Genomic DNA, 144,179 nt, shown 5'->3' with positions numbered 1-144,179 from the left:
TGTCTTTAACAGTATTTCTGCTAAGTGGCATTTCAGAGATGCGCTGAATAATTTTATCCTTGTTTGGGAAATCATGGAAAAGGGAATTACTCCCAGACAGCATGGCCATTTTTATAATATCCCCATCAGAGAGGGGCTTACCATGTTTTGCTAGGCATAGTGAAATTTGAAAACTGGCATTTGTCAGATGATTTGTTTTAGAAAGGTAGTTGGAAAAACTACGGTACTGGGAATGATAGCTTCTTAATTTCCCTTCAAGAAACACTTTTCTTTCAGTTTCACCAAGTGAGGCAACACTTTTGTGGTTTGTGTCCAAATGGCGTCTGACACTTGATGTGCGACACACAACAGTTTCATTACACAGAATACATAACGCTTTCCCATTGCATTCAATCACTCCAAATGACTCTGTCCAGGCCTCTTGGAATGATCTTCCACTATCTATTTTTGCTTTTTTTGCTGCACTCATTTAAGGGTGTTCAAGACTTGGAGTCTACAAATACACAACATTAAAAAGAAAAATGAAGCACCCAATAAAATCTATCCCTATACCAAAAATAGCTATTACTATTAGTTAACACTAAAGAAATGGATATTAATTTAAATCAACAATCTACGGCAGTGATTCTTAGCTGGGGTTCCATTTCAATTAGCTGACCACCAGCACAAGAGGGCAATGGAAATGGATCCTGCTAAAAAAAAAAACTATTGTGTGCATCAGTTATGTATGTTTAGTTCTATCTCAGATATGTTTTTCAGGTGGAAAAAAAAAATCCTGGATGCAGGACAAGGCTACCTTCACATCTGCATTAGTGCATTAGCAGATGTCTGGTAGTATGTTCCAGCATGCAAGTGGAAGATCATCCAGACAAAAAATGGCAGCATTCTGCTGTTTTTGTCCATCCTTCAGGGGTCAGCCAGATGTACTGTATTTTTCGCCCCATAAGACACATTTTTTTTCCACCAAAAGTGGGAGGAAAATGCTCCAGCGTCTTATGGGGCAAATACTAATGAGCGCTTCCATTATGGCAGTGGCATCCAGAGCAGGAGAGGTGTTTTATTTTATTTTATATGCTCTGTGTCTTGGGGCTGATGAGAGGCATGGGGGATGACCTGAGACGCACGGGGACTGATGAGACACATGGGGGCGGGTGAGACATTTACATTTGGGTCTGAGCCAAGTCTGATTGAGGTTCTTATTAAAATTGGAGGTTTGATTGGTGGTCTGATCGGAGGTCTAATGAAAAATATTTTTTTATTATTGTCCTCCTTTTAAAACCTAGGTGCGTCTTATGGGCTGGTGTCTCTTATAGGGCAAAACATATTGTAAATGCAATGTCATCTGTACCCCATTATACTTCAACGGGGCTGGAAGATATTGCATTTTCATCTGGCTGCGCTGAATCAAGTCATCCTGGCAGGCTGTTCTCAGAGGGAACAGCCTGCCAGAATGCAAAGCGTATGTGTGTAAGTAGCCTAAGGCTACATGCACATGACAGGGGAAAAAAAACGTCCATTAAAAACGGACACACTGTCAGTTTCTGATGGCCATTTTGCATCAGTGTGTGCATCCATTTTCTGGCCATGTGTCCATTTTTATGTCCGTTTTGCATCAGTTTTTCTTGTCCGTTAAAAATTGATGAATTTGATTGGCAGTCATTTCTAGACCCACCCTTCTGAGAACACCCACAAGATGGTAGACCCCCAGCTAAAATAATGTCCCCAATAGTGTAGGATTTTTTTTTTCTTTTGCTGCCCCCAGCGTTAATAACGCTCCCATGTAGGCTCCCTGGTAAAATAATGTCCCCCATAGGGTATTTTATTTTTTTTTTTACTGCCCCGAGCTTTAATAATGCCCCCTATTTTGTCCCCAGTTAAAATAATGTCTCCCACAGTGTAAATATATTTTTTTAATAGTGCCCCAGCTTTAATAATGCCCCCATGGTGTAGGATTTTTTTTTTTACTGTCCCCTGCTTTAATAATGGCCCCCATAGTGTGTGTGTGTGTGTGTGTGTGTTTTTTTAGCACCCTCAGCTTTATTAATGCCCCAATGTAGGTCCCCATCTTAAATAATGGCCCCCGTAGGGTATGAATAATTTTTTTTTAATGCCCCATCTTAATTTCCTCCATGCTTTAAACAATGCCCCTATAATGGTCCACCGTTGTTTCTGTTTTCTTGATTTTACACAAAAAAAAACACACCTTATCCACTTGCTCGCTCTGCAGCAGTCTCTTCTATCTTCACTGAACAGGACCTGCGATGTGCGTGATGACATCACTGCGCGCTCCCACGTGATTACGTCAACACACACATCGCAGGTAATTCGGCAGGTCCTGCTCAATGAAGAGAGAAGAGACTGCCGCACCGCGAGCAAGAGGATGAGGTGAGTTTTTTTTTTTTTGCTGCGGGTCACCATGGGGGCATTATTTAAACCATGGGGGACACTTTTTTAAACCCCTAATTTAAGTGTACTCGTCAATTAGTTGTTAATTGATTTCAGTGGGGTCTGCATGGTTGTGGAAACAGACAAAAATAGGACATGTCCTATTTTTGGACAGATGCTATTCACTGGCTGTTAAAAGAACGGCCATGTGAATAGCCCCATAGACTTTCATTGGTGCTATGGCCGTGTGACGGACGTTACTTAGACGGCAGTCACATGGCCATTATTCACTGTCGTGTGCATGAGGCCTAAAGGATCACACAGAAATGGATCAAATAAATGCTAAATGAGCAACTGATGCACAGGATTTTTTTTTTTACAGGATTCTTTTTTTTTTTTCTTTATTCAGAATGGAAAAATAATGGTAACTTTAACACTTCCCAACTTAGGCTACTTTCACACTAGCGGCAGACTTCTCCGGCAGGCTTTTCCGGTGGGGGAACAGCCTGCCGGATCCGTAACTACCACGTACACTGCCGGAAGTTCACCTGGCCCTGTTCGCTATAATTGGGGACCGGCGGAGATCTGTTTTTTTCATTAAAATAACGTAAGCGGACCAGATATCCCTGACTGGCATTGATTGTGTACAGGGGAGCACACAACATCATAGGTTACTGTGATGCTGTGCATGTTGGGCTGCCGGCGGGACTAATGTCCCACAATCATAAGATCTTATGATGTTGTGTGCTCATCTGCACATGATCAATACCAGTCCGGGACATATGGCCCACTCAGGCTAGTTTCACACTAGCGACAGGATGGATCCGTCGGATCCGTCCTGCCGCTAGTTCACATGTGGCCCCGGCCTCATTGACTATAATGGGGGCGGAGTTCCAGCAGCAGCACTTGGTGAGAGGCTGCCGTACTAAATGTCGGACATGTCGTGGTTTTAGTCCAAGGGCCTCTCGCCGAGTGCTGCCGCCGGAACTCCGCCCCCATTATAGTCAATGGGGATGAGCAGCAGTTCGGGGCCACACGTGAACTAGCGGCAGGACGGATCCAACAGGCTGTCGGATCCGTCCTGATGCTAGCGTGAAACTAGCCTTAGACTGGTCGTGTACATGGGCCCTAAGGGAGGAGGACCCCTCTACCACCTCCCATACACTGGGCTGGAGTCTGGAGGCGTATGAGTGGGGAACAGGGGTGCTCCCTGAGTCCCCTCAGTCAGTTAAAAAATAATTATACCAGGGCAAGATGTGATTCTCTCACTGCTTGATCAGCTCGTGGGTCCAGGCTGCACCACTCACAGAGCAAGATGATGTACTGATACAGCAGAGGAAGAAGCATAACGCTGATTGGCAGAAGCTCAGCCAACCAGCGTTATGCTTCTACCTGAAACCCACAAGCAGTTACTGACGGAATACTGAAGGGTAGTGAGCTCCCTGCAGTGTTCCTTTCGGTCCTCTGATTCTGCCTCCGCCCCTCCCATATTACATCACATGTTGCGGCCGCCCTCTCTGCTTCCTGATTGCAGGAGGCGCGCAGTGAGTCCCTCCCCTCTCACTCCCCTCTGTCTTTGCAGCGCTGATGCCAGACTCCAGTCCCTCCCCTCTGGGTTTGGCAAGCGGCCCACTGATGCAGACTCCAGTCCCTCCCCTCTGTGTTCGGCAAGCGGCGCACTGATGCAGACTCCAGTCCCTCCCCTCTGTGTTCGGCGCACATTAATGTAAGTCAGGACGGGACCGCGATCATCCTCTTTAAACATATATATAGGCTAGGGCGCGCGTGCCGACAGAGAAGGCTCTGCGTGCCCTCTCTGGCACGCGTGCCATAGGTTCGCCATCACGGCTTTAGGTGTTCCTCAACAGTTTATGGCAAATGGAGATGAAATGTCAGAATTTCTATTTTTGGTAACCTTGCCTCACAAAAATGTAATATAGAGCAACCAAAAATCATATGTATCCTAAAAATAGTCCCAACAAAACTGCCAGCTTATCCCGTAGTTTCCAAAATGGAGTCACTTTTATGGAGTTTCTACTCTAGTGGTGCATCAGGGGGGCTTCAAATGGGACATGGTGTAAATAAACCAGTCCAGCAAAATCTGCCTTCCAAAAACCACACGGCGCTCCTTTCCCTCTACACCCTACCGTGTGCCCATACAGTAGTTTACAGCCACATATGGGGTGTTTCTGCAAACTACAGAATCAGGGCAATAAATATTGAGTTTTGTTTGGCTGTTAACCCTTGCTTTGTTACTGGAAAAAAATGGATTAAAATGGAAATTTTCCAAATTTTAGGTAAATTCAGCATTTTTTATATAAATAAAAATTATTTTTTTTACTCCATTTTACCAGTGTCATGAAGTACAATATGTGGCCGAAAAGCAATCTCAGAATGGCCTGGATAAGTAAAACGTTTTAAAGTTATTCACACATAAAGTGACACTGGTCAGATTTGCAAAAAATGGCCTGGTCCTTAAGGTGAAAATGAGCCCAGTCCTTAAGGGGTTAAATTACTCCAAGCTGTTTCCATTAAATTACCTTATAAACATTTGGTTGGTTCACTGTCTGCTTGTGGTGGAATATAGTTTCATAGACAGTTGGGAGGATATTTATCAAGTCCTGCACTTCAGAAAGTCTCTAAGGCCCCTTTCACACGGGCGAGAATACCGTGCGGGTGCAATGCTTCAGTTGAACGCATTGCACCCGCACTGAATCCAGACCCATTCACTGCAATGGGGCTTTACAGATGAGCAGTGATTTATTTTTTATTTTTATTTTATACCATGCATCACTTGTGCGTTGCGTGAAAATCACAACATGTTCTATATTCTGTGTTTTTCAGGAAGCTCAGGCCCCATAGAAATGAATGGGTTTCCGTGAGAATCGCAAGCAAGCGCGGATGCGGTGCGATTTATTTATATATTTTTTTCCACACATGGTTGCTAGGAGATGATGTAAGTAAATTGATAAAAGTCAATTTACTGTATTTTCCCTTATAACATGGTTATAAGGGAAAATAATAGCATTCTTTAATACAGAATGCTTACAAAAATTTGGCCTTAGGGGTTTTAAAATTATTATTCTTTTTTTTACTCGCCTCATCCTGTTCACGCTGGCATCATGTTTCTTCTTCCTTCAGGACCTGCCAAAAGACCTTTTGACGTAATCGTGCTCACCACGTGGTGAGCACGTGACGTCAGCTCAGGTCCTGCTGAATGAAGATAGAAGATTTCATCATCAAAGGTCCTTTGGCAGGTCCTGAAAGATATGCCGGATGTGCGATCAATTGGATAAGGTGAGTTAATTTTTTTAAATATTTTTTTTAACCCCTAAAGCCACATTTTAGTAAGCATTCTGTATTTAGAATGCTATTTTCCCTTTATAACCATGTTATAAGGGAAAATAATAAAATATACAGAACACCTAACCCAAACCCGAACTTCAGTAAAGAAGTTCAGGTCTGGGTACCACAGTCAGTGTTTTAAATGCATTGCACCTGTACGATAAAAACTGAACATCGGAACGCAGTAAAAACTGATAGCAATTGCGTACCTACTCGCACGATTTTCCCTGATCGCAGATACAACACATCCGGACACACTCGTCTGCAAGGGGCCTAAGGCTTTGTGGGCCTTTATGCCCAAATGAAGACATTTTGCCTTTGTGCTCCTCAGTTCTTGGGTGTGGTTAGTCTGTTATATTGACTCAATCCAGATTAATCAACTGAGAAATTGTATAAGTCCCAATCTTACCACATTCAGGCCCCTTGCAGACAAGTGTGTCCGGATGCGCTGCGAAATCGTTCAGTGAAAAATTTGTGATTTCGCAGGCAGCCATTCAGTTTTGCCTGCGTTTGCATTCCTCGCGTGGGTGCATTGTGTTTTGCGCGTGATAAAAAACTGAATGTATATAAACATCTCTTGGCAACCATCCGTGAAAATCGCAGAATATAGAACATGCTGCGATTTTCATGCAACGCACAAGTGATGTGTGAAAACCAACGCACATGTACACAGCCCTATTGAAATGAATGGGTCTGGATTCCGTGTGGGCGCAATGCATGCCACATTGCACCTGTGCAGAGTACTCACTGGTATGAAAGGGGCCTAAGGGTGTTTTCCCCTAACCCATGACAGCACTCATGCGATCTGGATGGGAGGTCCATGACAGGAAATCTGAGGATATAAAGTTCACACAACCCCACCACACCAGGTTTCCTGCTATGAATCTCTACCAGATGGGAGGTCCTGGGGAAGTTCACACCGGAACCGGCTGAGGAAGGTCTAGACTGTAGTCCCTTGAGTGACCTATACTAAGACGGTTCCGTGGCTGTGCCATGTGGTCCTGGTTTGGTCTTGGCACAGGGAAAAAAAAAGATGTCTGTGGCGTGGGCAGTAGATGGCATTGGTAGCATGGGCCCTCCCCAGATCAGATTGGTGGGGCCAAGTATGCTGGTTGCTGTGACGGCGGTGGAGAGTGTCTGGCGTGTATATAAATGGGCAGTGGGAGACAGCAGCTAGCCAGTTTGCACACAGTGCTGTGCAGGATCCCTTTCATTGAAGTCAGGTGTCCAGTCTGCAACCCTATTTAGCCTGGTATTTGGCCTGAGGAACAGGGTACAGCTGCAGGAGGGTTAGATTAGATTATTCCTTTGTCTTGTGTTACTGATTATTTTTGTTGCCCCTACAAAATGAACTAAGCACAGTGAATGTTCTGTTAAACTATGCTGCCTGCTTCTAATCTAAAACCTATATGTCAAATCATGTATTAAGATTGAAGTCTCAATCTATGTCGAAGAGTATCACTTTAGGTTACTTACACACTAGCGTTCAATCGGATCCGTTCTGAACGGATCCGATCATAATAATGCAGACGGAGGCTCCGTTCAGTACGGATCCGTCTGCATTAATAACTGAGAAAAATTTCTAAGTGCGAAAGTAGCCTGAGCGGATCCGTTCAGACTTTCAATGTAAAGTCAATGGGGGACGGATCCGCTTGAAGATTGAGCCATATGGTGTCATCTTCAAGCGGATCCGTTCCCATTGACTTACATTGTAAGTCTGGACGGATCCGCTCGCCGTTCAGCTGTCCGCCTGGCCGTGCGGAGGCGAGCGGAGCAGAGGCTGAACGCCGCCAGACTGATGTAGTCTGAGCGGATCCGCATCCATTCAGACTGCATCAGGGCTGGACGGAAGCGTTCTGCTCCGCTTGTGAGCTCCTTCAAACGGAGCTCACAAGCGGACAGCAGAACGCTAGTGTGAAAGTAGCCTAAGTTAGGACGAGGTTAGAGCTTTCCTTAACTCCTTTCCCACATGTGATGTATTATTGCATTACATGTTGGGTTGTTGTTCCTTTTCATGAGTGTAAACATTTATATATGAGTATTCTATTTATAATGGACATTCATTGCCTTTAAGAGCAATGTTGGTTTATATTCACTATTTTGTATGGATTTTAATGTAGGCCGAAGTATGTCCATGGGAAGATTACTGCATCGTTCAAAGAACTAATGTTATTGTAACAATCTATTATACATTTAGACAGTTAGAAGGTACAGAACACCTGCTGAAGTAGAGGCTTCATTGTATTTCTTATCTGAACATGAATTCCATAGAGTGAGAATTGTCTTCTAGATGATCCTCAAAGTATATACTCCTGTATCAAAGTTTGTCCCTCAGCTCTGAGACAAAGCCTCCAGATGTCAGAGGTGTGTAGTATTTAAAATGTAAGGCATGTATGAGTTAAAGAGGTTGTCCGGGCTCAGAGCTGAACCCGGACATACCCTTATTTTCACCCAGGCAGCCCCCCTGATGTTGGCATCAGAGCATCTCATACTCCAATGCGCTCACTTGCCCTGCGCTAGATCGCACAGGGCAAGGTCTCTTTTGTTTTTAATAACACACGGCCAGGCGTGTGTTCGGTGACATCACTGGCTCTGATGGGCAGGCTTTAGCGCTGCCCTAGCTGTTTTACTGGCTAGGGCAGCGCTAAATCCCGCCCATCGGTGCTGGTGACGTCATCAGGGTTCCTGGCAGCCCCATAGAGAGCCCGATACATCACTGGATCTCCAAAAAAATGTTTAAAAAACCACATACCAAAAAGGAGGGACATACAAAAAGATCTCTGGAGAAAGACTTGGATTATCAGAAAAATTCTTGAGAGCTGACTGCCCCGAGACTCTGCACATCACTTGACCCTTGGGTAACGTATATTTTTGTTTTCTGTAGTATTGACATAAATTAATTGGCTTGATACTTAGCCAAACGCCGCTTATTGCGGATGTATAGTGTTAGTATTACATCAGTATCAATGGCATTCTGTGAAAATGCATATCACTGAATACAAGAACTGATATTGATAACAAGAGAGCTTGTTGGGAATTTTTATATTTCCTAGTTTTATAATAAGCCGATAATTTATAAGTTTTGTTGCAATACTACCATTATCTGAGACTGGCCATCGTTTTGGGCAGAGCAAGGGCTCTTATCTGCCATTTTCTTGATTGAGTTTCTGCGCATAATCAATTGATTTTTATATCTCTCACAATTTTAAAGCCTCATTGCATAATATCCTTGTGTTGGTTGAGTAGTGTTTTGTTGGCACCATATAGTGGCAAATTCTGGGTACTGCATATCATTGTACATTATTGAAATTTACGTTGATTAATTTTTGATTGTATTCTAAATTATTGTATAATCATTTCTATTTTGCAGACTATTGTACCCTGTGTTTTTTTTTTCTGATTGCACAAAATAATTAGGTTCTCGATCGAACTCTTGGAAATGTTTATGTCCATCTCACAGATCAATATAATTTGAATAATTTTTCTTTTGATCCATTATTTTTTATTTTATTTTTTGCTTTTATATAAAGAATTTGGTCTTTATATAACCTGGCAGGGTCTGACTGGCTCCCAAGCGGAGTGAGTGGCATAGCAACGTGATGCCTACTGTTTCCTACAGCAGACACCGGCGGCTATTGTACGTGACCAGCAGGTAATGCCGATCGTGAACGTTTAACCCCTCAGATGCCATTGTCAAACCTGACCACGGCATTTGAGCGCGCTGAAAACTGGAAGAGCATGCTTCCAGTTTTGCTACGGCTCCCCCATGTGGCAATTAGAGGATCTACTGCACACAAGCTCCAGATCCTCCAATTGCCCCATGTGGCAATTGAAGGATCTGGAGCTTGTGTGCAGCAGCCCGTCTTTATGAATGGCACGAGGCTGTCATTTCCTATGAAACCCTTGCCTGTAATAGGGCTCCATAGGAAAATAGTAAAATCATCATAGACTCCAATGCAAGTGCATTGGAATCTATGATGATTACAATCAAATGGTTGATTGTTCAAGGCAAAAGGAAAGCGGTTAAAAATGGCTGATTTTCCTTTTTTTATTAATTTTTTTTAAAGGGAACCTGTCACCTCCCAAAACCATCCCAAGCTGCCAGCAGGACCTGTGTGTAGCCAGCAGCGTGTTTCTGATGATGCCTTTCTTACTAAAGGCAGATGCAGCAAAAGTGCTGAAAACGTTGTTTTATCACCTGCCCGATGCGCTTCTCCACAAATGCTTGAAGTCAAGGAGGCAGCAGCCACCTTGCTTCAAGTCACGGTTTTCAGTACTTTTGCTGCATCTGCCTTCAGGAAGAAAGGCATAATCAGAAACAGGCTGCTGAGGTGGCTGTGTTTTTTTTTTCCTATGGATGCAGGCAGCACCCGTTACCTATTTGGGTTATTGAGGTGGTGGGGAGTCTGTAGGTAAGGGACCCTGCTCCTTACCTCCCACTCTGTGCGCCGTGTGTGGAGGTCCATGTGCCGACCGTACACTTAGTGAGTTCCTCCAGTCTTCAGAACGCTCCTCATTGCATCCTGATACTTTTGGTGCACTACGATGACGTCCCATGAAGTCGCATGCATTCCAGCGAAGCTTTCGACATTATATTAGTAATCGAGTATTTTACCAGTAATTGAGTACTCTTCATAAGAAAAACCTTCTTAAAATAACGTATTGCTTTATAAAAACAATATTTATTTATTATAGTGGTATAGCAAATAATTGCACACACAAGGCTTATTTCACAGCTGTAATATACATGCTAAGACACAAAGAAAATTTCTGTGTGATATCAGGAAGAGGTGAAGCAGCAGTCCCAGAATTTGGAGTAAGTCCCTTCTCCAGAAAATCAGCCAAAGTACATATGTATGGGTCCGCACTAGGTTTCCACAGGCAGGCTTTCACTCACAGGAAGATTCTATGGAGATTCCACGATGTTACAGGCACATCTCCAATAACAATCCCCATACCGACCAGCAAAGTTTCTTTCCTCCTCTCCTTCAGGAGAAACAGAACATAGTGCAATACCCAGGGTGTTTAATATTAAGTAAGGTTTATTGTACTTACAAACATCAATAGGTAAAAAGCGTGTGTAGATGCCCAACCCGGGTTTCGCCTTTGCTTCATCTGGGGCGTTACAAACTAATCAGCCAAAGCTGTGTTCTTATACCTCCCAACTCTTATGCCAGATCCTGTTTCCTGAATTCTGATTCACATATAATCGTATACATTCGATAAACATTCGATTATTTAAATCGTATACATTCGATAAACATTCGATTATTTAAAATCGCATTATAAAATCGTATACATTCGATAAACATTTGATTATTTAAAATCGCATGATAAAATCAACCCTTTTAAAATCAACCCTGGGTATTGCACTATGTTCTGTTTCTCCTGAAGGAGAGGAGGAAAGAAACTTTGCTGGTCGGTATGGGGATTGTTATTGGAGATGTGCCTGTAACATCGTGGAATCTCCATAAAATCTTCCTGTGAGTGAAAGCCTGCCTGTGGAAACCTAGCGCGGACCCATACATATGTACTTTGGCAATATACATGCTGTCAGAAGAACAGCCAGCCAGAATGTACCATATCGGGTATGGCTGGATTATTTGCCTGCTGCTGCAGCGATTGACTGTAATGGGGTCCGGCCTTGTCACAGCATTCAAGCTGGGTTTTGGCCGGACAAAAAAAAATAAGCTTTGGACGATACGCAGCATATATGCCAGAACATGGCCAGATGGCCTTGTACCACATTATAGTCAATTAGAGCATATAGCTGGTTGTATCCGGCTATACCCAATACTGTATACTCCAGCAGGCTGTTCTTCTGCCAGAATGTGTATCTAAGGTTATGTTGTGAACTCCGGCAGTCTGTTCCGGTGGAGGAACAGACTGCCGGAGTTCACTGGCTGCATCTGTCATAGCTGGATGCCCATTGATTGTAATGGTGATGCCCCTTACTGCCTCCAATTTGAATACCCACCCACCCAATGTTCCCTCAATGAACAGAGCGGAGGACGTCTGTTCCAGTTTGGGCTCAGTAAAGCAGTCGTGATTACGTCATTGTATCTGGCCTACCTATGCTCATCTACCAATGGCCAGGAGCTGACGACTCCCTGCTGCACCGTTTACATATATTTTTTTTTAGAAGAATGGGGTGGTCTATAACCCCAAAATGAGTATAGCGCTGGTCAAGCATGCACACTGCAGCTCCATTCATCTTTATGGGACTGTTGGATATAGCCGGGCGTGGTACTCAGCAATCTCTGACAGTCTTATAGAAAATGAATGATGCGACTGTGTGCATGCTTGACCAGCCCTCTATTCATTCCAGGGTATGGGGGCCCCCATTCTTGTGATCAGTGGGGTCCCCATCACTCAGACCCACTCTGATCTCATAGTAATGCCCTGTCCTGTGGATAGGGAATAACTTCTTACCAGAATACCCTATTAAAGAGGTCCTCCTCTCAGATCAGCCACTGTCCATAAGAAGACATGGATGTCACAGAGTGGGAGACCCCATTAGAGTGGAGAGCTCTGATACCTATATCAGAGACATGGGTGGGGTATTAGGTCAGACCACCATATGGAGTCCATACAGTAAGTTTTAGAGGACAGGGAGGCAGCAGAGAACGCTGGGGCAGAAGTACACGTGATGCCTAACAGCGGCCAGGGCCGGTCCTGCAGCATGTAACCATCACTCACCTCTCCACCCGGCTCTGTTTCCAGGAGAAATACACTGGACAGGAAACCAGAAAAAGTGTTACTGGTTACTATAGGAACTGCCAGAATTGTATGAGCCAGGCTCCATGGCGACTCATAAGGGTCAGGTAATGCGCTAGATCTGCCCACGGTCTGCTGTTCAGTCAGGTTTGGCGGAAAGGCAGCGGACATTTTGGTTCACCTCAGCGACCTCTGAAGTAGTTATAGGACCCGCTGTTCATTGCGGTGCCGAGTCGGGAGGCCACGGTGCGGTGAGTGATAGGCTTCTCTTCACCCACACTCCGTGGTCATGTGATTTAACCGAATCTGCATCAAGTTTTATTTTTGCCTTGATTAAATCGATGAATCGTCGCAGCCCTACTCCAACATGCGTGACTCACCTAAAGGGGGTGGAGCTTATTTTGGGCTCGGCAGTTGCCTTCTGATCTGAGGTCTGCAGGTAAGAGAGATAAAAGGGGGACAGAGAATACAGAGGCCTGACAGTATATCTGAACTAGGATCAGACCAGATGGAGTCCTTTATGGGTCCTGCTGCTGTAAGTTACTTCCACTTGGGGGAATGCTGTATATGTTTTACTTATGCTAACCCACTTGTTACTTCTGTCAACCTTCTCTCCTGTGTGCATGCAGAGTGATAAGGATGGTGCTCAGAGAGTAAAATCTAAGTGTGTAATATGTTCGGTAAAATTACCAGATACATGTTCTAAAAAGCATGTACTGCCAATATGGCCAAAGACCTGAGTCCCTCTATCAGATTAGAGTTAAGGGATATAATTAGAGAAGAGATGCATTCGGCTTTATCTGATAATCCTATTTCCATCCCTAGTCCCTCTACTTTAAAGCGTAGGGAACAAAAAATGGTATACTCTAGTCCAGTGATGGTGAACCTTTTAGAGACCGAGTGCCTAAACTGCAACCCTACCACCCACTTATTTATCGCAAAGTGCCAACACTGCAATGGCAATGAATACCAATATAGTCTTCCATGTAATTTATCTATAATAACCTGACTACATTCAATGCGCTGCCTGTGCCATTCATAGTGCGCTCTGCGCTGATAAATGGCAGGAAAAGTCTAAGGCCTCTTTCACATGGGCATTGCGGTTTTGGGCCGGATGCGTTCAGGGAAAATGGTGCGATTTTGACACAAAAACAAGTCAGTTTTCACAGCGATTGTGTTCCATGTTTTTTCAGCGCGGGTGACATGCGGATTGGCTGCGTTTTTTCCACGCGTAAAAAAAAACGCAACCATCCTTTTGAGTCACCTGTTCATTATCCAGACATATAAATACCCCCAGCATGCTCTTCTTTTTGGGAAAGCTCCATTTTGTGTGGATAGAAGCTGTTGTGTGTTTGATTTTGTTCCTTAGCAGGATGTCTGCTTTCTCCGTATCATATACTGACCATGTTCTTTTGCACTGGCTGGTATCCCGTTGCTTTGGGGAGCAGAGAGAAAGTATTGAGGAGGAACCGCAGAGGAAGAGAATGTGGGTTCATCCGATTATGGTGCAGAGGGCTAGTAAAGGTCAGTTTGCCAGCCTGTATTCTGACCTTCCTGCGCACCCTGCAAAATTTTTTGCTTACTGCCGAATGTCCATTTCCACATTGGATCGGCTTTTGGCAGAGTTGAGGCCTGGGTTGACCTTCATGGACACCAACATGCGGCGTTGTGTTTCTGCAGAGGAACGGCTCATAATTACTCTCCGGTAGGTAAAATACTGTGTAGTTATAAAGACATAAAAGTAAATTATTGTGGATTTATAGATGATGTTTTCAGTACGTACCTCAGCCCCGGCAAAAACTAGTGCATGCACCACTTTTTGGGGGCGTACACAGATCACATACCCCTTCAAGTTCAATGGGTCTGGATCTGTCTGCGGCATGCGCACGGATGCTGCCATGCATTTAGGGCCGCAAATGTCCCCAATGCACATAACGGCCAGCACAAGTTCGTGTGCCTGAGCCCTAAAAGAGAGTATGGTTACAGTGTTTTAATACTTTTTTTTTTTTTCCCTACAGATTTTTGGCCACGGGGAATTATTTTTCCTCACTCCACTTCGAGTTTTGCATGGGGACCTCAACCATAGCTGGCATAGTAAGGGGAACCTGTGCCACTATTTGGTTGCGTCTGAGAGCTGCCGTGCTGCCACAACCAACAAGGCAGCAGTGGCTAAATATTGCCCAGGGCTTCCTAGAGAGGGCACAATTTTCCAACTGTATTGGTGCCCTTGACGGGAAGCACATACGGGTGAAGAAGCCACCGAACTCAGGGTCCCGATTCTATAATTATAAGCAGTTTTTCTCTGTAGTTTTGTTGGCCTTGGTTGACACAAACTACAGGTTTATAATTGTAGATATTGGGGCCTATGGAAGTTCGGCAGATGCTCGCATCTTCCGGGCTTCCAGAATGAGTCGGTGGCTTCAGACCAACCAACTGGACATTCCCCAGCCAGCTCCTCTTCCTGGATCCTCTGGACCACCTGCACCCTTTGTCGTAGTTGGCGATGAGGGGTTTGCACTCTCTCCAAACCTCATGCGTCCTTTTCCTAGGCGAGGATTGGACGCGAAAAGGCAAACCTTCAATTATCGCCTAAGCCGTGGCCGAAGATGTGTGGAGTGTGCCTTCGGGATCTTAGCCAGCAAATGGCGTATATTTCTTTCTGCCATCCAGATGGCCCCGCAAAATTTTAACACAGTCATTAAAGCATGTGTAGTCCTCCATAATTACATTCCTATATATGAGGCTACTCAGGATGAAGATACCCAAGCCTTTACAGCACCAGACCATGGAGAGCCCTCTCAACTCGGAAGAGCTGGTTCAGCAGGACTGAGGGTGAGGGAATTATTTGCTGATTATTTTTCTTCTCCAGCTGGTTCTTTTCCTTTTATTTCCCAGCAATCTTCCCGTAGTGATACCTAAATTTATTTTGAATTTCACTCAAGATCATAATATAGAGTGGATACATCCTGGATGGATATTTTTTTTAGTTAGTTTGTTCATATTTTTGTAGTTAGGGACTTGCAAGACAATGAGGACCCTTGACGTGGGTTGCGAGCTTACATATTTGGCAGACATCCGGGGGAGATTTATCAGAATGTGCAAAATATACCAATAGCTGATATTCTATTGATATTTCTCCACAATATGTTTATTATAAATGTCTGTGAAATATGGACTAATACCTCATTAATAGGAACCGAGCAATGTGATGTGTTATATTTGGGAAATCATCAATATAACGGTAATTGTGGTTAAGGGGAACAACAAATAAACAAACATGACCAAGTACACACACTATGGCTCAAATCTAGTGAAGAGTGAAAGGTGACCTTCAATCCAGGCGGGAGCCTTGCCATGACAGGTGACAGTATGAGCAAGTCCTCATGGTGTGCAAACTCATATGCTGGAACCTATTCCCTGCTCATACTGTCCCAAGGCCAAATATAGAGAGCAGGGGATGAAATATCCCTTACCATTCACCGTGAAGGGCCCTTCGTCTCCCTGAGACCGAGGCAAAACCCAACTTTGAAAATCAGGAGAACTTTTAGCTTCAGATGAGCGGGGCGCACAGGATACCCAAACAACCATCATTGGACTGGCGATAAGGTGAATATGCTGAGCTAAATACACCCTGAGAGGCGAAAGGAAAGTGGGCCTCTTCACAGACCCAAGCACCATCTGTGTAGAGGTGTGATCCACCCCACAACCACCAGAAAATAAACACCGAAACACCTGTCAGATACACTCACGTGTCTATAGTCCAGTGTTGGAAAAAGTGTGGCTCTACAGCTGTGGCTAAAATCCTGCTCCAACCATTACCTGCTGTAGGCTGAAAGCTGTAGGCAGTCTTGGCAGGCTGGGAGTTGGAGTTCTGCAACAGCTGAAGAGCCGCACTTTGCCCATCCCTGCTCATTGCTATCTGATATTCTCTGCGATGTCCCAGGAGACTGTGTTTTTTTTCTCTAGTAGGAGTATTGTGGCTACTTTACTACATATTATTAATGTAATGTTAATGTGTGTACATTGTAGTACATGATATTTTAATGACGGACATGTTTTTTGAAGATGTGGAATAAAGAACATATTTGGCCTTGTGTACTTGAAATAAAGGGTATAGTTATTTCAATACTGTAAAACACATTCCAATACATCCATAGTGTACATTATGTGTAATGTATGATAATAAAAAGTATCCCGAGGGAGATGTGGAATGAGTCTGTAAACAATAACGTTAAATAATAAAGTGTTCATTAAGAAAAAGCAGACAAGTAAATAACCAAAATAAACGTGTTTAATAAAGATTATCTGTTTCATCTTTATATTTTTTGCTGATAGGACCTCCTGTCCTGGCCAACATAACTAAATAAAATACACAAAAACAAATTATAACTGAACAAAACGTGTGGGCAAGGATGTGCCTGCCTCATACTGTGGGCCATGGTAAGTGGCACGTGAGGAGGGACCTGGCTATGTCGCTGGCATACTCTGGGAAGATGAGGGGCCCGGTTGCCGGTAAGCGGCCTCTCCACTGTATGTAGGCCCATAATGCTGAGGTGGGGGGCCATAGTGTTGCCCTTGTGGAGGGTATTGGGATGGCTGTGGGTATGTTTGCGGAGGTGGCCTTGGCACAGGCCCACTGGTGTTGCCATATATCCGCCAGTACTCACAGGCCGTAAAAAGATCCGAAGGATCATTAGGAGGAGTGGCTGCCTCCAGAACAATACTAATTACAGATTGGATCTGAAAGTATCGTTCTGGAGGCAGATTTCGAAAGTGGGTGGCCAGACTCCTTGCGTACAGGTCAAAAGTGTCCTCATGGCGAGCATGATTGAGGTACTCAAGCACCTGCAGGTTGACAGAGGTGTCCACAGGCTGGGCTGGTCTCTTTCGGTGTGTGTGGCCTGCCAATGCTGCCTCAACTTCCACAGGAGGGGGAGCAGTCACTTGTGATGCACTGGATGTTCTCCCTTCTTCCACATCAGTAGGAGGTTGCGAGGATGGCCCTTCTGCCTCACAGACACTGGAGCGCTGCTCCAAAGGCTCCTCCACGTCCTCCTCAAGGTTGTCCTCCGTTCTATTAAAAAAGGTGGGAAAACATTAGTGAACAGTTATCAAATGGGTGTCATGTGTTTCTCGGACATTCCTCCGTTAATTTATCCAAAAATAACAAAATAAAAGAATGATACTGGTTGCTATTGGCAACTTAAGGCCAGCTATACTTGACACAAGTTTGAAAGAATCCATACCATTATATGAAAAATACATTTAGCACTTTTGGATCCAATCTGCCCAAACAATATATAGGTGCATACACATGACAGACGGGATATTATTACAAATATTTCATATACACCAAGCCCACATCAAAATTGCATTGAAGGCTCAAATATAGTTAGCTTATATATACGTAGCATCATATTATTCACATTACTTGTAGATTATGAAAATATTACTTACGGACGCAAATCCATTATGGCACGCAGGAACATAAGCTGCTCCTTATACATATATGGCCGCTTCTTTGAGAGGCCAGACCCACTGCGGCTATGTACCATTTCCTTTCGGAACTGATCTCTGCAGCTCCGCCATCGGTTTTTCACCTCGTCAACTAAAATGTGAAAGTATAAGAAAAAAAATATTAACATTCTCTGTACTGTTTGACATGTACTAGGCCACATACTACAGGATACGACATGTACTAGGACACATACTACAGGATACGACATGTACTAGGACACATACTACAGGGCTTGTTTTCTCTTTTTCTAAAGGCTGTAGAACCACTGGGTTAGCGGTGGTGACTGGAAGGGCACTATGGTTGAAATCTTGAACAGGGGACATTAGTTCTAAGATGAAACTATGTAGCCTGCCCTTTCACAGCAACCTAATGTTTGGACAGGACTTGGAAACTATTTTAGAGAAAGCAGCGGATTCTAAAAAATCCTTTCCATATGAGACAAATAAAAGGAAATTTCCCTTTCAGAAAGTTAAAAAAGGTACCGTAGTTCCTTCCAGTCAAAAAGATCGAGCAGAGAAGGACAGTGGTCCAGAGGAGAAGGTCAGAAGACTGGGAGAGGCAGAGTTTTTTTTTATTTAACTCCCAAAAGTCGGAAAATGTCCAAGCAATGATGCCGCCCTGAGGGTATTCACGAAGGTAATGATAGAGGTAGTGGCTCACCTGAGAAGACGGAACATCTTAAATGTAACTGCCATTTCCCTACCAAAAATGAAATTCCTAACATATGTGATGTTGAAGGGAATATATTAATGAAGCTGCATTTTTACCTTTCAGATGTCTGTATTCAGCCCTTAGCAACCATATTTAGCTGTGCCTCTATTTCAGCAACTTCCTAAGATGGCCTCTGCTACTCTTCCTGTGATGATCTTTGCCCTTCCTTGAGCCCATCCTGTATTTACCATAAGCCCTTGCTCTTCTCACATGAACTAGCAGGACCAATCAGAATGCAGATAACTTCCCACAGTACCCAGAGCAGTGTGTATCCTCACATACAGCTAACAATAGACCAGCCCTGCAATTACATTAAATCAGTAAGCATTTCTTTTAACCTCTTAATAGCCAGCTGTCCCTCATTCTCTTCCAGACTGACAGCTGCTTATAACTCTGGTACCAGCTAGAAATATGGATTTTGTATTGTCTGAAAGCTGACATTCTAAGCCTTTAGGCAATACAAGAATGACATTAATCTGTTCAGTACAGGGGAAGATATCAATGATAGAAGTCCGGATGCTGTGAATGAAGCTGAAAGTAAAAGCAGATTTTACCCGCGATTAATCCCAACTATATCTTCTAACAGTGATTTCTCCTCTGTTGTGGTCTAGAGCTGTCATTCTGATCTTGTATGAAAGCCTGGACTGTCAGCCTTCAAACAAGACCAGTTGCATATTTCTAGCTGCTGCCATTGAGAAGATATCACCATCTTAATCAGCTGTCATGGCTGAGCTCACCCGTCTCACGACTGATGCAAGTCTTTGGGCATGCAGAGCTTATTGCTCTCATCTCTCCTTTCAAGGACAATGGTCCATGGATCAGATGAATCTCTTGTCAAAGGAGCAACTTAAGCAGGGAGGAATCATAACTTCAGATGGAAAAAAAATGATGAATATTCTAAAAAACGAATGTATAGCACTATATTCTTTAGTGCTATATATTCCTTTTTGACCCACAACCATTACATTGCCGATTTTCACTTTAAAAAAGTAGAATATAACGAATATTCAAATTTGCTAAATATTCAACAAAGATTCGCGAAATATCGTGAATTCGAACATGACCCCTCATCACTACTAGATACACTGCCAGTCCCCCCAAAAAGTTGCTACAAAAAAAGCCTTTAGCTTTGATTATGGCACGCATTCGCTGTGGCATTGTTTCGATAAGCTTCTTCAATATCACAAGATGTATTTCCATCCAGTGTTGCATTTATTTTTCACAAGATCCTGCATTGATGATGGTAGAGTCTGACTGCTGCACAAAGCCTTCTCCAGCACATCCCAAAGATTCTAAATGGGGTTAAGGTCTGGACTCGGTGGTGGCCAATCCATGTGTGAAAATTATGTCTCATGCTCCCTGAACCACTCTTTCACAATTTGAGCCCGAAGAAATCTTGGCATTGTCATCTTGGAATATGCCGGTGCCATCAGGGAAGAAAAAATCCATTGATGGAATAACCTGGTCATTCAGTATGTTCAGGTAGTCAGTTGACCTTATTCTTGGAGCACATACTGTTGCTGAACCTAGACCTGACCAACAGCAGCAACCACAGATCATAGCACTGCCCCCACAGGCTTGTACAGTAGGCACACTTCTGCCTCCCTTCTTACCCTGATGCGCCCATCACTCTGGAACAGGGTAAATCTGGACTCTTCAGACCACATAACCTTCTTCCATTATTCCAGAGTCCAATCTTTATGCTCCCTAGCAAATTGAAGCCTTTTTTTCTGGTTTGCCTTACTGATTAGTGGTTTTCTTACGGCTACACAGCTGTTCAGTCCCAATCCCTTGAGTTCCCTTCGCATTGTGCGTGTGGAAATGCTCTTACTTTCACTATTAAACATAGCCCTGAGTTCTACTGTTGTTTTTCTTCGATTTGATTTTACCAAACATTTAAGTGATCACCGATCACGATCATTCAGGATTTTTTCCTGCCACATTTCTTCCTCGAAGGGTCCCCACTATCCTTCCAGTTTTTAATAATGCGTTGGACAGTTCTTAACCCAATTTTAGTAGTTTCTGCAATCTCCTTAGATGTTTTCTCTGATTGATGCATGCCAATGATTTGACCCTTCTTAACTCCTTAAGGACTTAGGGCGTACCGGTACACCCTGTTTCCCGAGTCCTTAAGGACCCAGGGCGTACCGGTATGTCCTAAGTTTAAATTTACATTGCGGCGCGGCGGGGGTTAATTGTGACAGAATGCCCTCTGAAATCATTCAGCTGGCATCCTGTCACAACGCCGGGGGGGTCCCGTGACCCCCCCGTATTGGCGATCGCCGGAAACCGCAGGTAAATTCAGACCTGCGGTTTGCGTCTTCTACCTTATCCGGCGGGCGGCGGCAGCGGTGCCATCGGGTCCCCATGCGGCTGTGGGGGGGACCCGATGGCATGGAATGCAGAGTGATGTCTAAGGAAGGCATTGCGCTGCCTTCCGGTGAAGAGCCTGTGAGATCCAGCCCCCTGGATCTCACAGGCCCCGGAAGCTGTATGAGTAATTACTCATACAGCCAATGCATTCCAATACAGAAGTCATTTTCCCCAAATAAAGTACAAAATTGGTATACATATTTGATATCTCCGCATCCGTATCGACCGGCTCTATAAACATATTGCATGACCTAACCCCTCAGATAAACACCGTAAAATTATTTTTATTTTATTTATCCATGGTATCTTTCTGAGTGTATATAGTATGTGTACTAACCTAACCCCGCAGCCTCAGAAATTATAAAGTGCCTGCACTTCAAGTACAAGTGACACTGGAGCTCTGCACTTTTATTAAGGCCTCATGCACACGACCGTTGTGTGCATCCGTGGCCGTTGTGCCGTTTTCCGTTTTTTTTTCGCGGACCCATTGACTTTCAATGGGTCCGTGGAAAAATCGGAAAATGCACCGTTTTGCAGCCGAGGCCGTGATCCGTGTATCCTGTCCGTCAAAAAAATAGGACCTGTCCTATTTTTTTGACGGACAATGGTTCACGAACCCATTCAAGTCAATGGGTCTGTGAAAGAACACGGATGCACACAAGATTGGCATCCGTGTCCGTGATCCGTGGCCGTAGGTTGCTTTCATACAGACGGATCCGAAGATCCGTCGGCATAAAAGCTTTTTCAGATCTAAGTTTTCACTTCGTGAAAACTCATATCCGACAGTATATTCTAACACAGAAGCGTTCCCATGGTGATGGGGACGCTTCTAGTTAGAATACACTACAAACTTTGTACAAGACTGCCCCCTGCTGCCTGGCAGCACCCGATCTCTTACAGGGGGATATGATAGCACAATTAACCCCTTCAGGTGCGGCACCTGAAGGGGTTAATTGTGCTGATCACGGCCCCCTGTAAGAGATCGGGTGCTGCCAGGCAGCAGGGGGCAGTCATGTACACAGTTTGTAGTATATTCTAACTAGAAGCGTCCCCATCACCATGGGAACGCCTCTGTGTTAGAATATACTGTCGGAAATGAGTTTCACGATGTAGCTCATATCCGACAGTATATTCTAACATAGAGGCGTTCCCATGGTGATGGGGACGCTTCAAGTTATGTTCGGGTGTCCGCCTGGCCATGCGGAGGCAAGCGGATCCGTCCAGACTTACCATGTAAGTCAATGGGGACGGATCCGTTTGAAGATGACACACTGTGGCTCAATTTTCAAACGGATCCGTCCCCCATTGACTTTCAATGTAAAGTCTGGACGGATCCGTCTGAAGCTATTTTCACACTTAGAAATGTTTTAACAATATAATGCAGACGGATCCGCTCTGAACGGAGCCACCGTCTGCATTATATGAACGCAAGTGTGAAAGTAAAGGGACTCCTGACTTTACATTGAAAGTCAATGGGGACGGATCCGTTTGCAATTGCACCATATTGTGTCAACGTCAAACGGATCCGTCCCCATTGACTTGCATTGTAATTCAGGACGGATCCGTTTGGCTCCGCACGACCAGGCGGACACCAAAACGACTTTTTTTTCAGGTCCGTGGCTCCTCCAAAAATCAAGGAAGACCCACGGACGAATAAACGGTCACGGATCACGGACCCACGGACCCCGTTTTTGCGGACCGTGAAAAAAAACTGTCGTGTGCATGAGGCCTAATGATGTATGCTGGCACTTGATGAACAGTGATGCAGGTTGAACTTATTGTACTTATATATGTCAATATATATTTAGCATATCCAAAGCTACAGGTTGTCTGTTATCACAACTACAAGTGCCAGCATACATCATTAATAAAAGTGCAGCGCTCCAGTGTCACTTGTACTTGAAGTGCAGGCACTTTATCATTTCTGAGGCTGTAACTTTGTGTGGGGAGGAGGATCTGTTAGGAGATGGAAGGGTAAGGTGTGCCTTGCCATGTGTACAGTACAGTATGTTCGGCTTATTTATAAGGACCGGGCTGTAGGAGATGTGTGTATTATCCTAAAATAGCGATACTGGCATTAAGGCAAAAGGGGCCATAGATAGAAATATCACTACTGTGGATGATGAAATTAGATATCAGGTATATAGCTATATCCTGTATATCTAGTGTTCCATATAGGTTCAGTAGTGTATGGTATTTATTTATAGGGCGTCTCAGCCTACCCTGCTAGTAACAAATCACTGTTACGGGAATAAAAAATGTGCACAAGAACAATCCATGCATTAAAAAAAACGACATGAATGACAAAAGGCTGTGCGTTTTGCTCTGTTTTTATCTATCCGTTTAGTGTCTATTAAAGGTATGTTAAAAGGAAGAGGATGAAAGGGTTAATGGGCAGTGTGACTGGAGGTCAGGGGGATACCCCAGAACACCCAGGGCCAATATATATATATATATATATATATATAAAATAGGAGCTGCGTTTCTGCTCCACAAAAAAAATGGACTGCCATTTTTCTTCTTAAGCTGATACTTTAATACCTGGAGGGTTGATTTCATTGGTTCCAGGCTCGGACTGGCCCACAGGGGTACAGGGGAATCCCCCGGTGGGCCCCTAGTCTCCCACCCCCTGCACAAGTGGCACATAACACTGTAGAGTTACCGCACCACATACATATATTCAATGTACAGGACCTCCACCAGCCTATGTTCATATAAAAAGCTTGTTAGATTATTTATTATATTTGAATAAATCCGTATGGTGGGCCCCCAAAATAAATTTTACTGGTGGGCCCTAAGCACCCCAGTCTGACACTGATTGGTTCCACAAGTCACATGCCCACCCTTGCCCACTCACATTAAAAATTAAAAATTAGGTTTCATTCACAGAATGAAAACTAGTTTTTAATCTGATTGGGCAAGGTAGGGCATGTGACTTCTGGAACCAATGAAATCAAACCTCCAGGTATAAAAGGATCAGCCACAAAAGAAAATGGCACTTCTTTTTGGATGGGAAGCAGGGATGCCGCTACTTTTTTATTTTTTATTAACCCTGGGTGTTCTGGAGCTCTGTGACAAACATACAAAGCTTACAGTACGATTGGCCTTTGTCTTGTCTCATCACTTTCTCAGGACTTCTTGGAGACACTGTAAGCGGTCCTTAATACTTAATACACCGCTCAATTAGTGTACAGTATGTCTTTAGATCTGTGACTGTACAAGTGAATTGGATTTTGATAACACTAGGTGTTATCTCGTGGACTCACTGAAAGTAAAGTGTCCATCTTTTATTGTAATGTTGGCACTATCACTATGGACAAAACAGATTAAATAAGAAAGTACTGTGCCTATCCTTTTGCATATATTTAAATATAGGATCGATGGTTGGCTCTGTATATAAAATATTAATCTTTTTATTTTTTCTAAATAATATACTGTGCATAAAATCACTAAAATCCCTGTATCCTTATTTAAAAAAAACATAGAAAAAGATAACAAAAAATAGAAAAATACAATTGCACATTTTATTACTACCATATAATAGTATTGTAGTGAGCAGATAACCACTACAGAAGATCCATGATTGCCAGCTATATATATATATATATATATATATATATATATATATTTATACACAAATACAGTAGTTACACTGTACAGTATATACACTCTGAACCTAAGCCATTCCAATTTTTATATGTGGACATTACATTAAGTGCACAGATTTGTTCACCACAAGAACGGCTATCTGTGAAATTATATGAATGGCTGAACTTGAGCCATTCCTATATATATATACTGTAGATATGCGCATTATATTATATTATTAACTGCACAGTTATCAATATAATATAATGCGCATATCTACAGTATATATATGTAGGAATGTCTCAAGTTCGGCCATTCATATAATTTCATAGATAGCCGTTTTTGTGGTGAACAATCGTGTATCTTGTATAGTGGTTATCTGCTCACTACAGTACTATATTATGGTAGTAATAACATGGATTTTTGTGTTTTTATGCACTGTATATTATTTTATATATACAATATTTATATTGCATATATTTACATATATACAAAAGGGTAGACACGGTACTTTCTTGTTTAATGTGGTTTGTCCCTAGTAATAGTGCCAACATACTGTACAATAAAAGATGGATACTTTACTTTCAGTGAGTCCGCAATCCCGAGATATGTATGTGGTTGTATAGGGTTGTCCCCTCCCCCTTCCACTGCAGCATTGGAGCCCCCAGCATGGCATGTGCACACCTGCTTGTTATAGCAATATTTTATTGATTACAAAAATTGATGTATAAAAATTAATCATTAATTAATAAAAATATTAGAGAGTGGATATATATGTACAAAACTATGTACTAATTAATAACTTTTTCCCCCTACACTAGACACTTTCTTACCACATGTAGCATTTTCTTTCATGACATGAGCGCACCTACCTCTGTTAATCATTGCCGCAGCACACATACAACAGGCGCTCAGTGCAATCCTGCTATGTAGTTAGGATTGCGGTCTCTGGCAGCATTACCATCTGGAGTCCCCATCGAAATCTCTCCCCGCCTGAACCCACCATAGCACCATCTCCCAACATCCAGAGTCCCAATGTTAACTCCTTCTTAGCTGAATTAACTATTAAATAAAGTAACAGTTTATTAATATTATTATAGACACACAGTGGGACCGCGCTCCTCCTGCTGCCACATCGCGCTCCCAGCGCTGCCACGTCACCGGCGCATACCGCCAGCATACAGCTCTTCTATAATTGAAATAAAGACAAGTTAAATATTTTCATTACCTATACATGCCTATGTATATATAGTACACCTTCACTCCACAGATTTAGTGTCGATATTCCTGCAATTAAGATATAGATCTTCTCTCTATCACATAATTAAGATATAAGGGATATCTACACTAAAGCTGGGGAGACTATATTACCGGACTAAGGATCGGAGAGACTCATACTCTGGCTCAATGGAGAAATTCACAACTATATACTGTATGGAACATTAAGATATACAGGGATTGATGATATATACCGGGACTTACAGATTGAATATAGGGCTGTGATTACATATAGCAAAGTGTATTGTGTAGTGTAATTACCTACTTTAGATTAACACTGCCATCTACTGGCTTTGTTATGTATTGCAGCTGCAGTGTTTGTTTCGGTCATAGCGAAGGATGAGAACTCGCGCTTCAGTAGTAACGTTATGCGAAAAAAAGGAGCGTTAGCGATGATACAACTGTATATCTTTTTCTACATATAGTATATATATTTTGCATTCCTAAAATATAGAGCATGACCAGACACGATGCCTCTTTAAATGTAAAAAAGTGAAAAAAAAAATTTTGCCAAATTTTTATTGAGAGGCAGTTGTCTGCAGTGTATAAATCTACGTGTAGTTAAGGGATCAGCAACCTCCAGCACTCCAGCTGTTCTCAAACTACAACTCCCAGAATCCTCCTTTCACTTTTATGGGAGTTATAAGAACAGCCACGTAAGTGTGCATGCTGGGAGTTATAGTTTAACCACAGCTGGAGAGCTGGAGGTTGCGGATCTCATATGTAGTTGATAATGTAACAAAAGAGAAGAGATCTCAGTGTTGGAGAATTAGATAACTTTTTGCAGCTGTATATGTACACCCTGGAAAGGCAAGGAATTGTATAAGTCTAAATGGGAATAAAAGAAACATTTAAAAAGTCAAGCTGTCATATTCTGCTCTTGCCTTAATACTGTCTGACTGTTCTGTCTAGCAGTTCCGAGATGACTAAAGGCATGTCCAGTAGTGGCCCTCACCCTCTGGTCTTTAGAGGAGGAACTTACTACTGAGCATGTGTAGTGGCCCAGAGGGACACTACCATTCCTACATTCCTATTGCTAGCCTGTTTACCGCCATTATATTGGTTTGCACCACCAACTGTACCACCACCAGCAAAGTGTTATTTTGTTATATGCAAAAACTGTTATGTTCATGTAATGTGCCTGGTTGTCCCGCAGCTGGCAGTGAGTGTATCTGGAAGAGAGATCCTTAGAATGGAACTTACCATTCCATTCTCCCACCTTTTGGGCAGTACGGCTTCCTTCTAGTGATGGACATCAAATGTTCGCGAACCGCAAGTTCGTGGCGGGTCACATTAATTTTAATGGCAGGTGAACCTGAAAAACCTTCAGCTAATATTTGCAGCCAATAAATAATTACTAGAAGTGCACAAATAGTCCCACAACATGGACAGTGACATATCAGATGTATTATTCAAATTTGCGATCGCCATTATTTTTTCAAATGCAAATTAACGGCAATATAATTTTTGCGTACACGCATGCGCACACCAGTTATAATTATTTTTTCCAATACCGTTTGTCAATGTGTATAGCAGAGGGAACGCAGAAAAACCGCAAACAAATGCTGCTATACCCAAATGCACTATATACAGTCGTGGCCAAAAGTTTTGAGAATTACATAAATATTGGAAATTGGAAAAGTTGCTGCTTAAGTTTTTATAATAGCAATTTGCATATACTCCAGAATGTTATGAAGAGTGATCAGATGAATTGCATAGTCCTTCTTTGCCATGAAAATTAACTTAATCCCCAAAAAACCTTTCCACTGCATTTCATTGCTGTCATTAACCACTTTAGGACCACAGGTTTATACCCCCCTAGTGACCAGGCCCTTTTTTTACAAATCGGCACTTCACAACTTTAACGGTTTATTGCTCGGTCATGCAACTTGGAACCCAAATACATTTTACCTCCTTTTCTTCTAACAAATATAGCTTTCTTTTGGTGGTATTTGATTGCTGCTGAGATTTTTAATCAAAATAGACCGCAATTTTCTCAAAAAAATTATTTTTAACTTTCTCTGGTTAAATTGTTCAAATATAATTACATTTCTATACAAGTTTGTGTCAGAATTTATTGTGCTACATGTCCAATTAGTGTATATCTATTGGTTTGCACAAGAGTTATAGCGTTTACAAACTATGGTACAAAAATGTGAATTTCTGCATTTTTAAGCAGCTCTGACTTTCTGAGCACCTGTCATGTTTCTTGAGGTGCTAGAATGCTAGTATAGTATAAATAGCCCCCAAATGACCCCATTTTAGAAAGAAGACACCCCAAAGTGTTCGCGGAGGGGCATGGTGAGTTTATGTATGATTTAATTTTTTTTCACAAGTTAGCGGAAAATGACACTTTCTGAGAAAAAAAAAAAAGTTTCAATTTCTGCTAACTTCTGGCGAAAAAATTATAAAATCTCCCACGGACTCACTATGCCCCTCAGTGAATACCTTGGGGTGTCTACTTTCCGAAATGGGGTCATTTGTGGGGTGTGTTTACTGTTCTGGCATTTTGGGCATTGTGAGCAACCCTGTAAAGCCTAAAGGTACTCGTTGGACTTTTGGCCCCTTTACGCACCTAGGCTGCAAAAAAGTGTCACACATGTGGTATCGCCGTACTCAGGAGAAGTTGGGCAATGTGTTTTGGGGTGTATTTTTACATATACCCATGCTGGGTGAGAGAAATATCTCTGTAAATTGACAACTTTGTATAATTTTTTTTTTTAAGTTGTCATTTACAGAGATATTTCTCACACACAGTATGGGTATATGTAAAAATACACCCCAAAACACATTGCCCTACTTCTTCTGAGTACGTCAATACCACATGTGTGACACTTTTTTTGCAGCCTAGGTGCACTAAGGGGCCCAAATTCCAATGAGTACCTTTAGGATTTCACAGGGCATTTTTTACGCATTTGGATTCCAGACTACTTCTCACGCCTTAGGGCCCCTAAAATACCAGGGCAGTATAAATACCCCACAAGTGACCCCATTTTAGAAAGAAGACACCCCAAGGTATTCCGTGAGGGGCATGGTGAGCTCATAGAAGATTTTTTTTTGGCACAAGTTAGCAGAAAATGATATATATATTTTTTTCTTACAAAGTCTCATATTCCACTAACTTGTGACAAAAAATTAAATTTTACATGAACTCGCCATGCCCCTCACGAAATACCTTGGGGTGTCTTCTTTCCAAAATGGGGTCACTTGTGGAGTATTTATACTGCCCTGGCATTTTAGGGGCCCTAAAGCGTGAGAAGTAGTTTGGAATCCAAATGCGTAAAAAAATGCCCTGTGAAATCCTAAAGGGCCCCTTTGCGCACCTAGGCTGCACAAAATTGTCACACATGTGGTATCGCCGTACTAAGAAGAAGTAGGGCAACGTGTTTTGGGGTGTATTTTTACATATACCCATACTGTGTGTGAGAAATATCTCTGTAAATGACAACTTTAAAAAAAAAAAATTATACAAAGTTGTCAATAGCCACTGACTGAAAAAATATGAGACTTCTACTGTAGACTCTGTTATGGCTGTTATAGCCAGTGTACATTCATACACATGACAGCAACCCCAACACACCCAACACTGCTATATCTCTATATGACAGCTGCCCCAGCACACTCAGCCTGCTATATCTCTATATGACAGCTGCCCCAGAGCACTCAGCTCTGCTATATCTCTAAATATGATAGCTGCCCCAGCACACCCAGCTCTGCTGCATCTATACACATGACAGCTGCCCCAGCACACTCAGCTCTGATTATTCTTAGTTCTGACCCAATTGAATGGGATAATGGTCTACTGTAGTGTTTCCCTACCAGGATGACTCCAACTACATTTCCCAGCATGTCCTGACAGTCAAACGCTGTCTGGGATGCTGAGAGTTGTACTTTTGCAACAGCTGGAAGCATCCTGGTTGGGAAAAGCTGGTCTACTGTGATAATATATACAATAGGGGTTCTACAAAAGAGCTATTGTGGGGCAAAGTTCATATTCGTGTTTACACACGTGTTTTAACATGAATGCTTTCCCCTTTTATAAACAAGTAAATAATGACGCAAAGCTGTGGGGCTGGTATGCAACTTTTTCCAGGGCTGGTTTTTATCCCGGTCCGGCCCTGGTAAACTGATTTGAGGGCACATGGCAGTGGTCAGAATGAAAGGAGCGCCATATGGTTTTTGGAGGCAGATTTTGTTGGAATTGTTTTTGGGCACCGTTTTGCATTTGAAAAGACCCTGACCTACCGCTACAGTGGAAACCCTCAAAAAGTGACCCTGTTTTGGAAAATACACCCCTTAAAATAATTTATTGAGCACTTTAACCACATAAGCGTTTTAGGGAATTTACAAACACTTGGCTGTGAAAATGAAAAGTTGTATTTCTTCCAATAAAATGTTGCTTTAGCCCCAATTGTTTCAGGTAACAGGAAAAAAAACACCCTATCATTTTTGACCCATTTTCTCCTCAATACGGCCACACCACATATGTGGTGGTAAACTGCTGTAGGTGCACATGGCAGGACTCAGAAGGGAAGGAGCGCCAAATGGCTTTTGCTGAGCAGAATTTGATAGAATGGTTTACGGGCGCCATTGGTTTTTTATTTTTTTAGTGATTGTTTTATGTGGGGGGTTATTTTTTGCAGGATGAAGTGATGTTTTCATTGGTATCATTTTGGGTACATATGATTTTTTGATTTACTGTATTTATTTTTACAGCGTTCACTTGACAGAGTATATCATGTCAATACCTAATGTGTCAATTTTTTTATTTTTGTTAAGTTTTACACAGTAAAAGCATTTTTGAAAAGAAAAATATCTTGTTTTTGTGTTGCTATTTTCTGAGAGACATGTTTTATTTATTTTTTGAGCGAGTGTCTTAGGTAGGGTCTCTTTTGTTCCAGGATGAGATGACGGTTTGATTAGTACCATTTTGGGTATAAACAACTTTTTTGTTGCTTTTTATTACACTTTTTGAGGCAAGGTGACCAGACATAGGCACAGTTTTTTTTATAGCTTTTACCTGACGTGGTGGATTATGTGATATTTTTATAGAGCTGGTAGATATGGATGCGGCAATACCTAATATGTCTACTTTCTTCCCAGCCATTGGGTCCCAGAGCCCCGTGGGCCTCCCTCCCTCCACTAACTTGCATATGCCAAGGTCAGCGCTGACTGTGGCAAAGAAAGTGTTTTCACTGATGCCGGCACATACAGCAGGGGCTCTGCTGTCAGTGACTGCTGGGCCCCTGGTGCTGATCGTACCTGTACGGCACTGGTCGGGAAGTCACTTCCCACAGTGCCGTACTATTACTGCGCTGGTCAGAAAGGGGTTAAAAATATTCCGTCATTTGGGGAGCAGACAGACACCTTATCACTGCTCTCTCACATTACAAACATTCATTATAGCTCAGTTCTTATCTAAGGCTACTTTCACACTGGCGTTTCTGGGTCCACTTGTGAGATCCGTTTCAGGGCTCTCACAAGCGGCCCAAAAGTGATCAGTTAAGCCCCAATGCATTCTGAATGGATAAGGATCTGTTCAGAATGCATCAATTTGGCAGCGTTTTGGTGACTGTCTGACTATACGGATCCGTCTAGACTTACAATGTATGTCAATGGGGATGGACATGTTTTTCACTGACACAATATGGTGCAATTGAAAACAAATCTGTCCCCCATTGACTTTCAATGTAAGTGAGGACGGATCTGTTTTGACTTAGACTTTTTTTTTTATTAATAATGCAAACGGATCCGTTATTAACGGTTACAAGCGTTTGCATTATTGGTGCGGATCCGTCTGTGCAGATAAGAGACGGATCCACACAAAACGCGAGTGTGAAAGCAGCCTTACTGATAAGAATGTGGCTTAAATAAGTGTTTATGACCTCTTAGTAGTTTAGAGATAAGGGTTATTAGATGACCGACGCAAAGTGAAAGTGAAAGTACCAGTCACACAGTTAGAAAAACAGTTCACCCTTTGTGACAGAATGGCTCAATATTTTTAATATAGGCCAATTAAAAATAAGATTTTTAGCCAAAAATGAGTAAAATACAATCATAAGCAAAAAATGCCTCCAGAGGTGTACATAGCCTTTAATAAACTTGGGTGGCAAGTGTGCAGAGGCAGGGGCCGTACTGAATCTTTGTCCCAGGTATTGGAAAGCCTAGCTACACCTAGTTCTGACTAGTGGGTTTTGCTGCCCATAGGTAACTTGAACTGTGACCTACTTTTTATGTACTCTATAGCTGCTGTATGGGGTGTTTCTATGGTATATACATCCTTAAATATGAAGATGGTAGATTCAATATTAGCTAATCATGTTCATGAAAATTGAAATGCAATTTAATGGGAGCCATATAAATCAATGTGAACTCTATTCTATTTTTCAAATTTACAGCTGACAAAATTGAGCTTTGGATTGGCTCTGCCATACAAGATTTCAGTTAAAAAAATGGTTCTAACAAAAATGTGGATTTATTTCTGTTAGAAAAAAGAGTGTAATATGTACATAGCAAGCGTGCTATTGTGGAATTCATTCTATATTATGGCCACTAGATGTCATTATAACCTAGTACTTTGGAATGAAAAGTCATGCAGTATTCGTTTTGAAAAAAAGAGAGAACAGAGACTAGTAAGATAAGATAAAGGAGCTAATTCTGGATTTTAGGAAGAAGAAACAAAATGGACACCATCCCATTAGCATTAATGGTGGAAACGTGAAAATAGTTCAAAGTTTCAGATTCTTGGGAGTTCATATTAGTTAGGACCTATCATGGATAAAAAACACAACAGAAATGACCAAAAAAGGCCTTCAGAGGCTTTATTTTCTGAGGAGTCTGAAGAAAGCACAACTCCCAAAACAGCTGCTAGTCAATTTTTACAGGTGCACCATAGAATCTGTTATCACATACTGCATTACAGTGTGGTACACCGGCTGCTCTTCTGAGGACAAGTAGACCCTCAAGCGCATCATCAGAATGGCTGGCAGAATCACTGGTACTCAGTTACCATCACTGGATGACATCTTCACTGCTCGCTGCAGCAACAGGGCAAAAATGATCTGCGGGGATCCAACTCACCCCGGCCACAGCCTTTTCATTCCCCTGCCCTCTGGTAGGCGTCTTAGAGCCCTACATGCACGCACCACTAGGCTGAAGAACAGCTTGTACCCCAAAGCAATCAGTCTCCTAAATGCTCAGAGATTATTGCCCCTTCCTAGGATAGAAACTACCACAGACTGAAAGTGACTGCTGCATTCATGAACCCATGATGACCTCTTGTCTGCAGTGGTGTCTGAATCAGTGTATATATACTCACAAGCACTTCATACTTTGCTCTTGCTATATATATGCTGTGAACTGTGAATAGTAATGCTTTCTAGTGCAATGCTTTGTTTTTTTTCTAGTGTAATGCTTTAGTTTAAATGTCAGTTCTTGTTCCTCTGTCCATGGCATCTAGGATTGCTCCAAACAACATTTAATTGTATTGTACATTGTATTACATTGTATTGTACAGTGACAATAAAGGCATCTTATCTTATATAATTCAGGAGCAAGAGACAAGCAAAAGATGTACCTTCATCTGTAAGCAAGATACAGAAGCTGGAGTCCCTTTTGAATAAGTAGCCAGAGTCTATTGCTATTCAAGAGCAGTGCTTACCTTGGCAAACCCTGCAGAGCAGGGTGGGAAAGCAACAACCCGATCTAGCAGGGCAGTGGTGGGAAATAGGTGAGGTGAGTAACATTACCTATCCAATTAGGTCTCCTCCCTGAACATGTTCTGAGAGCCTTGAGGAAAACTTCAAGTATAACAGCTTGATGAGCTGTGGAGCAAGTGTGTCTGCCTGAGGAACCCAGGGGTGGAACTACAATCATAGTAGATGTAGTGGCTGCTACAGGGCACACAGGGCAGGGGCACCTGGATTGTAATGGATGTCTGCCATCCATTAAGGCCCTGGCCTCATTCCCAGGCCTGTCCTGGCCTCAGCAGGTGCAATGCAGGGACATAATCATGCCTGTTGGGCTGAGCAGAAGAGTGCATGGGCTGAGGATTTTTCCCCAGCCTGTGCGGTCTTTCAGCTCAGCAGGTGAGATGACATCACTGTATCGCGTCCTGCTGGGGAGAGTGTGAAGTGCTTTGTTCATCAGGGGGATGGGGCTAGGTGAGTATTACTGTTTTTTATTTTATTTGCACCAAGTGTAAGGGGGCAGTAAAGGGGAGCACTACTGTGAAGGGGGCATAACTACTGGTACAGGGGCACTAAGGGGCCATAACTACTGTGCAGGAGGCAATAAGGGTACATAACTACTGTGCTGGGCACTAAGGGGGCATTCTACTGTGTGGGGGCACTAACGGGGCATAATTGTGTGAGGTCACTAAGGGAGTATGCTACTGTGAAGGGGCCACTAAAAGGGGCATAACTATTGTGAAGGCAGCACTAAAAGGGCATAACTAATGTGTGGGGGAACTAAGGGGGTATTTCACTACTAAGTGTGTGTGTGTGTGTGTGTGTGTGTGTGTGGGGGGGGTTATATGGTGAACATGGGGGGGTAGTTTGTTTAAAATATCCTACTCACTTCTTACAATCCAGAATTTGCTCAGCTTTAAAATCTGATGAGGGTCATGAGCAGAGCTAAAAGTCTTGTTTTGTAGGCCCTCAGATGCATATCTGCTGTGCAGTGACTCTCTAAATGCTTATTGATGCCTTGCATTGTTTTGCTATTGATAGTATAATAATGTTGTAGTTTTACTTTAAATTTGTACGGCTGATTTAATCTCAGGCCTACCAGTTTGCTCAGACATGTGTCCTAGAAGGAGGATTACAATTTAGCCGGCTCCTCCATTGCCTTCTAGATCTAGAGAGTGTAGTGCAGGGTATTGATGGAATAAGAATTGTTCTGGTTTGGTCTGAAACTGTTCCCTAAGCTATGTGGCATGGCCCAATGGATGTGAATGCTACTGAGTGGGAAAGCAAGCTTTTAATACGAAGTCCTGGGTGGGTTGGTGGTTAGGCATGGACAGCTGGAAGGTGACAACAGCTATCTGCTTCATCCTGATCAGGATGGATAGTTTGTGGTCTTGCATTAAGGATGGAATTGAGCGAATGATATATTTGTTGACTGGGATTCGAAAGATTGTGTAGTTAGAATTATATGATCTCTTTGTGCTGGAAATTTCTTTGGGTAATTTAGTTTGACCTACTTGCTCCTTATGCAATAGGCTGGCATTCAATCTGTTTTCTATGTCTTTACCTGCATGGTGAACTATTGTGTTAACATTCATTTAAAGAATGCTGTATTTCATATCATTTTACAGTTAGTTAAACATTATTTACATACAGTATGTTGTTCTGCTAATATGGATTAATAAAGCTGTTCTCAAAGCCCAAGTCAGAGAACAAACTACTTTATCTGTTTTTTTGTATCTGTATTTATTTTGTTACACAATCTTGGTTAATACATAGGCTTGCAACCCTGTTCCTGTTTTTGTTTTCATGCAGTCTTTAGTAGAAAATGTGTTGATAACCAGAGGTCAACAGAAGAAAGATATGGAAACTATTAGGAATCTAAAGAGAAGGAGGTAACTTGGTTAGTTGGTTGCTCTGTTTAAGTACCTAGGAGACACACAAAATGTGGAGGAAGTTTATGAGAACTTTAAAGGGGTTGTCCAGATTCAGACATAACCCCTTCTTCGGTCATTCAGCATGAATGAGTGGAGCATTGAAGCATTTCACACTCTGATGCTCCCACTTGCTCTGTGTTGAATTGCCCAGGGCAAGGGCTGATTTGTTTACATTCTCACTTGTAGGCGAGACTTCCGCCTAGCAGTGTTCCCAGTGACATCACCGGCACTAATGGTCGGTTTATACAGGCTAGGGAACCGCTAAAAACCGCCCATTAGTGCCGGTGATGTCACCAGGATCACTGCTAGGCGGAAGTCTCCACCTAGCATACACATAGTGAGACCTGGTACGTCACCGGATCTAAAGAAAAGGCCCATGTCCTGCGCGATTCAGCGCAGGGCAAGGGAGAGCATCGGAGCATGATGTAGGTTTCCATGTGAGATAAAATCCCTTTTTTCTGTTATGATGTAGGGAATGGGACAGGAATAGGAATCACCAGATCCACCATATTCTGATGACTGCAGCTGCCTGACAGTTCCCATTGACTATAACAGGGTCTCCTGCATGCAGGGCTTTAATATTGATTGGACCCTGGGCAAAAATTTACTTGGGCCCCCTGGATCCCGCCTTCCCACACCTTAGCAGGCAATCACGCCCTCCACCACAACACACACACACAAAAAAATCCACACCCCTGGTAGAGTCCAGTAAATGACTGTGAATACTTCTGAAGACTCCAGCGGCTCAGGATCAGTGCTCTGGGCAGCTGGGCTCAGGCTGGAAGTGGGCACCGCTCTGCAGGAAGGAGACCAGGGCTCGGCTCACCCTAGTGTTACAGTGCACCCCAGCACCCCACAGTATGCAGTATAGCACCCTATAGTATACAGCACCACACAGTATGCAGTATAGCACCCCACACTATACAGTACCCCACAGTATATAGTAGAGCAGTATAGCAGCCCACAGTATACAGCACCCCACAGTATACAACACCTCACAGTATACAACACCTAACATTATACAACACCTCACTGTATACAGCACCCCAAACTATACACGATACAGCCCCCCCACACAATACAGTACAGCAGTGTAGCACTCCACCCTATACCGCACCCACAGTATACAGACCCCCACAGTATACAGTACAGCAGTATAGCACTCCACAATATACAGCCCCCCCACAGTATACAGCCCCCCCACAGTATACAGACCCCCCACAGTATACAGCCCACCACACAGTATACAGCCCACCACACAGTATAAGCCCCCACAGTATACAGCCCACCACACAGTATACAGCCCACCACACAGTATACAGCCCCCCACACAGTATACAGCCCCCCCACACAGTATACAGCCCACCACACAGTATACAGCCCACCACACAGTATAAGGCCCACCACACAGTATACAGCCCCCACAGTATACAGGCCCACCACACAGTATACAGTCCCACACAATATACAGCCCCACACAGTATACAGCCCCGCACAATATACAGCCCCCCCACAGTATACAGCCCCACACAGTATACAGCCCACCACACAGTATACAGTCCCACACAATATACAGCCCCACACAGTATACAGCCCCGCACAATATACAGCCCACCACACAGTATACAGTCCCACACAATATACAGCCCACCACACAGTATACGGTCCCACACAGTATACAGGCCCCCACACAGTATACAGCACCCCACTATACAGTAGTTTACAGTATATTAACATAACAGCCCCTGTCACCTTTTTCTGATGTAATCTTCACACAAAAAAGCTCCACAGTTAACTTCTGCAACACTTCTGTTAGGACCTGTGATGACCTCATAGCCATGTGACCAGTAATTGCTAGGTTACTGGTCACATGGTGATGATGTCATCTAAGGTCCTAGATCTTTAACAACTTTAACACAGTACGATGCCTGTGTAGCTGACAGCTTGACACCCGAGGCAGTAGCTAGCAGGGCTCAAGAGGCAGCTGCCATGGGCCCCCCAGGAGCAACTGGGCCCGGGGCAGCTGCCCCTTTTGCCCTTTGGTAAAGACGGCCCTGAATCCAAATACAAGACATTTTAGCCCATGCCCCCCCAACTATGCGAGAAAGTCTTCCCCTCTCCATACGAAACTCTACACAACCAGTCATAAACTTATTCAGTGAGGGAGAGGAGGTTTTGGGAGGAGAGACTATATCGCAACTATTCCCGGAAAGTAGATTCTTTCCCCCTTTGACTTAGTTTTTACTGTCATTTATCTCTAAACATGTGCCTAAACAAGCCCTATTGCGCCCACTGACTTGGCTATAGAGTCTATTTACAGAGCAGAAGTCTCATATTAAGTTGCTCTCCCAAATATAGCTGTTCCTGATGCCTCATAAGATGTCCAGATGTGTCAGAACATAGGAGAATGAGTATAAGATCTTAGCTAGATGGTACAAGACCCCTGATGTCACATGCTTATATAGTGCCAATGGAGTGGATACCTGTTAGAGATGTAACAAGCAGAAAGGATCATATCTTCATATTTGGTGGAGCTGCCCGCTGATTCATGCTTGGTGGTCTGAGATTTTCAATATGTGCAATAAGATCTGTAACCTTTCAATCCCGATTTTGCCGCATTTGGCATTGTTGGGATTTTCCCCCACCAACTCTGCTGTAGAACCTCCTCCTCTTTTCAAACATTTCCTCTGTGCAGCTCGCCTCTTAATTCCATGCTCTTGGTTGTCCTCTGAGCTTCCATCTTTTCTCAATGGATCAAAAAGGTGGATCAACTTTACAGATTCGAGGAAATTGCAGTTTGGAATTGGAATTAGCAAATATAGGAGTCGCTGGCAAGCTTGGTCCAGTGACTGTCAACAACCAGTTTTTGAAATTTATAAAAATAAGATGGCTCCCCTGCACACTGTAAGAAAAAGGTGCTCTAATCTCTGTGACTCACCCTGTCACTGATAAAAATAATCCAGATAAAACCGCTTGAAAAGATTGTCACTCTACCTCCAGAATCACTATAAGAAACAGTTTTTTTCCGTATATCGCTCACATGTAGATAAATTACAGATAAAATGTAGATAAAAGTACAATAAGATAAAAAATAATGTTTAAAACATGCAAATACGTTCCCTGTGATAGGGAGTCTGGTCTGGAAATCTAATCACGTGTAGTGAGGAGATTATACCAGACACAGAACTGTCTACCCAATTCACTCAGATGTTCAAATGTTGTCCAGTTATGAGCTCCGAAGTCTCCACTGCACAGTGATAGCTTACTATAAATGTTGTATCGATGATATCTCTGCAACTATATTGTCGCAAACACAGTTTATTAGGTTACAATATTATCAGTGTTAGTTTACATCCATTCGCAGTTGTGCAGATTTATTCTGACCCTCTATTGAGATGTTTGGTGAGTATATGGAAATAATGTCCAATGTGTATATATGGAGATAAAAATCTGTATCGAATGCTGAGCAGTATATAGCTTACGTCTATTGAATGGTTTACTAGCTTGATCGCTATCTATTCATATTCAAGCATTTAAGTCCCACATAAAAGTCCATGCAGGGGTTAAGGTGTAAATGTTCGGTATTCTCCAATAATGTGCACACGGACTAGAGCAATTGTAGCAGTGCCCGTTTGACCTTTTTAATGGTGGAATATGTGAGGGAGGCATGCCCAGTCGAATTGTCAAGTGTCGGGTCAAGCGTCAGGTTAAGGTCACCACATAAGATAACAGTCCCCCGGAGCAACGGTATGACGTTATTAATAAGGTTTACAATGAAGGGAGCCTGATTTTGATTGGGGGCATATACGTTAAGGAAGGTTAATTCTTGGCCTCCAATAAGTAATGCGAGGGCCAGATATCTCGCCTCTGAGTCGGCAGTACATCCCAGTACTTGATGGGGGTAAAGACTTGTGGATCGCTATGGCGACTCCTTTAGTCATATTTACCGCATTGTTTGCAAAGTGCCAGGTGGTGTAGTGTCGATGTCGTATGTTCGGGGTGCTACCCTCCTTAAAGTGCTTTCTTGGAAACAGACATGTACCTTTTGCCGATGGAAGTGGTGAAGTACCTGGGCCCTTTTTTCGGGAGTGTTGTGACCCTTCGCGTTGAATGATGCAATCTTCAATGACCCCATTGCTATGGGGGGAGGGGGGAGAGAACACAAGGAATGACCGGGGAAACGACCAACAAAAAAAACAAGGAGAGAGAAAAAAAAAACAGAAGTAAACAAATAGGAGGAAAACCCTGAGAAGGGAAGGTAGAGTGGTTTTAAGTGACCAAAAGGTCCAAAGAGGCTGTCGCTTGGGGCATACACCCCAAGGGAAAGTCTCTACTTATTTGGGGGAAAAAGTGTCGGCCAGACAAGAGCTGACCCTCCACGACACCGGTGGCTGCAAATAGAAACTTATAAGCACCAGCAGGTTTGGAGCACAAAGACAGAGAAAGAAGATGGGCAAACAACTAAGAACCAATAAGCAACATTCAGCAAGTTAAAGCTTTAGTAGTCCCAGGCAGGCTAAGCAGGAAGCCCCTCAAGGGATAGGGCGAGGTGGGGAGCTGCGACTTGAGTAGCCTGATCCTTTCTGGCGTCGTCCTCCTGAGGTCGGAGCAGAAGACCTGGACACTCCTTCAGCAGGCGATGGACGCTGTCGTCTCGTCGACTCAGGGGCAGGTGGGAGAAGAGATGGCCAGGGCCCCAGATCAACCGGCGGCAAGTCCAGCTGTTGCAGAAATTGGGGAAGATCTGTAGGGTCCCGCAGGGTGACGACTTGATCTTTGGGGCCCGCAAGTAGGGCAAAAGGAAAGCCCCAGCGGTAAGAGATATTGCGCTCTTTGAGGAGGTGCAAGAGTGGGCTAGGGTATAGCGGGATAAGTCCTGTAGCAAGATAAAGGGGACGCCGTCATAGGACAGAGACGACATCTGTCTGGCTTTGAGCAGAATCTGATCCTTGATGGCATAAAAGTGGACCCTGCAGATGACGTCCCTTGGCTTTGAGGGGTCAGGATTGGGGGGCCTCAATGCCCTATGGGCTCTGTCGATTTCGATGTTGGAGCTTGGCGGACGCCCCAGGAGGTCATTGAAAATTTTCACAATGGTAGCAGTACCGCCTGTGTTATTGACTCAGGGAGGCCTCTGATCCAGATATTGTTGCGACGGCTCCTATTTTCGACGTCATCCAGAAGATATTGCAAGGCGTGTAGTTGTGCATCATGAGATTGTAGTTTGTCTTTCAATACTTGCACATCTGAAGCCAGGGAATCATGTTTCTGTTGAACAGTGTCCACCTTTGTATCAATCAAGGCCATCTCAGAGCGCACTTGTGTGAATTCTTTTTTACATTCTTGTAAAATGTTAGCTGCAAAGCTAGAGAGGTCTGCCTTGGTGGGAAGCGAGCACATCAGGTTGCGCAAGTCCGCCATGGTAGGTGGCCGAGAGTCCTCGTCGGACAGAGGAGCATGAGACACAGATCTCTGGGGCAGTGGTGGAGAGCCCCATGAGGCTGACGCAGCAGGGGCGGCCAGGGTCTGTGTGCCTGATGAAGCAGTGCCTTCATGGCGTGTGTGGGATCCGTCCCATGACGGTGAGGGAGGCTCCCGCAGCGTGCACGGGGAAGAGGCCACAGCCTGTGACGAGTTTGGGGCCGTTTTACTCGCCATTCCGGGGTGCCCCCGGTGAGAAGTGTCCCCTTGTGACAGGGAATGTCCCATATAGCAGGCTAGAGCGCCCGGCCAGGGGGACCCAGTGGGAGATCCCACCCCTGGGCGCAGTGAGGCAGCAGACAGGCTGGGGGATCCATGACCCCGGGCAACAGGGCGAGAGGCTGACTGAGGAGCCCTCTGTAGCGGGGGGAACTCCTCCTCACTAACCTGAATCGCCGGAAAACAGGGGGACATCATGGCAACCGTCAGGCCTCCTCCCTGTGCTGAAGGTGAGGGAAGAGCGTGCGGTCCAGGGCCCTCTTCTTCCTGGGTATGAGGCACCTGGGTCTGGTCGGGGCTGCTGCCCAAAGTCAGCACAGATGCGGACCGGTTTTTTCGTCGATCCGGTAAGCGCTGCTCAGATCCAGGCTCCGCTATTGCCACAGTCAGCGGAGGTACATCTGGGCCGGCGGCGCCATCTTGAAAGAGCTCAGCGCGCTCGGACATGCAGGCTGCCTGGTGAAAAGCCTGGGTATGTCCCCCTGCGAGGATGTCAGGGGGGCCACAGAGCGGGTTCTGGTCTTTTTAGGGATTTTGCCCATCATTAGAGGGTCGCTGGCGGTGGATTATCTCCGGTGCCGTGGAGGAGCTCGCGGCACACACGTCCTCACTCCTGCATAGCTAGCCACACCCCCCAGCCCAGATCCTTTTACAGGGGTTAGAAGATGATACCAGGGAACTGCCAGGATAACACCCTTGGGTTTAGCCCAAAGTCCCAAATCTATTGGTTGACAAAGTGGTTCCACAGGCACTGCCATAACAAAAAGAAGGTTTCACCATCATCATAGTCATGGATTCTTTACTGTAAGAGCAGCGAGATTATGGAAATCTCTGCCACAAGATGCTGATTAGATGGCGTTCAAAAGAGAACTGGAAGAATTTCTTAAAAAATATAATATTACTAGTTATGGCTACTAGATTATTGAGGTATGTCATTAATCCACGGACATATTCTGATAATGTTTTTTGGAGTTGGAGAGGAATTTTTCAACGTAATCTTAGACAGTGCCAAATCAATTAGAAGTATAAGTATGTGTACACCACATACACCAAGGGTGGATGCCGGACAAGCGCAATTAACAACTGAGTGTTTTTACAGTTTTAGAGGACAGGAGGCCTAAGGAAAAGGTGAAAATGTACTTTACTGTCTGGTCCCTGGCTCTCTTCTATGGATATGGATGGGCACTCATATACGGAAATATGGGACAAATTTATTAAAACATATAATAAAAAGTTAATATGATACAAAACAACAATAAAATATAATGGTGAGATATGTAGAAACAATGGATACCGTTTGGACAGAGGTCGCTAATCCAAAAATCCTCACTGGAGTGATCCCCAATACAATGAGAGGGGGGAGGATATATTGTATGGGCAGCCTTCGCCAAATAGGTAATGATACTCCTGTGTGTATCAATTAAAAAAAAAGGTATATGTGACCATTCACTAAAAACGCATTAAACAATTTAATTCAGTCCTATATCCAAATGGAAAACACACATAAGTGCTGGAATGCCACTGAATGTTCTTACTTAGTGTAATGTGTATCCAGATCTGAGTATACAAAGCGTTCCACGTAAGTAACTTCTCCTATCCAGTTAATAGTCCTTGTAAAATGTATCCAGTCTTTATGATATCAGCAAGACATTGTTGCGATTCATTCAATTCTGTTAAATGACTGGAAAAAGTTCTTAACATATAACCGGGTGCATTTATTTTTCCGTCTTATCAGCTTGATATATTGCCTCATGAATCTTTACCCCATGGACAATGAACACACAGGACAATTACAACTTAGAGAATACACGGGAGAATCACCAATACAGGGAAAATCACCAAAAAAGAGGAAGGCACGAAGATCCCAGAGAAAGAGGAGAACACAGGAACCATCACTGAATCTAAATGATAATATTATCAATTTGAGTAAAATAAATCTCACTTCCACCCAGATTACACTCTTGAACAAGGGTCTAAAGTTTGCACCGTCAGCCCCTTTGAATAAATTTGATACCTATATGTGTATCCAGAAATTTATTCGAAAAATCTGTTTAAAGAAGTATTTTATAAAAAATCCAGCGACTGTGGAACAACAAATAAAAGACATATTTATACACAGTTGAGGAATAAATAAATAAAAATCCCTAGAGCTGAAATTGGTCCTGAAATAGCCACATTCCAAAAAAAGTGTGGAAGCAGACTTGGAAAAATAAAAATTAAAAAAAGGATATAGAAATAACCTAACAAATGGGGAAATGAATGCTAAAAGGGTACTACAAAAAAATGAAAAGGTAGTCATCCGCCCAGCGGACAAAGGGGGGCTATTGTGATCTGGGGAGAGGATCAATATAATATTGAATGCCTCAAACAACTAAAAGACCAGGCCACATACACCCGCCTGAAAAAAGACCCTACAGAGACCTTTAGACAGGACCTTTCCCATTTCTGCAAGAAAGGACTACAACAGGGAATTTTAACACAACAAGAATTTAATTTCATTATGGACACACCGTGTAGATTACACATCTTTTACTGTTTACCAAAGGTCCACAAAAGTGTTGTGGACCCACCAGGCCGTCCCATTATTTCGAGCATTGGGTCCTTAACAGTGAATTTGTCACGGTATATAGACACCTTGCTTCAACCTGAAGTGAGAAAAATGAAATCCTATATACATGACACAACTGAGATTGTGGGTACCTTGGAGGGCCTGGACGTTCGTGACCATTGGATTATGGGTACATTGGACGTCCAGTCCCTCTATACTATCATTGACCATGATCAGGGCATCACAGCCCTGAAGAAACAATTATCTAGGAGAAAATTGTGGAATACGAATCAGATTGATTATGTGTTAGAGGGAGTAAACCATATCCTACATCATAACTACTTTCTCTTTTCTGACCAATTCTATGTACAGAAGAGGGGAACCGCCATGGGTACCAGGCTTGCCCCCAGTTATGCCAACTTGTTTTTGGCACATTGGGAGGTCAGCAACATCGATCCCGAACTGGGGGCGGACCTGGTCCTATGGCAGAGATACATAGATGATATTATATTCATTTGGGGTGGAACAAAAGACAATTTGGATAGATTTATCAACAAAATCAATGACATTACAAATAATTTGAAATTCACTTCCAATATTGGAAATGAAAGGGTAGAATTCTTGGACATTGAAATTACACGTAGAGATAATAGATATGTGTGTAATACCTTTCAAAAGCCTACGGCTAAAAATGGATATATCCCCCAAGGTGGCTAACGAATGTTCCTTTCGGACAGTTCCGACGTTTAAAGCGGCACTGCACGGAAGAAGATAAATTTGAGGAGGAGGCCAATATCATGAAAAATCTGTTCAAAGAAAAAGATTACCCAGAATCTATTATAAATGAAGCCCTGGTGAAGGTAAAAAGCCTAGATAGAAAGACCTTTTTTGAACCATTACAAAAATTAAAACAAGAAGAAAATTTGGGCTTTCGAATTATTTTGCCATATAATAGTCAAGCGAGGCAGATTTAATATATTCTAAAATCTCATTGGCATCATTTACACAATGACAAAACTATAGGGATGCTTCTGCCTTCAATACCTAAAATAATATACTCAAAGGCCCCAAACTTGGGAATACAAATAGCACCCTCAGTAAAAGAACAACTTAAGAAAGGCCCAACAACAAATTGGCTTCAACCAAAAGTTTTTTTTTAGATGTGGGAGATGCTTGGGTTGTAAGAAAACTAAATTCCCAAGAAAAACAACATCAATCACCTCCACACAAAACTCTCACTCTATGACTATTAAACATTTCCTTACCTGTAATTCCGCAAATGTTATATACCTGATCCAGTGTCCATGTCGGAGACAATATATAGGTATGACCAAACGCGCCTTGAAAGTCAGGATAGCAGAGCACCTGAACAACATCACTAAGGGTTACGATAAACACTCGCTGTCCAGACATTTCAAGATGGCACACAACCAAGACCCTAGAGGTCTCTCCTTCATGGCGCTGGAAAAGGTGGACAAACATTGGCGAGGAGGAAATCAGATTGAGAGACTATCAAGGGCAGAATCCAGGAAGATTTATGAGTTCGGCAGTTTGTTGCCGAGGGGTTTAAACGCAGAATTGGAAATATTTGGGTTTATATGAAGATAGGGTGGTCCATGTGGGTGTCAATACAGAGTTGCATGCCACACTGTTTGTTCCAGCGCTGCAACTCTCCCTCTACCCCATATGGGTACCCCGCTCTCTACACTGCTTTATACACCACCTTAAAATATCCCCTATGGTAAAAACTCTTTCCCACATGTAGAATATTAAAGATGACTTACATGAATAGAAAAATGTGGATGGGAGTTAAAAACGCAATTCACACATGTAAATGCTATTGTGGATGTGTTTTCTGATAGAATAAATTTTGAACAAATCCATTCAGAGGGAAAATATCCCCCATATATAGAAACTGTGGGAATTTATAATAAGTCTGCATTTATATATAGTTTTTTAAATATATTTTTTATGTGCATGTTTTACTATTTATCTACTGTATATACATATTATTAATTTGATTTAGTAATATGTATATTTTTTAATGAATAAGTGGTGATAAGGACATATATTGGAAAATGGATATAAAGGATGTCCCATATTAAGGCTTATAATATGAAAATAAAACGCTATTTCTGAATAATTAAACTAGAAATATAAAACTGCAACTATAACAGAGAAAACGCACCTTTATGGAAAATACCGCATGAAAACCGCAATTAAGCCGCAATGTCACATAATGATACCTAGAAATCTGAGCCAGATCGGCTTTTTGGTTGAACCCTAGGTCCGGACCAACAATTAGTAAAAAAAACATACGTAACTACAGAACCGGGGTATACCACTGAGGAAGGGGAAAGCGTCTCCCCGAAACGCGTCTGGTAAATATTTGGACAAATACCCCGTTCTCCATAGATAAAAGTGCACTATAAAGAAGAAAAATAAGGATTTTCTCTATCTTAGAAAGACCTCAAAACACGTCATCAACCTGTGCCTGAAGTTACAAGTACGTGACTCTCACCTCATATCGAGTAAGCTCTCGGAAGTAACTGTGAAACACACGTGGGACGCGGCGAACTCCATAGCCGGGACGCCGGCATCCAGCATGGAGCAAAAGTCAATTTACTAGTCCCAGCGAATCTGAGAACCAGGCAAAGGTAAGCCCACACAGTGGGAAAAGATTCATGAGGCAATATATCAAGCTGATTAGACGGAAAAATAAATGCACCCGGTTATATGTTAAGAACTTTTTCCAGTCATTTAACAGAATTGAATGAATCGCAACAATGTCTTGCTGATATCATAAAGACTGGATACATTTTACAAGGACTATTAACTGGATAGGAGAAGTTACTTACGTGGAACGCTTTGTATACTCAGATCTGGATACACATTACACTAAGTAAGAACATTCAGTGGCATTCCAGCACTTATGTGTGTTTTCCATTTGGATATAGGACTGAATTAAATTGTTTAATGCGTTTTTAGTGAATGGTCACATATACCTTTTTTTTAAATTGATACACACAGGAGTATCATTACCTATTTGGCGAAGGCTGCCCATACAATATATCCTCCCCCCTCTCATTGTATTGGGGATCACTCCAGTGAGGATTTTTGGATTAGCGACCTCTGTCCAAACGGTATCCATTGTTTCTAAATATCTCACCATTATATTTTATTGTTGTTTTGTATCATATTAACTTTTTATTATATGTTTTAATAAATTTGTCCCATATTTCCGTATATGAGTGCCCATCCATATTCTTTTTATATATTTATTCCAATTTTGAGGGGTGTCTCAAATTTTGGTTGGTGCACCTGCCTTGAAAGAGTAGGGGTGAGCGGATCTTTGAAATATTATCTTTTCTCTTCTATGGATGCCAATGCTGCCTAGGCCCCGACAGCTTACAGAATGTGTGGTCAGGACGTAGTGCAGCGCTGAAACCAGAACACAGTGCTGTGCTGCAGGAAGAGCCAGAGTGGTGGTCATGGAGAGGTAAGTATTTTTATTTTTTTCCTGTTCTAAGGTCTGCAAATACAAAGAAGAGGTTGGGTGGGGTTATAGGCAGCCAGAGGTCTGCATGAATTTGGAGAATAATCTGGACCCTGCCCAGGTTTGTATGAATTAGGGGTCTATATAAATATGAGATCTGATCTGGGTCTATATCAATTTTGGGGCTGATCTGGGATCTGTATGAATTTGGGGGCTGATCTGGGATGTTAATGAATTTGAGGGCTAATCTAAGGTATTTATGAATTTGGGGTTTACTCTGAGGTCTGTATAAATGTATGAGCTTATGTGGGGTCTGTATAAATCTAGGGTTTGGTCTGGGATCTAATCTGGAGTTTAATCTGGGGACTGTACGAATTTGAGGGCTGATCTGAGGTTTGTATGAATTTAGGAACTAATCTTGGATCTGTATGAATTTGTGGTCTAACCTGAGGACTGTATGAATTTGAAAAGAGAAAAGGGCCTTGGTAAGAGAGGTGGCCAAGAGCCCAATGATCACTCTGGATGAGCTCCAAATATTCTGTGTGCAGATGGGAGAAATTTCTAGAAGGTCAAGCATCACTGCAGCATTCCACTAATTTAGACTTTACGGCAGAGTGGCCAATAAGAAGACTCTCCTCAGCAAAAGACACATGAAACAAAAAAAGCACCTATAGGATTCTCGGACTGTGAGAAACAATATTCTCTGGTCTGATGAAACCAAGATTGAAATATTTGGCCTCAGGCCATGTTCAAACATCAACATAATCCGAATCTTTCCCTCACGTCTTTAAGACTTCTCCTGAGCTCCACCAGTTCTTTGGAATGCCCAATAAATTAGGTTAATTCACAACATTCACAGTTTTAGGCGTTCCCTAAAAACACATCTTTTTAGGGTGGCCTATCGCATTCCGTAATCTTAATTTTTACCATTTACCCACTTTTTAACATCATTCTTCTGAACCTAATCTATCGTCATACACTATCCACAACATATCATGCATTCAAAAGCACTACAAATATCAGTTGGTGACTGGCTCATGCAGCTTTATATATGCTCCCCTATTTTTTTAAGATGGTTTACCACTGTACCAAACAAGTACTTTTTACCTTTTTTGTCACACATCTCCTCACAGACTGTAAGCTTTTGCGAGCAGGGCCCACATTCCTCTTAATTGACTTGTTGTGGGGTTGTTTTTCAATGCCTGGGATAGGGAGACTGTTCAGAGTTGAGGGAAAGCTTAATGGAGCAAAGTAATATTCTTAATGAAAACCTAATGCAGAGTGCTCTGGACCTCAGACTGAGCGAAATATTTACCTTCTAACAAAACAAGTAGACTAAGCATACAGCCGACAACACAGGAGTAGTGATGTCCTGAACTATTCGCCGGCGAATAGTTCCCGGCGAACATAGCTTTTTCGCGTTCGCCGCTGCGGGCGAACATATGCGATGTTCGGTCCGCCCCCTATACATCACCATTGAGTAAACTTTGACCCTCTACCTCATAGTCAGCAGACACATTCCAGCCAATCAGCAGCAGACCCTCCCTCCCAGACCCTCCCACCTCCAGGACAGCATCCATTTTAGATTAATTCGGAATCTGCATTCACAGAGAGAGGAGGGAGAGTGTGGCTGCTGCTGATTCAATAGGGAAAGCGTTATCTAGGGCATTGTTCTGTGTTCACAGACTCATCTGCTGTAAGGACAGCATCCAGACAGCACCCCAAAAAGCCCTTTTCAGGGCTGGTACATCAGTCTGCATTTTTTTCTTTTCATATATATATATTGCAGTTGCCTGGCTGCCCGTGTGTGAGAGGCTGCAGGCTCAGTCATAGACAGCACTGTGTGCACACCATTCATACAGGGTGTGACAGAAAATACCTTGCAGATAAAAAAAAATTCTATTTAATATTTTTCTGTGATCTAATCACATTTGCAAGCCCGTGTGTGTCAGGCGCCTACACATACTGTATTGTGGCCACTGGCTAGTGGCTGGCTAGGCCTGCACTCATACTCATGTTACAGCGTGTCATTCACCCAAATACCTTTCAGAAAAAAAAAAATCTACAAACCAGATTCCCAAAAAGTTGGGACACTATGCAAATCGTGAATAAAAACTGAATGCAATGATATGGAGGTGCCAACTTCTAATATTTTATTCAGAATAGAACATAAATCACGGAACAAAAGTTTAAACTAAGAAAATGTACCATTTTAAGGGAAAAATATGTTGAATCAGAATTTCATGGTGTCAACAAATCCCCAAAAAGTTGGTACAAGGCCATTTTCACCACTGTGTGGCATCTCCCCTTCTTCTTACAACACTCAACAGACGTCTGGGGACCGAGGAGACCAGTTTCTCAAGTTTAGAAATAGGAATGCTTTCCCATTCTTGTCTAATATAGGCCTCTAACTGTTCAATCGTCTTGGGCCTTCTTTGTTGAACCTTCCTCTTTATGATGCGCCAAATGTTCTCTATAGGTGAAAGATCTGGACTGCAGACTGGCCATTTCAGTACCTGGATCCTTTTCCTACGCAGCCATGATGTTGTGATTGATGCAGAATGTGGTCTGGCATTATCTTGTTGAAAAATGCAGGGTCTTCCCTGAAAGAGATGACGTCTGGATGGGAGCATATGTTGTTCTGGACCCTGAATATATTTTTCTGCATTGATGGTGCCTTTCCATACATGCAAGCTGCCCATGCCACACGCACTCATGCAACCCCATACCATCAGAGATGCAGGCTTCTGAACTGAGCGTTGATAACAACTTGGGTTGTCCTTGTCCTCTTTGGTCCGGATGACATGGCGTCCCAGATTTCCAAAAAGAACTTCGAATAGTGACGCGTCTGACCACAGAACAGTCTTCCATTTTGCCACACTCCATTTTAAATGATCCCTGGCCCAGTGAAAACGCCTGAGCTTGTGGATCTTGCTTAGAAATGGCTTCTTCTTTGCACTGTAGAGTTTCAGCTGGCAACGGCGGATGGCACGGTGGATTGTGTTCACTGACAATGGTTTCTGGAAGTATTCCTGAGCCCATTCTGTGATTTCCTTTACAGTAGCATTCCTGTTTGTGGTGCAGTGTCGTTTAAGGGCCCGGAGATCACGGGCATCCAGTATGGTTTTACGGCCTTGACCCTTACGCACAGAGATTGTTCCAGATTCTCTAAATCTTCGGATGATGTTATGCACAGTTGATGATGATAGATGCAAAGTCATTGCAATTTTTCGCTGGGTAACACCTTTCTGATATTAACGCAAAAACACCTTTCTGATATTGCTCCACTATCTTTCTGCGCAATATTGTGGGAATTGGTGATCCTCTACCCATCTTGGCTTCTGAGAGACACTGCCACTCTGAGAAGCTCTTTTTATACCCAATCATGTTGCCAATTGACCTAATTAGTGTTAATTGGTCTTCCAGCTCTTCGTTATGCTCAAATTTACTTTTTCCAGCCTCTTATTGCTACTTGTCCCAACTTTTTTGCGATTTGTTGACACCGTGAAAATTTGAATTAACGTATTTTTCCTTTAAAATGATACATTTACTCGGATTAAACGTTTGATCTGTCATCTACGTTCTATTACAAATAAAATATTGACATTTGCCATCTCCACATCATTGCATTCAGTTTTTATTCACAATTAATTTAGTGTCCCAACTTTTTGGGAATCCGGTTTGTATTTAAAATTTAACTGTGATCTAATCACATTTGCAAGCCCGTGTGTGTCAGCCAGGCCCACACAGACTGTACTGTGCCCACTGCCCACCACTTATATAGAGTGGCACAGTACCTTGCACGCATAGTAACACTTATCTAATAAAAAATGACAGGCAGAGGCAGGCCACGCCGCAGGGGCCGTCGTGTTCGTGGTGCTGTCATTTCCACTGGCCCTGGAATAATGCCCAGTGTTCAGAGGCCACGTACCCTGAACCCAAAAAATTCTGAGAAAATAGTTGACTAGCTTACACAGGACACCCAATCTTCAACAGCTTCCGCTAAGAACCTTGAATCACCATCCTCCTCCAGCTCAGCTTTGGTCACCACTCTCCCGCCCGCCGCCACCACCACCACTACCACCACAGCCACCACAGCCGCTTCACTTAATCCCTCAGAGGAGTTATTTACACATCAGTTGGATGAAATTAGTGATGCGCAACTATTATTGCCAGGGGATGTAGATAACAGGGATATGTCTCAGTCAGGCAGCATTACACACATGGACGTACAGTGTGATGATGATGATGATGATGTACCCGCTGCTGCTTCCTTTGCTGAGGTGTCAGATACAAGTGAAGCGCTTGATGATGACGATGTGTCCGTAGATGCCACGTGGGTGCCTGCTCGAAGAGAAGAAGATGAGGGGGAAAGTTCAGAAGGGGAGACAGAGAGAAGGAAGAGATGAGTTGGAAGCAGGGGGAGGTCGTCGCAAGGAGCTAGTGGCACAGTCAGACAGCATGTATTGGCACCCGGGGTCAGCCAGACAGCACGCCAATCAACGCATGCTGTTGCCACCACCAGAATGCCGTCATTGCAAAGCTCAGCAGTGTGGCATTTTTTTTGTGTGTCTGCCTTTGACAACAGCGATGCCATTTGCAACCTGTGCCAAAAGAAACTGAGTCGTGGGAAATCCAACACCCACCTAGGTACAACTGCTTTGCGAAGGCACATGATCGCACATCACAAACTCCTATGGGATCAACACATGATGACGAGTAGAAGCAGCACACAAGCTCAAAGCCACCATCCTCCTCCTGGTCCAGCATCTTCAGCTACGTCAACCACTGCTGTCCTCCTTGCCCCTTCTCAACCACCCGGCACTCCGCCTCTCACTTAAGGAAATGTTTGAGCGTAAGAAGCCAATGTCACAGAGTCACCCCCTTGCCCGGCGTCTGACAGCTGGCTTGACGGAACTCTTAGCCCGCCAGCTTTTACCATACCAGCTGGTGGAGTCTGAGGCCTTCAAAAAAATTGGCGCTTTTGGGACACCACAGTGGAAGGTACCCGGACGAATTTTATTTACTAATAAGGCAATCCCAAACCTCTACTCGGTGATTGAAAAGGAAGTCATGGCATCTCTGGCATACAGTGTTGGGGCAAGAGTCCATCTGACCACTGATACCTGGTCTGCAAAGCACGGTCAGGGCAGGTCTATCACCTACACTGCGCATTGGGTCAACCTGCTGACGGCTGCCAAGCATGGAATGCGTGGCTCTGCAGCGGAGTTGGTGACACCGCCACGACTTGCAGGCAGGCCTACTGCCACCTCCTCTACTCCTCCTACTACATCCTCTTCCAAAACCTCCTCGGCTGAGTGCTCTTCTGCTGCGGCGTCTGGCTGCACATCAACTGTCCCCCCCCAGCTCCCCAGGGGTTATTCCACATCCCGGATACGACAGTGTCACGCTGTCTTGGGGTTGACTTGCCTGAAAGCAGAGAGCCACACCGGACCAGCACTCCTGTCCCCCCTGAACTCACAGGTGGATCAGTGGCTGACCCCGCACCAACTGGAGATCGGCAAAGTGGTGTGTGACAATGGAAGCAATTTGTTGGCGGCATTGAATTTGGGCAAGTTGTCACATGTGCCGTGCATGGCACATGTGTTGAATCTCATCGTACAACGCTTTGTGTCTAAGTACCCAGGCTTACAGGACGTCCTCAAGCAAGCCAGGATAGTGTGTGGCCATTTCAGGCATTCCTACACGGCCATGGCGCACTTTGCAGACATTCAGCGCCGAAACAACATGCCAGTGAGGCGCTTGATTTGCGACAGCCCGACACGTTGGAATTCAACACTCCTAATGTTTGACCGCCTGCTCCAACAAGAAAAAGCCGTCAACGAGTATTTGTATGAGCGGGGTGCTAGGACAGCCTCTGCAGAGCTGGGAATTTTTTTGCCACGTTACTGGACGCTCATGCGCAATGCCTGTAAGCTCATGCGTCCTTTTGAGGAGGTGACAAACCTAGTCAGTCGCACCGAAGGCACCATCAGCGACCTCATCCCATTTGTTTTCTTCCTGGAGCGTGCCCTGCGAAGAGTGCTGGATCAGGCTGTAGATGAGCGTGAAGAGGAAGAGTTGAGGTCACCATCACCACCAGAAACAGCCTTGTCATCATCGCTTGCCGGACCTGCGGCAACGCTGCAAGAGGAGTATGAGGAAGAGGAGTCAGAGGAGGAATGTGGCTTTGAGGAGGAGGAAGACCAGGGTGCTCGTTGTTGTCACCTATCTGGTCTTGTACATGGCTGGGGGAAAAACAGACCGTCAATGACATCAGTGAGGAGGAGGAACGGGAAATGAGTAGCTCGGCATCCAACCTTGTGCAAATGGGGTCTTTCATGCTGTCATGTCTGTTGAGGGACCCTCGTATAAAAAGGATGAAGGAGAACGACCTGTACTGGGTGGCCACGCTACTAGACCCCCGGTATAAGCAGAAAGTGGCGGAAATGTTACCAAATTACCAGAAGTCAGAAAGGATGCAGCAGTTCAAAACCAAACTAAAAAATATGCTTTACACAGCTTATAAGGGGGATGTCACAGCACAACGGGAATCTAACTGGGGAAGAGGTCAAAGTAATCCTCCTCCTACCACGACCACGGCGGCAAGGATAGGACGCTTTACAGATGTGTTGTTGATGGAGGACATGCAGAGCTTTTTCAGTCCTACACATCGCCACAGCCCTTCGGGATCCAGCCTTAGAGAACGACTCGACAGACAGATGGCAGACTACCTCGCCTTGCAGATATCGACACTCTGAGGAGTGATGAACCCCTTGACTACTGGGTGTGCAGGCTTGACCTGTGGCCTGAGCTATCCCAGTTTGCGATAGAAATTCTGGCCTGCCCCGCTTCAAGTGTCCTGTCAGAAAGGACCTTCAGTGCAGCAGGAGGCATTGTCACTGACAAAAGAAGTCGCCTCGGTCAAAAAAGTGTTTATTACCTCACCTTCATTAAGATGAATGAGGCATGGATCCCGAAGGGACTGACAGTAGGGGATACGTTTAACTAACAAAAGGCCTGACATGCCTTGGCCTCAAAATGGTCCCCACACTGCTGTATTTAATGTCTGCATACCGGATGACTTTCGTGAATTCTCCGCCACCAACTAGGGTTCAAGCCGCAATGTTTTAGTCACCTTTCTGCCTTGAAAACATCAATTTTTCCGTCCGCTGCTACAACAGCGGCTGCAACAGTAACATTGTTTTTCAGGCATGTGTACATGCCTAATTTTTCTGGCCTCTGGTGCTGCACTGTGGCTGCAAAAACAAAACAAAAAAAAGGCACATACAAGTGTCAATTCCCCTTTCGTGATCGTTACCTTGTTGTGGTGAAGGGGCTTGCGTATCACAATGAAGCGATCATCACCTCTATGAGTGTGTTGGCAATGTTGCCACACCCCAGATAATAAGGCCGTTGCTTCATTATGATCAGACCAAAAGCGATCGGGACGGCTGGATGTTTTTTCATAGAAAAAACTTAAATTTTTTTATTTTTTTAAGTTGTATGGGTGGGTTTTTAATACATAAAATAAAAAATCATAATAAAGTGTCTTAATAGTTTATTAGAAATAATGCAGACAATTAAAAAAATCCCCAACAATTCCAATACAAATCAAGTACAAAGCTCAGAACTAAATTATTCCAGGATGTCGTAATGGTTCGTTAATTCGACAATGGTTAGTCAATTCGACACACGTCCCCGGATAGGGGACGTAACAAGGATTAAACTGATAGGAATAGTACTAGTTAAGACACCACTCATATAGGGTGTCACAGCACATTGCTCCGTGCACGCGCAGTGCCCCAACTTGGGAGTAAGAGGACCGACCAAGCTGCTTTTTCCATCTCCTGGTTCCTAAAATCAATTCAGTTTGGTGTATCAGAGTTTGGTCTGTCACTGTGAAGGCAGTCGAAGATACCCGGCCTAAATTTTTTTTCACAAAAGGCAATCCCACCCTGATATGGAACATAACAGGGATTAAACTGATGAGAATAGTACTACAGAAAATAGCACTCATATCGGGTGTGACAGTAAATTGCACGGCACAGACGCAGTGACCGTGGCGTGGATTCAAACAAAGGGAAGGGAGCCAGCAATTTTTTAACCATCTCCCCGTTCGAAAAATCTATTTAATAAATGGACCCCAGATTGGGGACGTAACAGGGATTAAACTGATGAGAAGAGAGAACTATAGAAAATAGCACTCATATCGGGTGGGACAGTAAATTGCACGGCACAGACGCAGTGACCGTGGATTCAAACAAAGGGGAGGGAGCCAGCGTTTTTTTAACCATCTGCCCATTTGAAAAATCAATTCAATTCACCTTTCCGAGACCCTTGGTGTTGTACGTGGCTGGGTGGAGGAAGAAACCTTCAATGACATCAACGGGACATGGCTAGCTTGGTATCCAACCTTGTGCAAATGGGAAGTTTACGGTTGGGCAAATGGACTGTTTGCGGTGGTTTGCGGTGCATTAAAAGGGTAGTTTGGTCTGTCAATGTCTGTGAAGCGGGCGTAACACTGCCTGATCGATACAACATCATACCTGATCGTATACACACACTGGATGTTTTAAACCACGTTGTTAAAAAAAAAAATTGTATTGTTAGGTGATTTATGCCCTTTATGGATTAAAATCCAACTCTGCGTCAACTACGTAATTTTCCATGGGAGTTTTGCCATGGATCCCCCTCCGGCATGCCACAGTCCAGGTGTTAGTCCCCTTGAAACAACTTTTCCATCACTATTGTGGCCAGAAAGAGTCCCCGTGGGTTTTAAAATTCGCCTGCCCATTGAAGTCAATGGCGGTTCGCCCAGTTCAGCCGTTCGCGAACATTTGCGAAAATTCACGTTCACTGTTCGCGAACGGAAAATTTTATGTTCGCGACATCTCTACACAGGAGTGGTTTGGGGACATCTCAGTGAGCATGGGCGTACTAACCATAGACCCTACAGGGAAATTTCCTGGTGCGCCGATGCCCAGAGGTCTGCTCAAGCCCTCCTCTTGGCTGCCGGCCAGGTACATAAAGATATGATGCTCTCAGCATTAATTAATGAAGGAGTATAAGGCATTTATGCACCTGACCAGCAGCCAGAGGTGCCCTCCTGAATTCAAATGTATTGCTGTCCTCTGGACTATGATACAGTTTCATACTGTGGCACAGGTGGCAGTATATTGTGCCCTACTGTGGTATTTGGTTTTGCAGAGGCAGTATTTTGTGTTGTATTGTGGTATTTGGCTCTGCTGAGATAGCATATTGTGCTGCACTGTGGTATTTGGTTCTGTTGGGGCATTATTTTGTTCTGCTCTACAGTATTTCTGGCTCCACCTACTTCTTTTGTCCCACCTTCTGTTAATTTGGACCTGCCTACAACATGGGGTCACTTTTAGTTTTTTTTTACAGGGCCACTTTAAGTTCCTAGTTTTCCCGAGGCTGTGAATGTCTTTGATTGGTCCAGCCAGAGCCATGTCTTGAACCCAACATCCCTGGAGAGACCTGAAAATGGCTGTCCATTAAAGGTCCCCATCCAACCTGACTGAGATTGAGAGGATTTGCATAGAAGAATGGCAGAAATCTAAGCATATGTTTTGAGGAAACCAGGCACTGCCCAATACCATTCCTAAAGTAAAGCATGGTTGTGGCACCATCATGCTGTGGGGGTGTTTTTCAGTGGCTGGTATAGGGAGATTTGTCAGTGTTTAGGTAAAGCTCAACAGAGAAAAGTACAAAAATATTCTTAATGAAAGCATGATCCAGTGTACTCTGGACTGCAGACTGGGGCGAAGATTTACCTTGCAACAAGACAATAACTCTAAGCGCACAGTTAAGTCCTGATGTGATCCCAATCGAACATCTCAAAGAGACATGAAAATGGCTGTCCACCAAAGGTCCCCATCAAACCTGACAGAGCTTTAGAGGATCTGCAGAGAAGAATGGCAGATAATCACCGAATCCAGGTGTGCAAAACTTGTGGCATCATACCCAAGAAGACTGGAGGCTGAAATCTCTGCCAAAGGTGCTTCAATTAAGTACTCCATACTTGTAAACACATATTGGGGGGCCCACTCAGATGTGTTTCACTCCCCTGTGCTAAACTCCAAGCTACACTTCTGGTGGAAATATACGTATATCATATAAATGATGTATTATCCTATTATTTGTGAAGCAGCATATTATAGCTCGTCAGCACATTAAGGCACTTGTAATTCTGCTGAATTATTTATTAAATTACAAGTCTACGTAAAGAATTGTATAGATTTTGTGATTTGATTAGATGGCACAAATAAGTACATGGATCTGGATTCACACTCTATTCTCTCACAGCTGGTGTTCTCCAAATTAAATTATAGTGTATCTGAGATGAGGTTAGAAGCAATATTTTCCTTCTATCAGCACTTAGGAGTATTATGAAAGTCAATGAGATTCCAAATTAGAAGTGTGATATGTGTAAGAAAAGTTATGAAAACTCTCATTTAAATACCACCCTTCCTGTGCATGATGCCAACCCATTGTTATATTTTATTTTACTTTATATTTTATCTTACTTTACATAATAATATTACTTTTGAATATACTTGTAAAACTAGCCTTCAAAATTGAAAAGTTAGACTTAAAGGGGTATTCCCATGGCGCCTTACCTGCTGCCAGCGCGCCGTTCACTTCCTAAATTATGGCTGGGGGCGGGCTTTATCTTGATTGACGTCTTCTCCCGGCCAGGCCACGCGCTGGTCTGAATGTGCACGCCGCCGTGCATGCACCATGGTGACTTATCCCTGGCCAGTATAGTACAGAGCTGGCCTGCACGTTCGCGGCTCTATACTATTCTGGCCAGGAAGAAGTCACCATGGCGCATGGCAGTGGCGTGCACGTTCAGGACAGTGAGCGGCCCGGCCTGGAGAAAAGAAGGAGTCTTCTGCGCAAGTGCGGCCACAGGGATTCTGGAGAAGAGCGGTGGCCGTAACAAAGGGAGACCGAATGACAACAATGTGGTAAGTGGGGATGAATTTTCTCCTAAAGGGTGGGAATTGGTTAATCAAATATATTTACAAAAATGATTAACAGATTTAACAGTGATCATTATGATAGGAATACCCCTTTTAAGGGGTTATCCCATCATTGCTCCAATTGCTCTCCTAGATTTATATCAAGCTGGCAGCTCAAGGGGAATGTCCTGTCTCCAGGGGCATGTCTTTCTTCTGTAGCTCTCTTCCTATCACAGCTCAGAAGGCAGTTAAGGGTGAAACTCAGCATGTGCGGCCTTCTTAGTAAGTAGGACAAAGAAATAAAAAACAAAAACAAAGAGCAGGTGACGCTATACAGAGAGATTGAATAACTCACTGGGCATACTAAATGTTTAATTACATGCAATGACAAAGGTATTCATAGTTTTGAAAACTGTAGAATATTTTTCGTGGGTTAGCAGATTTGTACCTATGAAACTGGTGACTGCACCATATTTCTCACTGGCTGTGGACCATATAACAGCTTTTTACACTCATCATTTTAGGGTAAAAAGATGCCTCACAAATCTAGCCATTGAGCACTAGACTGCAAAGAAAAAAATAGGGGTTAGTCAGCACATCCCTGTGCACGTTGCCATAGCCCAGGGGTGGGGAACCTCCGGCCCGTGGGCCACATATTGCCCCCGGGATCAATTCATGTGGCCCCTGGCCCTCTGCCAGAACATATAGTGAAAGGACTAATCACCGCTTCCATTATGTAAGCGGTCATTAGCATGCGGAAGGCAAGGGAGGTGAGAACAGCACTGCACTGACTGTCCTCACCTTCCCTGGTCTACTTCCGGGCCCGCTCTGTGTCCTGACACATACAGCATCCGGACATAGTGAACATAGATGCTCACTATGACCTGACGCTGTGTGCTGTCAGGTCACAGTACAGCACGGCGGGAAGAAGACCAAGGAGGGTAAGTGAATCTGCCAAGTGGCAGCGTCGTTCGAAGCTGGAGAGGTAAGTTTATTTATTGTCTGATCTGAAATCTGATTGGATGCTGGGGGGTCTGATAGGGTCTGATATGAGGCTAATTGAGGGTGGGGAAGTCTGATCTGAGGCTGGGGGTCTGATCTAAGGCTGGGAAAGGTCTGATCTGAGGCTGGGGGGTCTGATGGTGTCTGATCTGAGGCTGAGAGGTCTGATGGGAGTCTGATCTGAAGCTGGGTGTCTGATGAAGGCTGATCTGAGGCTAGGGAGGGTCTGATTGGAGTCTGATCTGAGGCTGGGGGGTCTGATGGGGGTCTGATCTGAGGCTGGGGGGGCCTGATAAGGGTCTGATCTGAGGCTGAGAGATCTGATGGGAGTCTGATCTGAGGCTGATGTAGGCTGGGGGGCTCTGATAGGAGGCTGATGGAGGTGGGGGTAGATCTGAGACTGAGAAAAAGACAAAGGCAGGCAAAGTTGCAAAGGAAGAGGCAGGGATAGTGGCAGAGTGAAAGCTGAGTGAACCCCTCTCTGGACCCCCCCTCGGTTTAGCTTGGCTGCCATTAATGCCAAATAAAGAACTAAATAAATAACATTGTGAACGTAAAAATTAGACTGCTATGTCTGGTCAAAATGGCGCCTGTGCTATATGTAATATATATAGTGCAGGCGCCATTTTGTGCTGCAAAAATATAGTGCTCTAGATTATTTGCAATTAAAGCGCAATTTCTGTATCTTACCACTAAGTCAGTTATATGTTTGACCAAATATAACATTAAAATTTTTAAGTTGAGAATTTTGTATGGCCCACGAACAATGTTAAAAATATCCAAATAGCCCTCGGCAGCAAAAAGATTCCCCACCCCTGCCATAGCCGAAAGCACATAAGCAAAAACAAAAACAATGCAACAGCATTCTGCAAACACAAATAATCAGATAAATACAATAGTGCCATACTCGCTATAGACAATGTGCTAATGCTACGTTATAAATATGAGATTCTTGGCAAATACATTTTGTGTAAAATTACTTGTGCCTGTCCGCCAACGACAAGGAGATCTCTTTAGGACAGGAACCCACACCAAATACTACCTCCTCTGGTGCCATATTGGCCTCCATTAAATTCAAGGAATGCAGGTTCCACGTGCATGCTGAGCTCACACTGTATTATACCTCTTTTGGTGCCACAATTGCTTCCATTAACTTCAGGGAATGTAGGTTCCATGTGCATGCTGAGCCCACACTATATTATATCTCTTTTCGTGCCACAATGGCCTCCATTAAATTCAGGGAATGCAGGCTCCCCATGCATGCTGAGCCCACTCTATATTTTATCTCTCCTGGTGCCAAGTGGCCTCTATTATATTCAGGGAGAGCAGGCTACAGCTTTATGCTTGCACTAATTAAAATCATTCTATGGGACAGACAGGTTAGTTAGAAGTGCACGACTAATGGAGTCAGCCACACCTCCAATGCAAACTACAAAGAAAAAAATGGGGGCTTAGTCAGCACATCCCAATGCGCGGGTGCACGTCGCCATGGCTGACAGCACAAAAGTAAAAACAAACAATGCAAAAGCACTCTGCAAACACAAATAATCAGATAAATACAATTGTGCCATACTCACTATAGAAAATGTACTAATGCTAATGCTACGTTATAAATTTGAGATTCTTGGCAAATACATTTTGTACTAAATCATTTGTGCCTGTCCACCAACGACAAGGCAATCTCTTTACTACCTTCGCTGGTGCTATAATGGCCTCCATTAAATTCAGGGACTGCAGGTTCCACATGCATGCTGAGTCCACACTGTATTATACTTATTTTGGTGCCACAGCGGATAACTGAATCTTGATGTCCATTTAGCATTTTGTCTAGCCACAGGAAAATCACCATTAGTGCTCAATGTTTAAAGGGCATCTGTCAGCAGATTTGTACCCATGAAACTGCTGACCTGCTGCATATGCACTTGGCAGATGAAGGTATCTGTGTTGGTCCCATGTTCATATGTGTCTGCATTGCTGAGAATGTTTTAATATATGCAAATAAATCTAGGAGCATAGGAGGGTGTTGCCGTTACTCCTAGAGGCTCTGCTCTCTCTGCAACTGCTGCGGCATCTGCGCTTCAATTGACAGGGTCAGGCAGTATAAACGTGATCACGCCTTGCCCAGACTTCTCCTAAAGTCTCATACTGTGCCGTACACTTCAGTATCAGGCACAGTGCAGGCACAGTATAGGAAAGAGGCTCCCAGTACAGAAGAGAATTTCCAGCAAGCCGCTTACAGGTACTGCGTCTGTGACGGATACTGAAGAGCACAGCACAGTGCGAGACTTTAAGAGAAGACAGGGCCAGACATGATCATGTTTACACTGACAGGCCCTGTCAATCAAAGTGCAAAGGGCACAGCAGTTGCAGAGAGAGAGCAGAGCCTCTAGGAGTGCCAACAACATCCTCACTGCTCCTAGAGGCTTATTTGCATATATGAAAACATAATTTTTCTCAACTATGCAAGCTCCTATGGTCCCAGCCACCAGATAGGCCAGTGCTCTTTCCTATAGTGTGCAAGCACAACCACCAATGTTGGATTGCAGGGTGGTCGTAACACCTGGACACAAGCAGTGTATAATGTGATTGAAAAATGAATCCAGCCAGTAAAGGAAGTAATGGGGACAATCACAATACATTAGTAAGTGGCTTGTATTAACTTTCTCTACATTATAAGGCTGGGTTTACACCTGAGCGTATTCCATAAGCATTCTTTAAAGGCGTTTTTATCAGGCGTTTTTGAGGCGTATTTTGGGGCGTTTTTGTATTTTGGAAACGCGCATAGTTCGCGCGTTTGTGTGATTGACCGCAGAGGCATCCAATGAATCTATGGGCAGGAACACGCGACAATACGCCGCAAAGAAGCTCCTGTACTTCTTGGGGCGTAGGGCGTTTTACAGTGCGTTCATACGGGCTGTAAAACGCTCAGGTGAGAACCATGCCCATAGGGAAACATTGGTTTTTGCCTGTTGAGTGTTTTACAGCGAGTAGGAACGCGCTGTAAAATGCTCAGGTGTGAACCTAGCCTAAATCCCACTATCTGAAGTGAGACAACCCCTGTAACTAAATCCTGGACACTTGTTTGTCACTGGCCTGCAAACTATAGTGTCAATCCCGGATATGGACTAATAAAAGATTTCTAAATGTATGAAAGCAAGTGTTACACTGCACAAAACATAGAATCTGGAGAAATGAAGAATGAAATGGACACTGCAAATACAATCGTTTCCATAGATTAATCCTATGTAAAATCTAAAAAATGTAAAACCTTTAGGTGACTAGCATTAAAAACAGCATGACAATGTTATAGGACCCGGATAAACAAGTGGAGTAGTGCATTGCTATTTTTAGTGGAATTGTGCTTTCTTTCCATAACTGGGCACAGCTGTGGGTTTGACCAGAAGGGATTTGAAGGTCTGCTTGTGATTTATTATCTCAGGCTGTATCTAACACATTCTCCATTGACCCCTTGCCCACAGATCTTAACCATAGATGCATTCAGATAGTTTTTCCATTCATCACCCACAAATCAGAATTGCAGCTTACCACTTCCACGTTCCTCAGTTTCCTCTAAGAGCAATTGCTGTCTTATATTCAATTCCCAATATATCATGCCATCCTTGATAAAATCTATTAACCTTTGTAAACCAGTGGATTGTGGCTCACCAGAATTAACACAGTTGTCTGTTCAAAGTCAGTATTTAACTATCTGGTTTAAAAGCGTGATAAGACATATCAGATACCAGAATAAAAGCACAGGTGGATTTGTAGTCTGGCATATTTTATGTATTTCAGCTATTTGTATTTCTTTATAGTAAACATGTGCAATTTCGTAGAAGAATACATGTACCCAGAATACCATGAAACCACATAAGTATGATGTGATATATTGTGTGGTATACTAAGGGGATGACCCCAAAGCTCAGTTGTGGCGCGCTCGGGATGCACTATGCTGTACGCAAGTACCACACAGCCAATTAGGCTGCAGCTGCCTCTTATTTTAGCAGTGAAGAGCACACTGTATAGCCAGTCTGCATTGTAAATGGCCTTGAGGTATTAACCACTTAAGGACCACAGGTTTATACCCCCCTAGTGACCAGGCCCTTTTTTACAAATCGGCACTCCACAACTTTAGCGGTTTATTGCTCGGTCATGCAACTTGCCACCCAAATGAATTTTACCTCCTTTTCTTCTCACTAATAGAGCTTTCATTTGGTGGTATTTCATTGCCGCTGACATTTTGACTTTTTTTGTTATTAATCGAAATTTAACGATTTTTTTGCAAAAAAATGACATTTTTCACTTTCAGCTGTAAAATTTTGCAAAAAAAACGACATCCATATATACATTTTTCGCCAAATGTATTGTTCTACATGTCTTTGATAAAAAAAAATGTTTGGGCAAAAAAAAAAATGGTTTGGGTAAAAGTTATAGCATTTACAAACTATGGTACAAAAATGTGAATTTCCGCTTTTTGAAACAGCTCTGACTTTCTGAGCACCTGTCATGATTCCTGAGGTTCTACAATGCCCAAACAGTAGAAAACCCCCACAAATGACCCCATTTCGGAAAGTAGACACCCTAAGGTATTCGCTGATGGGCATAGTGAGTTCATAGAACTTTTTATTTTTTGTCACAAGTTAGCGGAAAATGATGATGATTTTATTTTTTTTATTTTTTCTTACAAAGTCTCATATTCCACTAACTTGCGACAAAAAATAAAAAATTCTAAAAACTTGCCATGCCCCTCACGGAATACCTTGGGGTTTCTTCTTTCCAAAATGGGGTCACTTGTGGGGTAGTTATACTGCCCTGGCAATTTAGGGGCCCAAATGTGTGAGAAGAACTTTGCAATCAAAATGTGTAAAAAATGACCGGTGAAATCCAAAAGGTGCACTTTGGAATATGTGCCCCTTTGCCCACCTTGGCTGCAAAAAAGTGTGACACATCTGGTATCGCCGTACTCAGGAGAAGTTGGGGAATGTGTTTTGGGGTGTCATTTTACATATACCCATGCTGGGTGAGAGAAATATCTTGGTCAAATGCCAACTTTGTATAAAAAAATGGGAAAAGTTGTCTTTTGCCAAGATATTTCTCTCACCCAGCATGGGTATATGTAAAATGACACCCCAAAACACATTCCCCAACTTCTCCTGAGTACGGCGATACCAGATGTGTCACACTTTTTTGCTGCCAAGGTGGGCAAAGGGGCACATATTCCAAAGTGCACCTTTCAGATTTTGCAGGCCATTTTTTACACATTTTGATTGCAAGGTACTTCTCACACATTTGGGCCCCTAAATTGCCAGGGCAGTATAACTACGCCACAAGTGACCCCATTTTGGAAAGAAGACACCCCAAGGTATTCCGTGAGGGGCATGGCGAGTTCCTAGAATTTTTTATTTTTTGTCACAAGTTAGCGGAAAATGATGATTTTTTTTTTTTCTCTTTTTTCCTTACAAAGTCTGATATTCCACTAACTTGCGACAAAAAATAAAAAATTCTAGGAACTCGCCATGCCCCTCACGGAATACCTTGGGGTGTCTTCTTTCCAAAATGGGGTCACTTGTGGCGTAGTTATACTGCCCTGGCAATTTAGGGGCCCAAATGTGTGAGAAGTACTTTGCAATCAAAATCTGTAAAAAATGACCGGTGAAATCCGAAAGGTGCACTTTGGAATATGTGCCCCTTTGCCCACCTTGGCATCAAAAAAGTGTCACACATCTGGTATCGCCGTACTCAGGAGAAGTTGGGGAATGTGTTTTGGGGTGTCATTTTACATATACCCATGCTGGGTGAGAGAAATATCTTGGCAAAAGACAACTTTTCCCATTTTTTTATACAAAGTTGGCATTTGACCAAGATATTTTTCTCACCCAGCATGGGTATATGTAAAATGACACCCCAAAACACATTGCCCAACTTCTCCTGAGTACGGCGATACCAGATGTGTCACACTTTTTTGCTGCCAAGGTGGGCAAAGGGGCACATATTCCAAAGTGCACCTTTCGGATTTTGCAGGGCATTTTTTACACATTTTGATTGCAAAGTTCTTCTCACACATTTGGGCCCCTAAATTGCCAGGGCAGTATAACTACGCCACAAGTGACCCCATTTTGGAAAGAAGACACCCCAAGGTATTCCGTGAGGGGCATGGCGAGTTCCTAGAATTTTTTATTTTTTGTCGCAAGTTAGTGGAATATGAGACTTTGTAAGGAAAAAAGAAAAAAAAAGAAAAATCATCATTTTCCGCTAACTTGTGACAAAAAGTAAAAAATTCTAGGAACTCGCCGTGCCCCTCACGGAATACCTTGGGGTGTCTTCTTTCCAAAATGGGGTCACTTGTGGCATAGTTATACTGCCCTGGCAATTTAGGGGCCCAAATGTGTAAGAAGTACCTTGCAATCAAAATGTGTAAAAAATGGCCGGTGAAATCCGAAAGGTGCACTTTGGAATATGTGCCCCTTTGCCCACCTTGGCTGCAAAAAAGTGTCACACATCTGGTATCGTCGTACTCAGGAGAAGTTGGGCAATGTGTTTTGGGGTGTCATTTTACATATACCCATGCTGGGTGAGAGAAATATCTTGGCAAAAGACAACTTTTCCCATTTTTTTATACAAAGTTGGCATTTGACCAAGATATTTTTCTCACCCAGCATGGGTATATGTAAAATGACACCCCAAAACACATTGCCCAACTTCTCCTGAGTACGGCGATACCAGATGTGTCACACTTTTTTGCAGCCTAGATGCGCAAAGGGGCCCAAATTCCTTTTAGGAGGGCATTTTTAGACATTTGGATCCCAGACTTCTTCTCACACTTTCGGGCCCCTAAAAAGCCAGGGCAGTATAAATACCCCACATGTGACCCCACTTTGGAAAGAAGACACCCCAAGGTATTCAATGAGGGGCATGGCGAGTTCCTAGAATTTTTTTTTTTTTTGCATAAGTTAGCGGATATTGATTTTTTTTTGTTTTTTTCTCACAAAGTCTCACTTTCCGCTAACTTAGGACAAAAATTTCAATCTTTCATGGACTCAATATGCCCCTCACGGAATACCTTGGGGTGTCTTCTTTCCGAAATGGGGTCACATGTGGGGTATTTATACTTCCCTGGCTTTTTAGGGGCCCTAAAGCGTGAGAAGAAGTCTGGAATATAAATGTCTAAAAATGTTTACGCATTTGGATTCCGTGAGGGGTATGGTGCGTCCATGTGAGATTTTATTTTTTGACACAAGTTACTGGAATATGAGACTTTGTAAGAAAAACAAAACAAAAACAAACAAAAAATTTCCGCTAACTTGTGCCAAAAAAAATGTCTGAATGGAGCCTTACCGGGGGGGGGGGGGGGGTGATCAATGACAGGGGGGTGATCAATGACAGGGGGGTGATCAATGACAGGGGGGTGATCACCCATATAGACTCCCTGATCACCCCCCTGTCATTGATCACCCCCCCTGTAAGGCTCCGTTCAGACATCCGCATGATTTTTTACGGATCCATGGATACATGGATCGGATCCACAGAACGCATGCGGACGTCAGAATTGAGCCTTACAGGGGGGTTATCAATGACAGGGGGTGATCAGGGTAATCAGGGTGATCACCCCCCTGTCACTGATCACCCCCCCTGTAAGGCTCCATTCAGACATCCGCATAATTTTTAACGGATCCATGGATACATGTATCGGATCCACAGAACGCATGCGGACGTCTGAATGGAGCCTTACAGGGGGGTTATCAATGACAGGGGGTGATCAGGGTAATCAGGGTGATCACCCCCCTGTCACTGATCACCCCCCCTGTAAGGCTCCATTCAGACATCCGCATGATTTTTTACGGATCCATGGATACATGTATCGGATCCACAAAACGCATGCGGACGTCTGAATGGAGCCTTACAGAGGGGTTATCAATGACAGGGGGTGATCAGGGTAATCAGGGTGATCACCCCCCTGTCACTGATCACCCCCCCTGTAAGGCTCCATTCAGACATCCGCATGATTTTTTACGGATCCATGGATACATGTATCGGATCCACAAAACGCATGCGGACGTCTGAATGGAGCCTTACAGGGGGGTTATCAATGACAGGGGGTGATCAGGGTAATCAGGGTGATCACCCCCCTGTCACTGATCACCCCCCCTATAAGGCTCCATTCAGACATCCGCATGATTTTTTACGGATCCATGGATACATGGATCGGATCCACAAAACGCATGCGGACGTCTGAATGGAGCCTTACAGGGGGGTTATCAATGACAGGGGGTGATCAGGGTAATCAGGGTGATCACCCGCCTGTCACTGATCACCCCCCCTGTAAGGCTCCATTCAGACATCCGCATGATTTTTTACGGATCCATGGATACATGGATCGGATCCACAAAACGCATGCGGACGTCTGAATGGAGCCTTACAGGGGGGTTATCAATGACAGGGGGTGATCAGGGTAATCAGGGTGATCACCCCCCTGTCACTGATCACCCCCCCTGTAAGGCTCCATTCAGACATCCGCATGATTTTTTACGGATCCATGGATACATGTATCGGATCCACAAAACGCATGCGGACGTCTGAATGGAGCCTTACAGGGGGGTTATCAATGACAGGGGGTGATCAGGGTAATCAGGGTGATCACCCCCCTGTCACTGATCACCCCCCCTGTAAGGCTCCATTCAGACATCCGCATGATTTTTTACGGATCCATGGATACATGTATCGGATCCACAAAACGCATGCGAACGTCTGAATGGAGCCTTACAGAGGGGTTATCAATGACAGGGGGTGATCAGGGTGATCACCCCCCTGTCACTGATCACCCCCCTGTAAGGCTCCATTCAGACATCCGCATGATTTTTTACGGATCCATGGATACATGGATCGGATCCACAAAACGCATGCGGACGTCTGAATGGAGCCTTACAGGGGGGTTATCAATGACAGGGGGGTGATCAGGGAGTGTATATGGGTGATCACCCGCCTGTCATTGATCACCCCCTGTAAGGCTCCATTCAGACGTCCGCATGTGTTTTGCGGATCCGATCCATGTATCCATGGATCCGTAAAAATCATGCGGACGTCTGAATGGAGCCTTACAGGGGGGTGATCAATGACAGGGGGGTGATCAATGACAGGGGGTGATTAGGGAGTGTATATGGGTGATCACCCGCCTGTCATTGATCACCCCCCTGTAAGGCTCCATTCAGACGTCCGTATGCTTTTTGCGGATCCGATCCATGTATCCGTGGATCTGTAAAAATCATACGGACGTCTGAACGGAGCCTGACAGGGGGTGATCAATGACAGGGGGGTGATCAATGACAGGGCGGTGATCAATGACAGGGGGGTGATCAGGGAGTTTATATGGGGTGATCATGGGTGATCAGGGGTTTATAAGGGGTTAATAAGTGACGGGGGGGGGGGGGTGTAGTGTAGTGTGGTGTTTGGTGCGACTGTACTGACCTACCTGAGTCCTCTGGTGGTCGATCCTAACAAAAGGGACCACCAGAGGACCAGGTAGGAGGTATATTAGACGCTGTTATGAAAACAGCGTCTAATATACCTGTTAGGGGTTAAAAAATTCGGATCTCCAGCCTGCCAGCGAACGATCGCCGCTGGCATGCTGGAGATCCACTCGCTTACCTTCCGTTCCTGTGAGCGCGCGCGCCTGTGTGCGCGCGTTCACAGGAAATCTCGCGTCTCGCGAGATGACGCCTATTGGCGTTAGTGTGACCTGGGAGAGCCGCCGCGATGACGCCTTTCGGCGTTAGCGTGGCGGCAAGCGGTTAAAGGTGCCATGGGGCCATTAACAATGCAGACTAACTATACACGATGGTCTTCAATAATTAAATATGAGGCAGCACGGTACTCGACCGAAGCACATCCGTGTTCCAATTGCCCCACAACTACGCTGTGTGGTCATACTCTAATCCTAGCAGCAGTGGAATTGTCACAGTGTGGTTCACTGTGTCATAGTTGCCGTGCAGGCTGGCAACAGGGAATCAGGCCTGAGAACTAGGGAAGGAAAATGGACACCTCGTAGTAAAACCCTAACCCCAATTCTGACTGACTACCAGTATGAACAGACCCCAAAGGTAGGTGAGTTCATACGCAGGAATACCTTGAGTGCTATCTAGCCCTATAGGACCCTGGTACTAATGGCAGGGACGAGAATACCTGTTCCTCCAAAAGGAAGGACGAACAGGAGTCTCCTTCTGGCCTAATACAAACAATAGGGAAATGCAACACACAGAACCCAAACAAAATACAAACGGGAAAGGAAAGACTTAACTTCAAAGGAACAATGGAAGCACCAGAAACTCAGCCGAGATCCAACCACAATCTATCCAAAGATCCAAACAGAAGCTATAAACCGCACAGAATTGTGGGAGAAGCAACTATAAATAGAGAAGGTTAAATGACCCTAATAGCCACCCCTGGGGAAATAAGGTGTGGCAAGCACCAAAAACAACACAGATGTCATTTGATCCAAACGGAAAACATGTCAGATCAAACCACGTGTTGGCCTCACCAATCTCCTGCCACTTGTCGAGGGAACGTCCGTGACATCACCCATGGATTAACTCCGCATGGGGAACAAGCATCTGCTAGTCCGGTTCTGTGTCTTGTGTGCAGCTCTGTCTGTTTTCCCATTGGCTAACTCCGCATGGGGAACAAGCATCTGCTAGCCCAAGTCTATGCCTTCGGTGAGAGGGCTCCTGGGTTCTCCGGAGGGAGGACATCTAGTCTGTGTGCAGCTCTGCCTGTGACCTCCATGTGTCATTCCGCATGGGTTTTAAGCCTTTGCTTGTTTGGGCAGCTCTGCCTATGACTGTCATATGTGGTTCCTCATGGGGTACAGGTATCTATTTGTCTGTTTCGGCAGCTCTGCCCGTGACCGCCATGTGTCGTTCCGGATGGGGTCCAGGCATCTGCTTGTCTGTCTGATTGGGCACCTCTTCCTGTAACTGCCATGTATCTTATTATTACAGCTCAGGGGGAGTGTCCCTTCTGCTTCAGCTCTCTGGCTGTAACTGTCACAGCTTCTACTGGAAGATACTGCTGGTGGCAGCTGAAGGATAGAACTGAGCATGTATATCCACATCAGCAAGATGAACAGAAAATGAAGAATATTCCTCATTGGACAACCACTTGAAGAAGCAATAGAGCATTTATACTTATTCTATAAAACATGTCAAAAAATAATTATAACTATATATTAAAATACTCTTCTTTTTCCCCATTTATATTCCTTTCAGGAAAGTCAGAACTCTAGTACCTCCTGTGTACGCTGTAAAACAATGAACCATATCAGTAATTCCAATGGGACCTCATGGAAATGCTATACCATGATGAATATGTTCCATTAATAAGTACTCTATGCTTCCTTAGTGTCAACCAATTTACTATCCATTTGCAAATGTTTACACTGATGCCTAGCTCTGTTTTCTTAACAACTGAGAATGATGATCAAGGGTCAAAGCCCTTTCTAGGCTCCATAAATCAACAATGCACATGATGGTACAATCTGAAAGTATCATGTCCTGTATGATGTCAAACACTTACTGTAGACTGATCTATGCTTCTAATAGATCAAATATTTCAGATACAGTGAAATTAATTTTTATTTGCAGCTTTAACCTAAGCAGTATTTTAGACTTAAAACAATGATTTTAAAAGTTTTTTCTGTTTCCTGCAATTACAAATTTGATGACCTTTCCTTAGAATAGGCCATTAATATTGGTGGGGGTCTAACTATTGACACCTGAGCCAATCAGTTCTTGGAAGGGACTGCACCACTTGAATACTGTGGACTCCTCATTGTTTAGCTTGTTGCACTCCATATATTTAGTCAATCATGTGCTAACGCCCTTCAAATATCAGATGGGTGGGGGTGCTGAGTGCCTTTATGTATTTTTTAGAGCGTATATAGATACACAGCTATAATTAGAGTAATTAAAATGGGGGAGGGGGTAAATAATTATATTAAAATGCCACAATTATAAAATGAAACAAAATAGTTAATGGGGTATTACTTTTCAAGGAAATAAATGCTATTGTTTCTAATATGAAAATTGATCTTTCTAATATTCTTTCAACATTGATTACTCAAACAACTATTTAACCCCTTCCTGTAATCTATCATATGTGTACAGTGAATAATGGGTCTTTAACCCCTTCTGGGCCTCCAGAAGTACAGTCTTTAAAGGAGGACCTTTCACCTGGAAAAACATTGTGAACTAAGCATCATGATATATACAGCGGCGCCCAGGGATCTCACTGCACTTACTATTATCCCTGGGCGCCGCTCTGTTCGGCCACTGTGCCCTCCGGTATCTTTGCTCACTTGGTTATAGTAGGAGGAGACTGCCCTTGTTCTGCTGGGCGTCTCCTTCTCCTAGGCTGTAGTGCTGGCCAATCGCAGCGCAGAGCTCACAGCCTGGGAGAAAAAAAACTTGCTACAGCCTAGGATTAGGAGACGCCCAGCAGAACAAGGGCAGACTCTGCCTACTATAACCAAGTCCCCTAAGTCTCCGCCTACTATAACCAAGTGAGCGAAGATACCGGAGGACATCGCGGCCGAACGGTGCGGCGCCCAGGGATAATAGTAAGTGCAGTGAGATCCCTGGGCGCCGCTGTATATGTCATGATACTTAGTTCACAATATTTTTCCAGGTGAAAGGTCCTCTTTAAATATGGTGCCTGCTCACGAGCACAGTGGGCGCCATAACCACCGGGTTTTTGTTGTATAAAACATTAAAGGCCCAGGGTTAATATCTGTGAATGGCAGTAATGCCGATCGCAGACATTTAACCCTTCAGATGCCATTTTCAAATGTGACCACGGCATCTTGGAGCACTAAAATCGTGAGCCATGCACTTCCTGGACCAGGCTGACTTCCCCGGGCTGAGATCGGGGAGGGTGGCCTGTTCTATTAATACTCCTAAACCTGTACTAGGCTCACAGGCCAATTTCTAGTATATTCCAGTGCAGGCCTGTAGGTGGCACTGCACTGGAATATATTGAATTCAGTATTTATAAATATGAATTATAGAATATACAATGCAATTTAATGATTGAATGTTAAAGTCACCTAGGGTAAAAATAAAAAAGTTAAAATAATATATAAAAATATATCAAATTCAAATTACCCATCTCTTCCGTAGAATGAAAAAAAAATCACACAAACAATAGAAAAAACCTCATCATGAGCATCACCACATCTGAAAATTCCAGTACTATGAAAATATAAAATATTTGCCCTATATGGTGAATGGCTTAACGGAAAAAAAAATCAAATTGGCTGATTCTACATTTTTGGGCACATCACCTCCCAAAAAATCCATTTAAAACTGATCAAAAAGTAGTACACAATAAAAACTACAGAGCTAGACATAATTCCGCAAAAAAAAAATAGCTCTCACACAGCTCTGTAAACAAAAGTTATGGGGTTCAGGATATGGCAATGTAAAAAAAATTCAAAAGTTTTTTGTTTTTTTTTATATTAAAACAAGAAAAGCTATATAACTGTGGTAGTGCTGTAATCATACTGACCTGGATAATGAAGGAAAAAGTTCATTTTTACCACATTGGGAACACCGTAAAAACAAAACCTACTTTGAAGGAATTGCATTTTTTCCCAATTCCACTCATTTCCATTTGGAATTTTTTCCAGCTTCCCACTACACTATATGCAATAGTAAATTGTGCCATAAAAGTACAACTTGTCCTGCAAAAGAATAAGCCCTCATATGGCTATGTGAAAAAAAAAAAAAAAAAGATATGGCACTGGGAAGGCAGGAAGTAAAAAAGATCTGCTGGATTTTCATAATCTATGAATTTTGGACCATTATACCTGGGAGGCCGCCTGGAACTTTTTCTGTGCAATATGTTCATCAGGTCTGGGGATTCTACAGAATGGTGGGCTGTGTTCTCTTTTGTTTCTTTTTACACATCATTGATGTCATTTTTATCGCACAAATAAAGCCCATAAAAAAGTGGCAGAATTGCATTTTTTTCCAATTCCACCCTATTTAGAATTTTCCACAGCTTCCTACTACATGCTATGGAATATTAAATGGTGCCATTAGAAAGTACAACTTGTCTTGAAAAAAACAAGCCCTTTAACAGCTATGTGAATGGAAAAATAAAAAAGGTTATGGGTCTTGAAAGAAAGGGAGTAACAAACAAAAAAATATATATGTCTGGGTCAGGAAGGGGTTACGATCTCCATTTGCAGTCATTTAGTAGGAACCTATATTGTTTATTTCCAGTAGATAAATCTGTCATGTGATGATCACACAGGTGACTGGCTTGAATAGGATCCAAGTAGTGCATGCAACATTTTTCTCTGCATGGACCGATGCAGATATGTCAATTGGTCCGTGTTAAGGTTCAGTCTGTGTACTGTCTGTTCTATACTTGGAGATGTGAATAACTTTTCGTTATATCAAGAATAACATTTATCTGCTGACATTAGAAAACCCCTTTAAACTAGTGTTCAAAATACTTCAAGTTACATAATGTTAAAAAGCTGGCTTTGTCTAAAGTATGTCTGCATATAACTTTTTGCTAAAACATTTTTACTGAAATAAATGCCTGCTTCTCAGGAGTATTCATCTGCAATTAGTAGACCAGTCAGTTATTTTAGCTGAAAAAAAACTATAGTTTCCATTCTGCAACATAATAACTGTATATTTCCTCAAAGGCAAACATAATTTAAGTTGTGTTAACTTAAGTGAAATATTAGTGCAATAATGAAGTGTTAATACAGATCCAGCGATGCCATTTTTTTTTCACTTATCATTTTTGAAAGAAGTGATTTTCTTTCCCTAAGGAGTATGTTAAAAGGCTATTCTGTCTGCCAGGCCAGTTCAATTTGCTTTTATGAATGAACTGTTAGATAATAATCAATATACATGTCAGTCAGGTCAAGCAGGGAAATGCATATGGTTCTTCAGGCTTTACTTACATGACATGAACCTAGACTGTAGAAAAAAATAAAGAAATTTCCGAGAAAACAGCCCCGAAATTTAATCTGCAGAATTTAAGGGAAATTTATGACCTGTTTTGCTGATAACGATTTGTACACATTATAATATTGTGGAATATGATCTCTTTGTATACTAAACCAGTAAACACACTGCTACTAAACTTTTTGTTTTACAAAGTAATATTTGGTTACAATGCTATTCTCTATGGACAAAATATTTCACAAGTGGGAAAGATCTGAGGAATTGGTAGCCATCAAAGGTCAAAAAACATATATTCATAGGTTTAAGATAGGTAATGATTAATAGAGTAACATGCACAATATGTACGGTACTCACCTGTTCTACAGCACATGGAGAATGAACAATGCGGAAACATCACTTTATGGATAAGTTTATGCTCCTGGAACGAATGGTGCCGTTTTTGTAGTAAATGATGCTTGGATGAAACACACATTTCTAAATAAAGTTGTTAAAGGCTACTTACAAAAAAAATATGGAGCCCTTTTTTTTGTACAGAGCTGAGATGCTCTAGTAGCAGCCTTTGAATTTTCTCTCTTTTCCATCAGGCAGTGAGCTGACAGACTCCTTATCTGTGATCTCTGACCTTATAAATAGAGATGGCCTTGCGGTTCGCCCGGCGGTCGTTTCACGGCGAACTTTGCGTGTTCGCGATTCGCCGAACATGCAAACATATGGAGATATTCGCACCAGCCATATTCTTTTACATTGTGAAGAACTTTGACCCATGACACATTCATCAGGTGGTACAGGACAGCCAATTGAGACGTTTCAGCACATGGACATACCCCCTACCTTATAAATAAACCTGATCTGGCCGCCATTTTACATTCAGTGTTTTGCCAGTGTAGGGAGAGGCTGCTGTGTGGAGCAGGGACAGACTGTTAGGGACACCAAGCGCTAGCTAATAGGGCCACAAAAGTCTTTTAAAGGACTGGTATAGGTATGCTATCGATAGGTGTGATACACAGAGGGGTGCGATATACTTATAATATACTTTTATAATGAGTCAAAAACACATAGATCTATATAGTGATCACCTGGAAGTCAGGGGGCTAGGGGCTTACTGGGGCCATTTTTATATAGGGTAAGGTTCCGGACAGGGTTGCTCTTTTCATGGCGGGTGGTCTGTGGTTAGGCTATCAGGGCCAGAATAGCACCCCCCTGTAGGGTAATATAAGGGACAGTTCTTTGCTCACCCTGTCCTTCAATACCGCATCATCATCTAGCCCAAGGATAGATGTTTTTTGCTTTCCCTCTGGGATTCATGGAGGTGCACTGTAACCCCCTGGATTGTTGTAGGACATATGAGCACTTGTTATTGCCTACCACATCTATGCTTTTTGCTTAACTTTAATAATTTAATTTATTTTCATTTTGAGGGATATCTTTTTCATTCACATGTCCGCAAAATGGGTCCGCATCCGTTCCGCAATTTTGCGGAATGGGTGCAGACCCATTCATTTTCAATAGGGCCGGTATGTGCTGTCCGCAACCACAATTGCGGATCCACATCCGTATTTGCGGATCCGCACTTCTGCATCCGTGCTTCCATTTCCGAAAAAAATAGAACATGTCCTATTTTTGTCTGACAAGATTAGGCATTTTCTATTATAGTGCCGGCAATGTGCGGTCCGCAAATTGCAGAATGCACATTGCCGGTGTCCGTGTTTTGCGGATCCGCAAAACACTTACGGACGTGTGAATGAACCCTCATAGTAACATTATTAAAGGTTACGTTTTATCTTTATGTATATTCTAATGGATTGCCTTCCGTGTACAATGTTATAAAATACTTTGTATGTTAGAAAGTATATTATAGTGCATTTGTATTGTGCAACAGTTGTGTGCGGTTCTGCTGCGATACAGCAGGTATATAGAGGGATAAGCGTTATTGGAATAAATAATTTCTACTGGTGTGATATACCAAAAAAAATGATTGAAGCGGGGTGTTATATACCAATATACTTTCTTTAAAGTGCATTTAGGTACTGTATAGTGCATTTGCGCATGCGCATACGCGAAAATTATATTGCCGATATTTCGCATTGAAACAAATTATGAATGGAGATCGCAAATTCAAATAAAACATCTGGTATGTCACTGCCCATGTTGTGGGACTAATTGTGCACTTCTAGTAATTATTTCTTGGCTGCAAATATGAGCTGAAGGTTTTTCAGGTTCGCCTGCCATTAAAATTAATGGGACCCGTCCCGGTAGATGTTCGTCCATCACTACTTATAAACACTCATTAAAACTCAATCCTTCTCCTACTGATAAGAGTTTGGCTTACTAATTTAAAGATAGGAGTTATTAGATGACTAGCACAAAGTGAAATTGATAGTAGGTGTGACGAATACCACAACTCATGCCCGCTTGACGTCACCTACGTCGAGCTCACGAGACGCGGTATGGCCACGGGTTACCACAGCATGACATTACGCCCTCCAGAAGAGCAGGTAAGGTCAGCTTGGTACAGTTTACACACACACCTCCTGTCCACGACGACACAGAGAGGCAATAAGCTGATAGAGTCTTTTCTGTCTCAGCCCGGGTATCTGCCACCAGCTTCTCATTTGATATGAGCCCGGTCCGCTAACGGGATTATATAGTGTGAGAAACCAACCCGCGGTAGCTTATAACTAGGCCAAAACACGAACGTGGGGACTCGTGATCGAGATACAAGATAGCACAAGATTAAATTATAGATTTAATCGCCTTAAGGGCTCACTAGATATAAAGGAATATACACAGAGAATATATACAGTGGTCTGAGGTTACAGATACAAGCTATGTAGGTACAACAGGGTTAAGCAGAGTAAAGGTCAGTTACCGGATAAGATGAAAGTTCCTTTGGGTTGTGAGGTGTTCTTTGCTGTAATCACATGAAGGGCAGTGATCTCAGCTAGTTCCTGGGTCCCCCTAAACACATTACACAATGTGACCCTTCTTCAGAGAAAGACCCGCCCGCTTGCTGGCACAAGCCTTTTAACCTGTAGCCGGCCCCTCCCCCCCTGGCCTTTGGTAAGGGGTCCACCCCCTCTGCTGGACTGGCTGCAAATGACCCACAAAACCTTTTAGGGTTCAAAGCTCCAGTCCAGAAGGTCACAGGGAGATGGTTCTGGGACCAACGGATCCGCCTGGGTTCCGGCTACAACTAGAGTCCAAACATGGTACCGTTAGTTGGTTTCTGTGGGGAGATAGGCATATCTCTCTTCCCAGGCATCCCACTATCAAACCAAGAACATGGGCATGTTTCTCGTGGCCACCAGGACACAAATATGTATCCGGTTGGCGCCTGCAATGTCCGGGAAATTCATAATTCCTTATGAAATGTAGGTGCCAACATGTCTGGAAGGTAGCATTGATCCTGACAAGGGCTGATGCCTCCTGCTGGGGGTTTTTCCTGCAGGTGTTTAACCAGCTGAGGAAGTTGTGGTCGGTCTCCACAGTGAAGCGGAGCCCGTATAATTACGGCTGCAATCGTTGCAATGCCCAGACAATGACCAGGCACTCCTTCTCCATTGTAGAGTATGCCACCTCCCTCGGCAGGAGCTTCCGACTCAGTGTCACGGCCTATGGTGTGTTTTGTGACACTTTCCTTCACTTGGTTGCCCGTGGCAACGTGTGGTGTTGTGTGCATGTGGTGGCAGTGTCTCGGCCCTATGGCTGATCCCCAGGACATGATTGCCACGCATGCCGTTGCCCGCGGCAACAGATGAAGTGTGTATGTTTATGTGTGTACTTCCCCTTTAAGTGGCCGTCTTCCCTTGCTTGGTGTTGGAAGGGTTAAATCCCTTCTGTGTGTGTGAACACTGGGTGTGTCTGTGTGGGTGTGGCTACTTGGGCCTATAAAGCCTCAGTGTATATCACCAGTCTGAGGGGTACTTCAGCCATGGTTAGCTAGAGCAGCCTCCTGTGTAATTCCATCTGCCAGTGGGGGCCACCCTTGTGGTTATACTGTCACGGCTGAGGATGGGGAAAACCCTCAGCCGTGCGGTATCAGAAGATGGACGGTCAGAGCATGGCCAGGACAGGGATCAGGTCACCTCCTATACAATCCCTAATAGTGACCCTGTCTCCTGAGACACTGCCACCACATGCACACAACACCACACGTTGCCACGGGCAACCAAGTGAAGTAAAGTGTCACAAAACACACCATAGGCCTTGACACTCAGGTACAGAATGGGGTGTTCCTGGCCCGTAGTGTCAACCTGGCTGAGTACGGCACTGAGGCCAAAATCACTGGCGTCGGTCTGTACTATAAACGGCCACGTGAAGTCGGCTGCCTGTAGTACAGGGAAGCTCAAGAGGGCGGCCTTCAGCGCCCGGAAGGCCACCTCGCAGTCGTTTGTCCAATCAACTGCGGAGGGCAGCTTCTTCTTGGTGAGGTCCGTCAAGGGCTTCGCCAAGCTACTATAGTGGGGTACGAACCTCCTATAGTACCCGGGGGTGCCAAGGAAGGACATCACCTGTTTCTTGGTCCTGGGGTGGGCCAGGATGCAATAGCATCCACTTTACCGGGCTCTGGCTTCAGGGTCCACTCACCTACCCAGGTATTGGACCTCGCTCAAGCCCACCTAGCACTTTTCTGGCTTGATGGTCCAGCTTGCCTGGTGGTTCCGCCCCAGCACCTGCGTCAGGTGCTGTAGTTGATCCTCCCATGTGGGACTGAAGACGGCAATGTCATCCAGGTACGCGGCCGCGTACTCTTCAAGTCCCTTAAGCAGCGTGTTAACCATCCACTGAAAAGTGGCAGGGGCATTCTTCATGCCGAACGGCATCACTGTGGATTCGTACAATCCAATGGGGGTGATAAAGGCAGAGCATTCCTGCGCCTCACGGGTCAGGGGAATCTGCCAGTACCCCTGGCTCAGATCCATGATGGTCAGGTACTGGGCCCCGGCCAACTGATCGAGCAGGTAATCGATGCGTGGCATAGGGTATGCAACGTGAGCGAGACACCGTTGAGTCCCATGTAGTCCACGCAGAACCGGCTGGTGAGGTCCTTCTTTGGGACGAGGACCACAGGTGAGGCCCAAGTGCTTTTGGATGCCTGGATGACCCCTAGCTTCAGCATCTCGTCAATCTCCTGGCGCATGTGCTGCTGCATCTCCAAGGAAACCCGATATGCTGAACGCCGGAATAGGGGGTGATCCCTAGTGTCCACGTGATGGACGGCCAACTCCGTCCTCCCGGGCTTGTTGCTGAACAACTCCCGGAAAGGGTCTAGGGTGGCCCATAGCTGGGACCATTGGTTCTTCAAGAGCTGTTGGCCCACCTCCACATCCTTGATGGATCCACCGCCTTCACCTAGGCGAGCATGTCCAGGAGGGTTTCCTCCCCCCCCCCTCTTCGGGGAGGTTGCAGACAGTGAGGGCACATGCCTGCCTCTCATGATGTGCCTTCATTATGTTCACGTGGAAGGCCTTCTGCCTTCCTTGGGCGTGGTCCAGGGTGACCATGTACATCACAGCATTGAGGCGCTGATGCACGAGGTATGGGCCTTCCCAGGCAGCTTGAAGCTTGTCCTGAGGTTCGGGGACCAGTTTCCATACCTTCTGACCCACCTGGTAGGTCCTCTAACAAGCGTCTGGTCATACCATCGCTTCTCCATATTATCATGCACCAGCTGCGACAAGGCCTGCATCTTGTTCCGGAAGCGCATGACATACTCGACGACTGACACTCCAGGGGTCGCTACATCTCCCTCCCAGGCCTCTTTCACCAGAACCAGGGGCCCCCACACACGTCACCCATCACCCGTACAGGAGCTCGAAGGGTGAGAACCCCGTGGAGGCCTGTGGGACCTCTCGGTAGGCAAACAGTAGATGTGGGAGGTACCGCTCCCAGTCACGCCCCCGAAATAGTCGACCAACATCTTAAACATCTGCTTTAAGGTGCCATTAAACCGCTCGCACAGGCCGTTGGTCTGTGAGTGGTACAGGCTGGTCACCAGACATTGCACCTGTATTTGCCTACAGAGGGACTCCATCAATTGCGACATGAACTGGGTCCCCCGGTCGGTGAGCATTTCCTGGGAAACTCCTGACTGGACGTGGCCAAAATAGACAAGACTGCCACGTTTCCTGTCAGGTCCTCGGGACCTGTCTCCTGGCCTCCATCTGACTCAGCAGCCACTTGGTGAGAAGGTGGAAAGCCATCAGACCCCTGAAGTTCCCCTAGGGCCCCAGCACTCTCACTGCGCGTGACAGCAGCTATGGCTTTGAAGTGTCCTGGCTGCTTACACAGGTGGCACAGTCGGGGTTCCCCCACTGATGTCAAAAGTGTAGCAGGGGCTGGTGCCCACTTGGGCCTAGGGGCAGGGGTAGCAGGTGCAGCGTGCGTCTTACCTCCTCTCCAGCTAACAGGTTTACGGGCCTCTGAAGTCCTGTTGGTGTATTCATCTGCCAGGGCTGCTGTTGCGGAGGCCCCCTTTGGCTTCCGGTCGCAAAGGTACTGCTGTAGGTCCTCCGGGCAGTTCCACAAGAACTGTTCTGTGGCGATGAGCTCCTTCAGCTTCTGGACGGTGGTGACCTCGAATCCTGTGGTCCATTGATCGACCGGTCTCAGCAAGGCCCGCATGTTATCAGCCCAGCTCTGGGTAGAACCCTGCTGCAAATTCTTGAGCTTTTTCCGGTATGACTCAGGGGTTAAGTTATACTGACCAGAGCCTGTTTGATGTCCTCATAGCTCAGGATGGTCTCGCTGGGCAGGTACCCAAAGATTTCAAGGGCTTTTCCCCTGAGCCATGGCTTGAGGAATCTGACCCACTGGACCTCTGGCAGCTGGTACTGATGGTAGGCTGTCTCAAATGCCAACAGAAAAGGTGTCCACGTCCCCATCTTTGTCCAGTAGGGGAAGTCCTCTGCCCGCAGTTTGTGAATCCGGACCTCTGGATACTCACATCGGGCTGGGGAGGGCTGCTGGAATTGGAGCTTCAGCTGGAGCATTTGTAGCTGATGCTCACACTCGGCCTGCTCACGACATTCTACAGCCTCTGCTCGCTCGCGACGCTTTGCAGCCTCTGCTTGCTCGCGACGCTCTGCAGCCCCCAGGAGGAGCTCACAGGCAGCCTGGTCTCCAGCCTGGAGACGGTCCATGGCAGCTTGTAGGAGAGCAGCTGAGCCAGCTTGGCTGGGGGGATGGGCAAGTGGAGTGAGGCCCACCGCGGACCTCAACTCCGGCAACTGGCTCCTTGAGGGGCTTTGGCTGTGCTTCACCTCGCCTTCCAGATCCTCTCCGCCCCCCCATCTGGACTGCGTCCTCCCCGCCATCATTCATAGCCTCGGCCATCTTCTTAGCCTTGCTTCTTGTGTAACTGGCCACGGATGGTCACTGACACAGACTGCAGCCTGATGCACACACACCTTATTGTATTTGTACTCAGACTGTCTAGTGTTGAGCTGATCTTAAGACTCCAGCGACAAAAGCTACTGCTGTTCGTCTTTAGTGTCTGGGAGTATGGGTCTCACACTCACACACATTAGTATGTCGATCCCACTTTGCTGCCACCAATATGTGACAAATACCACACCTCGTGCCCGCTTGACTTCACCTAGGTCGAGCTCACGAGATGCAGTATGGTCACGGGTTACCACAGCGTGACATTACGCCCTCCAGAGGAGCAGGTAAGGTCAGCTTGGTACAGTTTACACACACACACCTCCTGTCCACGCGGGCACAGAGAGGCAACATGCTGAGAGAGCCTTTTCTGTCTCAGCCCGGGAATCTGCAACCAGCTTCTCGTTTGATATAAGCCCGGTTCGCTAACTGGATTATATAGGGTGAGATACCAACCTGTGGTAGCTTTTAACTAGGCCAAAACATGGACATGGGGATTTGTAATCGAGATACAAGATAGCGCAAGATTAAACTATAGATTTAATCGCCTTAAGGGCTCACTAGATATAACACAATATACACAGAATATATACAGTGGTCTGAGGTTACAGATACAGGTTATGTAGGTACAACAGGGTTAAGCAGAGTAAAAGTCAGTTACCGGGTAAGATGAAAGTTCCTTTGGGTTGTGAGGTGTTCTTTTCTCTAGTCACATGAAGGGCAGTGATCTCAGCTAGTTCCTGGGTCCCCCTAAACACATTACACGATGCTGGCACAAGCCTTTTAACCTGTAGCTGGCCCCTCCCCTCCTGGCCTTTGGTAAGGGGTCAACCCCCCCTCTGCTGGACTGGCTGCAAATGACCCACAAAACCCTTTAGGGTTCGTAGCACCTGGCCATTACCAGATACAACACAGGCGCCTATTCATCCACAAGGAAAATCTGTCAGATCAAACCACATGTGTCACGGCCTATGGTGTGCTTAGTGACATTTTCCTTGTGGTCATACTGTCAGGGCTGAGGATGGGGAAAACCCTCAGCCGTACGATGCCAGAAGATGGATGGTCGATCATACGGCTAGGAGACAGGGTCAGAATTAGGGATTGATAGGAGGTGACCTGCTCCCTGATTCCTGTCCTGGCCTTGCATCGACCATCCATCTTCTGGCATTGCACGGCTGAGGGTTTTCCCCATCCTCAGCCGTGACAACGTGCTGCCAGTCTCACCGATCTCCTGCCACCTGTCGCAGGAACGTCCGTGACACCGTCAAACAGATAATAAGGTTTTATAATTTGCGGCCTGGCCACATCCATAACAGGTCATTTAAAGTAACACATAATCCTTGTTTATTTTATTACATCAAGAGAAATTTTCCAATTTCCTCCTGAAATAAAAATAACAACAATCAGAAGCAAAAAGAGGTAACATACAGTAGTTTATAAAAATATTATAACAGACAGTAAATCACATGATTGTCAGTGAAAGAGAGAAACCTGATATACTGAAAATATACTGTAACTAAATTCCACTGCATTAACAATTCAAATGCTGGGAAGTGGTCCCACAGCATAATATATTTTGACATTAAATCCATTAAAGTCACTAATTCTTGTCTTGTGTTTTCCCCTTTTTTGCATGCATTATAATTAATTTCTGTAAGGGGATATAAAACTTGAATGTGAAATAAGTGTAACCTGGTAATTAGATAACACGAATAAGATGCAAATCATTCACAATTATTAAAATGGTTGTCTGCAATTTTTGGATAGGTCATCAGTATCTGATTGGTGGGGGTCCGACACCTGGGACCCCCATCAATCAGCAGTTCTGAGAAGGCAGCGGTGCTCCTGTGAGTGCCTCTGCCTTCTCACAGCTCACCAAGCATAGTGCCATACATAGTACAGCAGCTGTGCTTGGTATCGTGCTCAGCCCTATTCACTTGAATAGGGCTGAGCTGCTCCTAGGCCACGTGAACAATGAATGTGACGTTACTGGCCTAGCAAAAGCAGCAAGAAGGCCGTGACGCTCACAGGAGTGATTGGCAGGGTTCAGGGGTGTCGGACCCCCACCTATCAGATACTTATGACTATGCTTAGCGAATCGAACTTCGGATCAAACATTTTAAAATAGGAATCCAAAGTGGGCTTCGGAGTACCAAAGCCCACTTCGGATTCCTATTTTAAAATGTTTTTAAATACGCAGATATGAATACTGTACTCAAGTCTTACGCAGCTTAGGGCAAGACGAAGATTGGCTACTTGGATTTAATACATTTCAATGCTGTACGGAAACAGCATTAACAACGTTTTTAGTCAAATCTGTTTTTATTGTTTTCAGGAAACATAGCTTACACATAGTATATGCATATCACTTACATCATGTATAAACAACACAGAGCAGATGACAGATTACAAATAGCCACATAATCATATTCTAGACATTTGGCTTCCAGGGAATGAACCCGACAATACAGGTAAGTGGTCCATTGAAATCTCGCACGACAAATCAGCTGTTCCTTAGGTGCATATTTAAGTACAGAAAAAACACACTTAAACAAAAACAAATGTGGGTCCTGTCTACCCCGACCTCCCCCGAATCCCCTCTTTTTTCAACACCCTAAGGTGTGTTCAAGACAGCTAGTTCACTCAGGGTTTTTTAGGTACATCTAAGTTATCTCCATCCCTCTTCCTCACATATTTCAACCATGGATCCCAAACCCGTAGATATCTTTCCCTAGTATGATATGTCCAACCCACTAATTCTTCCATTCTACATATATCTGCCATTTTGTCATGCCACATCTCTAAGGACGGTGGCTCTTCATCTCTCCATTTTACAGGCACCAATAATTTGGCTGCCGTTATCATGCATGTGGGTAAACACGCTTTGCCCGGCCTGAAGTCCTCCGTGGGTAGCCATAGTAAGACCAGTTTCGGTGAGAGCCTCAGGTTGATACAACAAACCTGATTAATCACTTTTTCGATACCCTCCCAAAATTTCTTCAGCTTCGGGCAAAACCACCAAATATGTGATAGCGTTCCTCTGCCTTCCCCACACCTCCAACACAGATCATCTTGTCCCAATCCTACTTGAAATAACCACTCAGGTGTTCTGTACCATCTAGTGAGTATTTTGAGTGAATTCTCCTGGATTAAAATGCACTTAGAGAAACCCTGTGAGTGTGCCAGGAGATATCTCTTTTCCGAGTCCTCTAGCACACAACCCAGTTCTTTCTCCCAAGCTTCCACATAAGAAGGAGAGCTATCACACCTTTCCCTCATCAGCTGTTTATAGATAAGTGAAATGCACTTCGGGGGAAATTTGGGAAGCAACGTGTACGTTTCTAGCCAGGTAGGTTCCTCCAGAGGTACAAACTTAGATTTTTTAAATTTGGCACAAGTGTTCTCAAAGTCCTGTCCCTGAAGGAAATCCCACTTTAAACTATTATTTTCACTAAGGGAGGCATAATATCCATGCTGGGCAGTAGATTTCACTAAATCTCCTACTACTACTCCCGGCAACGATTTCCAAATGGGGCTGATCTCAACATGAGATGAGCTCAATATCTGAGGCAACATTCTAAGTGGTGTTAGAGGAGATAGCTTTCCCTTCCCCATATTAAGTGCTTTTGTCTTATTACAGGCTATAACAGTCCCCTGTGTGAGGACACTAAGTATTGCGTTTTTATCTGGCTTTTTAAAGGGGAACCACAGCATATAATCTGCTGAATAATCTAAGAGAGTGAGTTCCATGTCTATATGCATAGACAAGGGCCCAGGTCTCGCCAGTGCTACCCACCTCTCCAAGTGAATTGCCTCAATATACTGTTCTATCCCTGGGAGTGAGACACCACCTTGTTTCTTCCTTCTAGTTAGCAGTTCGAAGGGGAGTCTAGCCTTTTTGTTTGCCCAGATGTATCTCCCAATCGCCAATCTAAGCTTGGCAATATAATTGGCTGGTAAGTGCAGAGGCAGAGATCTAAGGGTATATAATAGTTGGGGAAGTACATATGCCGTAACTACATTCTTCCTACCTAACCAGGACAAATATGGCAATGAGTTTTTGGATAAGAAGGCTTCAATCTTTTTCAGCAGAGGAGGGAAGTTTAATCTGAACAGTAGTCTCGGATCCTTAGATACATGGACACCTAAATATTTAATAGAAGTCGGGGGCCACTTAAAGGGAGTCATACTTTTAAGTCTGTCTTGTTGTGTGTTTGAGAGAGATACCCCTAGTGCTTCCGATTTATCTAGATTAATCTTAAAATTTGATAACGTCCCAAACTGTTTAAAGATATTCAGGACTTCAGGCATAGCATTCAGGGGGTCAGTAAGTATGAGAAGTAAATCATCAGCAAAAGCTGCCATTCTATGAGTAAATGTTCCTAACTGCAATCCCCGGACAGCCGAGCTTTGCCTAAATTTAAGGAGTAAAGTCTCCAGGGTAAGAATAAAAAGTGTAGGGGATAATGGGCAACCCTGACGCGTGCCATTGCATATCGAGAAGACGTCCGACAGAGTTCCATTTACCATAATTCGCGCCGATGGGGACGAGTAGAGCGAAAATATGGCATTGATGAACTGTTCCGGCAAATGGAATGCTTCCAATGCATTACGCATATATAGCCAACTGACTCTGTCGAACGCCTTCTCCGCATTGGTTCCCAGCAGTACCAGTGGGGTCCCATTCCTCTTAGCACAACAGACACTGTGAACCACCCTACTTACATTATGCCTCCCCTCCCTTCCCGGCACAAACCCTACCTGTTCCTCCCCCACAAGCCCAGGCAACAACTTAGATAACCTCGCACTCAGCAATTTAGCCCACCACTTTAAATCCGTGTTGAGCAGGGATATTGGTCTGTAGCTGCCGCAAGCTTCTTGATCTTTACCCTCCTTATGGATCACTGTTATATGTGCTGCCTGAGCCTGGGGGGGGGAAGAGTCCCTCCCTGAAGTAGAGAGTTACATAGGCCAACAAAGTGAGGAACAAGTATATCTCTGAACTTTTTGTAGTACGCAATGGGAAACCCATCTGGGCCCGGGCTTTTCCCTATTGGTATGGTATCCAAGACTCGCTCCACCTCCTCTGCTGAAAAGGGTCTAAGCAAATCCAAGCCATCCGCCTCTGATACGGTCGGGATCTTAATGGATTTAAGGAATTCTTTAATCTGTGAGGCTACCTCAAGACCTGCTCCTCCATCTCCTAAGTTGTACAGGGATTCATAGAACTTACGAAACTCCTCGGCAATGGCGTGCGTAGTTGTAAATCTACTCCCATTCGAGGATTTAATCGCTTGTATAAAAGACTTATCTCTCTGGTGTTTTAGAAGAGCAGACATCAATTTAGTGCTTTTATTACCATGTAGGTAATGTTTAAAACGGAGGACTTGTAGGTTTTTGGCTGATCTAACATTAAGAAGATCTTTCACTTTCTTACGTAGGGAGGTAAGGGAAGCATACACTTCACCGGACTGTGATTTTTTATGAAGGCTTTCTAGTGTAGATATTTGCAGCAACAAAGAATTCAACTCTTTTAATCTCTGCCTCTTTATTCTAGTACCCAGACTAATAAGCTCCCCCCTTATTACTTCTTTGTGGGCCTCCCACAAAATGGGTCTTGATACCTGGTCTGAGTCATTGTTTGAAAAATAATCTTTTAGTTTTTGCGATATTAACTGTGCATTCTGTACATCATCTATCAGTGTGGAGTTCAATCGCCAGGTCCAGGATCTACGAGGGAGGTCAGCAAACTTCACCTTCACGCTAACAGGGGCATGATCAGAGATTACCGCGTTACCTATTTTGGCATCTGTAACAATTGGAAGCGCATGATTGGATAAGAATATATAGTCCAATCTCTGGTACGAATCATGTACTCTGGAATGGAATGTATAATCTTTATCCTCTGGGTGCAACAACCTCCAAACATCTGATACTCCCAAATCCGACAGTGCAAGGTGAAGTCTGCGGAGCTTTTTAACCGACGAGATCCTGGATCTAGATGTGGTATCTTTCAAAGTGTCAAAAATCATATTTAAATCCCCTCCTATGATCAGCAATCCCTCGGCAAAGGGCTTCAAGGTCTCAAGCGTCTTCAAAATCCACCTAATCTGATTGGCATTGGGAGCGTACAGATTCGCCATAGTAACGGTTAAATTAAGAATTTTACCCTTAACCAAGAGGTACCTGCCCTCTGGATCCGCAATTTTTGCTGACCCTTTGAATGGGATATTTTTCCCAATGCCAATCGAAACTCCTCTGGAGGCAGAAGAATGTGACGCATGAAACCATAGGGGAAAATGTCTGCTAACCATATTAGGGATATGCATATGTCTAAAATGAGTTTCTTGTATAAAGGCTATATCAGCCTGTTCCTTCTTTAAAGTGTGGTACAGCTGGCTCCTCTTTTGAGGAATGTTAGCACCATTGACATTGAGGGAATATACCTGAACATCAGCCATATTTAAGCATACAATCTCCTAAGCGACTTGCCATTCCGTAGGGGTCAGGTAAGACAGGGCACACATAAAAACAAAGGAAAATAACTATGAACAAAACAAGTGGGCTACAGGGCCCAATGGCGTCTCTAGACGCAAAACCGCACATTCTCCTGAAACAATCAAGGCCGGCGGGGGGAAGCATGTGTGAAGAGGCCATCCGGACTCGTCTCCCCACCCGGTCAAACAGGTTATAAAGTAAAACCCTTAATTCCTGAATATGTGACACTGCATATAAGAACAAGGGAAAAAATTATATGGGTTAGCACAAATCCCCAACGGGGGTTAAAGAAGCATATCCACACGCAGATAGTCTGATATGGAAAGCTAAAAATGAGAGCAGTAGGACAGTAAACTACTCTTATGGAATCAAAGTCTCACTCCTCAGGTGATCCTTTTCTTTGGCGATCGGCTTTTACCAGCTGCTTGCCAGTGCAGATTCTGTGGAAGCTGAGGTAGATCTGGCGGGAACGACGTCGGCAGCCATGACGGGATCTCTAGAGGCTCCATCCGCAGGGCTTCCCATATCTTAGGCAAATCTTCCGGCGTGCGAACTGTGAGTTGACGACCTTCAATAGTGGTTGTGAGACCAAAAGGAAAAAGCCATTTCATCGGGAGCTTCCTCTCCCGCAGTGCGCTTGTGAGCGGGCGAAAGGCTCTTCTTTTCGCGAGCGTACTAGCCGCTAAGTCCTGGAACAACAGGATTTTATTTTCATCTAATAAGAGATCCCCCGCTTCTCTTGCAGCCTTGAGCAAAGCCGCAGTATCCAGATAATTCAATAAAGCGCAGACCACATCCCTCGGCGGATCCGTGGCCGGCGGCTTAGGCCTCAGGGCCCTATGCGCCCGTTCAATAACAATGGCGTCCGCCCTCTCTTTGCCTATGAGCATTTCAAACAGATGTCGCACCGTAGGCGTTAGCTCTTCAGCGGAGACTGACTCTGGTATGCCTCTCAGACGAATATTCTTTCGCCGGCCTCTATTCTCCTGGTCTTCTAGATACAGGAATGCATTATTCACCTGCTTACAGACCGAGGCGAGTTGACTGTGTAAACCAGCACTGTGCTGCGACATGAGGGATTGAGAGTCTTCCAGGGCTTCAACCCTGTGGCCCATATGCAGGACCTCAGTTTTAATGTCTGACAGCTCTTTCAGTACTGACGTTAGAGCTTTGTCCAAAGACTGCGCTAGTGACTGCTGAAGGAAGGCTCTGGTGATCGGTAGTGCGTCTCTCTCACCTTGGAGCTCAGAGCCGGCTTCCGAGGAGTCTCCATCGGAGTCATCTTCCCGCGCCTCCACTGATGGCGTGTTTCGCGCCGTCTTCCCTCGCTCCGGCTGAGAAGAAGTCCTCTTGCTGAGGTATTTATTCATGTCGCTTTGCGAACTCTTCAATTTCGGGGTGCTGTCCACCTCCCCTCTTCTGTCTCTGCCGATTTTCCCCATAATCTCGTCGGGTAGCTTAGATATAGGCTAAAAGACCGGGTCTATGGTGAGGAGCTCAGACGCACACGTCCTCCACCATGCTCAGTCGGCTCCGCCCCCCAACAACAACGTTTTTGAACAAATCGACTCTGGATCTATGATTCGAAGCTCAAATCGTTCAAGCCTAATGATGAATCATTAGTAAAAAAAATCTCAAAGTGTCCATTATTGTTAATTCATGTCAGTGTGAATGTATTTTCTATGTTCATAAGTATATGAATGTGTTTTCTCAATAATTAACACAAATAATAAATAGCATTTTCTTGAATTTTAAGCAAAAGCTCAATAATGGGCTTCAGTGTAAAGTTATTGTATCAGTGTTTATATCTTGAATGCATTCCTGCATAAGAGAACCGGATCTTTGAAATGGTAATGTACTAGCAGACTCCTTCTTCCTCTGCTCAAACATTCAGCATATTAATTCTTAAAATGCATTAAGATGCTTAACATCCCATCCTGAGCAATTTGTGGTTTTTTTATGACGTTGAAGGAAAAAAACATCATAAATAAGATTGCAATAAAAGGTTTGTGTCAGCTAGTAGAACAATATCTGGTAGAACATAGGTGAATATGTTAGAGCTAAATAATGCAAATGACTTACAAGTCATAATTAGATTATGAATATAGCTGGGTGGATAGATGGATCAATGGATTTATCAATAAATAAGTGGGTGGATGGATCTATGGATAGATGGACCGATAGGTAGACAGACAAATAGATAGATAGGTATACAGATAGAGAAACAGAAAAGGCAGTCTCTAATCATTCCTGGATAGAAAGATCATATTAAAGAGGTTGTGCTAGAAAGGGAGGGTTTTTGGGAGAAAAAAAAAACACTCCCTCATTGTGACGGGCCTACAAAGGGAAGATTACTCCCCGGCGTCGGCTCCCCACTCCTTCTCTTGCAGGGCTGGGCTCCTCCTCTGGGCTCCAGCAATGTCAACATTTGGCTTGACATCACCACAGCTAATCACTGGCCGTGGCAGTGTCTGGCTCCCCTTGCGTCATGACAAATGGCCACATAACACACGGGGAGCTAGACACCACCACAGCCAGCGATTGGTTGCAGTGATGTCAAACCAGATGTTGACATTGCTGGAGCCCCGCAGAGGAGCCCAGCCCTGCAAGAAGAGTGGGGAGCCAACGCCCAGAAGCAGGTGATTCATCTTCTCTTTGCAAGTCTGGGCATTAATGTCTGTTAGAGAATGATGCAGGAATCTACATACAGCAGCTGTCAATTGGCTGCTAATATGTAGCTTCTACCAGCAAAAGGCCATCAAGGGAGCATGTGGGAGGTCAGTATATGGGGGGGGGGGGGGGGGGGGGATCATCCTTCTGCAATCACTGGAAAAGGTTGGTGGTAAAACTTGCTCTTACCAATGAGGAAAGGAGGCCTTGCTGTGACCAAGGTCTCATGCACACAAACATATTTTCTTTCCGTTTCTGTTTGTTATTTTTTGTGGACCGTATGCGGAACCAATTCACTTCAACGGGTTACTCCATGTGCATTCCATTTCTGTATGTCCGTATTTCCGCATTACGGACAAGAATAGTACTGTTCTATGAAGGGCCAGCTGTTTCTTTCCGGAAACTGTCATCCATATGTTTTGAGGATCTGTTTTTTGCAGACCGCAAAATACATACGGTCGTGTGCATGAGCCCTAAGTGAGATAGGTGAAGGTTTGCTGTGTTCACTGGTGAAAAGAGGGAGCTCAGGTGTCATCTCTCTAAAAAGGTAATGCTTTTCTGTGTACAGTGGGAAGAAGGAGTGCCCTGATTTTTCAGGATCCAGGTCAGAGGATGGGAGTGGTAGTGGCTCTGGCTGTTACCGTCAATCACAGTGACAATCCTCACACCAATGCTCCATAGTGCTGTGTAGTGAAGTGCAACTCTCCTTGCTAACTCCAGGCTAGAACTCTCTAGATAGACTCAGGGGTGGATCGAGGATTCACACCCAAGCTTCCTGTAGGTTTTGGGGGGGGGGGGGGGGGGGATTGGTGCTGTCACTTCAATCTATAAGCATACTGGGTAGGCAGAGCAAGCAAAAATAACATAAATAACATTAAATGACATGACAAGCATTAAACAGCAAACAATTTGCAAGTACCTCCTGCTCTGGGGTACTGCACTTTGACCTTTAGGGAAAGGAAAATATCCCTACTCTGAGTTCTGGAGGAAGAGAGGTTATTTTTTAAGTACTAGAAGAAGGACAACGTTGTGTGACCATTAAGGGAATGGGCATTCTGGTCTGACTACTGTGGAAATAAGACCAATTCTTTCAATACTGGGAGAAAGGGAGGAGGCACAGTATTGTGACCACTGTGGAAGGGGAACACTGCTGCAACTACTGTGAAAAGGGAGCAATGTTATAACTGCTCGGCTAGAGCCAAGGCTTCTGTAGGCCCCACAGATGGGCCAAGATGCAATGCACATTGTAGTTTTAAAAAACAAAGCAAACCTGATTTGTGCAGTAATATACAGTATAACACAAACATTTAATGCAAATTGTGTTTTTATCCTAGTTTTTGTCATGAGTTGCAGCAAAAAAATGCAACAAACCTGCTTTGTTCAATTACTGTATAAGGACCTGCACAATGATATGCGCAGATAAGGTCACATGACGATACCGTATGTATGCCGGAGACCAGAAGCTGCCCCCACAGCATCCTCAGAACCCATGCCCACCACCCTACAAACCCTAACCCACAGAAAACATACACAGCCATCCACAATTACCCTCCATCTGTTGCTGGAAATGACCACTGGGGAAAGGAGACTGCTGTGACTAATGCGTTAAAGGAAACATCCACTGCAGTGTCAACTGGGAGAATTAGAGTGTTTAACCCTACCTTCAAGCCCTATTCCACCTAGCTCCCCTTTTGACCTAACACATCATTTATGCCCTTTTACTGCCCCCCACCCCAGTACTTATGCCCCCTTTGTGCCCAACAGTAGTTTTACCCAGCCTAAAGGGCCCTTCGCCCATTACACGGGCCAACAATTGAACAGATTACTGACGTCATCAGCCTGCTGAGCAGAGAAGAAGAGTGCATAGGTCAATTCCCAAGGCAGAGAATTGTCCTGCTGTCAATGTCAGCCAGGGAATGATCCTTGACTTGTGCCCTCCATAGCTCAGCAGGCACAATGATGTCTCAGCAATACGCCTGCTGCAGTGGAGAGCACTGGCCAGTGAATGGTGGAGAAGGGATATGGTGGCTTCCTAGTTCACCATTGCATTTAACTGTATCTGTGTCCTCAGGACCACCGCAGAGTCAGGATAGTTGGGAGGTACGCTTTAACTACTGGGAAAGGGGTTATATATTGCTAATGCAACTGGGGGAAGAAGAGCATTGTTAATAATGGGGAGAAGGGATAATACTACTGTAATTACTACAGGCTCATGAGGACAATGTGGTGTTTATTGTTGAAGAGCCACTGTATTGACCGTAAAAACTCTTGTGGCTTCTGATGAGAGCCAGAGAGACGTTGCTGGGCCTAGTTCAGAGGCCCTAGGTTTGAATCTGACCAAGGACAACATCTGAATGGAGATTGTATGCCCTCCCCATGTTTGTGTTGGTTTTCTCCCACACTTCAAAGACATACTGAGATGTAACTAAGATTGTGAGCTTCACTGGTTACAGCTAGTGATGATCATATCTGCAAAATGCTGCATAATATGTCAGTGCTATATCAGCGAGTAAATAAATGCAAGCAATGTGTAAGACAAATTCGAAATTCTGATTGCTGTGTATTATTATTAATCTTGTTCATAGAAACACCCCCCCTTCCCCCCCAAAAATCTAAAAAATCATAGGTGTGCTACTTTAAGGGATTCTGTCACCAGGATTTACCCTATAGAGATATTTATATGTGCCCATGAGTCTCCTTGTTTTGTATTAAATTATCCCACTTTTACTGCTCTGTGTGTCTTTTATTCTTCCAAAAAGCGATTTTATAGATATGTAAATTACCTTGCTAAGGAGCCCAAGAGGTTGTCCCACAATCCGTTGGAGCCCAGCCGCGCCCATCGTTCCGGAGCCCAGCACCGTCTACCAGTTAATTTATTCACTGCACTTGCCCTGACATCATTCCTTCAAAGTGCCGTAATCTCGCGTGCGCAGGGAGCCAGCGCATGCGCAGTTGGATCGACTAAGCCTGTGCCAGTAGTCCGCACGGGCCCAGACTACTGAGTACACTTGCGCGAGATTACGGCGTTTGGAAGGAATGACGTCAGCGCAAGTGCAGTGAATAAATTAACTGGTAGGCCGTGCTGGGCTCCGAAAACTATGGGCGCAGCTGGGCTCCAACGGATCGTGGGACAACCCCTTGGGCTCCTTAGCAAGGTAATTTACATATCTATAAAATCGCTTTTTGGAAGAATAAAAGACACAGAGCAGTAAGAGTTGGATAATTTACAAAACAAAGAGACTGATGGTCACATATAAATATCTCTAAAGGGTAAATACTGGTGACAGAATTCCTTTAGCCCCTTATGGACCGGGCTCATTTTCACCTTAAGGACCAGGCCATTTTTTGCAAATCTGACCATTGTCACTTTATGTGTGAATATCTTTAAAATACTTTTACTTATCCAGGCCATCTGAGATTGTTTTTTTGTCACATATTGTACTTCATGACACTCGTAAAATGGAGTAAATTTTTTTTAATTTTTATTTATAAAAAAAATATACCATATTCACCAAACATTTTGAAACATTTGCAAATTTCCAAGTTCCAATTTCTCTACTTCTATAATACATAGTAATACCTCCAAAAATAGTTATTACTTTACATTCCCCATATGTCTACTTCACGTTTGGATCATTTTCGGAATGCCATTTTATTTTTTGGGGATGTTACAAGCCTTAAAAGTTTAGAAGCAAATCTTGAAATTTTTCAGAAATTTTCAAAAACCCACTTTTTAAGGACCAGTTTAGGTCTGAAGTCACTTTGTGAGGCTTACATAAAAGAACCCACCCAAAAATGACCCCATTGTAGAAACTACACCCCTCAAGGTATTCAAAACTGATTTTACAAACGTTGTTAACCCTTTAGGTCAGGGGTAGGAAACCTCCGGCACTCCAGCTGTTGTGAAACTACAACTCCCAGCATGCATACCTGCTCTGCTCTTCTAAGAACTCACATGGAAATGAATGGCGCATGCTGGGAATTGTAGTTTCACAACAGCTGGAGTCAGGGCCATCTTTAATATTGATTGGACCCTGGGCAAAAATTTACTTGGGCCCCCTGGATCCCGCCATCCCACACCTTAGCAGGCAATCACGCCCTCCACCACAACACACACACAAAAAATCCACACATCTGGTAGAGTCCAGTGAATGACTGTAAATACTTCCAGTTCTGAAGACTCCAGTGGCTCAGGATCAGTGCTCTGGGCAGCTGGGCTCAGGCTGGAAGTGGGCACCGCTCTGCAGGAAGGAGACCAGGGCTCGGCTCACCCTAGTGTTACAGTGCACCCCAGCACCCCACAGTATGCAGTATAGCACCCTATAGTATACAGCACCACACAGTATGCAGTTTAGCACCCCACACTATACAGTACCCCACAGTATATAGTAGAGCAGTATAGCAGCCCACAGTATACAGCACCTCACGGTATACAACACCTCACTGTATACAGCACCCAAAACTATACACGATATAGTACAGCAGTATAGCACTCCCCCCCCCACTATACAGGCCCCCACACTATACAGGCCCCCCACAGTATACAGCCCACCACACAGTATACAGCCCACCACACAGTATACAGGCCCCCACACAGTATACAGGCCACCCCCCCCCCCACAGTATACAGCCCACCACACAATATACAGCCCATTACACAATATATAGCCCACCACACAATATACAGCCCACCACACAGTATACAGCACCCCACTATACAGTAGTTTACAGTATATTAACATAACAGCCCCTGTCACCTTTTTCTGATGTAATCTTTACACAAAAAAGCTCCACAGTTAACTTCTGCAACACTCAGTAGGACCTGTGATGACCTCATAGCCATGTGACCAGTAATTGCTAGGTTACTGGTCACATGGTAATGATGTCATTAAGGTCCTAGAGCAAAACTCATTAAGGTCCTAGAATTAAGATCATTAACACAGTACGATCATGATGCCTGTGTAGCCGACAGCCTGACACCCGGGGCAGTAGCTAGCAGGGCTCAAGAGGCAGCTGCCTTGGGCCCCCCAGGAGCAACTGGGCCCAGGGCAGCTGCCCCTTTTGCCCCTTGGTAAAGATGGCCCTGGCTGGAGTGCCGAAAGTTGCTGATCCCTGCTTTAGGTGTTCCACAAGAGTTAATGGCAAATGGAGATAAAATTTCAGAATTTCGATTTTTGGGCAAATTTTCAATTTTTATCAATTTTTTCCAGTAACAAAGCAAGGATTAACAGTCAAACAAAACTCTATATTTATTGCCCTGATTCTGTAGTTTGCAGAAACACCCCATGTGTGGTTGTAAACTACTGGACGGGCACACAGTAGGGCATAGAGGGAAAGGAGCGCTGCTTTGTTTTCGGAAGGCAAATTTTGCTGGACTGGTTTATTTACACCATGTCCCATTTGAAGCCCCCCTGATGCACCCCTAGAGTAGAAACTTCATAAAAGTGACCCCATCTAAGAAACTACACCCCTCAAGGTATTAAAAACTGATTTTACAAACGTCGATAACCTATTTGGTGTTCCACAAAAGTTATTAGCAAATGGAGACAAAATTTAAGAATTTAAATTTTTGGGCAATTTTTCCATTTTAATCCATTTTTTCCAGTAACAAAGCAAGGGTTAACAGCCAAACAAAACTCAATATTTATTGTCCTAATTCTGTAGTTTGCAGAAACACCCCATATGTGGCCGTAAACTACTGTACGGGCACACGGTAGGGCGTAGAGGGAAAGGAGAGCCATGTGGTTTTTGGAAGGCAGATTTTGCTGGATTGGTTTAATTACACCATGTCCCATTTGAAGCCCCCCTGATGCACCCCTAGAGTAGAAAGTGTGTGTGTGTGCGTGCGTGGAAAACTTTATTTAGTGCGCGTGTGTGTGGAGGCACGGGTGTTCGCGTACTTATCCCTAAACAAGAAATAAAAATAGCCCAAAAAATGTTTAAAAAAAAATTCGAACTCGCTGATCAGCCGTCCAAAGCTGATCAGCGGTGGGGTGGGCGATGCGCTCACAGTGGCCGGACACTAAGAGTGCCAGCCACAGTCAGCGTACACCAAAAAAATTAATAAAATGCTTGCGCCCCAAAAAATGTGTGTGTGGGGGCTGCAGCACCCCTGGGGGGGTCTAGAGTCACACAGCTGTGCTGTGGACCCCAGACACCCGATCAGGGTGATGCAACAGTTAAAACTTTTTTTTTGTTCCCCTAAACTTTCCTTGAATATCCCTGCCTAACCTAACCTTTCCCTAACCTTTCCCTATGTACCTTTTAGTGTCAGGTGGCACTGTGGATGGTCAGAAGGGGGGTGCTGAGCACAGATGGGGGTGCTGGGTCAGGAGATCCGACGCTGCTCCTCTCTCCACGGGCTCCGTACACAGAAAGGCAGAAGTTTAAACCTCCCGCCTGCCCTGCAGCCAATCAGAAGCGATCCTGAGAGGTGTTGTCACCATCACCTCTCAGGATCGCAGGATGGTGATTGGTGGTGTATTATTACACCGGGCGGTGGTGATCGAAAATACACATGGCGTACCAGTACGTCATGTGTCCTTAAGTACCGGGACATCATGACGTACCGGTATGTCATGTGTTCCCAACAGGTTGAAGGGGTTATCCTATGGCTAATGTAAAAAATGAAAATCAGACATCATGTAGTACATAACAACCTCTTTCTAACAAAGCTAGAACCAGTCCTGTACCTCATGTGGATCCAGAGATTACGTCATTCATTGCTCTGCTAGATTTATATCAAGCTGACAGCTCAATGGGAGTGTCTTTTCTACTGCAGCTAAGTGGTCGTGTCTCATCTCTCCATATTACAGCTCAGGAGGCAGTTGAAGGATGGAAACGGAGCATGTGCTGCCTTCTTAGTGAGCAGTTCAAAGAAATAAAAAAACTAACAGCAGGTGGCGCTATACAGACTCATTTTATTGAATAACTCAGAGGCTATGCAAAATTTTTAATTACATGCAATTACAAAAGTATTCAGATCCTGGTGCTGGTTTGAAAACTAGAATATTTTTCGAGGGACAACCCCTTTAAGTAGCAAGAACTGTAATCCCAGTACTCGATAGATTTGCTTTATTTATAATGTAAAAAGACTGTAAAATATGCTGTAATCTTGCACGACTAGAAGAAGAAGTCTCTGCAGAGATAGCCAAATATAAGTCTCTGACAGTTATAAAAGAAAAAGTATTAAATGCAAAAGATTACCCGAATTCTTCTGTACCAATTTTGGACCTTTTTACAAGGCGCTCAGAATGGGATTTCCTTCTTACATACTTCAGTACTTATTCCAGTACTGATAAGGTAGATAAAACTCTGACAAGGATTACCAATTTCTAAATTTGTAAGCATTCATCGCTTCCTTAGCGCAAGCTACACTCGGGTAGGACTCTGACCCACAGATCTATATCATTCTACCATGCTCTATAAAAGACCTGACCAAGGTTGCACTGCTTAGTATCTGTATTAGTATCTGTCTAGACCAGAGAGCACAATTATTGTGCAATAAATCCACATAATGAATGACCAATCTTCTAGCTATTCATTTGTAAAATATTTTCCTTTGCATGGTTTGAGGCTTTCTTGTGGAGATAAAATTCCACATTGATGTTCCCTTGCTAAAACCAACTAATAATCAGAGTGCATTAATATAAAAACAAATTTGTTTATTGATGTTCACATAAAATAAGGATCATTGGCAATACATATGCATTACACTGCTGATGTCAGAAAGATCCTTGTTCCAAGGGGTATGCCACATAACCACATTCCCAGAATCAAGACACAAATTACAGTTGTAGCTGTTCATCTGTGCATAAATGGTAGCATACAAATAACTTTATGGAGCTGTTTATTCTATATTTTCCCTATAGAGCATACACTCCATAGCAAGATAAAACACCTCCTTCTACTAGTGTGGACCTTCATTTGCAAATCACAGCCCCTAAACCATACTATGTCGCCAGCTGGACCTCATGTCCAAACCAGATCACTCAACCAGATAAGTTGCCAGCCAGACCACCCATCTGAATCTAGTTCCGTGAAAAAAATACATTGCCAGCTGGATCAAAGTAGGTTGTTTGGGTCAGCTACTGGCCTGCGACTGCTCAATGCATAAGAGGGATGTTCTAGTTGTGTCCCCAGATCACTGTCACGAAGCCTCAGCAGTATCTAGCTTTGTTGTAGGGATACCAATCACCCCCTCTCCTTGCTTTAGCTATCCAGGGACTCTCGGAACCTTCCCTAAACCTAAATTACCTATGTCCCATGCCCTTCTTCCACCAATATCTCTACACCAAGAGGTCTCTCATCTTCATTTTATCCAACCATTCCCCTGTTCTATTCTCCCAGGACCCAAAGCCTAATATCATCATAGCCATCTTGTGGGATCACACGGTCTCCTCTTATGGCTCCTTGCCCTGATTACCAGTACTCATTATTCTACAAAGATACCTTTACAGTATCTCATTGACCACTCCCCTCTTGTATCAATCTGCCTACAAACATTTCTAATCAATGGAAGAGATTTCCATCAGGCAGTAAATCCCATTTTCATGCTGTAGGAGTTACAGCATGTTTTTAGTGGTTATAGCTGTATATTCGGCTAAATTACTTGTAGGATCCAGCAAGTCTCATCGGGGTCACATAATCAGTTACTGTCTAAAGTAGCGAAGGCTGAAAATATATCAGTAAATCCATTGTAAGTTTGTTAAACAAAAAACTATTCATACTAGCTCACTTTTAAATGGGGTTGACAAAAACTTTTTTCTCAGTGGTATTTCAAGGTTCTGCTTGGGTTAGACTTTTAGGCTAGGGCTACACGGTGACATAAGTCGTGTGACACCGCTATACAATGACATGCTATACAACGACAGCTATACAACGACATGTGTCACATGACTTCTGGATGCTGAAAAGTTGCACTACATTTTTTGTCATGATAGTCAATGGTGTTGTAATGTGACGTGCTGCAAATGCAACATGATAGTTGCACAAAAATCCTATTGGATGGACTGTTGCGTTGCAGTTAGAGCAAGTTGCATCGGAAAACATTGACTATCATTACAAAAATGTCATGCAATTTTCCAGTGAATCATGTCACCGTGTAGCCTTAGCCTTAGTCACAAGCACAACTATTATATCTTTCTTCCAAAAATTGCATTTAAAAGCAAAACAGCATATAGTTCGGAGTGATATTTTGACAATGTGCTGGGTGTCTACTTTCAGAAAATATACAGTTATGGGGTGGGTTAGTAGGATTTTCACAAATTCATAGAATCAGAGTAAAATAAAACCATAATGTCTTATGCCCATAGTTCCTTACCTAGCATGCACACCACTGGTAACCTTACCATAAGGCATCTTGCCATAGATTACAAGTTGAGTACAACATGTTGTGCCACTGGTGTACCAGTGATTGATGCTATACAATTGTGTCTCTAGGAAATGGGCATTGCTGAAAGACCAGGGAGTGGGTACATAATGGGATCACCTGGTACTACAACTGAGTAATTTGGCACAATGGGATATATTTACTAATCCTATAAATGACATAAGCTTAGACAAGCTGCCTAGATCTGCATCAGATTCATCACAGGAGCTCAGGCTGGATGAAAAATGTGGTGCAGGGATAGACACTTTTGTTTAACTTTATTGGTTGGCTTAGTTTGAGAAATAATTTTACACCAAAATTGTAGAGCATTTTTTGACTAAGCGCGGATAATTTCTAAATTAAACTAGATGTACCAAATTGTCCCCCATTTTGGTGAATTTATGCCAAAACCAAGGTTACATGAGAGGCATTGTATAACGGGGAGTCACCACTGCACAGATAAAATCGGGTAATAATGCACTGAGCAGCAGAAAACTAGCTTTACTTGATGTAGGGTTTTGATCAATGCCTTTGCATGCATAGAGCATGCATATTTCTATTTCATGGAATGCCTTTAACCCTCTATAATATCTTATTTTACATAGCTTCTACATTATTTAGGAAAAAAATAATGTCGAAAAGACAAAAGAAAATACTGTATCCTGCAATAGTGAATAATCTTACACAGAAATGCTCTCTGCTGTAATAGAGGTAGAATGTTCTCATCAATAGTCTGGTTCACATCATAAATAGCATGTGGTTGAGGTGAATATGCTAAATGACATGACCATCTCAGTCCATGAAAGAGTAGCATGCCAAATTACCCCTGCTACCCGATCAAGGACTTGCATTTAAAGAAATTATCCGAGGGGCTTACCATTTGTATGAAATTCAAATCCAGCCCAGCAGTAATTTGGCTGTAAGGAGATTGATTTTACTGAGTTTGACTTTCTCATTTTCAACAGAGTGAAGATGTAACCAGGTTAATTTCTGTTAAATACATTATGCAGGTACAGACTCAGTGGATCTCCAATGATTTTATGTCTAAACTGAAAGATTATAATTGTGAGTTAATGGGACCTTAACTGTTCTCAGTGATGTAAATCGCTATGGCAGAAAAACTTCTAAAATATGTGGCTTTATTCTCCATACCCCTTGAAATGTACATACAGTGCATTCGTAAGTCTTCAGACTTTTTTCACATATTGTTATACTGCGGCCTTGTGCTAAAATTAAAACTAAATGTTCCCTATCAATGTACACTCAACCCCCTCTTAGTAAAACAATTCATTTTAGAAATGTGTTAACAAATTTACTAAAAAGGAAAAACTACAATTTTGCATTTGACATAAGTATAAATTTTAAACCCCTTCCTATGACACTTGAAATTTTGCTCTGGCTGTGTAATGCTTGTAGGTAGCGACAGACATGGACAGTGAGCCCTAACATAGAACCCAGCCTGCTTTCCCTACCTACTTGCAGTGCAAGTCCTAGGTAGCAAGACCACAACTGGTTGGCAGTACCTATGCTACTAAGGAGTTGAGAAAGACAAACACCTAGAGACAAATGACACAAATAAATACATAAATGGGTCAGAACCAGAAGTACAACGCAGTACAAAAACAAGAGACAAATAGTGATCAAGAGACGAGCCGAGGTGAAAACCAGATGGGAGGCACAGTACAAATCACTAGAGACAGACTGATATCTCTGCACCCCCTTTAACTATGCCCCCTCAGTGCAGTTTAGCTCAACTTCACAGTGCTGGTCACACCCCTTAGTGCACTAAAGCCCTGATTTACATAATTAATAAAAGTAGGTTTTTTTTAGGGAACGTGGCAACCAATTTCCAGAAGATGTCAACCTTACTATGAAATATACTGGGTTTCATAGGGCTGACACTGCTGGCAGCTGCTCTTTAAACAGGATAGTCAACTTTATTATATCACTTAATATAATATTATTGTAATATTCATAATGTATTTGATACATAGCAATTTGATTTAGCCAGTCATGAGAAAAACAAAGTACACCAATATAAATTAGTGCTACCTGTTTATATGAGTATCACTGTACGCTCTCCTGCATTAACTAAAGCACACTAACGTCAGTTCCTTATCCGATAGGTACATATTACCAGTGTACTTGCTGTTTACCATATATGGTAAAATATCTTCCTACCTAGAATCTTGAATAGTGGGTTCTGACAAATTTTTCTCCCCATTCTTCCTTCATCGGCTAATAATGCAGTGTTGCACACAAGATTAGAAGCATATAGAGTTTTTTTTTAGGTTTTTAAAAAGTGCACAATTAAAACCTGAGAAGTCTGAAACTTGCAGGGGTGGAATTAGGCCCCATTCACACGTCCGCAATTTGCGGAACAGAATTGCAAACCCATTCATTTCTATGGGGCCGCACAATGTGCTGCCCGGATACGGAATTGCGGACCCGCACTTCCGAGTCCACAATTCCGTCCCCGAAAAAAAATAGAACATGTCCTATTCTTGTCCGCAATTGCAGACAAGAATAGGCATATTCTATTAGTGCCTGCGATGTGCGGTGCGCAAAATGCGGAACGCACATTGCCGGTGTCCATGTTTTGCGGATCCGCAGAACACGCTACAGATGTGTGAATGGACCCTAAGTGTGTAAGAAGTGGAGAAGGGGGATCCAGTGAAGCAAATAAATCAAAAAGAAGTAGAGTAGATTTACCATATAAATTCCATACAACCTAATGGATTGAACATAGACCTTGATATAAAACCATGCATTAGTGGTAGATAATAGAGAAAGGGGTGTGTTCAGGATAGGAGACAGAATAAGGTATGAATGAATGACGTGCTAGACTGGTTGACAGGTGCACGTGATTCATAATAAAATTGTGTAAACACTATTGAAGCTTATCTTTTATTAATGAATAAAAGTTTCTTATGATAGGCAGTATTTATTACTGTTTTATATATTTTTACGGTGATTTTTTTGTGGTAATATTAATTAATGTATAATTGAGTTGCAAGATCCACTCTGCAGGAAATCTAAACAGGGCGTTATAAAAGACTTGATGAAACTGAAGGAGTAACGTCCTTGAAAAAGTGAGGAGCGAAACCTAGGTCGGGCGTGCTGGGACACTCTGGCTTTTATGTGATATGCTTGATTTTAATGTTTGCTTGTGAGTATAATAAAGCACCAAAGTTTATCCCAATCCGTTACAGCGCTTCACTATTGGGTCTCCCCCCTGTTTGTTTCTTTAAAGAGGAGCATAGGAGGCGACTGGTGGTGTGGAACGGAGATCTGTTTTCAGTGATCATCTGTATAAATCCCGGAGAGTTGGGACTTTGTGAAAGATCATGATACCTGGTGGTGCCCTGGACGACGGGCTTTCCCATAATACCTTGCAGTCAGCCTGACAGCCAATCAAGAGGGAGGATATTAGCTGGTCTATCATGTTAGCTCTGAAGTAGAGATGCCATTGTGAGCTCAGCCACGGTGTGACAGGACGCACCTTGTGTCTGTGACAGACACAGCAATTGAACACACAAGTTACAGGGATATTTTAGTTACAGGGATAGTGTAGGGATTGTGAAAAAGATATATTAAGTTAGGTAGATTGAAAGTCAGTTTTTATCACTAGGGATAAGATAGGGTGAGTTAGTGTTGTTCGTCTGCACTGGAACTGTTCACAAATCACAAGTATACAAAGTTATTCACCACTGCACAGAAGTCCTTGAAGAGACAGTACATAATTAGTTTTTATGTGCCTTTTTTCCCAAAAACCTGTTGAAAGGTTTCTACAATTTATAGATGTGCAGTAGGACAGCATCACCAGCAGCATAAATTCCGCTGCAGACATTGTGCAATTGCACCTTTTTATTTCCAAAACCCTGCTGCAAATCTTCTACTGTTTATAAGTGTACAGTAATCCCTTTTTGTGTGCAGCATATTAGCACATATGTTGGTGGCACCCAAGGGACATCCAACAGTGACTCTTTATTCTTCACAAACCTGTTAGAATTGTCTACAGTTTACAAGTGAGCAATAAGCCTCTTTTAGTATGTCAGCAGCAGTGCATGCACCTCTGTCCAATTGCATATTTAATGTTTTAATTGTCTTGGTTACAAAAAATTTATAAAAATTGTCTTTGAGTTCCAGGTCTTCACCAAAATTGTTTCAAATTGTCTAGTTCAGCAAATTGATGAGGGGTAGATTCAGACAAAGATTAACTGCAGAATTATTTTTGCAGCATATAATCTGCAGCATTTCTACTTGTAATCTGCAGCAGAAAAAAATGCTATTGTTGCTGTCACTGATTTTGTTCCTGAAATGTTGATGATTAGAAGCAGATTTCACTCTGCGTTCGAAAGGGTGAAATCTGTGTTGAAAATCCAGATTTACATCACAGGTCAGTTTCTGTTATAGATTATTTCTGTAACGTGTGAATAAGAATTGCTAAAAAACTTTTTCACATTGCAGGTACATTGCTATAAAACGTTGCAGATCTGCTGCAAGAAAATCCGCAAAAGCAAATCCAGACCACAGCTAATAATTCAGGTGTTGATATAGCTAAAAATTGTCAAGTTCCTTGTCTTCACAAAACTGAAAGATTGCCTTAAAAAATTTATGTAAATAGTCGTTGAATTCCTTGTCGTCCCCAAAATTGTTGTCTTACCAAAAATCTGTTATCTCCCAGTATGTCTGTATACATTAAACCATAGCCGTCTGCAAGTTCTACTACTATCGCTATCTCCAAGCTGTACTTTGTTGAATTGAGACTTAAAAAATATATCGTTAAAAATTGTCACACGGAGCAGCTGTTATGGACAGGGACTGTACATGTCTTTCACAGCCCACTGGATCAATGTTGTGTGTGGCAGCAGCGACACTGCACCACAGCAATGAGGCCAGGTCCTATTTACACCTCCATGTTTGCGCCTATCTGGTTTGCACACCGAGCACTTATCCACCTACTCCCTCCACATTCATCTCAGTGGGTTTCCTCCCGAAACAGAAACAGGACAGAGCGTTGCTTCCACTCCATCCCGCTCCTTTCATATGTGTAAACTGTAGCATTGCCATGCTGTCTGAGCCTAGGCAAGAAAAGACACACAGCGGACCAATTGCTAACCTGCATCAACCAGAAAATTTCCCACTGGATATAATCGGGCACACATAATAAATCTGGTGGTGCAAAGCTTTTTTTTAAAAAGTATCTTTACTTGCAGAAGGTGCTTGCCATGTCCTGGAGAGTTCTGCGCATTTCAGCCATTCTTATGTGGCTAAGAAAGCCCTCCTGGACTTGAATAGTCTGCCTTTGCATTGCTTGAGATCCGCGATTACTGTATTACTAGGATACGCCCTGTACAAAGCATGCTGCAGCTATCGCTGTGCAGACACCTACCACCCATGTGTCTAATCAGGAAGTGCTTCTCCACGCCCAGCTGTGTGCCGTTCAAATCCAGAACAAACACCAGGCAGTCTGTATGTAAGTTCAGGCAGGAATCTCCCCTTTATTGAATGCACACAACACACTTTTATGTACAACTGTTTGAACACCCCGTCCAAACAACCACTTCCTATTTGTAAAGTCTAGTCCTCACTTAGGTCCTTTTGGCCATACAAATAAGGACTTGAAACAGGGTCAGCAGGGATTGGTCCGATAGCTTGACTGGGAGGACGGATATGTGTGGCCATGCAATTGAGGACCTAAAACAGAGAAGTCCCAGGAGATAATTAAATTACATAAGCAACCAAACAGAACGATGCCTTCTTTCCAGAGCACGGAGCAGTTTGGAGGGGATTATCCTAAAGACAAACTGTGAACAATGAAACAACCACAGAGTGATTTCAAACCTAAGACAGGGCGGAGGACCCACCACTGTGTAATATAATCAAGAAAACATGGTTCAGTATTCCAAGGACCATGACAGTTACCAATAACTATATATGTCAGTTTGTCACTAAATCTCAATCTTTGCGTTCAAGAGCTTGGAAAGGGAGAGATAGAAAAAAAGAGAGAAAGGCAAGAGAGGAAAAATGAGTCCTAGGAGACCTCAGAGTGTCAACATTTTCAGGTCAGTTGGACCAATTTCGATTTGTGTGAAATTTATCTGAACCTGAATCAAATTTTTGGACCAATTGGAACCTGAAATGAACTTTAAGAAATCCACTCATCTCTAATTATTGATGTTGCCAATTGTATCCTGTACCTTCCTTCTTCAGCTTGGGAGATCTCATAATGACAGGACTGTATTACACAGAAATCTGATATTTAAGATTCAATTAGGCTTGATTTGTCTGATCGGGGGAGACAACAGCAAAGCAATATAATAAAGTGCAGTTTCACTCAATTTAAAGGCTGTAGGGAATCCATTGCTTTAAACAGAATGACTGTGTTGGTCCCTGGATGAATTAAAACATTAACATGCATGCTTAATTTTTTTTTCCTAACATAAGCATATTTATATAATAGTATAACAAAAACTTAACGTAATGTACATAGGTAGGTAACACAATAATAACAAAATAGATCCTACGAAGTGAAAAATCTACAATTAGCCTGCTGCTTATTCAAACATTTAGAATTTATAGCTAATAGATGTAATCCCTACAAAGAGCAGTGGATTGCCTATTATATTGGCAGGGCACATGAGACAGGACTGCTACATGGCCCATCGTGGGAGGGGTGCTGAGCACTGAATTGGTTTTCTTCCTTGCTGTGACTATGCCATAGTGGATACATGCAGCTACTCCTGAAAGGAGTTCACTGTCTGTTGATTTATACAGCTTCAATAAGGTCTATACTAGTTGTATAAATCTGTATAAAGTAAGTTCTCCCTGTGGTGACTACATCCACCAGCCGTAGTGGGTTGACATGGTGATCTGTGCCAGTGATGACATCAACCCAGGTCTGAATCAGCCTGGTGCAATGGAGGTCTGATAGCATTCTATGAAGATTTATCAGGTCATATAAAAGACTAATTGCCTTCCTTATGTACTAGCCAGGACAACCGGGAGCCACAGCGCAAGAATGGAGGCCATTTTAAAACATGGGTGTTTTTTTTGTAACACAGTCCTGTCTATAGTTAGAATTTGGAGATGGAATATTTGTCATATTATAAGGAGGGATGAAGGGAGAACATTTGAAAATAAGGAGGTTCTATTGTGGCTTGCACTATGGCATGAGGAAAGTGCATTGCATCAGTCGTGTATTGACAGAGAAATGGTCCACCTCATTGTATAATGTTTGGATAAGTTTTGTTGTAGTTGTATTTCTTTTTTAACAGTGGGTCAAATTCTAACTTTTTATATAGATCCCCAGAATTTATTTGTATGCCCCTGACAAACAAGGTCAACTCCAAGTAGTTTGTATTTTTGTCCTTCCCAGCTATTAAACACCAGGACCAACATGAGAGAGGGGAGATCACCTTAAGCATGACGCTTCCCTTAGTGCTAAAAATTTTAGTTCTTGTAAACTTGAGTTTCCAAGTCCTTCAAGATTCATACTCCTCTTGAAACTCTACAGAACCCGAAATGGTTTACTTCAGCCAATGCATTCTTTTGCAGGGACACATATCCATTTCAAACTGTTCTAGTTCAACTTAAATAAGGGGTCTGTGCCCCAGCTATATCATTTCTGGTCCTTCAATATTCTGTTAGTTCTGTGCTCCAGGAGATTGACTGGACATCTAGCAAAACTAGAACTTTGCCTTCTTGGACTAAATAGCAACCTGGTAATTCCACTTTGGTCTGCTTTCCTTTTATCAGAAAGGCCACCTTAATATCAACACTTTGGAGATGTTTTTTGGAGATATTTCTAAAAAGGAAGTAGAGACACTTCAAGCACACTGGCCCTATGATTGTGATATCCTGCTTTTTGATTGCTTTCCTCTAAGGGAAAGAGTACACTCACTATCACTACCACAAACGAGGTGGTGTGCCTATATCAAAGATAATTTAAAGAAATGTTTTTTGGGGGAATCATCTTCTCCAGAACTGAATTACAACTTGTTTAGAAGAAAAACGGAACTTTTGAGGCCATTCATTGTTATCATGTGCTAAAAAAATTCCACTGTAATGAATAATTACCCACTACCACTGAACTCAGAATTATTTGAAAAAATAAGGTGTATACAGTCAGGTCCATTAATATTGGGACATCAACACAATTCTAACATGTTTGGCTCTATACACCACCACAATGGATTTGAAATGAAACAAACAAGATGGGCTTTATATGCAGACTGTCAGCTTTAATTTGAGGGTATTTAAATCCAAATCAGGTGAACGGTGTAGGAATTACAACAGTTGGCAAGTGTGCCTCCCACTGGTTAAGGAACCAAAAGTAATGGGACAGAATAATAATCATAAATCAAACTTTCACTTTTTAATACTTGGATGCAAATCCTTTGCAGTCAATTACAGTCTGAAGTCTGGAACGCATAGACATCACCAGACGCTGGGTTTCATCCATGGTGATGCTCTGCCAGGCCACTACTGCAACTGTCTTCAGTTCCTGCTTGTTCTTGGGGCATTTTCCCTTCAGTTTTGTCTTCAGCAATTGAAATGCATGCTCAATCGGATTCAGGTCAGGTGATTGACTTGGCCATTGCATAACATTCCATATCTTTCCCTTAAAAAACTCTTTGGGTCATTGTCCATCTGCACTGTGAAGCGCCGGTCAATGAGTTCTGAAGCATTTGGCTGAATATGAGCAGATAATATTGACCGAAACACTTCAGAATTCATCCTGCTGCTTTTGTCAGCAGTCACATCATCAATAAATACAAGAGAACCAGATCCATAGGCAGCCATACATGCCCACGCCATGACACTACCACCACCATGCTTCACTGATGAGGTGGTATGCTTAGGATCATGAGCAGTTCCTTTCCTTCTCCATACTCTTCTCTTCACATCACTCTGGTACAAGTTGATCTTGGTCTCATCTGTCCATAGGATGTTGTTCCAGAACTGTGAAGGATTTTTTTTATGTTTGGCAAACTCTAATATGGCCTTCCTGTTTTTGAGGGTCACCAATGGTTTACATCTTGTGGTGAACCCTCTGTATTCACTCTGGTGAAGTTTTCTCTTGATTGTTGACTTTGACACACATACACCTACCTCCTGGAGAGTGTTCTTGATCTGGCCAACTGTTGTGAAGGGTGTTTTCTTCACCAGGGAAAGAATTCTTCGGTCATCCACTGCAGTTGTTTTCTGTGGTCTTCCGGTTCTTGTGGTGTTGCTGAGCTCACCAGTGGGTTGCTTCTTTTTAAGAATGTTCCAAACAGTTGTTTTGTTCACGCCTAATGTTTTTGCTATCTCTCTGATGAGTTTGTTTTGTTTTTTCAGCCTAATGATGGCTTGCTTCACTGATAGTGACAGCTCTTTGGATATCATCTTGAGAGTTGACAGCAACAGATTCCAAATGCAAATAGCACACTTGAAATGAACTCTGGACCTTTTATGTGCTCATTGTAATTGGGATAATGAGGGAATAACACACACCTGGCCATGGAACAGCTGAGAAGCCAATTGTCCCATTACGTTTGGTTCCTTAACAAGTGGGAGGCACATATGCAAACTGTTGTAATTCCTACACCGTTCACCTGATTTGGATGTAAATACCCTCAAATTAAAGCTGTCTGCAGCTAAAGCATATCTTGTTTGTTTCATTTCAAATCCATTGTGGTGGTGTATAGAGCCAAAAATGTTACAATTGTGTTGATGTCCCAATATTTATGGACTTGACTGTATATCAATATCAGGGATAGGCATTATGAATACCTGGTTAGGTTGTTTTCTAATAGTTCACCTATTACACCTTTGGGAATGCTTTCAATCAGTACATACTGGTCTACCTATGTAATATCTTAATTAGAGATGAGCGAATTTCATATTTAGAAATTCGTTCACGCTTCGTTTGGTGGTAAAAGGTGAATTGTGTTATGGAATCCGTTACCACGGACCATAACGCAATTCTATGACAGAATGCATAACAGAATGCCTTTAGAGACAATCCGTTATTCATTCCGTCATAATAGAAGTCTATGGGCTGCATAGCGGATCCGTCCTATTTACGTTATGCACGGGAGTCCTCTCATGCATAAGTAACACTAACAAATGGTCCTTGAGGACCTAACTACATCTTTTTCCATGTGCTGTTTTTTTATTAAAACTTCACGTTTATTTGTTTATTTTCTTTAAAACAAGTTTTAAATATTTATCAAAATAGACATAATGACAGGCTAAAATTTCTCAGTAGTCCGCAGGCTGGCTCCCTCTCATAGTTTATAATCTCCTGCTGTTTATATTTCTTCACAGCAGTATTTTAGATACTGTTAGTCTATAGCGAAATTAGCCTCAAGCGCTGTGGCTGATAGTCGATATCTATCCTTATATTTAGCTCAAATTTACTCCTATTACAGAGCTCCCTGCCTGCCCACCACTCATTCTAAAAACACACACAAGCACCCTGCATCCCGACATGTTTTGCTGGAGACCCAGCGTTTTCAGGGAATAATGCAGGTGTGCGTGTTGGGGGGCGGAGACCATCTTTCACCAGTTCGGTATCTAATGACGCATGTGTCACAGCCTATCAGGCAGCTTATTCTGTGTCAAGTTTCTCCCTCCTTCTTTAATCTATTGCTCTTACAGGCTTACCTTCTTTCAGGTAACTGCTTACTGGCCGCAACATACCTGTATCATCTTACTCTCTCGAGACACCGAGGAGTTTGCGCATGCGCGCCAACTTGGAGAGAGTTTTCTCCCTTACCTCCATGCTGCACATGATTTGTTACTTAGTATTAATTCTACCTTGTTTCTCCTACTGCGCATGACTTCCCGCTTAGTCTCAAATCTCTCTTATTTTTTCGGTGCCGCGCATGACTTGTCACTTAGTCTCAAGTCTCCCTTATTGCTCCATACCGCGCATGACTTGCCACTCAGTCACAAGTCTCTCTTATTTCTTCCATCTTGCGCATGACTTGTCACTTAGTCCCAGATCTCCCTTATTTACTTTTGTATTTATTATTCTACCAGCCTCATCATACCATTTGGCATAATATTATTAATATACTATGTTTCCATGTATATATTTACTTATTGTCAGTGGATTATATTTGATCTTATTAGTTTGCCACTATTTGATTTATTCATATAATAATGTCACTAGTCTATGCCTATTATTTCTAATTATATCCAATTTTTTTTACTACTAAAACTATAGTATATCGATATCTTAGGGTGCAGGACTCTCAAGTCAATGCATTCCTTAGGATTTTTTTTTGGGGGGGGGGAGGGGTTGGGGATCCTAGATGATACATGGATATTATTTTTATTATTATTATTATTACTATTATTTTCTTTTTTTAATATTATTAAGCTCTCTTTTTTTGAAACCAGATATATCCAAGGGGAGGTGACATCTTCATCTTTATCATTCATCATGGTAAGTAAACATTGTCTCTCTATCTCATCACTAGTTTACAAATTTCTTTATTTCTCTTTTTTTCTTTCTTTCTCTCGTTCTTTCTTTTTCTCTCTCAATTATATTTTTTGTCCCCTATCTGTCTAATTTTTCCTTATTAAATTCCTATTATGTATCCTTATTGATACTTTTTATAAGCAAAAAGGGAAGATGCTATATAATTGGCAATTATTAGTATTATTATTACAGAAATTAGGCAAATGTAAAACCCTCATTTATTCCTACTGGTGAAAGAGACTTAAAGGGAGCTCTGTGTATAGAGCTGAGGACATGGGTTGCTAGATGGCCGCTAGCACATCTGCAATACCCAGTCCCCATAGCTCTGTGTGCTTTTATTGTGTAAAAAAAACTATTTGATACATATGCAAATTAACCTGAGATGAGTCCTGTCCCAGAGATAAGTCTAGCGTGAAGGAGCCCACCACCGCCCCGCATCCTCAGACTCTCCTCCTTGCTCCCCGATGTCAGAAAGCTAGTGCGCCGTAATCTCGCGATACGTGAGCTAGCTCATGTGCAGTTCCTTCCCTGAGGCTGATGCCAGCACAGTAAAGGAACACTATGATAGCACTGCGCATGCGCTAGCTCGCTCAGGTTAATTTGCATATGTATCAAATCATTTTTTTACACAATAAAAGCACACAGAGCTATGGGGACTGGATATTGCAGATGTGCTAGCGGCCATCTAGCAACCCATGTCCTCAGCTCTATAGCCAAAATACCGGTGACAGGTTCCCTTTAAGGTGGTAAATCCACTTAGTTTCCTCTTGTTGTAGCCTCTTGTCGATGACTCCTTGTCTTGGGCCTGCCTTAACCCTTTGTATCCCCCACATTTTTAGGCCTGAGGGACTCCCTTTATGATAATTTTTTACATGTCTTTATAGTGACATTTCTTCATTTGTATTCAAATTGCTAAGGTGTTTGGATATTCTTCTTCTCAGCTCTTGAGTTGATTTACCAATATAGAGTTTTGGACATTCACACTGAAACGCATACACCACTCCTGTTGTCCTACAGTTAATATAATTGTTTCTCTCATGCATAACATATCATATAACATAATATATCACATGATCCACCCGTCCGATAAACACCATAAAAAAAAAACTGTGTAAACTAATGCCATTTTTGTCACCTTATATCACAAGTGCTGCACCAATAAAACCGTCACCTCATCCCGCAAAAAATGAGCCCCTACATATGAAAATCGCAAAAAAATTATAAAATAAAAAATATAGCTCTCAGAACATGGAGACACTAAAACATACTTTTTTTGTTTCAAATATGCTATTATTGTGTTAAAGTGAAATAAATTTAAAAAATGTATACATATTAAATATCGCTGCATCCGTAACAACCAGCTATATAAAATATCATATGACTTAACCCCTCAGCTGAACACTGTAAAAAATAAAAAAATAAAAACAGTGCCAAAAAAGCCATCAGAAAAATTGCAACACCAAGTGATCAAAAAGAAGTATGCCCCCCAAAATAATACCAATAGTATCCTCAAAAAAATTTGATCCTACCTAAGACAATCAGTCAAAAAATAAAAAAAAACTATGACTCTCAGACAATGGTAGCACTAAAATATGTTTTTATTTGCTTCAAAACTGCTATTATTGTGTTAAAGTGAAATAAATTTTAAAAAAAGTAGATACATAGGTATTGCCACATCTGTAACAACCTGCTCTATAAAAATATCACATGACCTAAGGTGAACACTGTAAAAAAAAAAAAAAAACGGTGCCAAAAAAGCCATTTTTTGTCACCTAACATCACATAAGGTGCAACACCAAGCGTTTAAAAAGGCATATGCACCCAAAATAGTAAAAATCAAACCACCACCTCATCCCGCAAAAAATGAGACCCTACCTAAGACAATCGGTCAAAAAATGGCTATGGTTCTCAGACTATGGAGACACTAAAACATCAGTCTTTGTTTCAAAAAAGCTATTATTGTATAAAACTTAAATAAATAAGAAAAAGTATACATATTAGGTATTTCCACGTCCGTAAAGATCTGCCACGTCCGTAAAAATTGTCACATGACCTAACGCCTCAGGTGAACGCTTTAAAGGGCTTCTGTCACCCCACTAAACAGTTTTTTTTTTTTTGCTGGCAGCAGCCGCATCCTCCTATCCTAAAGACGCCCCCTCTGCATGTTGATTGACAGGGCCAGCGAACGGGATCGTCCTCTGGCTAGCCTCGTCTGCTATCAAGATCTCGCGCCTGCGCCGTAACGGTATTCAGTCGGCGCAGGCGCACTGAGAGGCGGACGCTCGCTCGGCCGCTCCATCCTCAATGCGCCTGCGCCGATGACGTCATCGAGTACACCCGGAAGAGACGGGTGTACTCGATGACGTCATCGGCGCAGGCGCATTGAGGATGGAGCGGCCGAGCGAGCGGCCGCCTCTCAGTGCGCCTGCGCCGACTGAATACCGTTACGGCACAGGCGCGAGATCTTAATAGCAGACAGGGCTAGCCAGAGGACGATCCCGTTCGCTGGCCCTGTCAATCAACATGCGGAGGGGGCGTCTTTAGGATAGGAGAATGCGGCTGCTACCAGCAAGTAGCCGTCCTACTTGCTGGTAGCAAGGTAATTTGCATATTTTAAAAGTAAGTTTTTAACAGGATCTACTGAACCGAAATGATTAATTCGATTCTGTATGCATAAATCGCAGTATAGGGATTATAAGTAAACAAAAAAAAAAAAAAAGCAGTTTAGGGGGGTGACAGAAGCCCTTTAAAAATAAATAAAAACGGTGCCAAAACAACCATTTTTTTGGTCACCATGCCCTATAAAGTGTAACAATTAATGATAAAAAAATCATATCTACCGAAAAATGGTACCAATAAAAACATCAACTCTTCCTGCAAAAAACGAGCCCCTGCACAAGACGATCAGCAGAAAAATAAAAAATAATGTGTTCAGAAAATGGAGACACAAAACCATAATTTTTTTTAAAAAAATGCTTTATTATGCAAAACTGAAACAAACAAAAAAAGTTGACATATTTGATATCATTGCGTTCGTAACAACCTTCTCTATAAAAATAGCACATGATCTACCCTGTCAGATAAATGTTGTAAACACGTTATCCCCTAGTTTCCAAAATGGGTTAACGTTTTGGCAGTTTCTACTGTAAGGGTGCATCAGGGCGGCTTCAAATGGGACATGGCATCATGGGACCAGTCCAGCAAAATCTGCCTTCCAAAAACCATATGGCGCTTCTTTTTCTTCTGCACCCTGCTGTGTGCCCTTACTTCAGTTTATGACCACATGTGGGGTGTTTCTGTAAACCACAAAATCAGGGTAATAAATATTGAGTTGTTTTGCTGCTAACCGTCGATGTGTTAAATAAAAAAATGGATTAAAATGGAAAATCTGCCAAAAAAGCTACATTTAGAATTTTAATCTCCATTTTCCTTTAATTCATGTGGAACACTTAGGCCCCTTTCACACAGACGAGTATTCCGCGCGGGTGCAATGCGTGAGTTGAGCGCATTGCACCCGCACTAAATCCTGACCCATTCATTTCTATAGGGGCTGTGCACATGAGCTGTGATTTTCACGCATCACTTGTGCGTTGCTTGAAAATCGCAGAAAGCTCTATATTCTGTGTTTTTCACGCAACGCAGGCCCCATAGAAGTGAATAGGGGAGAGTGAAAATCGCAAGCATCCGCAAGCAAGTGCGGATGCAGTGCGATTTTCACGCATGGTTGCTAGGTATTTTCCCTTATAATATGGTTATAAGGGAAAATAATAGCATTCTGAATACAGAATGCAAAGTAAAATAGTGATCGAGGGGTTGAAAGAAATAAAAAATTAACTCACCGAGTCCACTTGATCGCGTAGTTGCGGATCTCTGTCTTCTTCTGTAATGTTGAGCTGCCGGCTAAGGACCTGTGGTGACGTCACATCACATGATCCAATCACATGGTCCCTCACCATGGTGATGAACCATGTGATTGGACCATGTGATGAGCACAGTGATGTCATCAAAGGTCCTATTCCTGTGCACAGCAAAGAGAAGACAGAAGAGATGCCGGCTGCGCGATCAAGTGGATTAAGGTGAGTTAAATGATTATATATTTTTTTAACTTACTAAGCATTCTGTATTAAGAATGCTATTATTTTCCCTTATAACCATGGTATAAGGGAAAATAATACAATCTACAGAACACCTAACCCAAACCCGAACTTCTGTGAAGAAGTTCGGGTTTGGGTACCAAACATGCCGATTTTTCTCACGCGCGTGCAAAATGCATTACAATGTTTTGCACTCGTGCAGAAAAATTGTGCATTTTCCCGCAACGCACCCACATCTTATCCGGGCAAAAAACTAGACGCCCGTGTGAAAGAGGCCTTAAAGTGTTAACAAAGTTTGTAAAATCAGTTTTGAGTAACTTGAGCGGTGTCGTTTCTACAATTGGGTCATTTAAGGGTGGTGTTCACTATGTAAGCCCCACAAAGTGACTTCCGACTTAAACTGGTCCTTAAAAAGTGGGTTTTGGAAATTTTCCTAAAAATTTTAAGAATTGCTTCTAAAATTCTAAGCCTTCTAACATCCTAAAAATTTTTTTTTATGAATTTTACAAAATTATGCCAACATAAAGTAGACATATGGGAAATGTTACGTAATATTTTATGAGGTTTCACTTTCTGTTTTAAAAGCAGAGAAATTTACATTTTGACATTTTCATAAATAAAGGTGAAATATGTTGACTCAAATTTAAGACTATCATGAAGTACAATGTGTCACGAGAAAACAATCTCAGAATGGCTTGGACAAATAAAAGTGTTCTAAAGCTATTACCATATAAAGTGACACATGTCAGATTAGCAAAAAATGGCCTGGGCAGAAGGGCGAAAACTGACCCAGGGTAGAAGGGGTTAAATTCCTCCAAGATGCATTCCTTTGAACCTCCTAATATCAACTGGAAGTTGTTATCCTTGGCTCATCCTTCATTGGTGTAAAAACATCTACTGTACATATATATATATATATATATATATATATAGAAGGACATATATATATATATGTGTGTGTGTGTGTGTGTGTGTGTATGTATGTTCCACGATCACTCAAAAACGAAGATGCCCCCACAAAGTCCCACTGTTAAAAAAAAAGACATGTGCTGAAGAGGTTACAATTTGCCAAAGAGCACATTGACGGGCCTAAAGAGACATTTTGTGGACTGATGAAAGTAAGATTGTTCTTTTTGGGTCTAGTGGCCGGAGACAGTTTGTCAGATGACCCCCAAACACTGAATTTAAGCCACAGTGCACTGTGAAGACAGTGAAGCATGGTGGCACAAGCATCATGATATGGGGATGTTTCTCATACTACGGTGTTGGGCCTATTTATCGCATACCAGGGATCATGGATCAGTTTGAATACATCAGAATACTTGAAGAGGTTATGTTGCCTTATGCTGAAGATGAAATGCCCTTGAAATGGATGTTCCAACAGGACAACGACCCCAAACACACCAGTAAATGTGCAACATCTTGGTTTCAGACCAACAAGATTGACTTTACGGAGTGGTCAGCCCAATCTCTGTATCTTAATCCAATAGTAAACTTGTGGGGTGACATCAAAAATGCAGTTTCTCAGGCAAAACCAAGAAATAGAGAAAAACTGTGCAATGTAGTCCAATCATCTGGGGCTGGAATACCTGTTCACAGGTGCCAGAAGTTGGTTTACTCCATGCAACACAGATGTACAGCAGTTCTCAGAAACAGTGGTTATACAACTAAATATTAGTTAAGTGATTCAAAGGAAAGCAAAATCTTCAAGCAGTTTTGAGTTTATATAGTGAAAGTTTGAGTTTGTAAAGAAGAATACAAACACTGCTATTTTTTTTAACAGTCTAATATTCACTTTTCTTCAATTGTTTTAGAGGAACAACACAAATTTGATATATTTATCTTTATGTTTTGATTTGTAACAGAATGTGTAGTGTTCCCAATGTATTTGTGTGTATGGAAATAAAAGCTATTAGAAGGATTTTGAGCATTATTCACTTTTTAAAACACACTGCTATATTTTGGCAGGGGCCACGATTATAGGGGCAGCTGCTGTGGAGGTCACTGTTAAGGGGGCAGGGGCCACTAATAAAAGGACAGCTGCTGTAAAGCTCACTGTCAAAGGGGCAGGCACTGTGGAGGTCACTGTTAAAGGGGCATTCACTGCGGAGGTCACTGTTAAAGGGGCAGGGTACTGTGAGGTCACTGTTAAGGGAGCGGGGTACTGTAGAAGTCACTGTTAAGGGAACGGGGTACTGTGGCAGTCACTGTTAAAGGGACGAGTGCTGTGGAGGTCTCTGTTAAGGGGGCAGGAAACAGTGGAGGTCACAGATAAGGGGACGGACCCAAATGGAGGTCAGTATTAAGGGGCAGGGTTCTGTATAGGTCACTATTAAGAGGGCATACTCCTGAGGAGGTCAATGTAAAGGTAGTGGGGTGCTGTGAAACTCATTGGTAAAGGGGCGGGTCTGGTGAAGGGAATAGGCTGCTGTGGAGATCCCATTTTAAGGAGGCGGGGCCCTGTAGGGGGGTCAGTCTTAAGGGGTGGGGGGCTGTGGAGTTAACTGTTAAGGGGGCAGGGTTCTGTAGAGGTCACTGTTATGGGGATACTGTCGATAGCTTTTAACGACACACACAAACATTAAATGAAATAGATAAAATATACCCGTGCGAAGCCGGGTCCTTCTGCTAGTCCTGGAATAAAACTTACTAGGGAATTAAGGCCCCTTTACATGGACTGAAGTAGCAAGCGATTGTCAGGAAAGAAGTGCTCCATTCAAGCCCTCAGGGTAAGTTCCATTGGGTCTCCTCCAACCCTTTTCCATTCCAACCGAAAGTAGGATGGATATTTCAATGGACTTTATTTGCCTCTTTGGGGCTGCTGTCTAGTTTGTACTCAATTATTCAGATATTTTTCAAGGAGTGGATGAACCAGTCATTGAGTAGTACCTCTGAACAATTGCTAATGATGATAATTGTTTTGAGATAATACATTGGGCTAAGTTTGTCCATAACAGTTCCAAGTTATTCAGTAAATCTCCATTATGGTTAAATTCCAAATATTCCTCTTCGGATCAAAGCAAAGCCTAAGGTTCTTGTTCCTCTGGAAGTTTGCAGTTACCTTCAGCGCATTTGGATGGAGATCCAAAAGCATTTGGATGCTGCTGCTGCAGCTGCTAAAACCAAAAGGGGTGCTTAGAAGCACCAGTGCCCAGATTTCAACATTTAGAAAATATTTTTTTGCAGTGAAGGTCTGGCAGGAACGCAGGGGCCAGGTTTGGAGTTGTTCAAACGCTACGCTGGGACCCCCAGACAATACTAATGTTTCACCACGTGTTGCTACTCTCCAGAGGGGATGGTAAGGCATGGTGAACCCTGACGGGAAATAAGTCTAGAAGGTCAGGGTTTGCACTAAACCAGTGTGCTTCTTTACAGTACAGTACAATACAATCAAGGTACTGAGCTGGCTTCCTTTCTGGTAGAAGAAGGTTTCATGATAAGAAAAGAACTGAGCTAGCTGTCCCTCTATCTCTCAGAAGGCTGTCTTCCTGACCAAACGCTGCTGGCTCAGTATATACAGTTTTAAGCAAAACTAAAAACCTTCTAGTGGAGAGGGTGGAGAAGCACAGCCTAAACAGAAACATTGTTACAATTTCTGTCTATCATAGACTTGTATAGAGCTTTAATGCAAGTCTATGGGAAATCTTCAAAACATAAACAGAACTAAACCAAACAATCAGAAGGTCAGTGTGTCTTTTTTTTATCCTCCCTTTTTTCTGTTATGATGTAGGGAATGGGACAGGAATAGGAATCACCAGATCCACCATATTCTGATCACTGCAGCTGCCTGACAGTTCCCATTGACTATAACAGGGTTTCCTGCATGGATACTGGTATTATGTCATTTTCATTGATGGAATTTGCAACAGAGGCTCCTATAGTACCCTGTGTAATGAACAGGATATATTACAATAAACATAAATGAAATTCAACAATATGAAACAGTAACACTTCAAAGTGCAACAAAGTAGGGAGTGCATAGCTTTGCATAGTAGAAATAAGGGAAAATATCCACAAATGTCCATAATCCAAAGCACCATTGCACCAGGGTACTACAGGGTACTATCTGTTGCAAATTCCATCAATGGAAATGACATAATACCGGTATCCATGCAGGCAGGGCCGTCTTTACCAAAGGGCAAAAGGGGCAGCTGCCCCGGGCCCAGTTGCTCCTGGGGGGCCCAAGGCAGCTGCCTCTTGAGCCCTGCTCGCTACTGCCCCGGGTGTCAAGCTGTCAGCTACACAGGCATCGTACTGTGTTAAAGTTGTTAAAGATCTAGGACCTTAGATGACATCATCACCATGTGACCAGTAACCTAGCAATTACTGGTCACATGGCTATGAGGTCATCACAGGTCCTAACAGAAGTGTTGCAGAAGTTAACTGTGGAGCTTTTTTGTGTGAAGATTACATCAGAAAAAGGTGAAAGGGGCTGTTATGTTAATATACTGTAAACTACTGTATAGTGGGGTGCTGTATACTGTGTGGGGGCCTGTATACTGTGTGGGACTGTATACTGTGTGGTGGGCTGTATATTGTGGTGGGCTGTATATTGTGTGGGACTGTATACTGTGTGGTGGGCTGTATATTGTGTGGGGCTGTATATTGTGTGGGGCTGTATACTGTGTGGGGCTGTATATTGTGCGGGACTGTATACTGTGTGGTGGGCTGTATACTGTGTGGGGCTGTATACTGTGGGGGGGCTGTATACTGTGGGGGCTGTATACTGTGTGGTGGGCCTGTATACTGTGGGGGCTGTATACTGTGTGGTGGGCCTTATACTGTGTGGTGGGCTGTATACTGTGTGGTGGGCTGTATACTGTGTGGGGGGCTGTATACTGTGTGGTGGGCTGTATACTGTGGGGGGCTTATACTGTGTGGTGGGCTGTATACTGTGGAGGGGTCTGTATACTGTGGGGGGGCTGTATACTGTGGGGGGGGGCTGTATATTGTGGAGTGCTATACTGCTGTACTGTATACTGTGGGGATCTGTATACTGTGGGTGCGGTATAGGGTGGAGTGCTACACTGCTGAACTGTATTGTGTGGGGGGCTGTATCGTGTATAGTTTGGGGTGCTGTATACAGTGAGGTGTTGTATAATGTGAGGTGTTGTATACTGTGAGGTGTTGTATACTGTGGGGTGCTGTATACTGTGGGCTGATATACTGCTCTACTATATACTGTGGGGTACTGTATAGTGTGGGGTGCTATACTGCATACTGTGTGGTGCTGTATACTATAGGGTGCTATACTGCATACTGTGGGGTGCTGGGGTGCACTGTAACACTAGGGTGAGCCGAGCCCTGGTCTCCTTCCTGCAGAGCGGTGCCCTCTTCCAGCCTGAGCCCAGCTGCCCAGAGCACTGATCCTGAGCCGCTGGAGTCTTCAGAAGTATTCACAGTCATTTACTGGACTCTACCAGGGGTGTGGATTTTTGTGTGTGTGTGTGTGTGTTGTGGTGGAGGGCGTGATTGCCTGCTAAGGTGTGGGAAGGCGGGATCCAGGGGGCCCAAGTAAATTTTTGCCCAGGGTCCAATCAATATTAAAGATGGCCCTGTTTGGATTAAAGGTGATGGTAGAGGAATAGCAAAAGTGGAAGCCAATTCCAAGCAGACAGAGTGGCTTTAACTATAACTTTACCTATCGGGTTGGGTGTTCTATCCTCATATAAGTATTCCTTCCTACCCACCAAAAGCCCTGATAAAAGCGACCCAAAGCTCGCCTGTTCCATTGGGACCCATGCTCTTTTTGGGCGTCTAGTGAGCCAATTTACTACCTTTGATATGAAAATGGCCTTCCCGTACATCTCTGGGTTGGGGAGGTTGATCCTCCAAAAGACTTGGGTTTGCTGAGGGTGGAATAGGCAATACGCGCCCTCCCTCCAGCCCATATAAAGGCTCAAATTCGCTTTCTCATTGTGATGTAGTATGTTCTCGGTATAGGGAAGGGTAATATTTGCTGTAGATAAGTTACTTTTGGCAGTATAAGTGATATGACAATATTTTTCCTGCCGAACCAGGACAGCATGACATTTTTTTATGTGTTTAGCTGTTCTGTTATCGATTGTAAGAGAGGCATATAATTGAGTCAGAATAGAGTTGATGTGGGTTAGAACTATTTTGACCCCAAGATAAGTAATATACGGAGTGTCCCAGTTTAGGGGGCGTTAGCTAATAAATCCTGTTTGAATGAGTCAGAGAGGTCTAAACTCAATATATGGGATTTATTCATGTTGATTTTGAAGTCTGAGAAGGAGCTAAATTGTTCAAAGATACGGTAGATATGGGGTAAGGAGGTTGTAGGGTTGGTGGTCATAATGAGTAAGTCGTCTGCAAAAACAGCTAATTGATACTCTTGGGGGCCCATTTTAATTCCCTGGATCCCATCTTCCTTCCTCACCGCTTGTAGTAGTGATTCCATAACAAGCACAAATAATAAAGGGGAAAGGGGGCAACCCAGTCTGGTTCTATTTCGGATTGTAAAGGGGGGGGGGGGGTGAAGCCATTTCAGTGATCATGACTGAAGCTGAAGCGTGCGTTTAAAGGGAAAAAACTGCTAAGATAAATGAGTCCAGAAATCCAAAAATCGACAACACCATTCGCATATAGTTCCAATTGACTCTATCAAAGGCATTCTCAGCATCCGTGCTGAGAAGGACCAAAGAAAGCTTATGTCTTTTGGAATGGTATATAGCGTTAAGGACTCTCTGGTCGTATTGTCCCTGCCCTCTCTACCCTGAATGAAGCACACCTGGTCTGATTGGATCAGGTGTGGTAGTAGCCGCGACAAGCGAATAGCTAACATTTTAGCTAGTAATTTCAGGTCCATATTTAGCATGGATATTGAATGATAGTTTGCACAACTGGATGTGTCTTTCCCTTCTTTAGGAATTAAGGTAATATGGGCTCTGGTCATGTCATCACAGGGGGACAGGGACAGGGAGCTGTTGCATATTGCAAGCAGGGATGGTCCTAGGGTTTTATAGAAAGTTCGATAATATAATGCATCAATATAAAGCCATCAGACCCAGGGCATTTCCCATTTGGGAGGTGCTTAATTGCCACCTCTAGTTCATCCATAGTAAATGGGATCTGTAGAGATCTTTCTTGGGAGTCTGACAGGGTGGGCAGTGAGAGGGATCGCAGCAAATATATTGCCTTTATTGTTGGGGGGGGGGGGGGGGAAGCTGCATAGTCCCTCAAGTCAGTATCCTTTAGGTTATATAAAGAGTGGTAAAATGTGTGGAACTGTTTGGCTATTGCTGGTGTGGTAAAAATCCTCCTCCCCTTCCGGAGTCCTAATCTTGTGAATGAAGTTATGGGATTTCCTTTGTTTAATGCGCTGCATCATAAACTTAGAAGCCTTATCCCCATGAGCATAGTATTTGAATTGGGAATGAACAAAAAACCTGGCTGAATTACTATTCAGCAAGTTCTTCAAGGAAGCTCTCAAGTCTGTGAGAGCAGTCAGGTGGAAGTCTAGATTGTTTATGTAGTTTTTCTAGCTTTTGTATTTGAGATAGGAGTGCATCCATTTGGGCTCTTCTATCTTTTTTGAGTTTAGCTCTCATAGATATAAATTGTCCCCTCATATATGTGGGTATCCCATAAGGTATGGTGTGAGGTCCCCGGTAAGGAGTTATAAGAGACAAATTCCTCAAGTAGCTTTTGCGCTCGAGTCAAGTGCTCTCAAGGGGATATTAATTGATAATTTAGACGCCATCTAAATGAACGAGGTGCCATGGAAGGTTAGGATGGTAAGGAACACAGGAGAATGGTCAGACAAGTGCATAGTGCTTATATGTGCTGCATAATTGCAAGTGTTCTTTGGATATAAATAGATAATCGAGCCTCTGGTAGGAGCCATGGACTGATGAAAAGGAGGTTTAGTCATGCGTGGAGCGATTTAGGATTCTCCGAGCGTCTAATAATGACCAATATTGTAATTTTTTCTTGAGATATCTTAGTGCTTTGGTGGATATTGCAGATTTCTTGGAGGTTGAGTCCAAAGTAGGTTCCAATGTTACATTAAAATCTCACCCAAGCACCACCACTCCCTCCTTGTATGATTCAACTGTGCAAGCACCTCATCAATCCATGCTATCTGATTAACATTAGGAGCATAAATATTAACAAAAGTGTATACCTGGTTAGCAATTGATCCCTTAAAGGGGTTGTCTCACCTCCCTAGTTGCTGGCTGCCTCGCTGCTCTCAGGGACTCTCTTCCCTGCTTTCTGGGGGCGGAGTGAAAGTCTCTGATGCAAAGCAAGGCAAGCCTGGCAGGGAGGCAGTAACCCCTTCCCTTGTCTGTGCGTGCTGGCTCCTGAGGCTGTCAGAGGAGATTCAGCCCCAGGGAGAGCTGCACAGCTGCAGAGCAGATTGTGACATCCAATGGTAAGTTGCTTGTCACGATCTGTTCTGTGTGATGTGTAAAAGATCCTCCTCTTGTCATCAATACACAGTTTACTAGGAGATTATGTTTCAGCCTCTGGAAGAACAGCAGAACAGCAGAGCAGATTGTGACATCCAATGGTAAGTTGCTTGTCACGATCTGTTCTGTGTGGTGTGTAAAAGTTCCCCCTCCTGTCATCAATACACAGTTTACTAGGACATTATGTATCAGCCTCTGGAAGAGCAGCAGAACAGCAGAGCAGATTGTGACATCCAATGGTAAGTTGCTAGTAACATAGTAACATAGTACATAAGGCCGAAAAAAGACATCTGTCCATCCAGTTTGGCCTGTTATCCTGCAAGTTGATCCAGAGGAAGGAAAAACAAAAAACAAAAGAAAAAACCCTGTGAGGTAGAAGCCAATTTTCCCCACTTTAGGGGAATAATAAATTCCTTCCCGACTCCAATCAGGCAATCAGAATAACTCCCTGGATCATTGATCTCTCTCTAGTAGCTATAGCCTGTAATATTATTACGCTCCAGAAATACATCCAGGCCCCTCTTGAATTCCGTTATTGTACTCACCATCACCACCTCCTCAGGCAGAGAGTCCCATAGTCTCACTGCTCTTACCGTAAAGAATCCTTTTCTATGTTTGTGTACAAACCTTCTTTCCTCTAGACGCAGAGGATGTCCCCTCGTCACAGTCACAGTCCTGGGGATAAATAGCTGATGGGATAGATCTCTGTACTGACCCCTGATATATTTATACATATTAATTAGATCTCCCCTCAGTCATCTTTTTTCTAAAGTGAATAGCCCTAATTTTGATAATCTTTTAGGGTACTGTAGTTGCCCCATTCCAGTTATTACTTTAGATGCCCTCCTCTGGACCTTCTCCACCCCTGCTATGTCTGCCTTGTTTACAGGAGCCCAGAACTGTACACAGTACTCCATGTGTGGTCTGACTAGCGATTTGTAAAGTGGTAGGACTATGTTCTTATCACGGGAATCTATGCCCCTTCTGATGCAACCCATTATCTTATTGGCCTTGGCAGCAGCTGCCTGACACTGGTTTTTGCAGCTTAGTTTGCTGTTTATTAAAATTCCTAGATCCTTTTCCATGTCAGTGTGTCACGGAAGGTGTACAGAAAACTAGAAGACACAAAATGAAGATCCGACTGACTGGATCCAAAACTAAGGAACAAAAGGGAGAGCCCTGCATCAGACCTGGCTCTCTCCCTAACTGCTCAGCCTATGCAAAAATCCCAATGGTAGATGATCGCATATCCTCGTACCTCGACAGTATAACACCTGAACACCCTATAATAGTGAGGGGACACGACCACCGGCTCCCTACACTAGATACGGAGGGAGTCAGGGTCACCTGGGATCCAGCAAACAGGAAAACACAAATGAACGAACAAAACTTATCTGTAGAAGACTCAGAAGTAGGATCAGCATGCACACACTCCAGGAAGTAATATAAACCGCAAAGTGATGCAGTATGGAAGAGATTTAAAGGGATGCAATCAGTGCAACTACATGACAGCTGAGAGAGGCTAACGAGATGAGAAAATGAAAGCAAAACAAAAGGAACCTCAAGGAGGAGGTTCTGAAGGACGTCTGTCAGAGCTTCTCAGATGTCTGGTGGTGACAGTACCCCTCCTTCTACGAGTGGACTCCGGACACTCAGAGCCCACCTTCTCAGGATGGGACCTATGGAAAGCCCTGATGAGACGAGTGGCCTTAATGTCCGTCACTGGGACCCACATCCTCTCCTCAGGACCATAACCCTCCCAATGAACGAGGTACTGGAGAGAACCGCGGACAACACGAGAATCCACAATCCTAGAGACCTGAAATTCAAGATTACCATCAACCACAATCGGAGGAGGAGGCAAAGACGAGGGTACAATGGGTTGGACATAAGGTTTTAATAAGGACTTATGAAAAACATTATGGATCTTCCAAGTCTGAGGAAGATCAAGACGGTAGGCAACAGGATTGATGACGGACAAGATTTTGTAAGGCCCAATAAACTTAGGACCCAACTTCCAGGAGGGAACCTTCAATTTGATATTCTTAGTAGACAACCACACCAGATCACCAACATTCAGGTCCGGACCAGGCACACGTCTCTTATCCGCCACACGCTTATATCTCTCACTCATGCTCTTTAGATTATCCTGAATCTTTTGCCAAATAGATGACAAAGACGAGGAGAATCTGTCCTCATCAGGTAAACCAGAAGACCCCTCTCCAGAGAATGTCCCAAACTGCGGATGAAACCCATATGCACCAAAAAATGGTGACTTATCAGAGGACTCCTGACGACGGTTATTTAAAGCAAACTCAGCAAGGGACAAAAAAGAACACCAATCCTCCTGATTCTCCGCCACAAAACAGCGCAGATATGTCTCCAGATTCTGATTGACGCGCTCTGTCTGACCATTCGACTGCGGGTGGAAAGCAGAAGAGAATGACAACCGAACCCCCAAGCGAGAACAGAAAGCCTTCCAGAATCTGGAAACAAACTGTGTGCCCCTATCAGAGACTATGTCTGAAGGAATACCATGCAATTTGACAATGTGATCAATAAATGCCTGCGCCAGCGTCTTAGCATTGGGCAAACCAGGAAAAGGAATGAAATGCACCATTTTGCTAAAACGGTCCACCACCACCAGAATCACAGTCTTCCCCGAGGAACGAGGCAGGTCCGTAATGAAGTCCATGGACAGATGTGTCCAAGGACGGGAAGGAATGGGTAACGGAAGGAGAGGACCTGATGGCCGTGAATGAGGGACTTTGGCACGAGCGCAGGTCTCGCAGGCTGCCACAAAACCCTCAACCGACTTACGAAGCGCCGGCCACCAGAATCTCCGAGCGATGAGATCCACTGTGGCTCTTGCCCCCGGGTGCCCAGTAAGGACAGTATCGTGGTGTTCCTTAAAAATCTTGTGTCTTAAAGCGAGAGGCACAAACAACCTCCCAGGAGGACAAAGATCAGGAGCCTCTGACTGGGCTACCTGAACCTCTGCCTCCAATTCAGGATAAAGAGCAGAGACCACCACACCTTCAGCCAAAATGGGACCCGGGTCTTCAAAATTCCCACCTCCCGGAAAACAACGTGACAGGGCATCCGCCTTCACATTCTTAACCCCAGGGCGGAACGTGACAACAAAATTAAACCTTGAAAAGAACAAAGACCATCTGGCCTGTCTCGGGTTCAGACGCTTGGCTGACTCCAAGTAGGCCAGATTCTTATGGTCAGTAAACACGGTAATAGGGTGTCTGGCTCCCTCTAGCCAATGGCGCCATTCCTCAAAAGCCAACTTGATGGCCAACAACTCCCTATCTCCCACATCGTAATTTCTCTCTGCGGAGGAGAGTTTCTTCGAGAAAAAGGCACACGGTCGCCATTTGGCAGGAGAGGGACCCTGAGACAAGACCGCACCCACACCCACCTCAGAAGCATCAACCTCAACTATGAAGGGTAGAGAAATATCAGGTTGTACCAAGATGGGAGCGGAAGCAAAACTCTCCTTGATATTAGAAAAGGCCTTACGCGCCTCTACCGACCAGGAGGAAAAATCTACCCCCTTTCTAGTCATATCAGTGAGTGGTTTAACAACAGAGGAATAATTCAAAATAAACTTCCTGTAATAATTGGCAAAACCCAAAAAACGCATCAGCGCCTTCTGATTCTCAGGAAGCTCCCACTCAAGCACAGCGCGGACCTTCTCGGGGTCCATGCGAAAACCAGAAGCGGAGAGAAGAAACCCCAGAAATTGAATTTCTGGAACCGCAAACACACATTTTTCCAGTTTAGCGTACAATTTATTCTCCCGCAGGATGAGCAAGACCTGACGTAAGTGTTCCTTATGAGTTTTGAAATCAGGAGAAAAAATCAAAATGTCATCTAGATACACTAATACAAATTTCCCCATTAAATGATAAAAAATGCTGTTCACAAAATGCTGAAAGACGGCTGGAGCATTCATCAAACCAAAAGGCATAACCAAATTCTCAAAATGGCCCTCAGGGGTATTGAAGGCCGTCTTCCATTCGTCTCCTTCTCTGACCCTGACCAGGTTGTATGCCCCTCTTAGATCCAACTTGGAAAAAACTTTAGCCCCAACAATCTGGTTAAACAGGTCCGGGATCAGAGGAAGCGGATAAGGGTCGCGAATTGTGATACTGTTCAGCTCCCTGAAATCCAGACATGGTCTTAAAGAACCATCTTTTTTCTTAACAAAGAAAAAACAGCGGCAACAGGTGACTTCGAGGGTCGTATGTGTCCCTTTCTCAGACTCTCAGAGATATAAGCACGCATAGCGACCCTTTCAGGTTGGGAGAGATTGTATAAACGAGATTTAGGCAGCTTGGCGCCTGGGGTGAGATTAATAGGGCAATCGTACTCCCTGTGCGGGGGCAAGTCCTGAACACCACTCTCAGAGAACACATCCGAAAATTCAGAGAGAAAAGATGGTACAGTCTTAGTAGAAACCTCAGAAACAGATGTCGTGAGGCAATTCTCTCTGCAAAAGTCACTCCAACCATTTATTTGCCTCGCTTGCCAATCAATGGTGGGGTTATGTTTAGTGAGCCAGGGTAACCCCAACACTAGAGGAGTAGGCAACCCGCTTAGGACGAAACATGACACATCCTCAACATGAGTATCACTCACAATCAAACGGATATTGTGAACTATGCCCTTTAACGATTTCTGAGAAAGTGGAACGGAATCAATAGCAAAAACAGGTATATCCTTTTCCAAAGTGCATACCTGGAAACCATGAGTTATAGCAAATTGACTATCAATGAGATTGACAGCTGCTCCACTATCTACAAAAATCTCACAAAAAATGTTCTTGCTCTCTAGCGCCACCCTGGCAGGTAGGACAAAACGGGAACTACAAGCAAACGGAAAACCTTCAATTTCCGCATCAACCTTGCCAATAGTAACAGATGGAACGTTTTTAGAGGATTTTTTTCTTTTTGTTTCTTTATTACTCTCAAAAAACTGCCTGAATCTCCTAGAGGGACAAACATTTGCCAAATGATTTATACCTCCACAACAGAAACAAACCTTCCTATGAGAGCTGAATCCTCTATTGTCAGAGGCAAGCAAACCCAGCTGCATGGGCCCCTGCTCAGAAGGGATTGAGAGCGACTGAGACCCCTGTGCACTGAATGAGACCGCCGCACTGTCCTTGGACTGAGTATGACAGGAAGGAGTGATCTCTCCTCTCTCTCTAAGACGCCTGTCAATACGAACGGCCCGAGACATGGCAGAGTCCAAGGAGGTAGGTCTCTCATGAAAGGCAAATGCATCTTTCAATCCCTCTGAAAGACCATGGCAAAATTGACTTCGGAGTGCAGCATCATTCCAACCAGTATCAGCTGCCCATCTCCGAAATTCTGAGCAGTATATCTCTGCGGATTGTTTACCCTGACATAAAAGACGTAGTCTAGACTCAGCCAGAGCAATACGATCCGGATCATCATATATCTGACCCAGGGCTAAAAAGAATTCATCCACTGAACGGAGGGGCCGTGCCCCCACCGGCAGCGAAAAGGCCCAGGACTGAGCGTTATCCCTGAGCAGCGAGATGATGATCCCCACCCTCCGTTCCTCATCACCAGAGGAATGGGGAAGTAGGCGAAAATGGAGTTTGCAAGCCTCTCTAAAACGAACAAAATTCTCACTACCCCCGGAGAACGTATCCGGGAGCGAGATCTTAGGCTCAGAACAAACTCCATGAACGCAAGCTGAACCGGTCACTTGAAACTGAGAAAGAGTCTTACGGAGATCTGCTACCTCCAATGAAAGACCCTGCATGCGTTCAGTCAAAAGTGAAACCGGATCCATGCTTGAGACGGTTTTGGCGGTTTATAATGTCACGGAAGGTGTACAGGAAACTAGAAGACACAAAATGAAGATCCGACTGACTGGATCCAAAACTAAGGAACAAAAGGGAGAGCCCTGCATCAGACCTGGCTCTCTCTCTAACTGCTCAGCCTATGCGAAAATCCCAATGGTAGATGATCGCATATCCTCGTACCTCGACTGTATAACACCTGAACACCCTATAATAGTGAGGGGACACGACCACCGGCTCCCTACACTAGATACGGAGGGAGTCAGGGTCACCTGGGATCCAGCAAACAGGAAAACACAAATGAACGAACAAAACTTATCTGTAGAAGACTCAGAAGTAGGATCAGCATGCACACACTCCAGGAAGGAATATAAACCGCAAAGTGATGCAGCATGGGGAGGGATTTAAAGGGATGCAATCAGTGCAACTACATGACAGCTGAGAGAGGCTAACGAGATGAGAAAATGAAAGCAAAACAAAAGGAACCTCAAGGAGGAGGTTTTGAAGGACATCTGTCAGAGCTTCTCAGATGTCTGGTGGTTACACAGTGTTACCGAGTGTTTTACCATTTAGTATGTACTGGTGACTTGCATTTTTCCTTCCCATGTGCATAACTTTACATTTATCAGTGTTAAACCTCATCTGCCACTTATCTGCCCAAGCCTCCAAACTGTCCAGATCCCTCTGTAGTAGTATACTGTCCTCATCAGTGTAAATTACTTTACACAGTTTAGTGTCATCTGCGAAAATTGAGCCTTCTACAAGATCATTAATAAATATATTGAAGAGGGCCCAATACTGACCCCTGAGGTACCCCACTAGTTACAGTGACCCAATCTGAGTGTGTACCGTTAATAACCACCCTCTGTTTTCTATCACTGAGCCAGTTACTTACCCACATACAGACGTTTTCTCCCAGTCCGAGCATTCTCATTTTATATACTAACCTTTTATGTGGTACAGTGTCAAATGCTTTGGAGAAGTCCAGATATACAACATCCATTGATTCGCCGCTGTCAAGTCTAGAATTTACCTCCTCATAGAAACTGATTAAACTAGTTTGACTTGACCGATCCCTCACAAAGCCATGCTGATATGGCGTTATTTGCTTATTTCCGTTGAGATGCTCTAATATAGCATCCCTCAGAAAACCTTCAAACAGTTTACCCACAACAGATGTTAAACTTACCGGCCTATAGTTTCCAGGCTCTGTTTTTGGACCCTTTTTGAATATTGGCACCACATTTGCCATGCGCCAATCCTGTGGGACATTCCCTGTCAGTATAGAGTCTGCAAATATCAGAAATAAGGGTCTGGCTATGACATTACTTAATTCCTTTAGGATACAGGGGTGTATGCCATCCGGTCCTGGCGATTTGTCTATTTTAATCTTTTTAAGTCGCTGATAGACTTCTTCCTGGGTGTCATGGTCTTACCTCCTTGCTGTTCCCTTCGTTTGACATGTGCTGGCGGCCATCTTGGTTTCTGGGTTTTCTTGTAGCCTCCCACCCTGCGGCTCCTCCTTCCCACTGGGAGGAGCTGGATGCCCAGCTCATATATATAGGAGGTCTGTGGCTTCAGTTCCTTGCTTGGTCCTCCTGTGTTCACATGCTTCCAAGACTGCTGCTGCTTCTGGTTCCTGATCCTGGCCTCGTCTGACTACCCCGTTGGTTCCTGATTCCGGCTTCGTCTGACTACCCCGTTGGTTCCTGATTCCGGCTTCGTCTGACTACCCCGTTGAAAGTCTCTGATGCAAAGCAAGGCAAGCCTGGCAGGGAGGCAGTAACCCCTTCCCTTGTCTGTGCGTGCTGGCTCCTGAGGCTGTCAGAGGAGATTCAGCCCCAGGGAGAGCTGCACAGCTGCAGAGCAGATTGTGACATCCAATGGTAAGTTGCTTGTCACGATCTGTTCTGTGTGATGTGTAAAAGATCCTCCTCTTGTCATCAATACACAGTTTACTAGGAGATTATGTTTCAGCCTCTGGAAGAACAGCAGAACAGCAGAGCAGATTGTGACATCCAATGGTAAGTTGCTTGTCACGATCTGTTCTGTGTGGTGTGTAAAAGTTCCCCCTCCTGTCATCAATACACAGTTTACTAGGACATTATGTATCAGCCTCTGGAAGAGCAGCAGAACAGCAGAGCAGATTGTGACATCCAATGGTAAGTTGCTAGTAACATAGTAACATAGTACATAAGGCCGAAAAAAGACATCTGTCCATCCAGTTTGGCCTGTTATCCTGCAAGTTGATCCAGAGGAAGGAAAAACAAAAAACAAAAGAAAAAACCCTGTGAGGTAGAAGCCAATTTTCCCCACTTTAGGGGAATAATAAATTCCTTCCCGACTCCAATCAGGCAATCAGAATAACTCCCTGGATCATTGATCTCTCTCTAGTAGCTATAGCCTGTAATATTATTACGCTCCAGAAATACATCCAGGCCCCTCTTGAATTCCGTTATTGTACTCACCATCACCACCTCCTCAGGCAGAGAGTCCCATAGTCTCACTGCTCTTACCGTAAAGAATCCTTTTCTATGTTTGTGTACAAACCTTCTTTCCTCTAGACGCAGAGGATGTCCCCTCGTCACAGTCACAGTCCTGGGGATAAATAGCTGATGGGATAGATCTCTGTACTGACCCCTGATATATTTATACATATTAATTAGATCTCCCCTCAGTCATCTTTTTTCTAAAGTGAATAGCCCTAATTTTGATAATCTTTTAGGGTACTGTAGTTGCCCCATTCCAGTTATTACTTTAGATGCCCTCCTCTGGACCTTCTCCACCCCTGCTATGTCTGCCTTGTTTACAGGAGCCCAGAACTGTACACAGTACTCCATGTGTGGTCTGACTAGCGATTTGTAAAGTGGTAGGACTATGTTCTTATCACGGGAATCTATGCCCCTTCTGATGCAACCCATTATCTTATTGGCCTTGGCAGCAGCTGCCTGACACTGGTTTTTGCAGCTTAGTTTGCTGTTTATTAAAATTCCTAGATCCTTTTCCATGTCAGTGTGTCACGGAAGGTGTACAGAAAACTAGAAGACACAAAATGAAGATCCGACTGACTGGATCCAAAACTAAGGAACAAAAGGGAGAGCCCTGCATCAGACCTGGCTCTCTCCCTAACTGCTCAGCCTATGCAAAAATCCCAATGGTAGATGATCGCATATCCTCGTACCTCGACAGTATAACACCTGAACACCCTATAATAGTGAGGGGACACGACCACCGGCTCCCTACACTAGATACGGAGGGAGTCAGGGTCACCTGGGATCCAGCAAACAGGAAAGCACAAATGAACGAACAAAACTTATCTGTAGAAGACTCAGAAGTAGGATCAGCATGCACACACTCCAGGAAGTAATATAAACCGCAAAGTGATGCAGTATGGAAAGAGATTTAAAGGGATGCAATCAGTGCAACTACATGACAGCTGAGAGAGGCTAACGAGAGGAGAAAATGAAAGGAAAACAAAAGGAACCTCAAGGAGGAGGTTCTGAAGGATGTCTGTCAGAGTTTCTCAGATGTTTGGTGGTGACAGTACCCCTCCTTCTACGAGTGGACTCCGGACACTCAGAGCCCACCTTCTCAGTATGGGACCTATGGAAAGCCCTGATGAGACGAGTGGCCTTAATGTCTGTCACTGGGACCCACATTCTCTCCTCAGGACCATAACCCTCCCAATGAACGAGGTACTGGAGAGAACCGCGGACAACACGAGAATCCACAATCCTAGAGACCTGAAATTCAAGATTACCATCAACCACAATCGGAGGAGGAGGCAAAGACGAGGGTACAATGGGTTGGACATAAGGTTTTAATAAGGACTGATGAAAAACATTATTGATCTTCCAAGTCTGAGGAAGATCAAGACGGTAGGCAACAGGATTGATGACGGACAAGATTTTGTAAGGCCCAATAAACTTAGGACCCAACTTCCAGGAGGGAACCTTCAATTTGATATTCTTAGTAGACAACCACACCAGATCACCAACATTCAGGTCCGGACCAGGCACACGTCTCTTATCCGCCACACGCTTATATCTCTCACTCATGCTCTTTAGATTATCCTGAATATTTTGCCAAATAGATGACAATGACGAGGAGAATCTGTCCTCATCAGGTAAACCAGAAGACCCCTCTCCAGAGAATGTCCCAAACTGCGGATGATACCCATATGCACCAAAAAATGGTGACTTATCAGAGGATTCCTGACAACGGTTATTTAAAGCAAACTCAGCAAGGGACAAAAAAGAACACCAATCCTCCTGATTCTCCACCACAAAACAGCACAGATATGTCTCCAGATTCTGATTGACGCGCTCTGTCTGACCATTCGACTGCGGGTGGAAAGCAGAAGAGAATGACAACCGAACCCCCAAGCGAGAACAGAAAGCCTTCCATAAATTGGAAACAAACTGTGTGCCCCTATCAGAGACTATTTCTGAAGGAATACCATGCAATTTGACAATGTGATCAATAAATGCGCCAGCGTCTTAGCATTGGGCAAACCAGGAAAAGGAATGAAATGCACCATTTTGCTAAAATGGTCCACCACAATCACAGTCTTCCCCGAGGAACGAGGCAGGTCCATAATGAAGTCCATGGACAGATGTGTCCAAGGACGGGAAGTAATGGGTAACGGAAGGAGAGGACCTGATGGCCGTGAATGAGGGACTTTGGCACGAGCGCAGGTCTCGCAGGCTGCCACAAAACCCTCAACCGACTTACGAAGTGCCGGCCACCAGAATCTCTGAGCGATGAGATCCACTGTGGCTCTTGCCCCCAGGTGCCCAGCAAGGACAGTATCGTGGTGTTCCTTAAAAATCTTGTGTCTTAAAGCGAGAGGCACAAACAACCTCCCAGGAGGACAAAGATCAGGAGCCTCTGACTGGGCTTCCTGCACCTCTGCCTCCAATTCAGAAAAAAGAGCAGAGACCACCACCCCTTCGGCCAAAATGGGACCTGGGTCTTTAAAATTCCCGCCTCCCGGAAAACAACGTGATAGGGCATCTGCCTTCACATTCTTAACCGCAGGGCGGAACGTGACAACAAAATCAAACCTTAAAAAGAACAAAGACCATCTGGCCTGACTCGGGTTCAGATGCTTGACTGACTCCAAGTAGGCCAGATTCTTATGGTCAGTAAACACGGTAATAGGGTGTCTGGCTCCCTCTAGCCAATGGCGCCATTCCTCAAAAGCCAACTTGATGGCCAACAACTCCCTATCTCCCACATCGTAATTTCTCTCTGCGGAGGAGAGTTTCTTCGAGAAAAAGGCACACGGTCGCCATTTGGCAGGAGAGGGACCCTGAGACAAGACCGCACCCACACCCACCTCAGAAGCATCAACCTCAACTATGAAGGGTAGAGAAATATCAGGTTGTACCAAGATGGGAGCGGAAGCAAAACTCTCCTTGATATTAGAAAAGGCCTTACGCGCCTCTACCGACCAGGAGGAAAAATCTACCCCCTTTCTAGTCATATCAGTGAGTGGTTTAACAACAGAGGAATAATTCAAAATAAACTTCCTGTAATAATTGGCAAAACCCAAATAATGCATCAGCGCCTTCTGATTCTCAGGAAGCTCCCACTCAAGCACAGCGCGGACCTTCTCGGGGTCCATGCGAAAACCAGAAGCGGAGAGAAGAAACCCCAGAAATTGAATTTCTGGAACCGCAAACACACATTTTTCCAGTTTAGCGTACAATTTATTCTCCCGCAGGATGAGCAAGACCTGACGTAAGTGTTCCTTATGAGTTTTGAAATCAGGGGAAAAAATCAAAATGTCATCTAGATACACTAATACAAATTTCCCCATTAAATGATAAAAAATGCTGTTCACAAAATGCTGAAAGACGGCTGGAGCATTCATCAAACCAAAAGGCATAACCAAATTCTCAAAATGGCCCTCAGGGGTATTGAAGGCCGTCTTCCATTTATCTCCTTCTCTGACCCTGACCAGGTTGTATGCCCCTCTTAGATCCAACTTGGAAAAAACTTTAGCCCCAACAATCTGGTTAAACAGGTCTGGGATCAGAGGAAGCGGATAAGGGTCGCGAATGTGATACTGTTCAGCTCCCTGAAATCCAGACATGGTCTTAAAGAACCATCTTTTTTCTTAACAAAGAAAAAAACTGCGGCAACAGGTGACTTCGAGGGTTGTATGTGTCCCTTTCTCAGACTCTCAGAGATATAAGCACGCATAGTGACCCTTTCAGGTTGGGAGAGATTGTCTAAACGAGATTTAGGCAGCTTGGCGCCTGGAGTGAGATTAATTGGGCAATCGTACTCCCTGTGCGGGGGCAAGTCCTGAACACCACTCTCAGAGAACACATCCGAAAATTCAGAGAGAAAAGATGGTACAGTCGTAGTAGAAACCTCAGAAACAGATGTCGTGAGGCAATTCTCTCTGCAAAAGTCACTCCAACCATTTATTTGCCTCGCTTGCCAATCAATGGTGGGGTTATGTTTAGTGAGCCAGGGTAACCCCAACACTAGAGGAGTAGGCAACCCGCTTAGGACGAAACATGACACATCCTCAACATGAGTATCACTCACAATCAAACGGATATTGTGAACTATGCCCTTTAACGATTTCTGAGAAAGTGGAATGGAATCAATAGCAAAAACAGGTATATCCTTTTCCAAAGTGCATACCTGGAAACTATGAGTTATAGCAAATTGACTATCAATGAGATTGAAAGCTGCTCCACTATCTACAAAAATCTCACAAAAAATGTTCTTGCTCTCTAGCGCCACCCTGGCAGGTAGGACAAAACGGGAACTACAAGCAAACGGAAAACCTTCAATTTCCACATCAACCTTGCCAATAGTAACAGATGGAACCTTTTTAGAGGATTTTTTTCTTTTTGTTTCTTTATTACTCTCAAAAAAACTGCCTGAATCTCCTAGAGGGACAAACATTTGCCAAACGATTTATACCTCCACAACAGAAACAAACCTTCCTATGAGAGCTGAATCCTCTATTGTCAGAGGCAAGCAAACCCAGCTGCATGGGCCCCTGCTCAGAAGGGATTGAGAGCGACTGAGACCCCTGTGCACTGAATGAGACCGCCGCACTGTCCTTGGACTGAGTATGACAGGAAGGAGTGATCTCTCCTCTCTCTCTAAGATGCCTGTCAATACGAATGGCCCGAGACATGGCAGAGTCCAAGGAGGTAGGTCTCTCATGAAAGGCAAATGCATCTTTCAATCCCTCTGAAAGACCATGGCAAAATTGACTTCGGAGTGCAGCATCATTCCAACCAGTATCAGCTGCCCATCTGAAATTCTGAGCAGTATATCTCTGCGGATTGTTTACCCTGACATAAAAGACATAGTCTAGACTCAGCCAGAGCAATATGAGACGGATCATCATATATCTGACCCAGGGCTAAAAAGAATTCATCCACTGAACGGAGGGGCCGTGCCCCCACCGGCAGCGAAAAGGCCCAGGACTGAGCGTTATCCCTGAGCAGCGAGATGATGATCCCCACCCTCCGTTCCTCATCACCAGAGGAACAGGGAAGTAGGCGAAAATGGAGTTTGCAAGCCTCTCTAAAACGAACAAAATTCTCACTACCCCCGGAGAACATATCCGGGAGCGAGATCTTAGGCTCAGAACAAACTCCATGAACGCAAGCTGAACCGGTCACTTGAAATTGAGAAAGAGTCTTACGGAGATCTACTACCTCCAATGAAAGACCCTGCATGCGTTCAGTCAAAAGTGAAACCGGATCCATGCTTGAGACGGTTTTGGCGGTTTATAATGTCCGGAAGGTGTACAGAAAACTAGAAGACACAAAATGAAGATCCGACTGACTGGATCCAAAACTAAGGAACAAAAGGGAGAGCCCTGCATCAGACCTGGCTCTCTCCCTAACTGCTCAGCCTATGCGAAAATCCCAATGGTAGATGATCGCATATCCTCGTACCTCGACAGTATAACACCTGAACACCCTATAATAGTGAGGGGACACGACCACCGGCTCCCTACACTAGATACGGAGGGAGTCAGGGTCACCTGGGATCCAGCAAACAGGAAAACACAAATGAACGAACAAAACTTATCTGTAGAAGACTCAGAAGTAGGATCAGCATGCACACACTCCAGGAAGTAATATAAACCGCAAAGTGATGCAGCATGGGGAGGGATTTAAAGGGATGCAATCAGTGCAACTACATGACAGCTGAGAGAGGCTAACGAGATGAGAAAATGAAAGCAAAACAAAAGGAACCTCAAGGAGGAGGTTTTGAAGGACATCTGTCAGAGCTTCTCAGATGTCTGGTGGTTACACAGTGTTACCGAGTGTTTTACCATTTAGTATGTACTGGTGACTTGCATTTTTCCTTCCCATGTGCATAACTTTACATTTATCAGTGTTAAACCTCATCTGCCACTTATCTGCCCAAGCCTCCAAACTGTCCAGATCCCTCTGTAGTAGTATACTGTCCTCATCAGTGTAAATTACTTTACACAGTTTAGTGTCATCTGCGAAAATTGAGCCTTCTACAAGATCATTAATAAATATATTGAAGAGGGCCCAATACTGACCCCTGAGGTACCCCACTAGTTACAGTGACCCAATCTGAGTGTGTACCGTTAATAACCACCCTCTGTTTTCTATCACTGAGCCAGTTACTTACCCACATACAGACGTTTTCTCCCAGTCCGAGCATTCTCATTTTATATACTAACCTTTTATGTGGTACAGTGTCAAATGCTTTGGAGAAGTCCAGATATACAACATCCATTGATTCGCCGCTGTCAAGTCTAGAATTTACCTCCTCATAGAAACTGATTAAACTAGTTTGACTTGACCGATCCCTCACAAAGCCATGCTGATATGGCGTTATTTGCTTATTTCCGTTGAGATGCTCTAATATAGCATCCCTCAGAAAACCTTCAAACAGTTTACCCACAACAGATGTTAAACTTACCGGCCTATAGTTTCCAGGCTCTGTTTTTGGACCCTTTTTGAATATTGGCACCACATTTGCCATGCGCCAATCCTGTGGGACATTCCCTGTCAGTATAGAGTCTGCAAATATCAGAAATAAGGGTCTGGCTATGACATTACTTAATTCCTTTAGGATACAGGGGTGTATGCCATCCGGTCCTGGCGATTTGTCTATTTTAATCTTTTTAAGTCGCTGATAGACTTCTTCCTGGGTGTCATGGTCTTACCTCCTTGCTGTTCCCTTCGTTTGACATGTGCTGGCGGCCATCTTGGTTTCTGGGTTTTCTTGTAGCCTCCCACCCTGCGGCTCCTCCTTCCCACTGGGAGGAGCTGGATGCCCAGCTCATATATATAGGAGGTCTGTGGCTTCAGTTCCTTGCTTGGTCCTCCTGTGTTCACATGCTTCCAAGACTGCTGCTGCTTCTGGTTCCTGATCCTGGCCTCGTCTGACTACCCCGTTGGTTCCTGATTCCGGCTTCGTCTGACTACCCCGTTGGTTCCTGATTCCGGCTTCGTCTGACTACCCCGTTGAAAGTCTCTGATGCAAAGCAAGGCAAGCCTGGCAGGGAGGCAGTAACCCCTTCCCTTGTCTGTGCGTGCTGGCTCCTGAGGCTGTCAGAGGAGATTCAGCCCCAGGGAGAGCTGCACAGCTGCAGAGCAGATTGTGACATCCAATGGTAAGTTGCTTGTCACGATCTGTTCTGTGTGATGTGTAAAAGATCCTCCTCTTGTCATCAATACACAGTTTACTAGGAGATTATGTTTCAGCCTCTGGAAGAACAGCAGAACAGCAGAGCAGATTGTGACATCCAATGGTAAGTTGCTTGTCACGATCTGTTCTGTGTGGTGTGTAAAAGTTCCCCCTCCTGTCATCAATACACAGTTTACTAGGACATTATGTATCAGCCTCTGGAAGAGCAGCAGAACAGCAGAGCAGATTGTGACATCCAATGGTAAGTTGCTAGTAACATAGTAACATAGTACATAAGGCCGAAAAAAGACATCTGTCCATCCAGTTTGGCCTGTTATCCTGCAAGTTGATCCAGAGGAAGGAAAAACAAAAAACAAAAGAAAAAACCCTGTGAGGTAGAAGCCAATTTTCCCCACTTTAGGGGAATAATAAATTCCTTCCCGACTCCAATCAGGCAATCAGAATAACTCCCTGGATCATTGATCTCTCTCTAGTAGCTATAGCCTGTAATATTATTACGCTCCAGAAATACATCCAGGCCCCTCTTGAATTCAGTTATTGTACTCACCATCACCACCTCCTCAGGCAGAGAGTCCCATAGTCTCACTGCTCTTACCGTAAAGAATCCTTTTCTATGTTTGTGTACAAACCTTCTTTCCTCTAGACGCAGAGGATGTCCCCTCGTCACAGTCACAGTCCTGGGGATAAATAGCTGATGGGATAGATCTCTGTACTGACCCCTGATATATTTATACATATTAATTAGATCTCCCCTCAGTCATCTTTTTTCTAAAGTGAATAGCCCTAATTTTGATAATCTTTTAGGGTACTGTAGTTGCCCCATTCCAGTTATTACTTTAGATGCCCTCCTCTGGACCTTCTCCACCCCTGCTATGTCTGCCTTGTTTACAGGAGCCCAGAACTGTACACAGTACTCCATGTGTGGTCTGACTAGCGATTTGTAAAGTGGTAGGACTATGTTCTTATCACGGGAATCTATGCCCCTTCTGATGCAACCCATTATCTTATTGGCCTTGGCAGCAGCTGCCTGACACTGGTTTTTGCAGCTTAGTTTGCTGTTTATTAAAATTCCTAGATCCTTTTCCATGTCAGTGTGTCACGGAAGGTGTACAGAAAACTAGAAGACACAAAATGAAGATCCGACTGACTGGATCCAAAACTAAGGAACAAAAGGGAGAGCCCTGCATCAGACCTGGCTCTCTCCCTAACTGCTCAGCCTATGCGAAAATCCCAATGGTAGATGATCGCATATCCTCGTACCTCGACAGTATAACACCTGAACACCCTATAATAGTGAGGGGACACGACCACCGGCTCCCTACACTAGATACGGAGGGAGTCAGGGTCACCTGGGATCCAGCAAACAGGAAAACACAAATGAACGAACAAAACTTATCTGTAGAAGACTCAGAAGTAGGATCAGCATGCACACACTCCAGGAAGTAATATAAACCGCAAAGTGATGCAGCATGGGGAGGGATTTAAAGGGATGCAATCAGTGCAACTACATGACAGCTGAGAGAGGCTAACGAGATGAGAAAATGAAAGCAAAACAAAAGGAACCTCAAGGAGGAGGTTTTGAAGGACATCTGTCAGAGCTTCTCAGATGTCTGGTGGTTACACAGTGTTACTGAGTGTTTTACCATTTAGTATGTACTGGTGACTTGCATTTTTCCTTCCCATGTGCATAACTTTACATTTATCAGTGTTAAACCTCATCTGCCACTTATCTGCCCAAGCCTCCAAACTGTCCAGATCCCTCTGTAGTAGTATACTGTCCTCATCAGTGTAAATTACTTTACACAGTTTAGTGTCATCTGCGAAAATTGAGCCTTCTACAAGATCATTAATAAATATATTGAAGAGGGCCCAATACTGACCCCTGAGGTACCCCACTAGTTACAGTGACCCAATCTGAGTGTGTACCGTTAATAACCACCCTCTGTTTTCTATCCAGATTGGGGGACAATAGTAACATAGTACATAAGGCCGAAAAAAGACATTTGTCCATCCAGTTCGGCCTGTCATCCTGCAATTGATCCAGAGGAAGGCAAAAAACCCCTGTGAGGTAGAAGTCAATTTTCCTCACTTTAGGGGAATAAAAATTCCTTCCCGACTCTAATCAGGCAATCAGAATAAATCCCTGGATCAACGATATCTCTCTAGTAGCTATAGCCTGTAATATTATTACGCTCCAGAAATACATCCAGGCCCCTCTTGAATTCCTTTATTGTACTCACCATCACCACCTCCTCAGGCAGAGAGTTCCATAGTCTCACTGCTCTTACCGTAAAGAATCCTCTTCTATGTTTGTGTACAAACCTTCTTTCCTCCAGACGCATAGGATGTCCCCTCGTCACAGTCACCGTCCTGGGAATAAATAGATGACGGGATAGATCTCTGTACTGACCCCTGATATATTTATACATATTACTTAGATCTCCTCTCAGTCGTCTTTTTTCTAAAGTGAATAATCCTAATTTTGCTAATCTTTCAGGGTACTGTAGTTGCCCCATTCCAGTTATTACTTTAGTTGCCCTCCTCTGGACCCTCTCCAGCTCTGCTATGTCTGCCTTGTTCACAGTAGCGCAGTACTGTACACAGTACTCCATGTGTGGTCTGACTAATGATTTGTAAAGTGGTAGAACTATGTTCTCATCACGGGCATCTATGCCCCTTTTGATGCAACCCATTATCTTATTGGCCTTGGCAGCAGCTGCCTGACACTGTTTTTTACAGCTTAGTTTGCTGTTTATTAAAATTCCTAGATCTTTTTCCATGTCAGTGTTACCGAGTGTTTTACCATTTAATAAGTACGGGTGACTTGCATTATTCCTTCCCATGTGCATAACTTTACATTTGTCAGTGTTAAACCTCATCTGCCACTTATCTGCCCAAGCCTCCAATCTATCCAGATCACTCTGTAGTAGTATACTGTCCTCTTCAGTGTTAATTACTTTACACAGTTTAGTGTCATCTGCAAAAATTGATATTTTACTGTGCAAGCCTTCTACAAGATCATTAATAAATATATTGAAGAGAATAGGGCCCAATACTGACCCCTGAGGTACTCCACTAGTGACAGTGACCCAATCTGAGTATTTACCATTTATAACCACCCTCTGTTTTCTATCACTGAGCCAGTTACTTACCCACTTACAGAGGTTTTCTCCCAGTCCGAGCATTCTCATTTTATATACTAACCTTTTATGTGGTACAGTGTCAAATGCTTTGGAGAAGTCCAGATATACAACATCCATTGATTCGCCGCTGTCAAGTCTAGAATTTACCTCCTCATAGAAACTGATTAAACTAGTTTGACTTGACCGATCCCTCACAAAGCCATGCTGATATGGCGTTATTTGCTTATTTCCGTTGAGATGCTCTAATATAGCATCCCTCAGAAAACCTTCAAACAGTTTACCCACAACAGATGTTAAACTTACCGGCCTATAGTTTCCAGGCTCTGTTTTTGGACCCTTTTTGAATATTGGCACCACATTTGCCATGCGCCAATCCTGTGGGACATTCCCTGTCAGTATAGAGTCTGCAAATATCAGAAATAAGGGTCTGGCTATGACATTACTTAATTCCTTTAGGATACAGGGGTGTATGCCATCCGGTCCTGGCGATTTGTCTATTTTAATCTTTTTAAGTCGCTGATAGACTTCTTCCTGGGTGTCATGGTCTTACCTCCTTGCTGTTCCCTTCGTTTGACATGTGCTGGCGGCCATCTTGGTTTCTGGGTTTTCTTGTAGCCTCCCACCCTGCGGCTCCTCCTTCCCACTGGGAGGAGCTGGATGCCCAGCTCATATATATAGGAGGTCTGTGGCTTCAGTTCCTTGCTTGGTCCTCCTGTGTTCACATGCTTCCAAGACTGCTGCTGCTTCTGGTTCCTGATCCTGGCCTCGTCTGACTACCCCGTTGGTTCCTGATTCCGGCTTCGTCTGACTACCCCGTTGGTTCCTGATTCCGGCTTCGTCTGACTACCCCGTTGGTTCCTGTTCCTGGCTTCGTCTGACTACCCTTCTGGTTCCTGACCTCTGTCTCCGCAAGACCCTGCTTCGGTTTAGCCATCCGTTCGGACTTTGCTTACGGCTTGCTCTTCAATAAAACCTTCTTATTTTCCACTTATCTCTTGTTGTACGTCTGGTTCATGGTTCCGTGACACTGGGTCATACAGGACACTTTTAATGGGGAATTTATTTTTGCATTCTGCATGTCATATGACAGTTTATTTTCCTCAGTGAATACATTGGAGAAAAAAATATTTAAAGCTTTGCTTTTTCCTCATCGCTCTCTGTGACTTCCCCCTCATTACTCTTTAAAGGGCCGACACCTTCAGATTTATACTTTTTAACATTTATATAATTGAAGAACATTTTAGGGTTAGTTTTACTCTCTTTGGCAATTAATTTCTCGGTCTCTAGTTTGGCCCCTTTTATATTTTTTTTACATGTTCTATTTTTTTCTTTATAGTTTTT

Source organism: Bufo gargarizans, chromosome 3 (genome assembly GCF_014858855.1).
Source record: "Bufo gargarizans isolate SCDJY-AF-19 chromosome 3, ASM1485885v1, whole genome shotgun sequence".
NCBI classification, from domain to species: Eukaryota; Metazoa; Chordata; class Amphibia; order Anura; family Bufonidae; genus Bufo; species Bufo gargarizans.
Note: the sequence above shows the minus strand (reverse complement) of the source record.